Here is a 144,179-nt window from a genome sequence, read left to right on the forward strand (position 1 = left end):
CTGGATATTTGTAAATGGAAACCTGATGTTCTGCTTGCTCTACAGTTCCTCTTCATCAAAGCTGCCTATTACTTTCTTCCAGAAACTAACCTTCCAAAAAGGTGAAACCTTGCCCCCTTCAGTAAAATTTTCCATTGGCCATTTACGCCAAAACATTTTCTTATCAGTACCATTCTAAAAATTTCCTCAAGCATAAAACATGTTTATAAAGTTACAAACTTGAATGTAACTAAAGATACATAGACATTTCATTGTTACAATTATATGTACTGTTTGATAAATTAAGTACCAGTTAAAAACACTAAAATTATCTCAAGGTGCATTCAATATCTGTAGCATAGTTAACAAAAACACACAAAAAATATATATATTCTATTTTTGTGGAAAAAAAATGCAGCTTTGATATGACCACTTTTTTTTTTCTATTTTTTTTAAAAAGTCTCCAATTCTGACTGATATCTTTTTGAAATGAATAAAAGGTACAGTACTTTAAGGCAGCGGATAACGTAAAGGAATCAAAATCAATCCAGAATTCCAGTTCCTTATCCTAATTCTAACATGAAAGACAACAGGTAATGTATCAATAAAATGCACGTCTTACTCTAGAAGAAAAGAATTACTAACCACCATCTGCACATAGGCTAAGAATTTTTCATTGTGTTCCTTGTTCAATACCCAGCCTTTTCCATATAAATTCAATTCCCTTTCTGGCTGTTTACCTTTGTTTGGCTTTCTTTAATTTTCACTTTTATTAGCAGTTTAGTTTATTTTTGTCACAGCTGTCACCCTTCTTCTTTACTGTGATTTCTAAGAATGAAAAAGGAGATTGATATTTTCCTTTAAGACAATCTTACACTTTAGGTACTTGCTACAAAGCAGAGGCTTCACTGATAACAATCAGAATTAGACATGTACCTGCCCAAAGGGTGTCATAAAAACAATTGAAATAAAACCATTACACTATACATCAGAATAACAGCAACTCCCAGAACAAAGCCTTACAGTGTATAAAAATAGCTACGTAAAAAATTTACATAAAGGCAAACAAAAAGAAATCTTCAGTGCAGACATTTACAAAAAAATATTTCAAACAGAACACAATATGGTGACCTATTATTATCATGGCTGTTGCCAAAATTAGTTGTTTTGTTTTTGTTTTGTTTTGTTTTGTTTTGTTTTTTTAGCTTGAGATAATTGTGTCTAGAATCCTCCGAAAACTTGGTAGTATGATCTGTTTAATACTTGAACCATGAATAGCTGTCACTTCTTTGTATATGCTTAAATACAATCCACGTTCATGCTTCAATTGGTCTATATGTATTCTCTGAAAATAAGAAAGATAAAGCTAGTTAAACAGTTTTAGTCTTAAATATGTTAACCAACATAACTGCTCAGTATCTAACCTCTAAATAAAAAGTTACATTAGCAGTATTTTGTTCTGCAATTCAATGATGACAATAATTTTGTACATTGTAAGAACAGCTTGTTGCAACGCTTCTTCCTGGTAAATCAGGTAAGTTTATCTGGAAAGTAAAGTATTTCTGGATAAGCTCTACATTTATATAGAACTACTGATAAGAAGAAACAAAAAATTGTAATAAAAGATTGCACTGTAGGTCCATGATGCTATTTGAACTGCTATGGTCAATAAATACCCTTTGTAATTTTGTCTCCATCTAATCCCCTCAATATCGCAAATAGGTTTAGTTTGGGTATTCTGAATTTGCTCTTCCATACTAGTAAAACAGTGATCTCCCTAGCAAAGGAATGCTGCATCATTACATACTATGTCATTCTACCCCCTGAGCTCTGCATATTTGGTGTAAAAATATTGCCTTGTATTTTAAAATTTCAGATAACATACTGAAATTATTCGTAATCCAAACTGTATTTTTTTATACAAATGAGAAACACGATAACTCTGCTATATACTTTAAAACCCTGGTAGCCAGAGAAGGTATCCAATGCTATATACTTACAGCCACTGGAAATCAGGACCCTCTATGGCTTTCCTGTTGAGGAACTCCCAAGGCAGCACCACTGAATCTTTATTAGTCCCATTTTTAAGAGCAGTTGATGATTAATTGAAGAAAGCTCAATACGGTTAGCTGCTTTCCGCACTCTTGTGCTACCACCAATGACTCCAGGTGCTCAAAAAATGGACTAACCCCCCTACTTCGAATCCTAAGCAGAGATGCGGCTGTGGCATGCATATATGCGGCAGTGGTGTATATGAATGTGAACACTGGGTGGTGCTGTTGGTGCTCTGTAGTGCCCCAGAAACTTCTGATAGAACTCTGTGTCTACCCGTTTTTTATACCGTTTATTTTATATAGATCCCAGTTGGGGAAACTTTTTTACCTGTTGCGTTGTTACTAGCTTAATATACAGCGTCTCTTTCCAAGATCATATCGATAACCATATCAGGATGTGAGAACTTGAATAAAATAATAATTTTATTCTTAGAAAAGATTCAGGCCTCTTGCAGCAATGATGAATAAAGTCTACCAAAAACTACTGCTTCCAGCAGGGCAAGAAGGCTCCTGTGAACATTGGAAGTTGTAACTCAAAATCTTCTAAATAGTATCTAAGCATCCTCTTAACACACACACAGGTATGTATACGTATATACCACAGTGCTATATTTATATAAACTTGTATTTTCATTTCCCCAAGTGCATAAATTAAAATAAAACCAAGTGCTGACTTATTATGCTTTTTTAATGTGTTTATGCAGGTATGAATTCGTAACTGGCCAGGGGCTTGAGTCTGTCCCAATACTACCACAGTCAACAACCACTCTACTTCCCAGCCTCTGAAAGGTAAGCGACAGCCCCCAAGCTACCACTGTGATTGCTAACCACAGATTGCTAGAGAGAAGTGGTGGCCAAACAGCTGTTATACGTAGCAATATGAAAAGCCTACCTGGAATGATGACTGACGCATTTTGTCTCTTAAGTCTCAGATTTATGATTGTTTTCTTCTAGTTTTTTGTTTTCTTCTATATTTCCAAGATCTTTGTCTACATGTTTTGATGCTGTCCTAAAATGAAAAAACAAGTTTGTTTTTGTATGTCTGCAGTGCTTTGTTCCATACATTAACGATGCTGCTCTTCCCCTCTTGGTGAAACAGAAAATTCTTACAGTTCTGTTTGGAGCAGAGCAATGGCTCGCATATGTTTGTAAATAGACCAATAGCACCAGTTTCCCCACTGGCGTCCTGCAGCAGGCCCGTGTATGTATGCTTTACTTCTTCAGAAATTCAGAATTATTCTGAGCTAGCAAACATTTACTAAGGTTAAACCAGTTGTGCAGATCCGTGTATCTTGACAAATTAATTGTGTAGCTTGTTTCAATAAACAAGAGTTTGCTTTAAGGCGTACTCCAAATGTTACAAGTGTGGCTAAGATATCTTGATCAACATAGCAATCTTTTGTGTACTCATAGTAATTGCCTTTCAGAGCCTGTGCCAAACAGCAGCTCTTTAACTGGGAAGAAATTAATGAAAATTCAGGCAGCACTGAAAAAAAATGTTCTGTCTTCCAGATCTGTGCTAGCTATGACTGACAAGGTTTGGGTAAAGAAGAGACTGTGCAAATGTTTAAGGGGAGAAAAGAGGTATGCCTCATTTAAAATAGCAGGTTGTCTTTAATACAAGTAGTGGAGATGAATTAATGAGTGAAGTGCTTACTCTGGCTTAGCACAATAAAACCACTAAGCCATTCATTTAGTGTGTGAGAAGCCTCACTGTCTGCCAAGGTGAAAGATTCCTGCAGCGCTGTGATAACATTTTGAAGGCCACAATTTTTAAAATGTAAATGGGCAAATGTGTTTGAGTGGGACAAAATAAATCCCTTGTGTCAAAGCAGATTATGGTATAGGCATTTTCTCTATGGATAATTTGTTTCCCCTACAGAAAAGTAACATCTGTTGTGACAGATTCATGCATATGCTCACCCTTGCTTCAGGGTAAAGATCCGTAGTGACACTGACTTGCGAAATACAATGAAGACACAGGTTAGTGAGATAGTGTGACATGTCACGCCGACACCATGCAGGTATGTACCTCACAAAACTGCTGATTTCAGTTTCTGCTAGCGGGGTGTTTCTGTGCACGTCCTCCATCTGAGCAAAGGCTGCTAGCTGGGGCTGAGCAATGCGCGTGCCCTGAGCTGAAGGAGCCTTGAAAGGGACTGTTCAGAGAGTGCCACTGAGGCCTTATCTAGGAAGAGCTTCTGAGGGGTGCAAATACCCCGCCCCTCAGCACCACCAGGAGTCTGCTGGATGCTGCTTCCCTGCCCAGGGGATGTGTGATGGGGAGCACTAGCGGGGCACCCAGCTGCGGGCCTCACATGCCACAGGTTGCACAGAACGGCACCACTCCAAAACTGAAAAGATTTTGGAGTAGGTTACTTCCTAAGTGGTTCGAAGTTTTAATGTTTCCAAGTTGTGTTTACCTCTTACTGTTGTTATTAGACTGCCTCTGTCATGTTTGTGTGGCTGACAGGAAGGTAGGTGTCTATGCAGAACCCATTTTGCTGTAAAAACCACTTAATGCACAGATCCAAACTACTGCTTGTCACAGGCAAATCTAATTTAAAAAATGCTGAGTTTATAACCCAAAGTAGCTTGTTCTGTAGTGGCAAATTTCTATTGTACTGTAAACTTTCTACCTTCGCCTGGTGTCTCAAAACCTGAAAGGCATTACGTGCACGGAAGGGAAGGATTTGAGATGCAATGAGGAAGAAAATTCAATGCTTTGGTAGAGATTAATCTTCTCCTGTGTTCTTAATAACCTTTCACAAATCTCTTTAATCCTAGTAAAAAAACAAAACACCCGAGCAAACACATAAAACCCTTAACTGAAAAAAAATATTTTTTTAACTTTTTAAATTAAAATGTAAACAATATTTTGGTTTCAGGTAGAGCACAGAATCTGGCTTGGCATGGCCTTTTCCATACAGAAGTCTTACAAAATTGGAGAGGAGACAGCAGGCAAGGAGTTGAAAAGCTGAAAGAATCTGGACCTGGGCAATTACCTGAGCTGACGTGAGAAAGCAGCATCATGCTTGTCTGCCCTGTTCTCTCACCACTTTATGTAACTGCGTATGTCTGCTCTGGGAGGCAAGTAATGGGCTAGATGGACTATTGGCATGGCTCAGCATGATCCTTTTCTTGGCTTCTTATCAGGAGTTTTAGAGTGCCCAAAGTATACTGGATCTCAAATGACCTGACACTTAATGACAGAGGGAACTGTAACTAACTGGCATTACTGTTTTTTGATCACGCTAAAATGGTTCAATGACTAAAACTGGGAGATCCTGCACTGCTATCAAGATTTATTTTTCAGGTGTTCTATTTTAGTTCTGCATTCAGTGAAGCTGTGGTGTTCCCCTCACTAAATGTCATCTCTATTTTCCTAAAGCCAAAATGGGTGAGAATAGAGAGCTGAAAGGCAGCTCTCTCACTTTGGAAGAGGTAGGTCACCCCGAACTCTGTATTACAGAGTATGGTATATACTGCTTGTTTAAAATGAGAGCAGCAGCAGTTTTTCCTGTCTGAAAACCAGATGGATTTAGATTCTGAGTGCTTGAGACTGAAATACAAAGTTTAATTCTAGTAGCTCGGTGATCTTGCTGACTTTTTCATTTTGTTCCACAAATACTGTTATGTAGGCAGATTCACCACCTCAGCACAAAACATTTTTTTTTTTTTTTTGCTTTTTTTTAGTGCTGTGTAAATAGTGCTATTAAGAGCCAGAAGAGAAAATCGGACTGAGTGGCAGCCAGGCGATCCATTGGCAGTGTGGTGCCAACAGCAGAGGAACAGGTGACCCTGGCATGGCACCAATCCTCAGGGCTCAACAGATGTGGCCTGGGCTTGTAAAAGAGAGAGGGCTCAAAACACAGTCTCTGTCACTTCCTGAGGTGACTGGAGACACAGGCCAAATGGTCCTTTGCCAGTTTAATATTCAGCAACTGTTGTTCCTTACTTTTTTAGTGCATTGACTACTGTCAGCTTGCTCCACTTGCAACTCGAGAGAGACGAGAGACTTCCTGATGGTATCTGAGCAGCTGGGCAACTCAGTCTGAGTGGACTCGAATATTGCAGAGGATTTGCCGAAAAGGACAAGACAGCCTACTCTGCCCAGGTGAGCTCATGCACAACATGATACGCAGATCTACAAAGCCCCCACCTTAGTATACTCTGGCCATACTGTTCTGAAGAGTGAGAAGCTGGTTGTATGAATATGAGCTTGCTTACATCTCTCAGCGTTTTTTTGTTGTTGTTGTTTTTTGTTTTTTGTTTTTTGGTGGTGGCTTTTTTTTCTTTTTCTTTTAAATTCATTCGTAAAACAGATCATTCCAAGTTCTTGTTAAAATTATGACTCATGTTTTACATTTATCTATGCTTGCTCTTCAGGAAAATAATTATCCTCAGGGAATCCTAATCAAAATCTCTCTAAGTAGTACCAAAGTGAGGTTTTTAGTTTTCTTTTATGTGTGTGTTAAGGGGCCATTTTTTCATGTATTTTGTTTAGATACTGCTGATAACATTATTTTTAACATAAAGACTTTTTTTCCATCTCCCTTGATTTGCCTGTTTTAGAGTAAATATATGCTGCATATAGATTACACAAAAATTATCCTTGGGATTTAATTCCTCATTTCTTCTTATCTCACAAGTCTAGGCCTCACCCTCAGTTCCATTTCAGAAGAAAATCTGCAGCGCCTTTTGTCCTGTTATCAACGTGTGATAATGACAGGTAAGAGAATACACATAGATGTAGTTCTGGGTGTTGAAGCAAGAGCTGTGAATTTCATTAATGTTTGCAATACTTCTGAAAGGCATGTTCAGACACTGAACTGCAAAGCTGCAAGAGATTTTCCAGGAGCTGAGGGTATTATACAACCAAACATGGAAATATTTGCTATCTCTTTCCATTTACCCCAACCTTGCCTTCTAATTCCTACAATTACATTCAAATATCTATCAGTAGGAAAAAAGAAGACAAATTAGAAAACCATTCCAGTGATCAAGCAATGAGTGAACACTTTTTGAATTCTATTTATGAATTTACAGAAGTTTTGTGACATTAACTGACACTTCCAGAGATATTTGTAACTTGGTCTGTTCTGTGGAAGGCAAATTTCATGAAAAATAATGCAAATGCTAGTCTCACTGACAACATAAGTTTCCTATATATTTGGCCTGCCATGTTTGGTTTCATGTGCTAATTTCCTATAAAGTATCAGTAACACTGATTACTGTGTTCTAATAAGAATTTTAATAGTTTGTTGTGTTCTGAGCGTGCCCATTTTAAACTACTTAAACCTTGGTCTAGCCTCACGTGAGTGGAGATCTGTGCATCTCCAAGCCCAAGGAACAAAAATGGGAAAAATATTCGATCTACATGCAACACTTCCACGCCTAGAGAACAGGAATACAGGGCTTTGCGTGCTATATTTTCTTTCAATACTTTTTATTTGTATAGTACTCTCAGCTGTATGTGGAAAGATGAAAATTTTGTATAAGAAGGATTTACTGAAGATGGTTGTCCTAAAATCATTCAAATTTTAGTAAGATTCTAAAGTGTTTAATTATACTCTGTTCAGTGCAAATTAGTTTAAAATACCCTTTTGGAAAAAGGAGACAGCTATAGAAAACAAGTGTTTGGCCTTCTGCTCAGATGAAGGAGAAACATAGCATGCGGGGATCAGTAGCCTTAACTCTTAGTGCGAGAGGAGGCTGGTTGTAGGATATGGAATATAGATGAGTGCCTGATTTATGGGATAATATTCATAGTGAAAAGAATATTTGGCAATAATCAGCTTTTGCATCAAGTGGAGCTGAGGCAGTGAATAACTATAGAAGTGATTTATTGTGAATATATTCCAAGGCTACAAGTATAATTCCTACTTCGTGTAGATGACAAGACAATAGAAGATTATACAAACCACAACACCAATAATGAAAAAAGTAATGTTTTTCTTGCCTCGGCAGACTTGGAAAGTTCTGTGCTGCTGCCTTCTCAGACTTTCCTTTGGCGTCACTTTGGGGATAGAGATCAGGTGAGTTACTGTTCAAGGGTGGGTTAAAAAATAACTACTAACTGTTGGCCTGTATGGAGATGGAGGGTTGTGATTAGGCACAGGTTGTGTCTGAAGTTGTTAGGTGCTCTTTGCAAGTGCCACTCCTATTTCTAGACTACAATTTGTGCCGAAAACGTTGTCAGAGTAGATACTGACACTCTGCTTGCTCTTACAAGCATGGCATTCAGAGGTTAGGGAGAATAATAACAGATCAACTTAAATATATGCTAAGAACATGAGATTGTCAGTGACAGTGCATCAGTTATTAATAGTTTCAGAGGCTGGTAACATTGTATCAAATATGAAGACCATTATTTAACTATAAAGCATTTTTTTAGTTTGTTTCCAGTTAACTTTTTAAATAATGCCAGCTCTAATATTTACTCAAAGCTTATAGAAGAGAAATTGAGCACAATGAAAAGTGTTGTCTGTTTAGAATATAACATATTCTATCTTTGAAGATGAAAAAGCTATCTTAAATCATAAGCCTATTTTACCAAAGGACATCCTATAGCCTAAGTTTCTCGTTAGCTTTCCCCACACTACCTAATGATGTAACTGTAATTCTCTGCCCTCCTTGTGCCCAAACCACTTGTTGCAGGGCAAAAAGAAAAAAATAAAACTGTACATTGATTGGGGTCTTTTATGATTGTACATTCTCATATGCAAACAGAGATGAAAGAAAATTATTCTGGACACTATTAAAGACTAGCAAAGTGTGGGAGGAGCACCACAACGTTGTTACTACTTTTTAATATCTAACCAGAAGCCTAAGCTTTGCAAAAAAATAGCTCTCCACCCTGTCCTCCCTTAAATATCCAAATGTGGTTCTGTGCTTGGGTTATTTGCAGCATTTCTCTATTTGCAGAACTTCCAAAACCCACTCAGCTATGTCTGGAGTAAAATCCTTATGAAATACCTCAAAAAATAGCATTTTCTAATACAAGCAGATGGACATTTCCTTGTTGTACTTTCATATCAATGAAACATAATTGTTCATAGTAAAATTCCTCTGGTATATTCTAGAACTCGTTTGAGCTAATTTTAATGAAAGGTCATAAAAAGAATTATAAAATTGTATACCCATGCTGATTTTTACTTATTATGCATAACTTCTTTAATCTCCCTTGTCAAAAAGTAGTTGTAAGGAACTCTTAAGACAGCAATCCTGTTCTCCCTAGAGACAAATATATGGTGATAAGGCCAAATGGCATACAGTCATGGCCATCTTTAGAAAGATGGAGAAACATGGTTACTTTTTAGAAAATAAACTGGATGATCTCAAAGTGAGCCTGTGAGATAATAAAGAAACATGAAAGCCAAGCAGGCCTCACTCACAAATCCTGTATTTGCTTAGGATGGCTAAAACATACATACTGATTTTGATGAGGGCTTCTAGTTTTTCAGCAACAAATCTTTATCAATCTTACTTCATACATCTCAAAGCATATGTGAACAAATGAATACAGATCTTTTTCCTCCCTGAGATAATTCAGACTTACTCTGTACTTTAGTCTACTTTCTAAAAAGCAGAACAGTTACCCCACCCTTAAGTGAGTACTGGTAAAGCCACACACGGGTAACATCCCACAATTAAGTAACAGGTACTATATTTAAATACAAGAATCAGCTCAGGCTTGGCTGTCAGGAAACAGAGCCTCATTACAGATGACTATGTAGGAAAGTCATGGAGTTCCACCTCCAAGAGACATGTCCTGTTAAACATTTGGGCATGCCAACAAGAGTTGGCATCGAGTTTCCTTTCTCTGTTAAATGCACCTACTAACAACTTGTCCCTGTTCAGACTACTGGAATGCTGCCAAAAGGAAAACAGGTAAATATACATTTCTGATTATTTTTTTTAAATGTAATATAAAAAATTTCATAAATTCTTACTTTGATTTCTTCACATAGAGCCAGTAGACAACGCCAGCAACCAGGGCAACCAGCAGAAGACCAACTACAATGCCCACTATTAGCTTTGCCTGGTCATTAACCTTTTCACTATTGTCATCTGAAGCAAAGAAGAAAAGTTAATGAGGTGACCTACGATAAAGAAAAGTGTTACACCATTTCTAAAGTATTGCCATCGGAAAACAAGAAAAGGAGTCAGAATGTCAAAATGAAAAAAAAAAAAAAGAAAAAGTAAGCGTTGTTCTTAAAAATAAGGTTAAAAAAATCACTTAGAACTTCAAGAAAGTCATATTCTTAGTCAATCATGGCACTAAGCTACTTCAAGTCCAAGGGGCTGTGGAAATTGTTCAGTGAGACTACGTAGGTCTTAAACTGAGAAAATAAATAGCAAGAGTTATGGAAATGGAAAGCCATACATACCATTTCTATCCTCTGGCTCATCGTATTCTGGGATACTTACTGAAATGAGAAATGTTAAAATTAATGATAAAATGCGTTATACCTGAAATTTACCTTTAATTGTCTATTTACAGCAATGACAGAAACACTGAAACTTAATGCAGTATTTGCCCAATGAGATAATTAATCTCTGAGCAAAAGTCATTGTTTTGTAACTATAATGTATCCAGTTAAAGAATCTTACTCAAAAAATGTAATATTAATCACAGAAATATTTCTGACTACATATTTCTAACTAAATGTTTCTTTTTCACAAATAGTAGTTTCTTGCCCCATTTCATCACTGAAAACTGACATTCAGAATCAAGTCATCCCAGTAATGATAAACTGGAATTTGGGGACTAAAAGATGATTATGTAGTAATAAAGACTTTTGTCTTTTATAAATGACATTTTATGCATACAAAATGTATATTGTTTTGTACTACTGTTAATAATATTATTTTGTACTGTTAATAATAGTGTTAATAATATTATTTTGTAACATTTTTATAATACTGTTTTGTAATAATATAAAATACGTGCATACATGATATAGCTAGCCTTCATGACTTTCTTGGCTAAGTGACTTCATCCAGAAAACTACCAATAAATTCGATGTACTACAAAACCAGGCTGTATGTGCAATTGCTTGCCTTTTAAAAGGCTGAATATCTATTTTAGTACCAACATTACTATGCATTACTCTTCATTTGAGTGTGAAGTGCAGGTATTTTATGTAAAACTACAATTTTAAGGAAATGATCTTTAGAAGGTACTCACTAGCAGAGACGTTCAAAGAGGTCACGGTTCTTTCTAGCTGATTTTCTGCAGTGCAAGTTAAAGTCACGTTTTCCTCAGGAGCAATTACAATTTTACTGGAAAATTTTCCATTAACATATTTGGTCTCCTCTGTCTGAAAAGGTAAAACAATGAAGATTAGTATCCTTGAAAAAAATAATGCATTACCTATATTACACAATGAAAATGTTCAGAATGAAATAACGATCAACTAATATTTCAGTTTTCCAAATAACACCAATAAAAATAATTCATGATTTTATTACATGGTAACATGACAATTTGCAAGAGCACACTTTGCTCGAGATAGTCAGTTGTATCTACATTTTGTATAGCATGTACTGTAAGACCACTGATAAAGATGCATTTTTGATAAAATTGGCCACATTCTGTATTTGCTTTAGTTTCTTTCAACTACTTAAAAAAAATATCAAGTGACAAAATTGTTTAAGGAAAAACTCCAAACCAGACTTCTGATTTCTTTCCACCTTGCTCCTTCTCATTCACACCTTTATAAGGGGAATAAACACAGTAAGATTTCTACTTTCCAACTTCCAAGTCTTGAGTTGTTTCCACTCTAAGAATCATTTTGCCAAGCTATTTATATTTAGTGGTATCTGTGCTGTAATGAGGATATGAAATTGTTCCTTAAAGTTACTGAACATCATTCTTACTTTAATAGTGTCCAGAAAAAATATATTTTCAATTAATTTTATAGACAACACAATTCCTAACCTAAAGCTGCAAGTAAATGGACAAACTTTCACAGTCATGTGTAATTCCCTAGGACTAAAGCAAAGCCTAATGAAGTAATGAAAACTATACATAATACATAACCTATAAAGAACTATAAAAATTAGGATAAAAACTGCAAAGTCCATAAGGAACTACAGTGCACATATTTTCTGATTTGTACTTGTAACATTTCACTCAGTTAACTCCTACATCAAGTACCAGCTTTCTAACAAACTCAATAGTTCCATTATTATTTGTAAATTCTTTGTGCAATGGCAAAGTCACCACATTATCCAGATAAGATGACTAAATACCCTGACTTAAAAATGCACGTTTCATTTGTAACCTTTTCTTTCTTCTTCCAGCTTAACCTTGTAGCTAACTGAACTTTTGTACCTTTGCCTGCTATATTCACTAGCTCTTTATTGTCAGAAATCATACACGTAGCTACCATCCACAAAGTATGCAATACCATTTAACCCTCCTTTTCTTAGATACCTAAAATTGACTGAGTTTCTTCAATCTCACTACCTGGAAATTTTTTCTTACCTTTAGGTCATACCCCCTATCTTTTAATGAATAAAGTAGTAATAAAGATACTTGCTTTATTTATGATGCTTCCACTGCCAGTAACTGTCCATTGCACTGCTGGTTTGGGAAAACCTTCCACATGGCAGACAATTGTTTTAGACATTTTATTTGTGTTGGTTTTCTTCGTCATTTTGATTTGAGGTTTTCCTAGAAGAAAAATATTACACTTGAGCACTTTGCTTGAACAAAAAAATTAATAATCATAGCTATCTTGCTGTCATACCTTCCACAATAAGTTTAAGTGTCTTTCTTTTCTTTAACCCTTCAACCTCCTGTAGAGTAGTTTCGCAGATATAGTTTCCAGCATCTTGATATTGCAGACTTGAAAATGATGGACTCGTTTGCATTCTGGTATTGTCCTGATAAAGTGAAGAATTAATCTTTATGAACTCCAATTCAGAATACGTTAACGTCTAAATTACAAAAGTGACTAGTATTAACAGATTTTTTCACATGCTTTGGTAGATTAGAGTCTTATTCTTCAACCGGTCTCCCATTACTAATTACAACATCATAGCAGGAAAAGTGGAAACTACTGGGGGTTTATATAAACCACTTTTCTTCTTGAACAATTTCACTTTCAAATCAAAGGTGTAGATGAGATCACTGCTAGTTTTGAGTTTTACCCGTAGGTTGGTCAAAAACGCTAGTGGTAGAAGCTAAGACAATGACAACTCTCCTTAAGGACTAAGGCTTATGAGCTCAACATATGCTACTTAACAACCTTAGGTGACATCATTTTCAGTTTCCATCGGTGTATGTGTAATTTAAACCTGCCATCTCCAAGAGCTACTTTTTTCAACCAGTCACTAAACAAACACATGCCAACATCCAATCTCTCAACCTGCCTTGCCCTCCTACTAGGTTTGTTACACCAACCATGTCTTTGAAAAAATGACTAATAAATCCAAATTCCTCCTCCAAAGGGGCTCTTCCATCCAATCTCTCAACCTGCCTTGCCCTCCTACTAGGTTTGTTACACCAACCATGTCTTTGAAAAAATGATTAATAAATCCAAATTCCTCCTCCAAAGGGGCTCTTCTCCTTAATGGCACCTGATTCTACAAGGGTCTTGTATAAGGCCATTTCAGTAAAATTGCATTTGTATTGTAGTGATCATTACTTCTCTCCATTTGAAACCTGAGACAATAATTACAGTAGCTAACTTTTAGTCATCAACTCAAGGCAGTATCTCTTATTTTAGCAATACATATAAAACTCATTTTAACCATATTCTTTAAAAAGCCAAATTAAAATGACTTTAATCTTTTCAAAACATTGAAGTAGTGGCAGTAATATGAAGGGGTGAATACGCAGATGAAGTATGAATTAGATAAATTACTGACCTTAATCCAAAGCACAGTTGCATTTCTACTAGAAGAAATTGTGCATGACACAGGCAGGGCCTCTCCAATCTGTTTTGTGACTTCACCACTAGGAGTAAGCTGCAAATCCAGGTCTGGGATAGAAAGAACATTTGTCAAAATGGTAAAATTGGAATGCCTGGAACATACCAAAGGCATACCAAGGTAAGAAAAATGCAACTAATTGCACTCATTATATTCAAGATTTAATTTGTTCAATAAAATCTCAATCAAACTCAGAAGTAAGAGAAAAGACAATTATTCTGAAATTGCAGAACATCCATGTTTTTGCTGGCTAAAAGGAAAATTGAAAATTACTAATCAACAAATGGACATTTTTTTTTTCACCCTGTACTGCTGAAAGTATGACAGAGGAGGTATAAAAAGATGGAGTACTGAGCATAGCAGTATGTGTTTCTTGATAGGGGAAGCACAGACTACTATGAGGGAATTGTGGTCTTGGCCAGGTAGGAATATATTTTCAGGGGAGAATTTGTGCAGGTGGGGACAGATAAATCTAAACAGTTAGTTATAAAAACGTGAAGAGGAGGATAGGAGTTCAAAGGGTAACTCCCTGAAATCTGATAAAACAGGTTGATTTTTACCTGAGCATAAGGAGAGGACAAGGGTGGTCAACACAGTTTGCATGAGACACAATACTCACTGAAGGGACAAAGGGTCTGAATTATATTGTTGAGCGGCCACACATGAAGTCCTTTGGTTTCTTTGTTTTCATTCGTAATTTAAAAAGCCATTTATGTGTAACTCAGAGTCCAAGCTTTTCCTAATCTGTTCTGGCTTCAGGGAAATTGCACAGTCAGTGATAGCTGTGCTTGACACTAGGCAGGGTGAGACCCAGTAATAGAAAGGTCAGAAAACACTGCTCTAGATTTTTCTTAGTATATGGATTTGGCAAGCTAGTGATTGCTTTTTCAGGAAAATCCAACACTGAAAGAAAAGCAGAGTGTGCCAAGCTAAACCTCTATTTTGCTTCTCCTCTCACAGTGTGAGCCAAGTTGCCTGGTCAAATAACTATCACAGATGCACACACACACACTCTGTAACTCAAGTGGCAAGCATACATGATTTCATCATGATTATTATACTTGCTAGAAAAGGACTTCAAAACATCCTTTTGGCTTTTAAGCTGAGTTTAAAAAAATAAAAATAAATTAAAAAAAAAGGCCGTAGGCAACATCACAGTGGGTAAAGGAAATGGGAAAGAGAAAACAGTGAGTTTTCCTTAACAAAACAGTGATCGTAACTACTGGCTTCATTCAGTGGTTGCCCTGGGAACACCATTATAATTAAAAGCAGAACTTCAGGGAGAGGCTAGGGTCCATCCTGTACTATTAGTGTGCGTTACTATCTGTGTTACAAGTCTAATGGCTAGTCTGAGAGGTCACAAGAACTGTACTTCCATCTGTGCATGAGAGGAGCAAAGATCTTACCAAGGGAAAAAATGGTGTTTTGTTTCTTTATTCCTACAGGGATGTCTTGTCCTTTGTCCCCTTACTTCCCCAAACTAGCAAACCAAGAAAACTAACAAGATACTCCAGATTTTACCATTGTTTTCAGAAGGATAAAAGGAGGAGGGAAAAAAGAAAAAAAAAAAAATCCAACACTCAGCTAGTTCGTCATATTGTGCATGAGATGTGTTTATTCTTGCTTGGTTCCTCTTAAGCACGTACTACCAAGGCAGAGGGGTGGCTGAAGAAAAAGCTAAGATTTCCCCCATCCCCCCCTCAGGATGACTCTCCTTCAACATCTACTAAAGCCTTTCATTCTTTGAAGCAAGATAGCACCTCAAATCCAAGAGATCACAGACCATCCTATCACAGCATTTCCTATCACACACATCACACAAAGCAGAAACTCATTAAATTTTTGGCCATCGGCTTAGGCAAGACTGACACAGAGTCCAACACAATCTTTCAAACCAGTCTTCCTCCGGGGTTAGCACGCCTGTGAGCCCCAACTGCCCCACTTCTGGTAGAAGATTCTGAGACTAGAATCCCTCTCCCACAAGGGCCTGAGTTATTCTAGAAGTCCAGGAATATTTAGTGTGCAAGACAAACTGCATAGCCCAGAGCACTATTTTTTAAGGTTCTTTATGAGGCAAACATAGAGTTAACTTACTATTTAGCATAGGATTCCCTTTAGGAACAATCCATAGAGCAATCTGATTTCTATCTTTTCTCCCTCCCACCTGCGTAAAGCTTGCTTTATGGAGATAGTATTTCCCTAAACATGATGGGTAACTCAGATGCTTTTATGTCAATGTTCAGCTTTCTGTGAATCTCATAATTTACATTCCTCTTGGAAAAAAAAAAAAAAAAAAAAAAAAGACCTTGGTATTGAGCCAGAATATTTTGCTAAAAAAATATTTAAGGACTACTTAATGTGCTGATGTATTTGAATACCAGCAGAGAGCTTTCCGTACCTACACACTGAAAGGAACTCGTGTGTACTTACACTGCTTAATAAAACCATGATGGGAACAAGGCCTGTGGTGGAAACGTAACAAATAGCTACAAATGGATTCATGAATATAAGGAAAATTTATTGTATTGCCTGTTTTTTCTTTTTTTAATCAAAAATCAAAAATCTAAAGTGACAAGATGAGAAGTGAGGAAATGAAAAGCCCTGACTCAGAATGAACGCTTTTTCAGTGTAACACTGTCTTCTGTGAAGACAGGAATATTCACACATCTGATAAAATGTAAGCTAATAAAGCAAAAGAGGGAGGAAAACAGGGTTTAATAGGAATTAATAAGTATTATTTCAAAGAAGAAAAAAAAGAAGAAAAAAAAAACAAACATGAAGACAAAAAAAAGGATCTAACATTAAAAATTTATAAGTACATTAGAAGCAGAAAGCTCCCGAAATAGAGGGTTATGCTGAAAAATTAACATAAAGTTGAAAAGAAATTGAAAGAAGGATATGCATGTTATAAAGCATATATGGATTTTATGACTTTTTTGCTGGAGTTCCCCTTACAACAAAGCATGCTGCAGAAATGCTGTAGATCAGCATAAAGCAAGACACTGAAGTAGCTTTAAGACAGAGCTATCTCACAGGTACAAAGTTCTGTGCATTCAGGAATTACAGAACTATTCCAGGCCACTGTGCCTCACTTAAACAAAGGCTTTGTTGCAGGTAGAGATGTTTAAGAAACACGTAACAAACCCGAAGTAAAACAAGGAAACAGAGCACTAGATTGGATCTGTGACTTCTGAGTAGCTGCACTTGCTGCCAACACTGGAAAGACTGCCAAGAAAATAAATGCTTCTCTCATACAGTAAAACTCTTCTGACATGCACACAAAATAGCAGAGAAAGGAAAACTGGCTCATTACAGATAACCTGGAGTTGAAGAAGTTGTTCTTTAGAGTAACTATTTATGGAGATACAGGTTGACATGCACGCTACATGGAGCAAAATAAAAGGGTCAGTTATACCACAGCGAACTACCAGCAAGCTACCTTTGACATGGGGCAGATAGAGGCAGTAGCATGGAGCTCTCTTCAGATCTTACATACCCCAGTTCTTGCTCAAGAGAAGGGAATGGGTGGTAAAGCAGCAGATTACCTTTTTAAATGTAAAATGTTCATTAAATGCAATAGGGTAATAATTCATGTAGAGATATAGTCTACATATATTGTACCACTTCCAAGGAAAAAAAAAATAAAAGAGTACACAGTTAGAGCAATAAGTTGTAGAAGAGTAAAAATGTCACCTAAGAAGCAATGAAGCACCATGTAATCAAACAGCCCTTGCAATGCTGTGTTCAATTACACACAGTCAATCTTGTAAACCTTGCCTAACGAAAGAATAAAGTTGGTTTAGGAAGGGACGGAGACACTTCAGCATGAAAGCAAACGGAATGAAGTTGTGACAGTGTAACTTACAGCAGGAACCAAGTATCAGCAGATGCAGTGATAATATACATGATAGTGTGTGGTAGATCAAGACAAGCAATGGAATGAGAAGGTTATATAAGCAGATAAAACAGGACATTCTCCTGTGATCTCAGAAATTTATCTGCAGCTTAAGAAATTTCCCTGTGCACGCGCTGAATGGAAACGGGTAGACTGCGTGGCACCCTCCACCTGCTGCCAGGACTGCATTCAGCATTCCCTGGCCAAGAAGATCTGACAGATCTCATTCAAGTGGAAGGCACTTGAGAAAGCAGTCATCTCATTTCCTATTGACAAAACAAGTTTCCTCCAGTCTCTGCTGGGTCTTCTTAAGCTGTAAAAAACCCTCAAAGAGGAGAACAGAGGCCACTCAAGAATGGAGCAGAGAGGCAGCAGGTAGAAATGCCAGAGTTTTCAACCTTCTTATGCAAGTACATAAATTCTGAACTTGAAACACTCTGACCTGACCTCACAATTAAGGGGAAAAATAAATTCATTTTCTGTCTAGAGTTGTGTATTTTTCTATGTCTTTTTTTTTTTTTCTTTTACATAAAGTATACAACTACTGAGGGAGCATTTAAAGTTCAGTATCCATTATGTCCCTCTGAACCTGTAAACTATTAAAAGTATTTATGCTACTGGGAAGACTAGACACCACCAGCGTTCCCTAGGGAAACCTAGTACCATTGGACTGAGTTTCATTTCACACACTGTGATAGTATGGCAAAGTTTGAAAGAGGCCCCGCTTGTTTTCTTCCACAGAGAGAAAATTAAAGCAACCATTAAACTGTTTGCTTCAAAGTTCAACCAGTTCAATGATTGCTTATAAGGTGGTGCTGATAAAGTGGGAGCAAAAATTCTAGTATACAGCTAAAGCAAATTTACCAAGCTCTCATGTTTCTGCAAAAACTTAAAACAACAACAACAAAAAATAATAATAAAAAATAAATACGTGAACAAAATGAATACCTAAGTTTCTTCTCTTTACATGTTAGCCTCATCAAGATAAGATGAAAAGATGTTAGACTAACGTGAATTTGACTGCAAAGAACAACCTTCAGCGTGGGCCAACTTGTGTGTCTTAGTACATTCTAATTCACTGTTGGAGCAGATTAATTTACCATTTATATGTTCACATAAGTGAAACATAAAATATCAGAATTATCACTGAACATGACAGTGCAAGAATATAATATAATAAACAAAGGTTGCGTAAAGTGTATCTCTATCTCAGCCAGTGAATTGAGAAACTTAAGGTTTTCAAACAGAGATATGTTAAAGAAAGTTTTTTGTTCGTTTTTGCTTTGTTTTGTGAAAAAAAAAAAAGAAAGAAAAAAAAAGAGAGAGAGAAAAAAGACCTAATACTACTTCAAATACTTCAACCAATCAACATCATTCAGTTCTCCTGTACGTTAACTGGACTGACCTCCTTAAAAGTAAAGCAGAGAGAAACCATCCCAGGAAGTGCAAGATAGGTTTTATATCCTAACTATGAGCACAAAATGCAAGGACTTACAGTGCACAGTGATGGTGGTTGCGTCCATCATGCTTTTGTCAATCAGAGAGCACTTGTATTCTCCTGTTGCATTTCGTCTCACATCTGCCATTACGTAAGTATCTGAGCTTCTTATACCTTCTGTTTCTCCCTGCAGATGGAAATAAAATATTTATTGTATATGGGCCTGTTAACAGCATTCATTTTTGTTGATTTTTTTTTAAATTATAAGGATCCTGAAATAAATCAAAATATGTTTAGATACAGTATTACTGAAGTGTAGTTATCTATTAACAGCAATTATGTATATTTACTGAATGACTGAAGAGTTTTTTTCAAAGAAAAACTACTATTAAAAACTTTACTCTTTTAACTGAATGACTAGCTTACTTTAAAAGAAAATCAAAATAAAAAATCTGAAAGTTCAGCAGTAAGATGAAAGAAGAGGAAAACAAAGACTAAAACGGGCTACTAATAAGTGTTGAAGAAATCCCAACAGCAAAATAATTTGTTTTTAAATCTGTAACTAAAATGGTATGTTCAGTTAAGAGAAAGAAGTCATGAAGAGTACATTTTCCAACAGCACAAACAAGCTTTGCTCTATCCACATCAGGGTATGCAGCCTGCTAGAGTATACACTACCTTAACATGTAGTTATCTACAAAAACTGGTGTTTTGAATTAGCCAGAAAACAACATTTTCCCATCACCCAGTTTCCCCCTGGTAATAACTCACTGACTGAACAGCTTTTGAAACACACACACAATGAAAGCCTAATTCGTATCTGAATCCAGAAGGAGATTTACCAGGTTTGTCACAATACTCAGAAGTCTTGCAAAGGAATTGCCAATCCCAGCTCCCCTTAAGAGAGAATATCAGAATATCAGGTAGCAGGGAGACTGAAGATCAGACAAACTGGGGTGTTTAGCTCTCTCACTGAGATCGCGGAACAAAGAGAGACATCATGCACTTCTTCCCTAGCATCTGCTGAATTCCTAGGGTAACTCACTGAACCTAAGGGGCTGAAGAAGACTTCAACTCCTAGTTTTCTTCAGTAATTCGAACATGCCAGGAGTCCAAAGCAGAAGAGGATTATGTTCAAAGGGCTACACATGCAGTTTTTGAAATATTTAAAAGCATGCCACCACTTTTGGCCTCTCCCATGTTCAGCTCTGCTCACTACTGCAATAGGAACAAAAGCAGGATATAAAATGAGGGAGAAGCAGGACACAGGAAGAAGGTAGGAATCTTAGAATACAAAGCCACATCTGTCTGTGGATTTCACCAATACTAAGAAGATTAACAGAATCAAAGCCTTTATCTTTCTCAATTTTTATCTTATGCATTTGACAGATTTGTTCTACACTTTCTCCTGTGCTGTCACCCTGGTTCTTTTTTGTGTTGGTATGCCACCATACAGTTTAATTAATAAATACATAAATAAAATAAATTGCAAAAAGATTAATCTGTGAAAGTCCAAAAAAAAAAAAAAGCTGAATTAATTTCCTGTACTTTCACTGCTGAATCACCGTTATGACAACAAATGAGATGGTTTTATTCAGGATGCTAAATTGCTTTTGCCAAGATAGCTTTTTATCAAAATATATGATGACGTGAAATGAAGACTAGCAATTTTTAGAAAGTCCAAGCCCCCCAAAACTTTGGGCAGGTTGGAGGAATGGAGAGGTTCTTCAAAATTTTTTGCCTGAGTTGGCAAGGCATTCTCAGAGAGTCTGATGTAATGGCTGATGTCTATTTTTCACTTTAGTTGCAACAGATTCCTTCCTTCATTTGTTATAAAATCACGTATACGCTGACATTGCATCAATGTCTGTAGGAAGGAATGATACGGAATATTTCACTAGGCAGTGACAGCAAGGATGGACTTACTGGAATGTAAAACAGGAACTCCTGTGGAGGAGGGTTGCCATTCCCCGAGCACTCCAGGGTGACATTATCACCTTCTTTAATGGTACTACTTTGTGACAGCACTCGAATAGTCACCTTCTCTGTTGGATCTGTGAAAACAACATATACACTTAACAGTTCCCACAAAAAAATACACAGTAACACTATGCACAGGTTTTTCACAGTCAAAGAGTACACAATTTTATCATCAAGCAGGTGAAGGTGTTCACATGTGTTGATCTTTTTATAGAAGAACTGAAGTTAATCACGCCTTCCGTATTTTTGCCAATCCAAGTAACCGCAAAGAAGCCCCATGATACAACAATTCATTTTTCTTCACCAAAATACCCTATAACAGAAACAGGGATGACTACAACTATGTCAAAAGCTTATAAGAAAAAAAAAAACAACCCTGATCAGTATGAACAGTTTCACAGCATGATTTCATTATGAGGGATTAACTTGTCCTCTGTGAAGCTTGCTGTTTGGAGGACTCCAGCAATCAGAAAAAAAACAGAGGCTCTCAATGCCTCGCGTTAGTATTAGATAATAGCTTGCTTCCATTAAGAAGGAAGAAATATGAACTAAGCAACTCTATTCAGCCTGTTCTATATGCTGATCACTACAGGCTTTCAGAAAGATGAATTTCGTGAACATAATAGGACCCTTAACATAGTCAACAGAACTGTAAATGTAACATACTTCTGTCATGTTCAGTGAAGTTGAACTATAACTTATGTTTTACTTCAGTCATTTTTTTAAGGCAGAGACAGAGTATACTTTAATAGATGTTTTTCTTCCTAAGTAGAAGCCTAAATATAATTTTTCAAAAACAGAGTAAAATGAACAAAATTAAAGGAAATAATATGGGCAGATAACTCTCACTGCTTTAATTTCAATGAATAAGTAAAATTCCACCAAGGATGCAAGTCTTGCATTAAGACACAGTACAGTGCTCCTTATTAGACACCAAAAAAAAAATCTAGACAGCAGAGAAACCCTTGCCTGACAGCTGATTTTGTGTGTTTAGCGAAGCATGGGCTCTACGGCCCTTCCGACCCTTAAGGCATTCATCATGTCCGTCTTCTGCTGTGGGGTTTCTCAACAACAGGAGCTGCAGTCTGTTGTAGCCTCTCGATGACCCAGAGCCTTAGCATGGCTTCTCATCTCTCTTCATAGGAAGAGTGGTACCAGGCTTCAAAAGGCCACATCCTCCCTCCTTCAGATGCAATGCCCTTGGCTCCCCTTCCACATCCAAACGTTGTCCTCAATACCTTCAGTGCTGAAGCACAACTTTGCCCACCGAGGGAAGGGAAGTCCAGCACTGCTGGTGGTGCAATACACAACAGTAGCTGGCCATGAATCACATGCACACCTCTCGGCAGCTTCTGGCCAAAAACCCAGTTTTGAGGGCTGGCTCAACAGAGCTAGCCTGCTGCAGAACTTGTCTTCCCCTCTGTCAAGTTTATGTACAGGGGACCTAATATGAGAAAGTTATTGTAAAGTATAGCTAGATACACCCTGGAGTTGCTTAGACTTTGTTTTGGGAATAAAAAAGGGAAGAATTATACTGAGGAAGACCTTCAGGACTCTTAATTTGGAACTTTTTTCCCTACAGCAACAAACAGAACTGGATTAAAAGTGGACACAGTTAAATAAGAGTGACACTCCTGCAAACCACCGGTCTTTCCTCTAGGCAAATCTTACCCTTCTGTGCACTGCCATCAGCTGGGAGCAAAGTTTTAATCTCATTCTCTAAACTGTAAAAGAAAAATAATAAAAAAAAAATCTACAGAAGTAAATACCAGAAGACTAATGAAATTGTTCTCTAAGGCGAACAGGTCACCCTTGTGAGGAAGGCAATGCAGTGACAATGTTCAGTGCAATACTCATGCTAAGCAGCACTCGGCAACATGCTTCCCTGCCTTCATTAGTGAGCAGGAGTGGCTTGGTGAAGGCACGTCTTGCATATATCCCTGGCTTGGTCCATGTCACCTTGTGCTTCTATAAACCAGAGGTTTTGTATCTGCTTTCTGCAAGAGCAAAATTCTGGAAGCAGGCACCAAAGGGTGAATTAAGTGAATGAAGGGTATTGAGTGAATGAATGCCTCTGTCCCAGACCCACCATACCCATAACTGACATCATTCAGTGAAATTTTAACAAAAACATAGCTGCTGGAAGCAGCATGAGTGAAAATCCCCTTTAACTCTAATCTCTTATGGAAAGTTCATTTATAGCAAGACAGACACTTAACAAGAGAGCATGATTGGAAAGTTTGCCTGACTAACATTATCTTTTTACATTGATTAACTCTGAGCAGAACCGAACGTACCCAGAAACTAGATAATTCAGATACAATCAGACATGATTTAATTGGCCAGTGCCAGTTCTCTTGTATTACTCATGCTATTCTCTGTAGCTTGCTGGCTACAGCTGCAAACCAGAGCTCATGGTTAAGCACTGTTTACTGCTGGCTGGGTTACCTTTCTTTAGCTAGCACCAAATTCTGCAGCAGCTCATTCACTTTTCTTCTCGCACTGTTACAGTGACTGGCTGCTTCCAGGGGGTCAACTGGCTATTCAACACTTGAGACATGTCACTAACTGGAGATGGCACTAACCCTGAGCTAATACAAACAGTAAAACATTTCTTAAATTCTGACTAAACAGGTATGTCTTCAAAAAAGAAAATCTTGTATAGGCATTAGGTGTGCTTGCCCCATTTCCTTGTGATGAACAGGTTAAGTTGCAAGCAATCTCACTGGATATCATTATGAACAGCAGGTCTATTTTTTGATTTTTGCAACTTGTTTCAGAGACACAAAACGTGATAATTTAACAGCCAATCTGAAAAAAAAAAAAAAAAAAAAAAGTAAAGGCTGAAAGACATACTTCCGTTTCTTAGAGGTGGGAGTCTGGCTTTTTTTTTTTTTTTTTTCATCTTCATTACATTTGAAAGATTAAAAAAAAATCACATTTATTGAGAAAGAAACTAATTAGGAACACTGAAACAAATTTAAAAACAAAACCAAATTAGACATCATTATTCTCAAGTAACATCCGTCAAGAAATCCATCTGTTGAAGCTCTGGATGCCTGTTAATAAGAAGTTTCAGAAATTCTTTTGGAGATGCATTTGAGCAGAGTATGGAATTGAAGTTACTGCAAATGAAGATATGCAAAAAGGAAATTGGGCAACCTTTTACTCTAAAGCCAAAAGTATTCTTAGAAGGCAAGGTAGAAAATACCTTGCCACTTCAAGTCCAGGACTTTTGTTTTCAAGCCAGTGGAGCACACCTCCTGGCTGCAGAAATCATGCGTGCAGTACTCATTTTCTTCATATTCAACTGGATTCCAGGGCTGTTAAACAATGTTTGCTAAGGTTCTAGGTTGTTAGACAATGTATGCTAAGGTCCTATTGCACATCTGGACCATACACTTTGACCTCATTGTTCTTCAAACGGGGACTTTATAAGCTGAGGTATTACCTAAAGTGCACAAAGAAACAACACTTGACTGGGTATCTCGCTTATCCTTGTTTCAATTCACTTTTTTACAGCATGCTGCCTTCTACAGTCCTTCAGAAGTGTCACTTTACAAGACCCTGAAATGTCTCTTCTACCCTTCCACACTGCTAGCACCTTCTCTGACTTTTCCTTGCCAACTGTTTGCTTTCTTTATTCAAAGGAGAATTACGATCTCCAATAACACAGTAAGGAAGTTGCTTTGGGACTTAGCCCAGCTGGAAGTAATTATTCACACACATTCTCTACTTTAAAATTAGAAGTCTACCAGTACCCAAATGCCACATTTTAAATGTAAATATCAGCGTCTTACAGCTGTAGAGAAGCTACTACATCTTGTGCAAGGTAGTCTACCGGCATTAGCTGCTTGGTGCTGACTCTCCTTTGCAAAAACAAAGGAGTGCATTTCAGTGCATTGAAAATTATATGGTGTATTAATTGCCTATTTCAGAGGACGCAGATCATTCTAATCACCCTCTATCTTCACTGAAGTTCTGAAAAAAACATTTTGCAGTACATGTTTGAGGTTATCACTTTCCTCTTGCCAATCCAGTCTTAATATTTAGTATTCTACTATTAAAGAGAAAGAAAACTCAGGTACATCTTAAGATAAATGAAAATCATATAGCCATTATACTCAGACCTTCAAACCAGCTTTGAAAACATCACCTTGATAGTCAAATAGCAATGTCTGTAATGTTGTAAACTGTCTCAGATTTTATATATATATATATATATATATATATATATATTTTTTTTTTTTTCCCCCGAGGAAGACTTCACAGAGCAAAAGATGCTTTTTAATAACTTACAGTGAACATCGAAGACAACTGGATCAGACTGTATCGTTTTCTGGCCAGATGGTCCCAAATATGTCACGCTACAAGTAAATTTAGCGTTTGCATCTTCCTTTGTTGGCATGTACTGAAGAGATGATGTCATGGTGAAGAGTCCAGTTGATTTGTCCACAGTCTTTTGCAAATTTATGACCACAACTGAAAAGGAAATATTGTTTCACTCATACTTCCTACTGCAGATACATCTTGCTTGCCTTTTCTCTATTTATAGTTATCAGGCTGCAAACACACAAGCAACATGACAAATTACCCAACAGACTACACAAAGAGTTTTCCTTCAGTATCGCCACTGATATTTACTAGGAACATTTTATCAGCAACATATTCCTAACATGCTGTACATTTTTAAATCAAAACAAAAAACTAGTTTTCAATTATTTGTAATACAAATCTCAGCTTACTAAGAAGGCCTCAGAAATGCTGGAAAAAGCAATTTTAAGATCACATTTAAAACTTAGCGTTGTAAGCATTCCCTGTTTTAAGGAAGCTAAAATATTGGCCTGATCAGCCTATCAAAATCAAAGTTGAAAGGCAAAAAAGGAAGAAGAAAAAAAAAAAAAGTGTTCTTTCTAAATATCCTGAGAATAAATACCTGCATAAAGAGACTATGACTATGTCCAAACACAGTATTGGACAGGTGTAAAATTGAGACAATTAATACTGTATACAAAGCCGAAAATTAGATCAGTTTCTACCAGCTACGTAGGTTCAAGAATGGTTTGGCAACAGCATTAACGAAGGCAACCTTTCTCCCCACAGTGTTTTTTAAGCTGGAACTTGACACAGAGAGATTATATGGCATAGCTTGGGTGCTCTGAAAGGCATCCGAGAAGCTTCTTTCCAGTGTCATGTTTCTGAATAAGTCATTTTCCTCAAAGGAACAGTAGTTTAGACTAAAATAGAGCAATTCCCATAAACTGGGAGCTTATGGGAACAGTGTCCATTAGTGAAATGTACCTTCTTCCACAGGTTGCAAAACTCTCCCATTTTTGTACCACGTAATGTTGCCTTCGGGATAACTGTCTCTTGCAATGCACTCTCCAAGCTGCAAAACAGACAGGAATTAGTAGCCAGTCTTCTCCACTGTTTTAATAGATCTGTTTTCACTTAGGCTAAAAACTTCTAGACAGTTCAAATGCTTAACCCCCAAAACATATATATTTAAATAGGACAAAACCCATCAATGTTTAGGTACAATACAGAAGAGCATTCGGTGGTGAGTCTAAGATCACAGTGGACCCTGCTTGCAGGGCTATTAGGGTATTGCTGAGGGAACCACTCTGTGCTCAGTCTGGCTACACAATGCGATCTCCCACAGGCACAAACGCACATGCACCCTCTCTTAGCCTCAGTCCATCACCTCTCTCCATCTCAACTGCAAAGGAACTTTGGGCAGCCTTCAGACACATAACTTTGAGGGATAATGCTGCTCTTACCATTTTTAGCTTCTCTGTTTCTAAGAAGTCTGCTTGATGCAAGATTTCTGGTTGAGAAGGTTGTTCTAAAACATAAATAGGATAAAAGCACTAGTGTCAGAAGAACAAACAGTTTTTTGAAAAAGCAAACATTACCAGAAGATGTGTGAACTTTAAGACTAACTAGAACAACCTGTGCTGCTATAGTCTTGACTGTATTTTACCATTAAAAAAAAAAAAAGAGATACTTCTACCCCAATATCAGCAAATGGACTGGAGAGGAGGAAAAAACACTACCTTAAAATGTGTCATACTTTCCATAATGAATTCCATGCTTCCTGATAATATAAATTTTAGCCAGGCAGACTGTTCAGTACCTGGGAGGAGCAAACCTGCTCTGTTGTATCTGATTTATGTGACACACATGCTGGAGAAGGAACCAATGGTACAAAAAACACAGCAACATTAAAGCAGCTTTGCTATGGATATTACTGTAGCTGAGCTGCCACTTTATAAAGGAACAAATTCAACTGGATCATTCTTCTAATGTTTATTTTTCCTAGTGGGTATTGTTACATTTAGGAAATTCAGACGACTGAAGGAGGTGTAATTACTTTAACTAATTCTGAGTTGCTTATGACTCTCTTAAAAAAAAATAAACTTTTTCTTCAGTGCCAATGTGTCTTCTTATTAAGTTTTTTTAATGGTAGATGGACCTCTTAGCTTGCCAAAGTGGAGGATCTATCAGCATTTCCATCATAAAAAAGCACTTTCTAGAGACTATATAAGTTGTCTGTTAAAATAGTTTGGCCTAAAGCCCGGAATGCAAATTCTTATCTCCAGAAGAGACAGTTTTTCCCACAATTTCTAAAAAAAAAGTGGGGAGGAGTGAGGGGGAAAAATAAATCAATGTTTGTACAGTCAAAGAAATCTTTGCACTCTGTATTGCTTAAATAAGTATACGCATTATATACTTTTACAGACTGACACATCCTTAACCACACCAGCTTACAGAATCTTTTTCCCCAAATCAAGCTCCCTTTGAAGTACTGCCAGCATTCCCATCCCCAGTGAACTCCATGCCAGCTTGCCAGAATTTCAACACCCCGGTGAAGTTACTCATCTGCAGGTGGACTGCTCCTGCTGTGGCAGAGACTGCACGCCTACGTGTTTCCCCAAGACTTCACTTGCTTGGTGTGCATGTGTATATGTGTGTGTGTACACAAATGCACAGATACTCTTCGCTTGGAAGACTAAGCCAAAATGGAACAGGAAGAAACGCTCAAAAAGGAAATGAAAGGCAATAAAGAAGCTATTTATCTGACATTCTCAAAGAACTTGCTTGTGGCAAAAAAAAAAATAAAAAATAAGAAAACAAAAAACAAACAAAAGAAACAGTGGAAGCTATGCACCAAACCCATCACAATGTCTTCAAAGGGCTAACAGAGTGAGATGTATTTTTAAAAGCCATGTGCATGATTATTTCTTTTGTGAGTTATGAAGGAAAATGGTTAACCTATTTTTGTAAGAACCTGACAAGGACAAAGCATTTTCATGTCAATTCAAGCAAATTAGTTTTTACAAGACCAGTGACAGGCCTTCTGGTTTAGATTTTCTGGTCCTATAACCAGGAATAGTTGGTTTCCTGTCACAGTCACCAGCTGATCAAATCAAACCACACAGCCTTCCCCCAGCTTTCCCTCCTGTCATCTCTCTTTTCCCCCAGGACTGCTCTCTGTGGCCATTCAGGAAGACCTCTCCTGTGCTTCATACTCCGCCTGCATCCTTTGCCCAAAGGGAATCAGTCGGAGCCCCACCGGTTCTGCACCTTTTGCTACGCTGCTGCCCTGGTCCCGGAGCAGAAGCTGGGGCTGAGAGGCTCCACCTGTGCTCGCAGAGCAGCCGCCGAAAGGAGACGCCTGCTGCCAAATCCCAGGAGCCGCAGCACATGTGTGAAGATAATTCGCTATAAAAGACTTACTCGGCTTTTACTTTCTACAGCAAGATGAAATTTTAAGCTTAGCAGCAGCAGAAGACACTTCGGGAGGTTTACAGCTTCGGCACACAGCTCATTTCTCAGCTGAAGAGCTCACCAGAGCACTCTGCAACCCTGCACAGGTACAATGATAGGCAGCTCACTGCCTGCGCCAGCCAAATATCGGTGCTGCAGGACAGCAGCTAGTGTCTGCGGGGCTGCTCTGCTTTGGGAACTGTGTCCATTTAATTCCAGAGAAAGAAGCTGACGGGATCCATCTGGAAAGCTGGTAGAGCTTGTTTGAATAGTCCAGTGAGTGTGACTAGCAGGTGGGATCTGTGCAATGAGCCGTTTTGCCTCGTTAGCCCTGAGCTAATCAGGTAGCAACAGCTGAGGGTGTGACAAGCTCCAGTGAAACCCAGCTTCAGTCAAGCCTTCTGGGACACAGCTGAGTTTCAGATACACAAGGCTTTTGGTTTATGAGGGTTTGCACTACGGTAGCTTAGCTCTGTATCTGTGGTTCAAGGAGCTTAGAAACTCCACCGAAGAAATGAAACACCACTTAGAAGTACCACTGAATACATGAAGCTTGCAGGCTACTCTTAACTCTTTCGTAATTAAAACAAGCAAGAGCAAAAACTGAAAAGCTCCCAACCAGCCTCAAGGAAGTTAAACACACAAATATGTTATGAGAGCCCTAAATAAAGTTGTGAATTCAAAATGAAAAACTGTAAAGGTAACTCTTTCTTGCCATGCCATGTCAACCACATTACGTACATGCCATCCTCTACTCCTGTTTTCCTCAGTAAATAGAAGCTTTCTCTATTAGTATTAATGCATACTATAAAATATACAAGCTGTGCTCCATGGCTGAGTTAGCATTGTGTTAATATTTAGTACAGTACACAGTAATTCAAGCCGTTAGTATTTAGTTCACCATATACCACTGTCTCATCTCCATATTTACTGCTGTGCGATAAGTAAACATGATAATTCTTTATCGTTTCCTTTGAAGCACTGAGTTTACTATGCGTGCACTGAGCGCGCTTGTCCCTGTCGTCGTTAATTCACTTGTTCTTACAGTCAAATGCAAAGTGAAACAGGGGAAAGGGAATTATTGTTGACTCCTAATCTACCTTCAAACTCATTTATGCCATTGACGAACTTCTGCCAAGACAACACCGCAGCCTCCCTGACACCTACTCCCAGAAGGGTTTCCCTTCTAAAATATATTCTTGTTTTTTAAGCCAAAGGCGTGGTCTGTTTGAAACTGCAGCACGTACAAATGCTAACCTTAGCTTCAACTGGCCTACATCCCTAGAAAGGAGTGACCAATGCCCTTCCACTGAGTGGTTCAGCTTTTGAGGGAGCGTTTCAGCTCTGAATCAGGTTTGCCAATGCTCATGTCTGACCAGAGCAGGACTGCTCCGGTTCTCGCTGCAGATTGGCCTCACCGCATGCAACCTGGGTTCCTTTGGGTGCCACGAAACCAGAACACATGCTTCAGAAATTCCCTTAATGCTTCCCACCAACAGTGCATGGGACCAGACCACATCTAGTTCTAAGTTCCCCATAACTGTTGTTGCTGTGTCCTCAACACCTACAGATCCAATTCTGTGGCTGCCCCAGAACACACTTCGAAGCTCTTTCTTGCTCTAAAAGAGAACTGCAGCCTGGTATTCCTCCTGGTAGCTCAACTGGGAATAAAGTAAGCTTTTGGGGCTAGCAGCTGGTTTTCCAGCTCCTCACTCACTCAAAGGTCACACCACTGCATACTGGCTGCTCGGAGTCACTTTAAACCTCTACATGGACCTAATCCTTTAGACCACACATGGTTAATGCTTCTCTCCTGCATAAAAATTTGCTTAGAGAACAAATGAAAAATAATCAGTGCTAATTTTACATTTTTCATTTCCAAGGCCAAATGACATCACATAAGTGAGTCATTATCAAAGTCTAAAATTCTCTTTGAGCCAGCACTTATCATGAATAAACTGTAAGTGCAGGCAGTCCCGTTACGTAAATGCTACCAGTAGATTACATTTTGAAAGCTGCAGAAATTTGCTAGTCTTAGTAATGTACTCAGCAAAGCTTACTTTCTTGGCTTTAATCTTTCCCTTAAATAAAAGTTTTCGTAATTTATGATTCAGATACTGATGAAAGTTAACAGTAGTAACAAGGAGATTTACTTACTGAAGACTTTGACTATCGTTGGTTCTTCCGAAACATCGTCTTCTGTTACTAGCATACATACAAATCTCTTTTCATCACTGATTCTTGCATTCCTGATGGATAATGTATAGTTTTCTGAGAGACTCAACCTGTTTTTGTAGTCTGGTACATCATCATACTGTACATTTTTTTTTGTGGATGATCTGAAGGCAATAAATACTGGAGATCCATTTGGCATTTCCTATAATAAAAGGATAAACACCTCTATTTTGCATGAACACTTGGATTAATTTTAGAAGTTCCTGAAGATCTGCAATTGGTACAAAACCATAATTTAAAAAATCTTTGAAATACATGACATTACTTTTTGCTGATTAACTTCTGCTGCACAAGCAAGAAATTCAGTGTTATATGAGAGCTAGTCTAAGGCTGCTGTTGTACATGTTGAGAATATCATCAGCAGAAGTAATTTCCGTCCTTTGACTCAAACTGCAGCACAACACAGGGCTTTCTGAGATCAAGGCTGGTGTTTCTGGCGCCACCTGACGCTGTGTGTATGAAAAAGTCATTTGAAATAGAAGCCTTTATGAGCTAAGCTCAAAAGCTTCAGTTTCCCTTTTTTTTTTGTGATTGTTTTACATATTCATATTGTTTGTCTGGGATATTCAGACTTCATTCCAAATGCAGGATTTAATCAGGCATAACTGCCTATTTTATTCTAAATCAGGTTCTAGCTTTCTCTCTCTTTATTTTTTTTTTTTTCCTTTTTTGTTTTTAAAAGGCCCAAGAGCTTGTGGCATGGGAATGTACATACAATCAAATATTTTTATTTATGCGCCTCAGGATAATCTCAAAAAATAATTTTGTAGACATCCTCCTTATATCAATCAGTATGCAGCTGCCATCCTACAAAGGAATACAGAATTGAGAGCATTGCACAAACCTACTGTATCAGTATTTTATTTTCATGAGAGACCAAGTTACAAGCTGAGTGGTGCGGGCTTCAATTTCCCCCCTGCACAGAGAAGGGACAAGACAATGGTCCCCTCTAAATACAGCGAGGAGAAAGGTTGAATCCAACTCTATGTTCAGTACCGTGCTGAGGGCTAGGAAAGGTTTTAGTTCCCTTTTATCCTTTGCACCTTGCAGCACTGATAGTAGCAGCGCTCCCAGCACAATATCTCAGCTTGACTGCAGAGCTCACAAAAGCATGACGATGCTGTGACAGGAGATGAGTGGTGTCAGAGCCAGGGCTGGGAGCAGGAGACAACAGTTAATGTGAAGCTCGAATTCCCTTATAGTCTTTTTCCCTTTCTCACTTTCAAGCCTTGGATTATTCCAGGTGTCTGTCACACAGGAAAGAAGGCATCGCCTTAGCTTTATACACAAGAAGTTGGCTGTCAAGCACAAACGAGCTCTTAACTCTTCAAGCCCAAATGGGATTCCTCTTTCTTTTGATGAAATAATCACCCTGCTGAAAAAAAACAATCCCACAAACCAACCAACCCTCTCCGCCCAAAAAACAAGTGTTACTAGCTGGAAGCTGCCCTGGGAGAGCTGGTATCAGTTTCACTTGGTTATATGTCGACTATGTCAACAATTTCATACAAATTGCAGCTGCTTTTTTTCACGTCAGGTTTGTGTCCCTTCCCATCAACAGCAGATGGTACCCGTGATGTGTCCACACACTTAGGCCAAGCTGTAATGCCTCCTTTTGCTGACTGGTACTCATCACTTGTCTGAGACAAGCAACCCAAATGCACCAGAAAGAGACAATGAATTTCCTTTTCTTAAGCAGCCCTGCATCTATCTTCATAGAGGTGGACTTGTGTCTTCCCAAGAGAAAAAAAAAATTATGCTGCAAAATGCAGGCCCTGCATCTTCTCAATAGTTACATGAAACAATTTTACTGTCCCTTTGAGGGAATCATTCTCCACAGACTTCTGACTTGGAATCCCAAAACATATTTGCACAGCAGGAATTCTCAAGTGCATGAGGTCTGTAAAAGCTGCAAACCTCGAGGTACATGGGAAAGAGGTAGGTGGATGGTGCAGTAACAACAGAGGCAGATCCTTCTACTTTAAAATAGACTGGTGGATGCCATTAAAATAGAGAAAACTAAATAATTTTAAATCCACTGTCAGAGTTGAAATCACTTTTTGCTGGCAGCATTTTGGTTTGGAGCACACAAGGAGATTTAGATCAGCTTTGCAGAAGCAGGGAAAACAGGCAGGGTGAGACCACTGCAGCTCCACACTCCTCGCTGTGCATAAAATACACTCAGTCATGAAACGGTGCTGAGCCGGCAACTATCACATCAACCAAGCACGGGGACAGCATTTTCCTGGGGATGAGGCAGGCCCTGCCTCAGGCAGCCTGCTTCAAAAGCATTCAAACATACAGCGGTGGCTCTGTCAAGCCAGTGAGATGCTGCTGGGTAACATGCCAGATTTCTAACACAGGTTGGCAGAGGACTCCCCGACAATTATTTCTCTTGAACAATGAGATTAATTCCTCAAACCTCTCATCTATACTTGGCAGAAGTTATACAGATGGGAATCTAGCAGTCTTTCACACAGAAATAAATACCTTTGTATATGAGGCAGAAATCCTATCAACTGGAATCCTGTAGCCTCATGCACAAAAAGCGCACATCTCATATCAGCTCTAATGAACAAAAAGGTAAGCTGTACTTACATATTTCCATTTTCCAAACATAAGACCATCTGGTACTTCTAGACGACAAGGCATGGTAATAGTGTCTCCATATATTGCATTTACTGTATACAATCCCAGAGCTAGAGGAGAAACAGAAAAAGAGAGGAAATAATTAAAGCGTTTTCTCGAATTCCAATATGCTAACATTTGGTGCACAGCTACTACCAAAAAAAAAAAAAAAAGCCACGTTCTTTGAAAATGGTTGTTTTCCAGCACATCGGGTTTATCCCAAAACCTCTAACAAAGCAGGATCCCTGCCAATAAATGAGTTTACTTAAACATTAAGCCCTTCTTGGACCCACATTTCCTGCTGCTGTCAGGAGGAGCCACATGAATTTTCAGACAGGGTTTCACCTGCTCCACTGGATGACCACGCACACTGCAGTCAGTATTCACAGCTATCATTACAAACTCAAAGCTGGAGAAGAAAAACCCCCAAACATTTATTGTATGAAAAATTGGTATGAAAACTCCTGCCTGGAGGGGTTAGGCTGCAATGCTCTGCTGTGATGAGGTCAGCCAACAAGCCTTACTGTGATCGCTGCACTACATTATAAACTTAGAAAAGAAAGGAAGAAAACAAGAGTGTTATTTGAGTGCTACATCCTGTTAAACCTAGGAAACAAACTAGTCTGTACACTGACGTTTTGAAAAACTGAAGTGAAATGGTTCTATGAATTATTTAAAAACAGCTTTTTAGAAACCTCAGCACAGTGTTATTGTGCTAATGCATACGATTCGCAGGGTATAAAGTGACCCACTTATTTTCATTGTCCAAAACATGCGAACTGAACAAAACCAACAGGCCCTTAAGTGAAGAGCTGTTAAAATGCAAGGGAGTTTCAAGCAGAAGATGTTAAAACCTGGTGCATTTGCCAGGATTTCCCTGTGCAACATTTCTTGGCTCCTATTTTTAGCAGCCACCCCTGCTCTTGGGGAAGCCCAGTGCTCCTTACACCGCAGCCCCACCAGCTCACTGCTGGGAGGTTTGGGGCCAGCCTCCGGTGCCCGCTCGGCGCCACGGAGCAGGCATGGTGGCTGCCAGCTCTTGCCCACACGTCTGCGGCTTTGGCCAGGGTCTTCTGCCCACAGAGTCAGGACCCTCCCCGTGCTCTGCCTTCATTTGCAGCTGAAGGCTTGCTGCCAGTGAAACGTTCTCTAAGAGAGTAGTGGGATGCTAGTGATGTGGCCACGGCTGCAGCAGCACCCCATCCTTCTCGCAGGCATACATTTTTCTGGTGATTCAGCCCTTCTTGCTTGTGCTGGAGAACAGGCTGAGCCAACCTGTTCCCAGGTGCCCCCAAAGACCTGAGCCAGAGCCCCTTCATCTTTCCACGAGTCTTGAAGCAGCCACTGGGATGACCTGACAGTTCTCTTGCACACATACTCTGTAAGGAGACTTTCCCTGGGGAATTGCTTTTCCATAAGTTATTTTCAAAGATCCAAACCTTGAACTCCTTGCCCGCAACTTGAATTAGACAGACTCCAGGACATTTTTCCTCAGGTGAGGACTTCCGAGCTTGCAGTTAGCACCAGCCAATACTCGTCATTTGCATCACTGTGCCAATTAGGCTCTTCTCTATTTTCTGTGGTGCTACACGGAGGAATGCTATTCCTAAATCCTTCCTTAGAGAAGCTTATGGCCTAGACAACACAGTATGGTGGAGCAGAGAAGCAGGCAAGCAAGCTGGAGCTTGATGGACTAATGGAATTCAATAGGTAAGAGGCATGTACCATAAAATTTCTTTTCATCATAGCAAGCCGTATGAACTAAACAACTGCTAATCTTCTTCTGACTCTGTTATATACTTGGTCACAAACATGCTTTGGGTACACTATTGGCATTATAAGGACTGCATGCTCTAATTTGCCGTGGTTTGCTCTCTAACTTACAATAGCAGTTGGTCCACTAGATGGCGCTGAGTAAGTGCACGCTCTACAAGCAAAGCAGAAATTTTTGGAGAGAGCAGCTAACTTTAATTTTAATGAAATTGGGCCGACGTTTTATGAAATCAAACTACAAACAGAAGTAAAATTCAAAACAGGAATATTTTCTCCCCATGACCCCCCCTCCCTTGCATTCATCCTCGTTCTGCTCTTCAGGAGGGGGACCACACAACTCAGGCTTTGCCAGCTGAATCCTAATGTTCATTTCAGCTAGAGCTGGAGAACAGTCCTTCTGGGTTCCTCTCTCCCACGGGCATAAAATTACAAGAGACCTGCAAATCTTTATTCCACTGGTAACCAGGTTAGTACTCATTCAAATTCCAGGCACCGGTAACTTGGCATTCCGTAACAGCACTTTGCATCACGCGGAAAACCAGAAGCCGCTCTTTCTGCTAGCAGATAGGCTCCGTCATTAGGGAAAAACAAAATAACCCTGTGGGATCTGCGAGGCTGCTCGCTGCTGTTCTCTCCTAGGCAGTCGTTTAACCCCTGCAAGTTGCTAAGGGAACAAGCATACGCCACCAAATACTTGACAAACAGCCCCAGGAATGTGAATGAAACTGTTTCTGGAAAGGATTTACGTTTGCAGCATTCAGAGCAGGTAATCAATGAACGGCCTGATAAATGGAAAGCCTGGCCTCCGATCTTGAAGGATTCTTTCATCTGAAATGCATTCCTTCAAATGGACAAAACCCTGTAAAATCATGTCTTGTTGATATAAATTCTGCCTAAGCTAAACCATACAGTTTTCTAGGAATTTAACACAGAATGGAAAAAAAAAAAAATAGGTTTTACTTTACATGCAGAGAAACAGTCTTTAGAAAAACACAAAAGGTCCTGCAGTAAAATTTTCTCCTTCCTCTTCTGTAGGGAGAAATCTAGGACGTTTAAGGAGTGCAAACAAGTTGAACAACCGCAAACTTTCACAGCAGGAACTGCAGTAATCTCTGCAAAACAACTTTGCAAACCAATACATTACAAAACAAACAAACAAAAAACCTCAACAAATGTAGAAATTCCTCTTCATAGCTATTATATGCATTTGTAAAACGGTGGGATGGAGAGGAAAGTAGAAGAAAATGACAGCTTTAACTACAGAATAATGCCTTTTTTATTATTATTTTATTTATTTACTTTTTTTTTTTTTTTTTTTGGACATAGATTCCAGCTCATTTGAAGACAGAGAAAATGAAAGAGAGACTACAAATACATAACAAATTGTTCCATGCCCTAACACCACCCCGGGTCAAGGTCCAGGCCTTCATATCTCATTAACTGCAGGAGGGAGCGAAGGCAATTACAGGGAATAACGCAGCAAGAAGTTACCAAACATCATTCCCTGCCCTGGTGCATTTCTGATACAGCTTTCTACGGCTAATTAAGGCTTTAACCTGCTCCCCTACATGATTTTCAGATGTTGTCTTCTAAAACTGAGGCAGTATCATTAACAACAACACTGGTGCAGAGGCAGGATCTCTTCCCACAAGTGCTGGGGGAAGAAGCTCTGCTGAACTAGCTATGGGATATAGCTGTACCCCGAGTTAACCCAGCTCACCTTCCAGTTCCCTACATCCAGGTCTGAGGAGGCTGAGGTACCTCCTAACTCATTTCCCCCTCTTTGACCCAGTGCTGAGGAAACTCCACTCGGAGCCAGATTAAACCTTTCTGCATCGGTTCGGACACGGGAAGAAAGCCGCAGCATCAGGAGGTATTTCAAGTCAGAGAAAGATCCCAGCAGGATGCTGCTAAATTGAGATGACATTTGCTGCTGATGCTATTAATTACGGCACTTTCCACGTCCCCGTGGCAGTGCTAACTGGCATCCTTCTTTGTCCCCCTCTCGGCATGTGTTGCCCAAGGGAAGAACCGAGCAGTTACTACCCGCAGACTTGGGTGACAAAACCCAAAATCTGACTAGTTGATCAGAGGCTTAGAGGCAGAGGAGGGGCTATTACTGTTTTCTTTCAGATCTTCAACAAGAGTGCATGATGCAGGTCATAATTTAGACTAATTATTATTTTTTAAATCAGTGGGGTTATATAAGAGGAATGATTAGAAGGCAAATATCTAAAAATCAGGAAAACTGATGTTTTTTTCCAAGGTAACAACAAAAGCTGTAGGAGGTGTGTGGGAAGTTGCTGTGTTTTCCACCTTTCTTCCATTTGAAATATCGGATGCTCGTCTTGCAGAAACCCTTTTTTGAAGTGCTTAAAAGTAACATTTATAGGCAAATGTAAGACAGACCAAAGGCTGTTCAAAGACCCTTTTGACACAAGATTCACCAGAGACCATGAACTTGTATCCAAAAATATGAGTAGCAGACATACTGCCCAAAATGCACCTTCACCCGCAGGCTCGGCTGCCTCCAAGTGCAGCTTAATTTCACTCAGTAAAGCAAAGGACACTTGGGAAACTGAGCCTCCCTCAACAGCCCAGAGTCCACCAGTTTAACTGATGCTCTATATGCGCAAAGACATCCTACCTTTTCCTTCTGCATCCGATTTTTTTACTACTGATGCTCCTGCTCCTGAAAGGTTCAGCAATGATGCTTCCCATTACGCCTCCTCGGGAGCAAGGTCTCAGAGGACAGCAGGACACCGGTGCCTGTGCTATTGGCATGCTCATAGACAGAGGAGGTCAATTCATGTCTTCCAGAATGGAAGTGTCCAAAGCAAAGAGCTATTATGTTCATTTAGTGCCCACTTCAGAAACTGCCAGTTAAATTTGTCACTCCAAATCTTCACTTGAGATTTCGGCCCTCCCAGCTTATTTTGAGGTAGCCCAGGTTCGCTCGTATGTAATACAGTGTGGGAAGCTAAAAAGATTTGCCTAATGAAATACAGATTTTATTACTTTGCTTGTTACCAGCTCTGAAGTAGCCACAGGCGCATTTTTCTTTCTGCCTTCCCCTCCATTTCCTAATGGGTACATAGCCATACACAGGTCTTCTTGAGCACCCATTTAGGTACCAGCCAGGAAATGGCAGTACCTCACAAAGACAGTAATTGCATGTTCTTGAGATCAGAAAATTGCCTTTTAATAACAGAGTTTTATTCTATTGACAAAGCAGTATTTGAATGACAGCTGGGTGTTGGTGCAATGCAAAAGGTATCAGCAAAAACTGTCCAGCTTTGAATGAGCTGGGAGTTGGCTTCCTGTCCCAACTGTTTGGTGATGCTGACAATGCTTTGTGGTGACTTTAATATTGAAAACTAATTTTCATTTAATTACAAGCACTATTTAGAAAGAAAATTAAGAGAGTTCACAGAACGGTTAAGGTTGTCAGGGCCCTCTGGAGGCCATCTGGTCCATCCCCTGCTCACTAAGGTATACCCACAGCAGACTGCCCAGGCCCACCTTCAGGTAGCTGTTGAAGATCTCCAGGACTGGACCCAGCACTTCAGGTGTGGCCTCCCCAGCACCGAGTAGAGGAGAAGCATCACCTACCTCCCTGACCTGCTGGTGGCACTCCACATAATGCAGCCCAGACACTACCAGCCTTCTCTGCTGCTATGGCACACTGCTGTCTCACGTTCAGTTTGGTGTCCACTAGCAACCCCAGGTCCTTTTCTGCAAAGCTGCTTTCTCCCAGCTTAGCCCCCAGCCCATACTGCTGCATGGAAGTTGGACTCTTCAGATAGGACTCCACTTCCAACTAGTTTTTCTCTCTCCCTTTTCTTTGCCTGGCAGAAAGATACTTTTTCAGAAACACACAGCACACAAAACATGAGATGCACTTCGGGAGGTCAAAAGACTGATTAAACAAGGAAAAAAAAAACACTTCATGTTATCAAAATTCACATACGACAAACCTTGTTTGAGATTGGTGGGCATGATTGTTCCTTATTTTGGGGCATCAAAACACAGAAGCAGGGCAAACACCACGAGAAAATTCAAACACTGATTATCTTCACCTTACATATATGATTAAGAGCAAGCGAGTGTGTGTTTGTGGATGTTATCTAGTAGAGGTTATATAAACAGTGTATTTCCTACCTCTCCCTATTTAAATAGTGAAAAAATCTACACACCAGTGACTAAGAATATTACTTACAGGAGAATCGTCAGTATTATTAAAGACTGAAACTAACTTCACAAAGACATATCCAGAAGTATTTAATGCAAAATACTTTTAAAACAACGTAACAGAACTTGCTGAAAGGTTTCTTGCACTTTATCACAGCCTTCTTTCAACATTTTCTCATCCCTGAATAATATTAGAGTGCAGGCAATTTTAACACCAAAGGACAAAAAAAAAAAAATCCTTTATCATCTTCTAAGCACTGACGCAATGGACAGCAATTACCCTTTGGAAGCATCAGTGCTTACTTGAGCTCTTTGAAGATGTGAAATAACTGAATGGGAATGCACATTCATCTTTTTTTTTTTTTTTTTTTTTCTTTTTTCTTTTGGCAAGACCCAACTCAAAACATGGTTTCTACTCTGGAAGATGTTAAACTTCCTTTTTGACAAGCTGGTCAAAGAAACACCTACTTAACTAAAGATACAAGCTGTCAAACCCAAACAGGCATGCTTATGTGCTTAACACTAATTTTGGCAAGTAGAAAGGCAGATTAGGGAGGTGGGGCTTGGCACCCAACAAACCCAAGCCATCAGGCAGTACTGAGCAGGGAACAGGCAGAGTAGTTAGCATTAGAAACACTGAAAGCACCAGAGCTGGAGAGCACCAAATATCAACATATTTCAAGTATCATTACCCTATACAAAGCAGTACGCTTGTTGAAACGTTCAGAAGTTTTCCTTATAAAGGGGGAAAAATACTAAAGGAAACATGTCAACACTTTTGATGGGGAAGAAAAACAAAACTGAAAAATTGATAGCTGTGAAAAGGGTGGTAACAGGCTCATGTTTTATTTGAAATCCCATCTTGCAAGTTGCACTGCAAAAATTGTATGTGGCACAGAAAGTTGGGAGGGAATTTTTGTTTTAAGCCAAGAAGTGTGAACACACACCCCAAATCACGCTTTCCATCTTTGAGCCTTTAAAATGTTGTCAAGCTACGACCACTAGTAACTAATATTGTTCTCCTGATTTCAATTTCTATATAAATCATCCAAATGGTTTCCTTCTCAGTACAAAAAGACTGTCTGTAACTTGCTCAGATGACCTGTTACATCTGGCCAAGGCTGCACAGGCTCCATTGTGTTGCCAACACGGAAACCCCCGGCCACCTCCTCCATCTCAGGGCAGGAGGAGGGAGGCCAACACGTGCTTCTCACCAGTATTTCCCCCTGCAGTCCAGCCAGTCATGCATGTCATGGGAACCACAGTTTTCTTCAGCTGTCACTATACTTACACATGCATACAGCTTGGCTTTCTGGGTAACCTTACGGGTGAGCTCAAGACTGGGACTTCCATGAGTTTAGGTAGAATAGTCATGCAAAAACCCACCAAGCACTTCAACCACAATTTTCAAAGTCCACACATGACTCTGGGTGGCACCTAACTGCTGCTGATCTCACTGAGGGCTATTTCTGTGCTGAGATTTCAAAATTTCCAGCTGCTTCAGTACTCGGGCAGCAATTTTCCCCACCTCCTACACCAGACTACAGCTTTCTTATTTGCACGCTCCCTTTCTGTGAGCTTCATTTGTGGCTTGGTTTGGGGTGATCGTAGTGCAAGCTTTTGAGAAGTTTGAGGAAAATTTCAATCCTCAAGGCAGAAGTCTTAGAAAGTTGTGTACTTCCAGGGGCAGACAGCTTTGCAGAAGATTTTAGCACAGTTTACAGGGCTATCATTACAGTGAGTTTGCCTTAGTGATGTTCACACTGAGCACTCCTCTGAACATTTTATATCACCACTGGAGAACGTACAGAAGAAAAACTTCTTCAGCCAGAATGTACCAAAACTCCCCAACTGATTATATTATTATAATAATTTTAAATAAACTTTGTCATTTTAGGAGCTTTGAATGTTATATATAAAGCAATGATCATGGCAGTAATCATAAAAGCATCAAAATATTTCTAGAATTTTTGAGAGGTATGCAAAAGAAATTTGTGCATCGTCATCGTCTCTTAATATTTGAATGCCTCATTAAGTGACAAGGATAATGAATTTAAAGTAAAGCAGACACTGCTTTCCAGGTCAGGTAAGCTTTGAAACTACACACAAAAGCATTAGCATCTGCAAAGCTTGAGATCAAATGAGTAGTTCAAAGCTCAGCAACCGATGCAAAATGCTCTGCAAAATTATTAGCATCAACACACAAGCTTTCCTACAGCTCCACCTCAGCCATTGCTCCAGCACCCAGCTCCAAGAAAACAAGGCATATTGCTAAGACCAGCAGCTCTGAAACTTGACCAGCAAAGCTCTGGTTTGCTTGGGAGTAGTAAGTGCATCTCTGCTTTTTAATCCAGCCCCTTTGAAATCAAGAAGACCCCCAAATCTACTACAGAACTGGAAGGAAATCCCACGAAAGACACCACTGCCTTTGTACTGCATGGGATAGCAAAACTTCTTTTTGAAGAGAAAGTCCTAAGCTTCATTCCACAAATTAAAAATGACAACAAAAACCCACCCCAAAATGTTACCTGTGACTTCAATGGCCTTCTAATTACACAATTTTACAGAAACCCTAGTTTAGGCTCAGAATTATGTAAATATTCCTGGATTTGGTGCTAATCCAAAACCAATCACATTTGTTCTACAGAACTGTGGGTCTAAATTTTCAAATTCCTTGAGTAAATCTTACAGGCTTAATAAATTACATACATGCTGTAAGTAGGTAAAACATAGCGTAATCCAAGCAAGTATCTGCAAATACAGCATAGGGAAAAGAGAGATACCTACTTAAAAATCTTGAATTAGCATAAGGCTAGCAGAAACCATTTCTACAAGAGATGGATGGAATCATGCTGAAAGACACCATTGGCAAGTTGCAGTCAGAAGTAAAACAAAAAAAACAAGAACGAAACACCATAATGTGGAAAAAGCTACTTTTTTTCACAATAGAAGCTTCAACAGAAAGACCACTGCTAATGACTCACTTTGATGACAACTTTTACAGTAATTTCTTCAGAGAGTTCTCATAACCCAAAGGAAGCCAGAAGATGGCCAACACGTCTTGATACTTCTGTTCAAAAGGTAGCCATGAATATCTGTGGTTTTATGTATTTTTTTAAAAAAATATACTAGGAATTTGAAAATTATTAAAATAGTTATCAACATATGGTGTGTTTTTTTTTCTCTTTTTTTTTTTTTTTGGAAAAAAGTGTTCCAGCACATCTGTCAAGGCAGTGAGTTGTAGTTTAACAAGGGTTGATGATACAAGCTGTTTGCGAAGAGATGAGCAGCAAAATTGGGAAAAATAGTTCCTGCGTCAATACTGCAGTAAGTTTCAACTTTAAAGGGTACATCTATTTTGGCAGTGGAATCAGCAAAGCCCCTTTATTTTGATGAAACCTCTTCTTTCTGAGGTTAGCCTCTGATTGCTCCCCCAGCATACTTCTTTTCTGCTTCTCACCTGCCCTTCCAAAACACTCTCCTATTTGATGAAACTGCTCCAATTATTTTTCATCTTCTTGTTATGCTAGTCAGCAATGCTGCCAAACATCCAATAGCTTAAAGGGACTTAGTAGTTTCTATTAAGTCACAGAAAACCTGTAGCTCAAAAATAACAACCTAAAATCCCCTAAAATCCTATGTTAAAAAAAAAGGCAAAAAAAACAACAAAAACACCAAGAACAAGAAAATAAATAAAAAACAACAATAGAAAGCGTCTTAAATAAAGAGCTGGCCCTCTTGCTTTTTCATAACCTGACATTGACAGTGTGGATCAATATACCCACAGGCTAATACTGCAGAAAAAGCACCTAATTTATACATAAGTGCTGAATAAAGAGCTAAACAGCGTATGTTTTCCATATCAGAACTATGAGAGATTGTGTTTTGGTACTCCAAGAGTATATTACCCTGTCATCCTAGAGTTTTAGTCAATGTCAAGCTGGCAGCACACCAACTGAGAAAAGGAGGCTGGACTTCTACCTCCTGCATCCTCCTGCTTGGTTGTGCAGCTCAGCTGTAGAGAGAAGCTCTGGAAACATGGCTGCACTGAAGCTGAGAGGGGAGAGCAGACAGCAGCAGGGGCCAAACCTGCTGGCTCCTTCCAGGGGCACGTGGAAGCAAACCTGCTCTTTCTTTCAGGGTGCCACATCTGGGCTTCCTTCCTACCACACGGCCGGGATTTTGTTGCACCCAACCCTTAACCTCTTTCCATTGGCCTGCACGGGATCACACCGATGAGAAGAAGCAACTACAAGACTGCAAGGAAGCGCTCACTGCATCCTGCTTGGTCAGCTCCTGTTTGTGGGGAGGTGCAATTGCTGTACCATGCCAAGACTTCACGTGATGACCTTTCAACAAAAAACAGGTAGTGCACCAGAGGCCCTGACCCAGGGTGCTCTTTTCCAGTTATGGAAAACACAGGAAAACAAGTTTTTGTTCACATGTATCCACATATGTCAGTAAAGTACACACTAGCTTGTCTATGTACAAGCATCCCTTCTATGTACATCCCTCTAGATTTTGGTCTGTGATGATCCATGAACAGATAGGAGGACAAAGAGCAGATGGGCATTCCACTAGTTTTTTGTTTTGTTTTGTTTTCCCCGGGAGATATGCACTAAGAAATGTATGCCTTTTGCACTATGTTCCAACTCTTCCATCAAAACAAAGGCAAAATAGTTCAAACGAGCCCCTAGCTTTGGAGAAGCAGCCCATAAGCATATTTTTCCTTCTCCTGGGATCAGCCAGGTGCGAGGATGCACACAAGGACTGAAGCATCATAGAAAATTCTGACCCTGAAGCCACCTGCTCCCTAACAAACACACGGAGGGCTCATGGCCACGTTTGTACAGCCAACGGCAGCATTGGCGCTGGTTGTTTCTCCTCACTTGCCTTCTCTACTTCCACTTCAGAGAAAACAGTGTGCTTAACATACCTAAGGCTGGGCAGTTCAGGTAACAGAATTATCTGTACCTCCCACTCTAAAGGTAAATGAAAATATTGAGCTTCTTAGTAAGCAACAACTTATTAAAAATTTATATTTTACAAATAACGTACTCTCCAAAACATATAAATATTTCTTACATTCCCTTAGGCAAGAAAAAACCTCAAGAGAAAATCAACGTATTAGAAAACAAATCAGATGTTCGTTTTTGCAAAGAATGAGCAAAAACAGAGAACAATAAATAACTGACCAGATTAATGAATAGGAAACAAACACAATGGAAAATATTAGGAATTATGAGAGAAAATCTAACAAGAAATTAGAAAAAATAATGCAGTTAAATCAATGCCACTGTAATCCTTTTAAGCAAAGGAACTGCGACAACAGCCACAGCTCTAAACTAATTTTCTTCTCTGAATTTTCTGTTTTCTGTCTACCATCCTCCTTATGGGGAGAGGCACTTCCCTTCTGCCCGTCTAGGATCCTTCCATGTTGAAAATTAATGCCTGACAGTTTTCATTATTTATTTTTTTTTTAAAAAAAACTATGCTTGTTGTTCCTCTACTTCAAATCATGGTTTGCTCTGACATGTAATCCTTGAACAAAGAAAAAGGACAGACATCTACTATTTGCATGTTCCAGATCTGCAAATCTCACCCTCACATTATCAGTGTGGTCACCTGGGCATTTGCTTACTCATGCAAAACTGTCCTAAATTTCACATCCCAACTGCTGTTGGCTTGATGTCTGGTAGCAGCATCCTGCTCTACAGCACAACAGGGTTTTTGAGCAAGCAGAGAAGAATCTAGGTGGAAAAGGCATCATTTTGGCTTCTCTTTCTTAATCAGAGCTCTGAAGCACTTGCAAAAGCTGTAACTACTGGTGCAATAATAATCCCTTACACCCCAAAAAGTAGGATACAAAATGTTTGGTTAATGCAAGTTTGCTTGGCAACTTCCATAAATATATGCGGTAACTTCCCCTGACGCTTTGCTGAGGCAGTCACCTGAAATCAGGTATGCATATGAAAATGAGAAGAATATTTTTACTAACTACCCCTCAACAAGGCTGAAGGGTCCTCAGCTACTTAGCAGGCAGTATCCTGCCACACTTACATACTGTACAGTCTTATTTGCCAAACCTGCTGCTTGATGTTTTTAGCTGTGTTTACTCCCAAAGCAACGAGTTAGATCCAACCAGCTGAACCAACCACAATCTGTCAATAACGTGTACAGAGTACTGTTTTATTTGAATGAGCTCTGTTTATTTATGGTGAAAAACAAGCATTAAACACCTCAAAAAAAAAAAAAAAAAAAAAAAAAAAGTCTCACAGAACTCACAGCTTTAAAAGGCATAGATGAAAGACAGATTTATCCTTCCGTAGCTTGGGGTGAGTTGAATAAGCTGTATCAGCTGTAAACAGTAAACAGTAAATGTCCAGCGATTGGTAAATGAAAAGTTTCAGTTTTATGTGCATCAGGTGGCTCTGGTTCAGTGGAAATCCCCCTAGTCAATGATAGGCTTTTGGCTGCTACGTCTGTTTTCCAACTGCATTCCCTGCTGATAAGGTAGATGACAAAGCGACACAGATGACATTAATATAGCCTCAGTGGAATCATCAGCGGGTCTTTGTTACCTAGAGACAAGACCTATCATTTCACTGATGGCACAATAACATAGGTGTGAGGGGGGGAGAGCTCATTGAAAGTATAATGTGATAAATCCTTATGATTTATGCTAAAATAAGTGACTGACAGCTCCTTTGAGGCTCTCTTTAGATTTAATGGGCTCCTCGCAGACACGGCTTTTTAAATTTCACAGATGCCTGTAGCCAGCCCTGGTACTGGCAACTGTCTGCTGCTGAAGGAGGATGAGCTGAAACAGATGTGCTCTTTCAGTAACGGGAGAAAGCAGCAGCACCTTTATCTCTAAAGTTCTGTCTTTGCCTGTCTTAACCAGTATCCTGAAAATTAACAGGTGTGACAGCAGCACAAACAAAGTACATAAAAATTAAATAGTTAACATTACACAGGCTCTTATTCAATAGTGAGACATAGATGCGCTGATGTGGAAATACGTACGGCTGGTGTGATTTCACTGCCTATCATTTCTATTTGTGGAAACTACTGACGTGCAATGGCATGAAATGCTGCCAAATACTGGGGTCTGTTTCAACCCTGTATGTATTCACATATGTACATGCATATGTAAGCTAGCATCTGATGTGCTGTTAATTTTCTTCAACGTGTGATTTCTGTATTATTTTGACAAAAAAAAAATAAAGAAAAATTGCTTAAAATAATGCTGTGTATACAAAAATGCTGAAAAGGACCACTCAATTGCAAATCTAATCTGGCTGACAGGCTGATGGTGTCAAATGATTTTCCAATATAACATAACAGCATATATGTACTAGCCAGTTATTGAATAAATTGCTGTAATATGTTTCAGCTGCCTACTGGAGAAAACCATGAAAGGTTAGAGAATGCAAAATAAGGTTCCTATTTACTTATTTATTATTAATATACAATTTACTTTCCGGATTTTCCAACTGCAGACATTACTTCTGCCAATACAGTGTTGCTATTAAGTGTAAAAGCAGCAGCATGCATTGTAAGGCCCATCTTTAGTCCCCAAATGGGTACCAAAGAGTTACTAGAAGTGTGCAGAAACAGAAACAACACAGAAGTTCAGTCTTTTAAGTACTTATGCACGTATTTATCTTCAATAACAGATAATCCCACAGCATGAAGACTGGGGCACAACACAGCAGTACTGTTACTAGAGAACAGTTATGCTGAATAGGACTCTCTCCCAATTACATACTGCGGTAGCCTCTTGAAACTCCAAGGACAACATGTATTAGATAATATAGAGGCACTAACAACTGATTGCTCAAAGACCTCATCCAGACCAAACCTTTGTGTAGCCCTTCAAGAAGCCTGAGGAGCCACTGCTGTTCCCAGCATAACCCCAATGCAAAGAGCTCCCCAGCTCCAGGCTTGCACTGTGTGCCTCAGCCTCAGGTAAAATTCCATCCATGGCTTGCAGGAAGAGAAACGTTGGCTATCAGTGTAACACACTACACTGGTTTTAGGGAACATGTTCGTTATATGCCACTGGTTTTGATATAGTTTGACATTCCTGAACAGCAGCAGCAGAAATGATAGCAACTGCACAGAGTTGGATGATTTTGATTTGAACGCTTGAGTAAACAGCAATTTCTTTGGAGTAGCCAGCCTTAGGTACATGGCTTCCCATGCAGGGTGGCCAAGCATATATGCTGTCATTGCAACTCTGTAAAAACACATCTTGGTCACTGCCAAGTTGGCCATCTCCCATAAAGACCGACCAGAAACTCCTTGTAGAGAAGACTATTGACTTTTAGTTAGCATGACAGCTTCTCTAGTGCATTATGCTCTTGTAAACTGCATTAATGCACTACTGCACTTCTAAGTAGTGCACAGTTTGGCGTGATGTTCTGACCTACATATTGGGGCCATAATTACCAATTTCCTTATCTAGGCGCTGCTGCTGTCCATACAGCTTTTCCCTGAGGAGACGCACAGAAGACTGAGTTGCCGTTTTGATTCTTCGCAGAAACTTTTAGGTGTACACTGCTAGTTACTCATTTCTAGACACGACCATGTATTCAGAATGCTACTGTGGTGCAACAACCACAGAAGGCCCAGTGTTTGCAATGCAGCATGCATGTTGGCCAAGCCAAGGAGCCACCGTGGTGCTAGGCTGGAGCAGATAGGCTGCTCGAGGGCAGAGCCTTTGTGCAAATCTTCACGGTGCTGTACCACCAGATAAATGAGAGGAACCTGACTTCTTTCGTAGAAGAGAGGTGTGTCACCTTGTATTTTCTGCAGAGAAGCAGTACTCACAAGGCCTGGTAAGGGATTGCTTCATTTTTGGACACAAACTCAAAGCATGCCTGAGTGGTGCAGCCACGCTGCAGCCCTTGCAGCCCTCAGGCCTGAGGACATTCATGTAGGCCCCGCAGCCCCCAGCCACCGCTGGGTCTCGGGTCCCTGTCAGCAAACACCCCCCACGAAACAAAACCCTCTCTCCTCTACCTCACACTACCACCGAGTGTCCGGGGGGTGCCAAGGGAACTAGCAGTGGGACGAAGAGCCTGGCCCTCAAAGACAAAAGCTTGTCCTTCTGTCTTGTGAGGAAGCAGGCCTATCTCTCATAGTCTCCAGCTTCTGTAGAAAACGGGCATTAATTATCATACTTTTTTAAATGCTGTTATACCTAATTATTCTGAAGAAACCCTCAAAACTAATTATTGGTTCTGGAATCTTTTTTCTTTTTTGGAGCCAGATGGTGCCCTCCCTGAAATACCAAGGCTAGGGAATTATTTATGTGAGCTCTGACCATGTCTGAACGGCCTAGGGAATGATGTATGTTTTTAATGCCCTGATACTGACAACAGACCTTTTTACTCTAAATTAATAGGAAACAAATGTCGCACGGCAAAGACAAAAGTGACTTTGCAAAGTTTTATTCCTTAGAAGTTGCCTTTTCTAAGAGACCGGTGTCCTTGCAAAAATGCCAATATCTGCTTGTGTAAAAGAGAAGGGGGTGCCATGACACCTGCATGCTCTGGGCTGTGTGGGCACGAGGGGGAAAAATCAACAGTATTTGCAATGAGGTATCTAATTTTAGGTTGGGTTTAATTGGATCTCTGTTAAAAAAAGGAAAACACACACACAAAAAATCAAACAATAGGCTGATTTGCTTTGTTTAACCTACAAACCTGGGCCTTCACAAACAGCACGTTGAAGCACCTTTCCAAAAGAGGTCAATAAAAGCCTAAAACTCCCAGGCTTCCTACTTATATATTGCCATTTTCATTAGTGAATCTCAATGTGCTCTGCCATGGACATAACTGCTACTGTACTTGTTTTAAAACAGCAAAATAAAGGGCCACCAAACCCAACACCACATCCATCAAGGGTGATGAGTGCTGCCAGCTGTGGTACAGCCAGGACCACTAGGAAGAAGCAACAGGCGGCTGGCACAAAGCGACTTCGAATTGAGTGACGAAATACCAGGCTGCAGGGTTATGAGAGCATTTCAGCTGCAGCATTCACATTGTGCCCTTGTTATTATCCTAAGGCATCATTTAATAAGCATCATGCCTCATTTTTTTAGGCTCAAACAACAAGTAGCTTCACACCTGAACCTGCCTGCCTTCTACACTCCAACAGCCACTCCGAACAATATTTTTCCTCTCTAGACAGTCCATATAAGTATCTGAAATTGGCTCCTGCAGTAATGAAATGAGTCCAACATAAAATTAATATCCCTCATAGTTGTTAAAAAAAAAAAAAAAAAAAAAAAACAACTCTCATTATTATAAGTATTCTACAATCAAAACAAGGCACCTTAAATCAAGCTGAATGCATTTGAGTAGGTTATCATTATCTACATTTATCTTAGGTACATGGCATTTATTTCTCATTAGATTGCAATATGAGGCATTTTGTACATATAAAAATATGAAAACATATTTTCTTCTCAAAATGACTAAAATGTGATAAAAGCCCACTCAAAACTTTCCTTGCCTTGATGTTTCCCAGAGTGTACCATATGGCTAGTCTGAATCCCTCAACAAGAGGTTTCCTGAATCCTGAATTCAAATTAATTTTATTTGGCAACTCCTTTTTTAGAAAGTTAAATTTCCATACCATAGTTTAAATTATCTTCTATATAACAATACAGTGTTGTTTTTTTGTTTGTTTTGTTTTTGTCATAAGAACAAGAAAGTTCTTACACATTTGCCATTTTCATGTGTAGAGGTAAATTCTTTAGTTTTTAGAACTAATGGCAGTATCATTTTCTAACACAGTATTACTGTGCATCGTTAATAATCTATTATTTCGTATATGGTCCCATGCATCCCCTGTATCTCATGGTATTAGGCACTCCAAGGATTTGGGGTATGTAGTCATCTCTTAAACAGTTGTGCAATCTAAGAAAGAATGAGAAGAAACTTACTGACACCGCAACACAAAGCTCCAGTGAGTGGCAGATGCCCAGCAAGCAGTGTTTGGCAAGATTATTTTGGGTTTGGTTGTCCACAGTCTTGCCACAAAGATTGCCCTTCCTAGGACTTGTCTTCCAGACAAACCAAAGACAGGAATTCAACAGCTAAAGGCTCTTCTGAAAAAAACAGTTTATATGCCCAAACAAAATGCAGAATTCTGAATTTGTCCTGGATTTTGCACCAGGCTGAAATAACTTCTTCATTTCTCAGGATGGATACAATAGCTACAACAGTAATAGCTATTACTATTTAATTCCACTTCAAAGAACAAAGTGTTTTGTCATATTAGGATACTTCTGTACTCCTAGAAATAACTGGAATATTGTTAGCATGAAACCTACTTTAGATATGCTGGTGGTTTTTCTTTTCACCTAAAACAAATGAAGCTTGTATGATTGCGCTGCTCATGGGTGCCCCACAGGGAGACAATAGGTTAGGAACTCGACAACCTAAATGTAAATTCTAAAGAGAAATAAGAGAGACCGCACTCCCAGAAGTTTCATGAGCTCAGAAAGAAAAAAAGAAGAAAAAAGAAAAAAGGGAGCGGGCAACTAAGAAAAAGGTTGCAAATGAGCTCAAGTTGACAGGCTACCAGAGCATCCACCCTGCAGAGAAGTTTCAGAGTCTTCTGGGAGGAGATAAGCTTCCACCACAACCTGCTTTGTCCGCACAGGACCCACCAAGGAGCATAAGGACATGGAAAAATACCCTTTACTAAGCTCCGCTGCCCCTCATTTGCTTGGTTACCTCTTTGCACCTCACCTGGTGCCAGCTGCCACACTGAACAGGCAAAACTCTCAGGGAGGAAGGTGAATTGGGATTTTACAAGTCTAATGGAAAGACTGGGGAGAGGTACTGGAAAGCATCAGCCCCACTGATACTGGAAGAAGTCATCAAGTTGAAATGAAAGAGAGGTCTGCAAACACCCTCACCAGACAAAGTGAGCTACAATCGTTGACCTAATTTTCTATCACTAGCAATTAAGGAATACATTTGTAGACCGTTCTAGCAAGAACACCACTTCATAAAATGCATTACTCGAAAAGTGAGCAGTTTTGCCATTGTACACTTCTGAAATATTGCAGTAAAAACAAACAAACAAAAAAAATATATCTGTAGAATTCCAGAGAGCACTGGCAATATAAACAAAGAGCTACAAGATAATAGTAAAAAAGGGTCTTCTGCCCCCAAAATGCCGTTCAGGCAATTCAGTGGGTGTAGCAGAATCGTTGCATCAAGGCACAGTCCTAACTAATCTTACAGAAGCAATTCTAATTAGGCAGGAAATGAAGAATCGTCCCTTTCAAGCTGGCTGAAAGAACAGGGGATTGATTTAAATCAAATCACTGATTTTAATCATGGATTTAAATCAACCAAGCAGGACACCTTGATTTAACTCATCTACTTTAATCTTGTACTTCTTACTTTTTTTCCTAATGAAAGCTCATTCATTTTGTTAAGATAACATCAAGAATTGTAAAAAGCACATACTTTATGTTAAAATGGATTAAAAAAAATGTATCCTCACTAAACGTTGATGATTTGTGATTACAAAGCCTGAGCTAACCTAAAGATTGTTTTTGTTGTTATTTTTTTTTTCCCTTTGTTTCAGAGTTAAAAAACATCACTTTTAAAAAAAAATCAATCACATTTGAAAGCTCATACAAGAAATACACTGAATGTTAATTATTTTAGAGACTGTAGAAAAATTAGGCCTTCATAAATATAAAAGATTTCAACTTAATTTTCTTCTAAAACCTTTCAGATAAAACACTCCAAACCTACATCATCATAGACTTCTATCTCTTTATGCTGAAGAACGTTAGACTGCAGTGAAAGGTTATTTAATGAGGTTAATTTCATTATTCTCATACTAATGACCACATTATTTAAAGACACCTACCAATAGTATAAATCCCTACATTAGCCAGCAGCGTCTTAAGAAACGTACAAGATAGTACTGTGGCTTTCATGAACAAAAAAATAAAGAGGAAAGTGAATGCTGAATGTGAGAAACAAAACCAAATTAGATGCTACCTGGAAAAAAGAAAGCTTCACATCATAACGTGGGGAAAAATAACTCAAAACATATGCCAACAGAAAGGGAGAGAACACATACAGAAGTATTCATGCTGGAAAAGACCCAGAGGTGACAAATGAGAGCAGAATAGATTTTGTGTGTTAGTACCAGTTGGTAATACAGCAGAAGGATAGGAAAAAACAAAACAAAACACAAAGTATATTAACAAGAACAACAAAGACATTAAAAATCGTTTAAGGGATATTTCAGGAGAGCGAATTGGCAAACACATTGTATCTGGTATGCCCGTCAACAGCTTTAGCATTTATTTTGAACTTGTTTCCTTTTCTTTTTTTTTTTTTTCTTATAGAGCCTTGCCAGTGACGAAAGTTATCCAAAAATATTCCTTTTCTACTGTGGCACGTTCAGACATAGTTGTCCATATAAAACTCAGCAAATCAAATATGAAGTTACATGAGCTAAATGCAAGACAAAATACACAAAGCTCATAGTTGAGTAAAATCTCATTTTAATTTTATGTAGAAGTGAACAATTCTGACTGGTTTTGTCAGGGAAAAAATCCCGATGAAAAAATATCAACCCTTTATCCTTGTGAGTTACTTCTTAATTCTTTAGCAGAGTATTAAGAGTCTGCTAAAAATGAGCAATGAAAAAACGGTGACACTTTATTCTTTACCCCTGCCTTTGGTATGCATTCAAAGCTAGGGATTCAGAGCTGCTTATTTCCATGTCAATGTCTTAAGCACCTTTCCTTACTCCTGTTAGCTCTGCAAAGCTTTGGCAGAAATACATGGAGCCTATCTGAAATCATTCACAGCAAAAGCAAAACTAAACAAAAACTTATGCTCCTCCAACCCAAAAGGTTAAGTATGTTTGATTTGCTCAGCCATATTCTACCTCCTAAATCTCTGAGGATAATTTTTCCTCTTTTACTGACAATGTTTTTGAATAAGAAAGATTTCCATTTGAATTTGAAATGTTAAGATAACTTTGCAGCACTTTCCCTTACAAACTGCGGGAACCCGAGGCACAAAGTGGCAATCTGCTAAACAAAACAGATGCAGTGATTCGGCTGCATTTTTCCTTGACACACGTAAGAAAAAGAAGGACCTTTTAAACAGCACTCGAAAGCATACAAGTGATAAGAACAGTCAATCTAGAAAGAACATTCTGAAGAAAAAACAAGCTACAGTAGGTAAATGATGAAAAAATAACCAAAAAAAGCTCTAGATTGTTGGCATTTGGCATATGCTCGTCAGATAAATTAAAGTACATCTTAAGCACAATGCAGAATTTCTTCTGCTACGTAATTTCAGCTATTTATTTATTTATCATAGATATTTAGTTATTTAGCATATGGCTTCAGCTATTTAGTATTGTGTATTTGCCTGGGAGACAGTTTTCTGAGGGCCAAGCTGCACAATTCATGCACTAGCACAACTCCAGATACTGGAAGTTATCTACCTGCAGTTCCAAAAGCTTAACAAGGAACACAGCCGTGGTTTGGCGTGTTGGGTACCACTGCCTTGGAAGGTCAAGACTACGCAGAAGTGCAACAGAAAAGCTTTGCCACATTTAGGTCCATCTTTCATGTAACTAAGCAACAAATAAACTAAAAGGTGATAAAGAAACACTCTCCAAAATCGTTTGTAGGGCACTACCTAGGGGTTAAGGGAGAAAGCGGTGGCAACTAGAGGATAAAATAAGCTGGATTAACTCCTAACAGAGATAGTATTTAAGTCCAGAAGTTTATTTTACACACTAACTCCTCTCCCCTGCATCCCTCTCCCCCAGTAGGATTAAATAGCGCCATTCAGCATAGACCAAATGTGTTTTTGAATGCTGAACCTGTTTACTTTATCTTGCAAAGTTCATGTAATTTGTTGTGGATCACTGATCATCCCAACAGAGGAGAGGAAGAGGAAAGAAAAGCTCTCTTAACTTCAGCGCTTAATGTTCTCCAGTCTTCACACCTGCATCTCTTAAGGTTACTTGTTGAACTGGAATAAAGTACTAGATGCATTTAAAAACTTGAAAGAAGTACTAGCTATCCTAAAAGAGCATCCATAAATTATACCATTACAGCAGGACCACAAAACTGGTTCTAATGTGCTATTTCTCAGGGCATTGAAGACACCTCATGAGATACCCTATCATCTCATCTTACACACAAATTTACCACACACAAGAAAAAAACAACACACACCCACATCCCTTATGAACCTCAGCATGTACAAGCTCCTCTGGCACTAGGAAAGCTGCACAATCTTGCAGTTGGTAAATGCATCCTTAAATCACAGAATCCTAGAATCATTAGGGTTGGAAAAGACCTCCAAGACCATCTAGTCTAATCAGCACCCTACTACCAATGTCACCCACTAAACCATGTCCCTAAGCACCAGGTCCAACCTCTCCTTATACACCCCCCAGGGACGGTGACGCTACCACATGCGTGTTTCTGAAAAATCACTAAGCTTGTTAAATTTATCTACCAAAGAGGAAAAGCATCAAACCTTTTGGTAAACAATAAATCCCCAAAGTGTAAAGGGCATCTGTTTAGTAAAATAATAGCTATTCTTGCTGGTTTTGGCATACATGAGCTCCTAGAGTCTGTGAAAGCAGAGGACAGCCTTCAGATATCTCCTGTTTTCCATCACAGCCCAAACTGCTGTGTGCAGTTACTTATCATAACAGAAACACATGCTTTGGAACAATTACTAAAAAAAGTACAGACTAAGTACCTTACTCTGTACTTTTCACTTGACAGGACTTTGCAAATTAATTCAAAGCATAAAAGCTAATGATAAGATAAATGACGGACCTCTCTGCTTTCTCTTGGGAAGAACACTTGCTGTTTGCTGACGAACCTATTTCTGCACCTCTTCCTTACTTCTTCTATTAATCTACCAAAAAAATAACCCCACCCTATAGTCTTCTGGATACAGCCACGGAGGAGAAGTGTCTTTTGGCTCTGTCACATGCAATGCAGCAATACACTAAGGACAGCTAGCACTCCTATGAGTCTCTTTTCTACCTACTGTCACAGTGTAGTTTAAGTGAAGAACACATTTACACCGGTGTGTTCAGTGCTTTGGCTTCTAAATCCAAAATAAATTACTTTTCAGAGTCTATACGGTTATGCATTAAAACCTGAAGCCAACAACAACTTCTGAATAACTCTCAGAATTATGGTTCGTCACCTTAATTTCTGGTTTGTCTTTCACCAAAACCAGAATGCACCACTTCTCATCTTAATTGTTTGTGGAGGATATGCGATCTTAAACAATTTACACCCTCCTGTGATAACTGTTGCTTTTAAACAAGCACATAAGATTATTTCCATTTATAACTTGTTTTGCTGGTTTAAAAAAAAAAAATCCAGATGAAAGAAGCTGCATAAATGTGAAGTTATATTAAAGCACTCATGACTCCTAACTGGAAATAAAAATACCATCAGAAAATTCAAGTAGAACTTATTAGCATTAGACTGAATATTTTAGGCCAAATGCTTGGTCTCTCACACTTCCTTTTTGCCTCAAGAAAAAAATATATTTTTATTAAGTTTACTCATTCACATTTAAAACAAATGTATGATTAATCTGTTTTTCAGATATTGAAATTCTATCAGTCATCTCACTGGATTGGTAACTTTAAAAATTGTACCTGATATAAAACCAGAGTCCTTGGAGCCAACAAATCTGATTTTAAAATAAAAGTTACATTGCAAATAATAAATTCCACATTTAATGGATACATTATATATATGTATATATATAAAATAATATATAATATACTGGAAAGCTTTAAATACATATGCCACTAGGTGTACTCTTCCATCCCTGGCTATCATAAGCTTACTACCCTGAAAAAGTGTTGGAAAGATTGAAAATTTAAATTTTGGCATATTTCTTAAGTACCTTGACATCCTTACTCTTAGGCTGGAAACCTAATAGCACTTGTGCATTGTAGAACTTGCTTTTTCCATTGCTGAAAAACTATATTTGGTTGAGACCTTTCCCCTTCCTTCCTCTCCAGCCCCATCTGAAACAAGAGGATCCAATTCAGCTCCTCCAAGGCAACAAGTCTGGCAAGTGGAAACTGATTTACAAAGGACTTTATGCAATTCTGCAGAACCCTGCATCTAACTAAACAGAGGCCTATAAAAATGTCAAAGCTTTGATCGATTAGGATTCAGTCTCTGCATTATTCCTTCAGCTACACATTCCTGCAAGACTTCATGAAAGGTAGAATAATATAGTATGAAAGGTTCAAAACACTGGACAAAGATGGGACTCATCCAAATATCATGAATTTGCTGTATGCCCTCTACTGAAAAAAAAAAAAAATAACCCTCAATGGTTTAGATAAAGATTTTACAGTCTGAAAGAGAAAGGGGGTTACACATAGAATATGCATGTACCTGCACACCTGTTTATGGATACGTACAATCATATGGTAAAAATGAGGAAATTTCCCAGTGAAATTGATTATCTCACACTCATGTGATACCGACGCTCCAAATACAACAAATAATAAAAAATAGCAGGCTAGTGAACTCATTACCATCTCTTCAGATTCCAGCCTGCAAATTCCCCCTCTTTAAATGCATGAACAGAAGATGAAACGTTATAGCTGTGGCTTGGGCTCCCTCTCAGCTGCAGCTGCATACATCACCGAAATCTAAGAGTTATTCCAGATTCCTATTAGCGCAACTGAGATCAAAATGTGGCTCTATGTTCTGAATTTTGTCATGTACATTTTTAAAATCAGAGTGGAAAATTTGAATTTGTTACGGTCACTGAAACAAAACATCAAAAGCAAGTTATTTCAAATCCGTCAATCCTTTCCTCTTTCCCTGTTCAAGCCAGTGCCAGCCACTGAACCCTCTACAGCATTATCTTCCATGCTGCCTTTACATTAATTCTCTTAAACTCACCAGCCAGTTTTCTCATAAAGCAGGTGGAAAGAGTTTATGTAAACTGAACACCTTAATTTGAAAGATTTACTGCTAGGAAAATTATATGTTCTATTTCTAGAGTAACAAAGAAAGCCACAACCAAGCTATGAGCATTACAGAAAGGAAGGACTTTTGACTAAAGATCTAGACAAGAACACTTGTATTTATGTTCTGCCACGGAACTTGGGGCAAATTGCATTCAATTTTTTATTTATTTATTTATTTTTAACTATACCAACTCTGTAATATTTTGTGAATAAATAGCAATATGCTCTGTAGAAAAATCATTATTTTGTTGGTACAGTAAAATGACCCGGCACTCAATTACTGACAGGCAGTTCAAGTTTTCATGCAGTATCTGGTTTTAAACTCCGCTAGGTTAAGTACTGAGACTGCACACTCAATAGATGATGAGAAACAGCGCTCTGGCATAAAGGCAAATGCTTGTTTTTAATTAGCCTAAAACAATTAACATATATTCTGTATCATTAGAGTTCCAACACGAAGGGCACCATAAAACCAACTCACAATAAACCATCCATAAAGTAGTCCCAAGTCAACATTCTGAAAACAAAACAGTGCCAAAATTACATACTGAGCAGTAGCAGAAGAATGGTGACACCCACAGGGAAGCTCCCAGACAGGGACTGTCTGCACTACATTTGAGAAGAATAACTTTTTAATTGCTACCTGATGTAGTCACCTGTGTCTATGCTTGCAGTTCTTCCTACCTACACAAATTCTGGTTGACCAGCCACCATATAGAATTAAACATAGATAACAAAATATCTAATGAATAAACAAATAAAACCAAATCCTAAGTATTTTATAATCAGATTTAGGCAAACCAAGAGACACAAGCAATTCTAACTTACAGCGAGTGCATTTCTAGAATACAGCTGAAACTCACAAAGATCGTTCTGCCTTGACATGGCTGTTTGCTTACAGTTTTAAGGAGTACTCATGGCTAACCCAGGTGCCAAAGTTAAAAGTTGGAAGCTGGACAGCACTTTTCCTGTCCAACAATTTCTTCACATGTACATAGTCCACTTATATTCATCAGCATTTGAGTACTGTTTTTTTTTCCTACAGATCATGAAGAAGGTTGGACATGTTGTGCAACACCCTTGAAGATCACAATGAACCCTCCGATGGGCTGTTTTTAAGACAGAATGTCCACCTAAACGTACGCAATTCATAACTTGCTAATGCCCACGTGCTTTGGCTACCAACATAAAATTGATTAACAAATGCATCTTTTGCCTAAAGGTTTCTCCTGACTTCACCAAACAACTCACACAATTATCTATGTTCAGCCCCTTTCTAATTAATGAATTACTTGTTTCACATCAAACTAAAAGACATGTAAGTGATTTTGTTGACTTCTGACAAAACAGGCCAACAAAACTAAGGTTTAAGACAGAACAGTGCAGGAAGAAATGTCAGAGACCCAGGTCCATTAAGGCACGCCATACTTTACCTAGCCTTTTGTTATGGGACTACAGCACACATGTTCAATTGGCCAATCTGTATTTCCACTATAGGGATAGACTACGGGAACAGCTGCCCTAGAGGAGCCACAGAACATGCTGTTTAATCCAGCTCCTATGGATATTGCAAAATAACCTCCTGTTCATGCACAGTTAGTAAAAAAAATCACCTATATCCAAAGAAAAATATGAAATTGGTCTGACAGTGACAACTCTGGGGGACTTTTTTATTTTTAATGACAAGGTAATATCATGTAACTGGTAAATGAAAAATTGTTCTTGTATATGTTCGGTTTATTTAAGCAATTCTCCAAGTCTTTCTGTACGCATTGTAAGTTGAAATATGAACGTATAAATTGCTTGTGAGATTCTAACCTTTAGCTTTAATCGCAATCGCTAAAAACAACAAAACTGTTGTAATTTGGTGTCCAACTGTGAAAATAAAAAGCTATTTTCTGTTCTGGAAGAACAAAACAGATTTCGCTTTCAGCTCATTCTTCATGAAATGTGAGGTGGGAAGAAGAAGCTTTAAACTGCTAGCTTGTAAGTGTCCCTTGGAAGCGTGGCTACTTAGAAAATTAAACCCGTAATATATTATATTACAACTGCAATTCGGCGTCTCCTAAGTATTAACCTCTTGTTCTAAATGCAACTTTATTTGACTGGGCTGCCTGTCACAACACTAAAGAAAGCAAGATTTCATAATATTTCCTCTATCACGCATTGATCAGTGCTTCTGCCAACTCATTGCTATTCCACTTATACATAAAATCACTCTGTGCAAATATCAGAATTACTTCTCTTCAGTGGCTTTTACATTTTCTCTTCAAAAATTATGTGACAGCAAAAAGCAGTCAGCAGAGTAAGCATTAAAACACACACATAATCTACTGGATTTTATAGAGATGTCAGCATATTTTTTATCCATTATTACAGATTTGTGATCTTTCATACTGCTCAGATAAAAGATATAACAATTTCCCTCTGCATTTCTAACACTGGCGTTGCCAGCACTTCTGCTACAGTGGCACAAAGCAGCCTGAAGACTCAGCCACTACCATACCAGGTACTACCCAAAGACACCTTCTCCTCCTCACCTTCATTTACAGCCTCCCTGCCCTTGAAGTAGCCACAAGCAACTTTTTTCTGTTGGTTTGCTTATTTTAAGTGGGGAGAAGGTGGCTTTGAGGGAGAAGGAAAGAGCAGGAAAAGAAAGAGGGAGGCGTGAGGCTTTTGAGGTGGCCAGCAGAACAGATCCTAAGAGCAATAATGATTTATTTCATGCTTTCCTAGATAAGACTTCTACAAGTGACACCTCCCTGCAAAGTCTGCTGTTAGCAAACCCCCTTGGAAGCTGCCACAACTGAGGGACACTGAAAAATTAAGTGCTGGGAAGGATGGACAATCTGCATGCTTTGGTGCAGGATGATCGGCCATAAGTAAATTATTCAACAGAAAACTCAGTGATTTATTGTTCTGCTTTACAGGTTTCAAAATTTATCACGGGTAACTATGCTACTTGTATGCCACATTTGTCTCAACAATTAGAAAAAGGTACTTAAAAAAAAGGGCAAAAACTATAGAACAGTTATCCACAATAACCCACAGATATATTTTGATTCAGTGAATCATTAACAAAAAACATTCATAATCAGAGCCCTCAAAAACACTAATTCAATCTCAGATGCATCTCTGTACGAACATGACAGCACAGCCATTAACATAAATTCAGAGAGTCACTGTTGCTTTTCTGGTGATCAAAGTGAGCTATAATGGGGAAATCTGACTTCTGAAGTTGCCCCTCAGTCACACCCTGGGAAGATGTCCAGCTCAGCTCTGCAAAGTTAAGCACGGCCAAATGCACAGCAACTTATGATTAGGCCTGTACACAACGTATCACCCACCAAGATCCAGCTGCGATCTTAAATGAAGTTTTGCAATCTGGTGCAAACTCACAGATTCCTCTATTAATTGCATTAAAATATTGTATATTTAGAAACAGAGAAAAAACAACAACAACAACAACAACAACAACAACAACAACAAAAATCACAACTCAGCATATCATAAACTGCAAATCTCAAAATACACAAATAAACCATTTTTTTTCGTACTATCTACAGAGATCTCAGGTCCCTAGATAAACAGATAACAAAATCTTTGAACACATCCAGAAATTACATTTTTGGAATCAAAACTTCTGAACAAGAAGGTGTAATAAGATATTAAAATATAACTTAACCTTACTTGTGGATTTCTTGCTCCACGGATTTAGGCTCATTGTGTGTGCAAACAATCCAAATGGAGCCGGCTGAGAAGCATGGGCCCTTCAGAGTATGTCAAACAGCCACATGTGCTGTAAATTAGGATCATTTTCCCCAGCTTTTGAAAGGTATCATCAGATAACTCGCCAGTCCCTGCAGGTTCCCTGAGACAAGATGTTGATATCCATAATCCCCCCTGCTTTCCTCACTCTTCTGTTTTTTACTGCAGAGAATTGCAGAGTGCCAACTGTTCCCTCTGACTGTGTACATTTAATAAAAATAAAAATGGTAAGGATATAACTCACCCTATATTTCCCCAAGTAAAAACTAATCTGTGTTAGATATATCACCTTTTGGAAGGAACACATTATAGGACGTGAATAGAAAAAGCACGCAGGACATTACTAACAGGCCTGACCCATTCGATTTTTTAGTAACATCAGCCTTCCAACATAATCTCATTGAAATCAAAAAATGGAGTGTTATGGAGGTGAGCTGCATAAACTTTTTTTTTCTTTTCTGTTAAGTATGCCAGAAGTCCTCTGTATCACATGAAACAGCCTTACAGTCCAAGGCCCATCACAGAACTTTTAAAAGGAGCAAGGTAGTAAATTATTTCCTCGATCCCACTTAGCAGTACTTGTTGTCGCATCTGCCAGGAGCTCCATTAATGCTCCTGGTGTTCCTTTGATTTTCCACTTGCTGCTTGCTAAATGCTAAAAGTAATATGCTTCTAAAATCTAACTCTTGCCAACTATAGAAGCAATGATCCTAATTCTTCTGGTGTGCCTCACTCATCATTTCATCTTATACCGCAGTTTTTGCAAGAGGTGAAAATTAAAGAAAATTAACACAGAAATTAAAGCAAGGTTAAAAAGTTGTCTCAGTTTTGTAACAACATGGAGATAATACTAATGAAAGAACAGGTCCACAGACTTGAGCAGAGCATCCTAGAGTCTTTGTATTCCAGGTGTCACTTGGTGCAAAAGAAAAGCCACCACATCATTTTTCAGCTGAAGACATAAAGAAGAAGCTGAGCTTTTTACAATTATTGTGAGACAGTGGCTACAGTACTCAAACACCTCTTTTGTGCTAGACTCAGGTCTACCTAAAGCTTGCTGACATCAATCAACTTCAATGAGTGTTGGATTAGATCCACACCTGAGAATATAAGCAATTTAATTAAGGCTTTGTCAATCTCAAAAGTTTGCTCAAGAAGCAGTCGGCCATTAACTGAAGAGGACAGGTTGTTCTTTTAAACTTGCATGACTTTCCCTCCAGGACTAAAACAAACATTTTAGGTCCTTAATTTACACTTAAGGTTAATCTGTGTTTTAACAATTTCCTAATTGGCTAAGATTCTTCAGATAATGCTGGAAACAGAAGCAAAACATAGCCTTGATTGACTGAAGGGCAAATTACCTTTTCATCTGAATCCTGGAAAACTAGAAAAAGAACAGTTGGGAGAAGCAGGAAAATTTGTCTCCTGAAGAGTAAGACAAGATCTGAAACACTAACTCTAAGCAGAACAAATAGCTGCAGGAAAGGCACTTGGAAGTGAAAATTACAACAAATCAAGAGTGGAAGGCTCAAAGGGAGGTTCCATTAAGAAACTCAATGTCAGATTAAGACTACAGGGAAGAAAGAACTTCTGAATGTCAGTTTTGTTAAAAGGAGTACTTAAAAAAAAAAAAAAAAAAAAAAAAAAAAAAGGAAGAAGGAAAAAAAAAAAGGAAAAAAAAAAAAGAAGAGAAGGAAATGTGACCAAGTTGTGAAAGGCTTTTTCCCCCTGAACTATGTACCTGATTGCTAAAATAGCTGCTATTTGCACTTTAAGTAGTCACCTCTACAGGGTTTTTTTCCTGATTTTTTTTTTTTTTTTTATTGGAGATGTTTAATGGGAATCCAGGATCACCATCTACTTGCTAGAAGAACTGCACCAGTAGTAGAAGAGATGCCTAGACTGCCAGTCTCTAAAAACTGTGAGCAACAGCCATCTGTAGAGGCCATGATTAACTATTCTGAAACTCATGCTGGGAACAAAAAGGAATAGAACTGTAGTCAAAAGTGGAATTCAAGAACTTAATGCTTTATCATGAAAGAAATCAGTATCTAGCACATAAGCAGACTGGACACAACCTATACCACCATGTCTATGAAAGAATGTCTCATTTGATAGGTATGATAACCTACCACTGGCCACAGCATCTACTGAGTAACATTTCTTGTAACACAATCTGCAGTAAATCAAATGAAACATATCTCCGAAATAATTATGAAAAGAAAATTACTGATTTACTATGTAAGTAAAACCAGTCTGGAGGCAATCTGAAATTCACTTTTCTTGTTAATCAGGGTTCTTCTCATAAACACCACTGAAAGAAGCAGATAAAAAAATTACCAGTGGTAAGAAAAATATCAGTAAGAAAGATGCAGAAGTGGAAGCAGCTGAGTAAGAATAGATAAGATGGCAACATTTTTTTAGGTGTAGTGAATGTGATTCAATACTCAACATTAGGAAAATTAACAGGTCACATGAAAAATCATTTCATGCTATAAAAAAAAAATAAATCTAAGAATAGTGAAAAATTTGAGAACCATAATTTCTTATAATTCTATTAAGTCACTCAATACTTTGAGGTTCTTAAGCTTCCTAATCTGTAAAGAGACTTTCGGGTACTGTAAGACATTACAAAATTCTGTATCATGAAGTGTTATTTGATTAATTTTGTTATAAAAATTATCAAGACTACTATATTTAGTATAGAATATGTCTTAAAGTTGGTTTTTGCGAATGTTTTTGGCTTTTTTTAGCAGTGTCAGAATCCTCCTTTTTTTTTTTTTTTTAATACAAATTATTTCCACTTCTTGAATATCCTTTTTTTTGGCTGTACGAGTAACTTTTTTCTACCACTATCTGAAGCATAAAGAAAATTTACCACAAAAATGCAGCTGAACACACTACCGCTCTTGCCTTCTTTATCCACTGTAAAACAGCCATTTTGGCCCCTCAAGAATTGCTTTAAGCTATACCCTCAATTTTATCTCTTTAAAAAGCAAATATTTATCAGGGTTAATATTTTTCACATCTTGGGAGCTAATAATGAAGAGTCTTCTGGATAGTGAATCATGGCCTATTTCTCATTACTGTGTGCAAACACTGTCTAGACAACTGGTTCAGATGTAGGTGGCCCTGTGTGGTCAGAGAAATTTCCCACACTCACAGTATTTGAGGAAAACATACACAAAGCTAACAAAAGTCTTCCTTACAGAGAAGAACTACCCAGCAGATCAACTCTTGCCACCACTTCAGGTCTACTCATGCAGCAAGCACCCTTAGCCATGTGATGAAGAGATTTGGGGTATTCTGGGAGGTCCACATACATACCTGAACTTTACCCTGTTACACAGACAAAATATTATGATATTTTATAATATTACAATATTACAAAGCCTGAAGGACCATTCGCAAGTTTACCAAGTTTTGGTTCACTTGCCCATAAAAAAGCATCTTCATTTCTGTCCTGCTCATACAAATACTTGTGCTGGATTTTGTAGAATCACTTGCTCACAAGCAGAAATGCTGAATACACAGCTACAGTATTTTCCAATTTTTGCAGATAAAAAGTAAAGGTTTCTAGTAAAAATGCTGACATGAACTTGCTGGAAGTGTTACTAATATCTTTAAAGTTACACAACTAGAAAAAAGTACACATTTGCAAAATCATTTAATAGATCAGTGTTGAGAGTATTACTTTTCACTGATAACGTAAGTGATGGATTTCTTTTCTTCAAAGACCAGCAGATATTTTACAGACATTTAATACAGAAGAGAAAACCACACGGGCATTTTATGCAGGCTGTGGTGTTAAAACATATCAAAGCCTTTGGAAGATACAACAAGGACACTAATTCATGAAACTTATGCCATTGAAACATCCATATATATCAATCTACATATAAAGATTCCCCAGATACCTTAGTTTAAAAATATATAGTTTTTGAAACAAGTATTGTTATTACCATAAGCAACTAAGATACAAAAAGGTACAATGGTTTATGTTATTTCTTGAAACTAGTTTAGTAACTTCAATTAATAATAACTAAAATTAATAACATAACTGTGATCTTAGAAAATACCAAGGAAATTTCCTAGTGAAGCTCTGTGGCACTGCAGATTTCACCCTAACATTACATAAACATTGTAAAGTAAATGGCAGGGGAGGGGGGAATAAAAACACCACTACCAACAAAAAACTGTTCATGGTTTTAAGACAGCAACAATTAAGAACTTGCAAACAGCTGGATTTTGAAGGGAAAGTCTGTTCCTGCCAGGAAGATAGGAGTAACTAAGCAAGTCCTTTCTCATCTTCACTGCTCTCTAACAGGAAAAAAAGATGTTATCTTTTTCTCTCTGGTTCAGAGGAAGGACAGAGACAGCTTCTGTTTCAAAGAAAATAATCTCAAAATTCTCTCTCTTGTTTTGAGACAAGGAGTATCTAGGAACATTTTGGCAAGATTAGCAATTTCAACAGAATAGTTTAACATTTTATCTGTTTCTATCTACCACCCTAAGGAACACAGTCATCCTTCCTCACTCGCCCTGTAGCACTGTAAATTACTCCACCTCATCTTTTACGGAGTTGTTGACTCTTGGCAATTTCTTCCTGATCTGCTCTCCTTTTTCTGATCCAGATGATTTCTCAAACTTCCTCACATTTCTTCAAATAAAGTTCACCCTTCGCTGAATAGCTGATTATGTCCAAACCCTGTCTCCCAAACTGGTGAAGAGCTGAGGGAACTTGCTTTGAGACACAGCCAAGAAACTTCTGGTGTCAATGTTTAAATGCATTATCATCCCTCACTCTGAGGTCTGATTGTAACAAACCCTGTCTTGCAGAATGTGTTAATGTGACATCTGGACACATTTCCTTTGCTAGGGAATTGGTGTTACTTGCATCAGCATTCTCTGCCCTTTTGAAAACAGAAATACCACTCCGGATTTTTGCCTCCTCAGAATATCAGGATTATTCAAATAGATACCTGTCTCTTTGGATTGATATCTATCCGCTCTACTGAACAGGGAAATTCGCTGGTACCAATAGATTTGGGGGTCACTGACAGGAATTTCATCTTCTCACATCCGCACTGACTGACTACTGTCACTGCTACAAACAGCCTGGTGACTTTTAATAACTAGTACGTGACCCTTCACAGGGAAGGGTAAATGCTGCCATTCTGTTTCTTTGGAGAGATCACAGAAGTAGTCAAAAGAAATTATTTATATTTCCCCCCCATAAAAACATGGATAGCTTATATGGCATCACGTGTTATCAACTGTGTTTAACCTGATGGCAGAGAATAATACTGATGGGATGAAAATGCATTTTACATGCCCTAGCCTATGTTACTAGTTTAGTAACTTCAGTTAATAATAACTAAAATTAATAACATAACTGTGATCTTAGAAAATACCAAGGAAATTTCCTAGTGAAGCTCTGTGGCACTGCAGATTTCACCCTAACATTACATAAACTTTGTAAAGTAAATGGCGGGGGTTAACCTTTTACATAGGTTAACCTATGTTAACCTATGTAAAAGGCATTTGCCTTTTACAAAGAAAGAAGTAGCAATTGGGTAAGACTATTCAAGCATAAGCTATACCTCCATCTAAGAATCAAGGTTGGGCAAAAGCTGCGTTGGTGCAATTATATTAGCATATCGTATCAAATTCACTGGATATGTACTGTCTCCACAGTTTTACTTCCTACTGCCCTATGCCTTTGTAGTCACTTCGTGGGAACCGCATGCAAGCCAAGAGCAAACAAATTCTTGTTATGAATGTTGTACTTTACATCCCTTCTGCAGCATGAAAGCTGTCTCTGTAAGAAACACGACAGCAGACTGTACAGCTTTAGGGCTGTGACTTTACCCTGGCTGTCTTCCACAGCCACATTCAGAATTTAACTTCAGTGGTTCATGTACAGCTTAAAAGCAGTTTCTCCCAGAAGGATTTGATGCACAGAGAGAAGTTGGATCTCTCTTCTGTGTGTTGGACAAATCTCAAGTGTACAACCAAAGCTAATCACTAAGGCCATCAGACTGGGATACGGTAGGTTTGCATAGCCTTTCATTTTTTACTGACTAGAAAACTGTTCTGTAGTCAATTCTTAACGATCATAAAAATCAAACATTTCATTTCAAAAGTAAGATACGTGCTATTGAACATGAAACGAGAGCAAACAGACTGGAGGCCAATTCTGCCACTCTCCTGCCCTTCCGCTGCAGTACTGGAGTGCTTAAGAAAGTCAGACGAGAGAAGAGACTGTACTCCTTGGGGACCTGGGACGCGCTTGTCTTCCTCTTACCGAGAGGATTCCAGGCTGACAGAAGTCTACCTTGATGTGCCAATACAAAAAAACAAACAAACAAACAAACAAACAAAACAACAAGAACAAAACCAACCAAACAAACAAAAAACTGTTTCAGGGCAATTTATGTTATTTTAGAGCACTGGCTGCTCGCTGAGAGGTGTCAAAAAGTAAATTAAGAAAACCACTGTACATTTACCAGCTTGCTAATAGGACCTGGTATGAATTAATTTTCTCCTGCAGTGGCATAACCTGGGTGATCAACTCTCCAAAATCCCAAAGGGAAACATGCTGGTGAACTTCAAAGCCATAACCAGTGCAGACACGTGCACCCTGCCAACCCTGTCAAAGAGGAGACAGCGGAAAAGCATTAGCTGATCTGGTCACTGAAGCGTAAGGAACTACAGCTGGCTGGAAGGAGACTCTGCTCCCAGTCTTGCTTTCCAACATGCTTTACATCATATCGATCTACCTGCTGCCTCCTCTCTTGTCTGCAGATGAGCCCAGTCTATATTCCCTCACCTTACAGTTTTCAGAACAGGAGTGGGAAAGGCAAGCAAAACCAAACTCAAAACTTAATCTGGCCTCGTTCCCTCTTCCTCCTGCCCTTTGCCCTTCCCCAGCAACAAACGAGATGCTCTGAACAAAATGAAAGCCAGCAGGTTTCCTTTTGATGTCTTGGTTCTACCCAAGAAAAACACACACGCATATATTCAAAGCAGAGGACAAGGACAGGGGTTTCACCTGATCCAGAAAGTAGCTCTGGAAAGATTCATCTTAATTAATTACATCCTGCTTTGCAAGTCCAGCAGACAACATGACACATGTTACACTGTTTCCACCAATGCTGTAGAAAACAAATTAGCTGACAAAGGGGAAAAAATTGCTTTTTCATCTGTTTTCCTATTGAAATTAATTGCAAGAAGTGTACTAGTATACTGGAAAAATGCTGAAGGCAATATAAAAATTTGCACATGTAGGGACCCCAATGTATTTGATTTATACTTCATACCATTTTATTTTTAAATAACAAAGGTTTGCCTTGTTTTGAATGAACTGTTTTACAGGCATTTTTGCTATGTCCATGTAAACTAGCTACACCTGCATATGCTAGCTGCCTTTTCTATTTTTCAGGTACAGAAGTGGAACAAAATAGAAACGTCAACTGTTTAACAGAGGTTTGAGCTTAGAGAGTCTGGGCTTTCTATCCACCAGAGTAAAGGACATGCAACCAAACACGGAATGGTAAGCGTTGTATCAAACCACAGCTCAGTGTTTCTGTAGGGGTCACTAGCCTGACAGAGAAACACTTCTGCAAATATCTCAGGTACCAGCTTGACAGCAGTGGGACCTGCGGGCAGGAAAAGGAGATGAGGCTGAAGGACCTCTGGAAGTGCCAGGCTAACGTAGCGCAGTGAGGCAGCATCTCTTGGCAGCCCAGATGGCCCCAGCCCTTCCCATTCCCAAAGGAGCTCAAAAAGGAATAGCAGTGGTGACTCTGTGTGCTTGAAGAAGCAGTGACTCTGTTTATGTTCCTAAAAACTGGTGAAGATGTTACTTAGCAGACAAATCCATCAGGTGAAGGACCTGGCCCCACTGCATTACTTCCATCAGTTATCAGGTCCTTCACTCTGTTTTATATGGGACAAGCCACTTGGTGCTTTGTAAAAAGGCACAATAAGTTAGACCAGTGTGTGAAATTTCATTTCAAAGAGCAGACACAACAAGACAACCCAGAATATTTAGTTAACCCATCTAGAACACATAATCCCTAGTTTAACGCTCAAGAACTTGAGCATGCAGGCGTACGTATTTATAATAAATTACAGATTTGAAGGCCAGTCTGGTATAAGGCTCTCTGGACTACACGTGTCCACGTGGCAATAAATTTACAGTTCCAAATCAGTTTTCCAACTTATACTGCTGAGCCCTTAACTGGGAAACGCATCTATAGAGCCACAAATCTGCACTGAGAAAATCTGGTTCCAGTTATTCAAGAGCCGCAGTTCAGCTTTGGCAGATGTTTATCAATGAAATACAACTCTTGGTACCTCTCCTGAACCCATATGAAAGTCAAATGCTGCAACTGAAATACACAGCTTGTTCAAAGCAATACCCCTGAACAACAAGGTGAAAATTACTGGCACATTTAGAGAACAGTATCATCTGTAGCGATCTACAGCAATTGCCAACAACTTCTCAGAAAGGCTCTAAAGTAACGAAAGTTGCAGAAGTGGGAATCTAACAACTGAAAAATTACAGATTCGCAAGTAAGACCTGTCAAGCTTTCCAGCACAGAGACTTTCAAGCTGTATCCTCTAAACAATTTTTTGCCCAAAGAAAAGAAGTCCAAGAACAGAAGTCTCAGGTCACAAATGAAGAAAAAGAGACACCATGGAACATTTCTTTTTTTTTTCTTAGAAGAACAAAATATAAGACCTACCTAAATAAACCTCATGGGTTTATTTCAACAAAACAACTTAGATGATCAATCTGTCAGTGAAAGCAAGGGCTTTTAACAACCCCTCTAGACTAAATACATCTAAAGGCACATACAGTTTTCCTTCTATTTATATTTACATGCAGTGTTTTCCGAGAGAGGTATAAAGAAGTCATGGCTGGGTAGGAGCAAAAACATGATTATGTAAAACAGAGTACACAAATATGTAAATTCACATGTAAAATAGCAGCTACACTGAAAAAAAAAGATCAACAATTTAATGCAATCAGCTGACAAAACACAACTGTCTCGTGTAGTACGTTAGTATATACAGCATCTGTGGGTTCTCTGCTTTAATCAAATCAAGTGACCTGATGAAGTCAGGTCTGAAAATCTCATGGCTGAGAAATGGTTCCTGATAAATGGGGAGAAGGCAGGGAGGGGGGCTGATGCTGAACATTTGCCATTCACACTGAATGACCTTTTTATGAAAGTGGACTTATCTATATTGAAAACTCAAGAGTCACGTTACAGCTCTCTGCATACAGCATACCCATGGAGGTCTGATTTCAAAAGCCAGGCACGGTATTGTATATTCACTGCTGACAAGAAGGCAGGCAGAGCACATTACATCACTCTTCAAGGGGATGCTGAGTGGTAAAGCGAATGCAGGAAACCCCCTGAAATGATCTGATAAATGATTTTTGTTAGTTAGTTTGGCACCAGTATGTCTGATATCTAATTCTGTGACACACAGTCTATCGAGTACATGGTATTAGATTCTTGATATTTTGTGTCAACACGAAACCTATGCTGTGACACATGCCTTTGTAGTAAAGCATGGGAGGAGAGAAAAGTCAGAGGGGAACACAATACACTTCCCAAACATGTAAGGAAATAACTGAATTGTACTGGCATTGTATGTTGCTAAAAGGCTGCCATTAGAGACAAAAAGTCGCAATTCAGACTAGCAGCTCCAAGCATATCACATTACACTATCATTACCTAGTTTTCAAACACAATTTCCCGTTCTACTAAATCCCCAAACCAGTGTTCCAAAAGATTCTTTCCTCCTCTTACAACACATCTGATGTAATTTTCACATATATTCAGCAACAAGACTCCTAACGAAGGCGAGCAGAGAAAGGACAATGTTGCAGAGATGAACCTATTTCACAGGGTAATTCCGGTCACTCAGCATGTCGGGAGGTCTCCAGCTCAGCTCCCTGCTCAAAGCAGGGTCAGCCACAAGATCAGACCAGGCTGGTCAAGGCTCATTCAGGCAGATCCTGAAATCCTCCAGGGACGGAGCCTGCACAATCTCTCTAGGCAGCCTGCTCCACTACTTCTTCTCCATCCCAGTGAAAGTATTCGCTTACTTTGCTGCCCCTTTTCAATTTGCAACCAATATCTTTCATTCTCACCCTAGGAACCTTAGCACAGGGCCTAGATATCCTTTCGGTAACCTCCTCACGTGATGGAGGCTGCTGCCAGGTGTTTCCAAAATCACCTCCAGGCCAAACAAGCCCCACACCCGCAGCCTCCTCCCATGAAGCAGGTTCCCCATAGGAATGACTCCAGATAATTGATGTCTATCTTGTGACAGCAGGCCCCAAAAAATGGATGCAGTACTTCACATATGGTGTAGAGAGTACCAAGTACAGGGAACGACCACTTCTCTTGACCTGGTGCTGTTCTCCTGCTAGCAGAGGCCAGGATATTGTCGACCCTGATGGTGCACAGGTGGTTTGTGGTCAGCTTGACCTTAGAGATCCTGATGAAAACTAAAGGAAAGAAGGCTCTGAGGGCCTCCCCCTTATGTGTCCACAGCCACTAAAACACCTGCTCTGTGCAGGAACAGGTCCAAACTTGGCTTGTTTACCCTTCTACTGCTCATGCAGTGGCAGAAGATAACACTCATACAGAAGAGTATAGGAACATGTCAGAAGGACGAGAACAGTCCTTTGCTAGAGCAACATTATGTGAACATCAGCAGTGACTATCCCTGTGTTGTTGTCTGCCCCCGGGGGAAAAAAAAATGAAATAATTCTAAGTCTATTTCAGTATCAATTATATATTTCTAAGGTATTAAATCTGTGTAAATGATTGATCTGTGAAAAATGCATTTAAGCTGCCTCTAGACTTTAAAGTCTCTCACCGTTTGCATGATTTGTTTTAGCTATTTTGCGCAGTCATATACTTGGGAACATAAAAATTCAGGTATGAAGCTTCAGTGGATGGCAGTGGTCACTGCATCCAGACTTATGGCAGTAATTACCCTTTCAGTGTCTTGAAATTAGTCCAAGTATTATAAGAATAATGTAATACGAACTTCCAGGCTAAGAAATATTTGGGTATTGCAGCTTACTGCAAAGCCCAGGGAAATGAAGGCTGAACTGAAAAATACTGTAATCAGTATTTCACCTCTTTTTACTTAGTTTATCTGAAGCAACCAGATGCGTGAAATGAATAAAAATGTCTACTTTGCAGCATGGCAGTGAGCGTTAGAAAAATATTCACCCAAGTTAAATATTGGCAGAGGGAATTCCACTTTTGAATATATGGTAGCTTTGTAGTTACACTAAACTCAACAGAACAAACACAAGAAGTGCTCGATTCTTCTTTTTATTAAACAGCACAGTTTTGAATGAGAAAGTGTAAAGGAAAATAGTTCCTTCACAGGTGAATCTTTCTATAAGCTAGTCTAGTATAGCATTAGCAGAAGCCTTTCTTATTTTTATTCTCTCCGACATAATTGTTTGTGTGTGTGACAGAGCACCCTTTCTGCACCAGCCCAACGCAGCTGTCGGGTACAAGGAGTAACACTGGTCTTTTTCAGTGCTTCCATCCTTGATGTGTCTTTGGATGAGGCCTCCATTTAACCTCATCAGTTCTATCTGCTGTAGATGACTGTCCAGAAGACAGACAGCCCCTCTATCTTGAAAAATCAATGCAGTGCTCTCACAGGTTTTCTCTCATACTTTTTCACTGCTTCAGCTCAGAGCCTGGGATTTTTGTCAGTACTACCACTTATTCCTTATTCTCCTTCTATGAAGGACTCTCATCTATAGTTCCATCAGATGAAAACCACAACGGGTTTTGCTCAACCAGAATTAATGCTGTCTTATACAGAGCTTGGTGTCCTAAGGAAATAAAGCTAATGTCATCATAGTTAGCTGCGTACCTGTCTGCCCATCAACTGAGCGCTAATTATGTTGGCCTGAAAACACCACAAAGGTCCTTGAGACTGGTAGCGATGTATCAAGTGCTTACAATTTCCACACTTTACAAGGAAGAGGACTATGTTAGGCCCGTAATTGTTGTAATTTGTTGCCCTTTGCAGAAATGAAGCTACGTCTGATTCTCACTGGAAGTGGGCCATGGTTATCATGGAGAAGATTTCAGAGTTCCAGCAGATTAAGGAAGCAGGAGGCAGACGTGAGATACACATCAGAAAGCCACAGGGAAATCAACTTCATCATTTCTTCTGCCTACCACTGAACATGTTGATTTGGAAATATGTTAACTAATATAGCATAACCAACATGACCAAGATGCACAGTTAACATATCCACTTTCATAGAATATCCTGAGTTGGAAGGGACCCTTAAGGATCATCAAGTCCAACTCTTGACACCGCACAGGTCTACCCAAAAGTTCAGACCATGTGCCTAAGTTCACAGTCCAATCTCTTCTGCTTGTTTTCAGCTATAAAGTCTGGGAAAGACTGTCTTTTACAAACAGCATTGAAAGTTTTTTTTTGTGAGAGAACTTGTATGGAAATTGATTTTACCCACTTCAACCTCTCATAGATTTCATTCACTCATACTCCTGCAATCACAGACTTGAAAGTACCAAGACACATATACTCAGATGGCCAGGACCCCTTGTGTGCAACATAAATAATACAGGATGCTGTATAACACATCCTTCTTATGTCTCAGGGGTGGTTCTTTGCAGCAGTGAACTGGTTTTGAGACAGACCTTATTTCTCTGTCAGGAGACAACAGTCACAGCACTGTCCTTTGCTTCAAAATGTTGCTTACCCCATCCTCCATAAATCTTAGGACAGACTGTTACTCACAGTTTCTCCTTGATTGTTTGAAACATATATTTTTTCCCCTCATAAGCTAAAAAGAAAGAAAAAGTCACATAGGTGTTATGCTGCAACCCTATTGCCATCATCCTGTTGCCAGCAGAAGATGCTGTGTACCGAGTGGTCATTTATGTTGAGGTCTCAGAGTGCAAGCCTTCTGGTCTCAATATAAAGCACATTCCTCAATTTTATTACTAGAAAGGCATGCTGGAGGCCATATCCTTGAACCACATCTGTCATTAACTCGACAGACTGTCCTTACAGTCCCCGTTCTGGTCTTTTTTTTGGTGCTTTCACTAACACACAAGCACGTGCAGCACCTCCACTCATGCTTCATTCATACAACCTTCATAAATCTGATTCAATTCAAAGTATCAAGATTGAAGTGCAAAATATGCCTTCCGAGTTCACATGACTTATGAAGTAACCAAGACTTGTTCCTTTTGAAACCAGTATTTGTTACAGTCATGGTACTTTGAGGGTCTGAATAACAGTGCAGGTGTGCAAGGGGTAGCTCTGGCAGATGGCTTCTTTGTAAAACCCCAGTACAAGAACCTGCACCTTCATTCTCTCTCCTGGATACACTTTAAAACCTCTTCTGGACTAGACATATACAAAGGCCTGATCCTCAAAATGCATCAGTACCTGCATTTATGGTAGTTACCTGCAGTGTGAAGATGGAAAACCCTCCACGCTCCATAGATCTATGTGCAGATGGCTTTTCTGTGCCTAGGAGAGGTGAAGTCAATCTTCACATTGTCAATATTAATGAAATACAGAACCATTATAACTTAATAGATTTCCATTTGCTCTTTACTTTGTACTACTACTTAATAAGCATGTGATGATCAGTACACTTGAAAAGACTTATGGTAATAGTTAAGGCACAAAACCCTCCAAGCATTTATGACACATTGTTTCCATGGTTTTTGTCTACTTTTTAGAACTGCCTCTAGAACTTGCATCTAGACCCTGAAAGGCTGATTAGTTCAATTAAGCTAATGAAGAAAAAAAAATAATACGTATCTCAACCTTCACTTGACATTAACAAAAGTGTTTACATGGCACAGTTCCTGGCTTTCCTAGCCAACAGAGCCCCTGCAACACAACCGATTAATTAAATAGTGCTGAGAAGTTAACACTGAAGGTTACTGATTAATTGTATGTTAGAGCTGTCTAATCAAGTACCCAAGGCAATAAACAAATACAAAGATAAATTATACCATGATTAACACAATTATTTATAGTTTTATTTTTAACTACTTGCTTGCCACATGCCATACTTCAACCTGAACAAGCAAAAGGAGGAGGGCAGCTCGGGATCACCTACTGAATTTCCCAGCTGGCTGTTATGGCTGTTCTCCTGTGAAGTGAAATAAATTACTATTAATCCTACTCCATGCATGGCCATCATGCAAGCATGTACGCTGAATGAGCGGCCATACATCTATTTATCATGTATTTTTTAGTACTACTGCTTGCTAATTCATGTCTCCGAGGGCTTAATTCAGCACTGCAAACAGCTGCTAGCCCTCATTAAGAGAAAGCAAGCAATCGAGTCTAAACACTACATTATTATTAAGAGGACAAGATTCAGACCTAGGGACGATCGATAGCTTTCCTCTGATACTCAAGCTCTTCTGTCTAACAGCGAATCTCTCTCCTTTTAGGGATCTTTGTCTCAATATCTGAGTTTTAGTCACAGGCCCAAAACTGCAACGCTTCTCCATCTGTTCAGGTTATTTTCATGGCTTCCTCTGAATCACCACATAACTCTGTTCTTCACTTGACAATACCAAGACATGAATACTAAAATTTGCCTTCACACCACTGTTTTTTCTAACCTGTGTAATCCACATGCACCACGAAGTAAATATTTTCCTCGTATGCGCTGAAGCAAATTCATTTACTCCTATCATGATTCAGACAGACCTTTTGAAGAAAATGCGTCAAGGACAGCTCTGAAAGAAAGAAACTCCAGGACAATTCTTACTTTCCCGAAGTCACTGAAAACAGAAGCTTGCCTCCTCCAAAAATGTCATCAATCTCCTCCTAGATCTGCCAACCCTCACTAGTTCATAGAGGGAGGTCAATAGGAAGATTCTGTCCCTTTTGGGTCCACCATCTACCTCTCTGAAGATAAATTAAATATGTATCAGATATATAGAATATCCTGAGCTGGAAGGGACCCACAAGGATCATTGAGTCCAACTCTTGATTCCACACATGGCAACTTAAAAGTTAAACCACGTACCTAAGAACATTAGATTAAAAAATACGTGCCTCATAAAAGGCAATAATTAATGAGAAAGTCCAACTGCATTCACCCATCCCCAGGTAATTTCCCCAGAATTTTCACTGTGCCTCGGGAAGATTTATTAGTCATTTTAATGGGCAGAATCCTTTGTCAGTCTGCTCAAAACACAGTTGTTACAGCAGTCCAATATTTACTCTTCCTGTGCTTCTCTTTTGTTATAAGCCATCATATATGCAATATAACCACGATCAAATCTCCCATTAAACCTCTCAGCTATGAGCAGAACAGTTCAAACTTCCCTGCTGTATCTAAACAGACCCGTTTCCTATTTATATCATGCTAGTTTTACAGGACTTCCTACCACAAGATGAAGAGAGAAGAGGTTCAACCCCATGTCCTCTAATTACACATCTTCCACAGCTGGCAATGAGACCCCCACAGAGAGCTACAACCCCCTTTTTTTTCTGTGCTGCTGGTACGCAGGAGAGCTGGCAGCTCCAGCACGCTCATCTTCCCACAGCCCGAAACACCTGCTATTTGAAGCTGCTTGGGGCAGGGGCTGAAATTATAGCAGCCTCAGGAAGGGTAGATTAAGTAACAGACAAAAGGTCAAAGGCTGATCAATGTCACCACTGCATACTGTAAATACATATATAGATATATATTAAGATTTGGTCAATTTATGTTGATATAACTCACAAATTTTGTATCCGTGCCATGGTCTTTTATTTTTTTCTTTCATTTTAAAATTACACTTAGATTTTTTTTAATGTTGTTGCAATTACAATCAATCAAGATCAACAACCCCATCCCTTATCTCTTGAATTATGGATTCTGTGACAGTATATATTATACATTCAAAAATCTGTCTTTCCTTGTTTCCAAAAGTGGTTAATTATATAACACTGGAGAACTGTTTTTAGGAAGGTTAATTTTCATAAGAACCTTTCAACGTGCAATAGCTTGTTGCCTTTAGAAAATAACATCCAGACAGCAGAAAATAGCACTGGGAACATCAAAAGAACATCTAGCCTAACTCATTATTTCTCAATATCGTAAAGATGGAGCTCATGCTCATGTACCAATGTTTCTCCAACCGCAGGCTCCCAAACCCACAGTTTGACCCATGTGAACAGAACTGTCTTCAGCAACCCGAATCTCCAGGCGCGATCAGTGTGTGCACTCAGGCAATTTTAGAAAGGCTTGAATCTGGAGCACCTGGTCTGCACACGCTCACATACGTGCAACCTATCTTCAACAACTGTTAATGCTCATTAAAACCAGTGTATTAAGTCATCCAAAAAGCAGGCAACAGTTACTTGTAAAAGATGCTGCTACAACAGAAATAAATCAATCCTCCGGCATTTAAAACAACAACAACAAAACACTATGTTTGCTTCAAGTCCAAATGCAGAGTTTAATGCTTGTTTTCTTACTTTCTCTCTCCAATTGATTTACTAGAAGTACCTATACCTTTAGTCTATAACACAGTTTGTGCAGCGGGTACTATTGTACTGTAAGGATAAACTGGTTTGCTTTGACACAGAAAGGTAAGCTCATTGTGTAGAAATCAAAACTACTTGCTGCTTCCTGTAATCATGCAGCAATTTATATTTCAATTCTTTAAAACATGCTAAGAGGGAAAAAAAGAGCATTGTTACTTATCTTCCAGGTTTCTATGGCTAAGGCCACTCTCCTCCACCTTCTCCCATCGTTTCTGGATGCCGTTTCAACAGTACAATTCATCCACTCAGTTTTCCACTTAATTTGTCACAGATTACTTCCAAAAACTAGAAGTAAATGGACTTCAGGTAATAATTTACACTGTTTGCACAACTTTAAAATGCAGGCACTTTTTAAAAGTGTCTGCAGTCAAGGTGCCTTTCTGCTGCTGAAGAATCGCGGAGCACACACACTAAACCCATGGCAGCAACGAACTGCCAGCTAGGAGCCCACAGCTTCAGCAAATGAAACCCAAATAGGGCAGGAGTGTATATGTACAGCCAGGAGGCCAAGTTCAGAGCAGAGCTGCTCCTCTGTCAGTATAATGCCTGGAAAATGCACTAGAAAATGGCTCATTTCTATACCAAATGCCTAGTGACACTCAATGCTTTCAAGCCACCCTTTAGGGATCTGTAAAACAACAAAATGCATGCCTTTGATATGGATAACTGCAAGCCTTCATCTAGTTTTCCCATTCTGGAGGACAAGATAATTTGGGACTCTTGACCTAACCCATTCAACTGACTTGCCTTAAATTTCCTCAGCAAACCCGTGTGGGCAGGTCCATAACAAGGACCGATTTGTGTGCGTTTGATGATGCACGAGTTAAAGCTGTGCAGGAAGCAGTAAGAAGCTATACCTTGCCTCCTGACTAAAGATCTGAAAAGATCATTATCCCTCTAACACACAACCAGGAGCAAGTACAGTAAAATAATCACCAGTTTAGGGGGTTGTGTTAAGAAAATGGAGTGGTACTTATGAACCCACACAAGGTGCACAGTTTAAGTAATCTCCCCAGCCTTAAGAATACACACAGACCCCTCACAGCCTTCATCTGAGAAGCAGCAGCAGGGTCTTTGCTGCCCTCCAGCCATGCGATATGTTCTTCGTGTCTTGGCTCTGATGGTAAAGCCCACGTACTAAACTCGAGAGGCATGCACGATGGCATTCGTGTGGATCCAAAGGCAGAACTTCGCACAAGTCTGTTTATGCTAAAGCATTTAAGTTTTGACATTTGCATGCAGGAATTTCAAGAGAGCGTATCTGCGGGTGGTTTTTGATAGAACATATATCATAAATAACAGGGAGTTGTTGAGAAAAAGCTACAGGTGAACTCAAGCTGTGTTTTTCATTAACAAAAAATGACCTGAAACTTAAATTACTGAATTCAGTGCACTGTAACCTGGCAATATCCTCATAACCTTCCTCCTATAATAACAGATGTAATTGCATGTCTTGCTATGAAATTTAGTTACTTTAAAAAACTCTTTGAACACCAAATTAGCTTCATTGTTACCCTTATTGTATCATCTCTAAATTGCACCTGTGCAAGCGCCTAAGTGCTCTAATTGCGGGTTTATAGGATGCATGCCTCAGAATGTAACTATGTGAACTATATAAAAATGATTAGGGCAATTACTCTTGGGTAAAAATGCTTAACGCAACGTCAAAGCCATACAGCAGTTGTGTATTTGTTAGGTATGCTGTTCCTGTTGTTGCCCACAATCATCTCCATGCTTTTTGGAGTGAGGTTACTGTCTGCTCACTTTTCTTTTTCGATTTTATTTTTTAATGCCAGTGCTCAACTCCCAGAACAAGTTTAGAAGGCATTTGCCATGGTAATTCTTTTATGTTGATGAATCACGACTACTTAATTTATTTTAGATACCTTTATTCCACTGGCACGTATCTAAAAGTATGTCTAGTGGAAGGTAAAAAGTCAGGCTTAATTTTAGGAGAGCCTAGGGAGATGAAAGATAAGGAGCTAATTATGCAACTGCTTACACTGGACAGCAGCATAGGCCATGGTGGAAGTGTCAGCTCTTTTCAAACAAATCTTAAAAAAGAACTGCAGGAAAATATACAAAACATAGCATCTTCTGTAATGGAGGCTAGAAATCAAAGAAAATCCTACTGCTTGATTTGGTTTGAACTTTGAGCTAAGTATTTGGGAAGGAAAAATTTCTCTTCATCAAGGAAACCTTTGCAGAGCTCTTAATGGCCTAAGAGGCATGTCAATAACAAAAATTGCTGTCTACATCTTTAGAAGTATTTCTTCAGATTATGTTTTTTTAAAATATATATATTTTTAAGTGTTAACAGGACTGTATACCAATAGGTTTGCATAACCAGAAGAAAAAAAACTATTGTCCTACAACATCATCGCTACTGCAAGCGAACACTGGTAAGCTCATATACTTATAGCCACTGGTCATACTGAGAACTCAGCACCTTATCCTGTTTATTATTGAAAAGTTTTTCCCCAATTAGTAGCTCACTGCTCATGAATGCGAGGCTAGACACTGCAGCTTTGCCAAAAACGTTTTCACACATTCCTGATGAAAACACGCAAATGTACTTGATTAACTTAAAAATATGGTGTCTGCTGACACAGCCCCAAATTTGGAAGAGCAGTTACGATGAGCATCAAAAGCTAAGTGGTGCCTTAGCTGCCAGCTCCTTCACAGGCAAATGACAGCCTTTTCTTCCCAGAGCATCTTGGTATCTTCAACCAAGTAAGCTGTTATGTTCTACCAAAAGAGAAAAACAAAGTTATCCTGCAAAGCCTTGTTCTTGACTCAAGCTCTTCCATATCCTACCAGCCATAAAAACACAGGAAGCTACCCTGTACCAGGTATTCTGCTCTCCCCTTCCCAAGGCTGCTGTGGATCTGGAAAGCCACCAACGTTTTGGTGGCATCAGGAGTAGACATAAATGCAACACTAGGGTGGCTGAAGGAAGGAGCAAGCTGTGGATATGCGAAAAACCACTCAGTCCCCTTGGAACGGGGTCACAAAGCGATACTCAAACCAGTCAACAAACGCTGTGTCTTAAAAGGTAAAATTAACTCCTAATGAAGTCCTTTGACAATGAAAAGCGTCTGTTTCAGAAGAGCTTAATGGAGAGCCATGCTCTCCTCTTGCTCCCCAAATACAGTCACCCACTGCATTTGGGGAGGGTGTGGTGAGATCCCTCAGGCTCCCCCCGCCGTCTGACGGCTTAGCACATGCTCTGGCACAGCTCAGCCAAAAACACTCAGCCAAAACCGCATGGGATGGCCTCTCTGCTCCCCATAGGACGCGGGGTGGTTTGGATGCTCTGCCCCTTGCCTTCTCCATCGGCTGGCACAGATGTTGCCACATCCAGGAGGAGCACAGGGAGAGCAGAGGAGACAGCAGCGACCCTAGCAGGGGCAGCATAAGAAGCAGAGGGCAGGAGACACCACGTCTCTTAAGGACGGGAGAGAACAGAAGGGGGAAGGAGGGCAACTTGCTGGATAAGAGAGCTCAAGCGTTCAAGTCTTGGAGATTAAAGAGCGTTAGCAGCCTCTCTTCCCCACCTCTGCACATTAATGCTTTAATCCAGTTTCCACAGGGGAAAAAAAATCATACAGACTGCGCATTAAAAAGATAACATTTGATGGTCATGTTATCTGTCTGGGTCTCTGAGTTTTAAGAAAGATGGAAAAAAAGAGTTGTTATTCAATTTGAGAACATTATCACAGTAACCCTCTATTTTCATGTGAACACGAAATGGCTCCCGTTCTGGTTGGTTCAGCCTTGGGCTGGGGAGGAGTTAATGTAGGGGGAAAAAAAGCTCTGAAATGTAGATGCATTGAACTACACTTTTTTTTTTTGTTTGTTGTAATAAACCATAAACTAAAGCAGCATATTTACTTTGCAATTTAAATTACTGCTTCGTAAGCACAACAGTGAGACCTTCTTAGCAGGACCACTTCATCCTTTGTGTATTCCCCTAAGTAGGGCTTATCGAACTTCTAGACTTGGCATAAATTAATATGGAGAAGATTTACAGGCTTAAGAGATTTTTTTTTCCAATTTTTACAGACTTGATAATAATTGTACTTCACTTTTTAGTATACTGCATTTTTATTTATTTAGCCTTCCCTTACAACGCAATTAAAATGACTTGGAAATACAGAATGCTTTACGGGGCTGAGATTAAATTTTTGATTTGCTTAGCTTTTCTGATACTTTTGCGTTTTTAATGTGTAACCCCCACATTTTTGAGAATTATACAAAGTTAACATCATGCTCTAACACACAGTTCACGTATGGCTACTTTCAAATGGTTAAGCATTCCCATTAAATGCTATGTTGCTTGAGTGCTTCTTCTTGTAGCTGTACTAATTGCTGTACGCTTATTAACAAAGGAATCACAAGAACACATTCACAGCTTTACCAAACAGTAAGCACTCTCAGACCTACTTGAATCCGAACCATACAAAGCATATTACCAACCTATCTTAATAAACCACATACTATTATTATACTATACTATTGGGTATAGTTACCCAACCATTGTCACATACAGAATTGTAGTGGCTAAAACCAGGCATTTGAAGATGCTGGACTGGGAAACTTCGAATCCAGTCTTCAGAGCGGCCCAGGCCATCGTGTTTTTTTTCCAGGCATCACACAGAAAGGGACTCAGAATCCATTTAGAGCAACAACATAAACAGGTATTTAAAGTTTCACTATCTCAGTTTACATGAAAGTCAGCAAGGAGCACAGAAGAATTCATTGTGAAGGATGTTTTGCATTACAAAGCGTACCGCTAAGTGTGAATTTTTGTTCTGCTCAAATCATAAGATTATGTTAAACAACCCGTTTTAGCCAGGTAAAATTCACTGCAAGATTTCTTCTTAAGTTAAGTAAAATTGCACAGCACTACCTACCTTCAACAAGCATGGGCCTATTGCCAGAAGTACACAACCTGTTCAAATAGATGGTTACTCACAGTCATTCACAACCAGATTATAGAAATCCCAGTTCCTTTTATGAGGAACCAGCCCTAGTTTTAAGGATGGTTTTGCTTTTGTGTTTCTTGTCAGTGGGGAGTTCTTGACACACGATGGGATAGTTTAAGTCCATGATTTATTTACAGCTTGTGAATTTAACAGCTTGGGACAGAGAAGTTAAAGGGAATAAGAGCAGCACTTGACTGTGCTGCAATGTTTGACAGCTTGCTCCCATATTTCTTGTGTTGCAAACATCACCCCTCACCAAGCAGAGACTCTGTTCTAACCCATGCAACTCGTGCCTCCAGAGGCCTGATTTTTCACAGGCATATAGTTACCACAAACAGGCCCTTTAACTATAGCCAAATTTACTTCTTAATGTGAGGAGTTTAGGTTTCACGAGCCAGGATTCCTCATCTTTGTCCAAGGTCACAGCTCCATCCCCAAGGAAAGCCCTCTGCAGCAGCACACCAAGAAGCATCCTTGGAAGCAAAATGAACAAGAAAGTGCTGAGATGCACAGGCATCCCCTTGCTTACCAGCTCTCTTCAGCTTTCTTTCATCTCTGCCTAATTGTAAAGTAATTCACTAGGTAAATCTGGCTGATATAATCACTGCACATTCTGATCTGGATGCCCAAGGACCAGACCCCACATCTTCCAAAAGCCTACAAGCGCACAAAATTTCTGCAATATTCTCCTCCCTCACGATTGTTCACTTCCAAGCATCCAACTATTTTCATTTATAACACATGGGATGTGTGGTTTGTTTGCATACTGGTGTCCATTTGCTCTATCCAAAGACTGTACTTTTCTAATAAGAAAAAGGAGAAGCTACCGAGAAAGAATGCATTTCATTATTTCATTAGTCAGAAAAGATCCATATTCAGCAGCTTTTACCACACATTTTAGAGGGTATGAAAGGATTCAAAAAGCATTTGTAGCCTAAGCACACACCATTTTTAAAAAGCTATAAAACTTAACCTTTGTAGGAAATGAATAGTGCTTTAGAATAGCTTTTTTGTTTTAGAAATGGCTACTAAAACATCACACATCAGATAAAAAACAATCTAATGCTACAGATCCTGACGTTGCTTTTACACACTGGATTTGCTCCTGTTACTCAGCTGTGTGGGGAAAAAATAGCTATATTCTAACAAAGTTATTCCCTTGCTGCAGGGGATTTTCCAACCCCTGCCTTCTCTGCTGCACATCACTGATAGAGATGGATGACAATTAAGACTCCGGTGGTGTTTTAAGTTTATGAAAAGGTGTTTGTTCTTTTTTCTCCCCTGGCACTTTCAGATGGTAGAGGAGGAAACATCCCCCATTCCTTCACTGGCTTGTAACTGCACCCCGAAATTAGTCTTTCCCTAGCCACTAAGAATAGATTACAAACAAGAAGTGAACTGGGATTTCTTTTGATAGAGCTGTGGGCTTCCAAAAGCTTTATTTATTTATTTATTTATTTTTGCCAAAGCACATCCCAGACAATTCACTGACACTGAACCAAGAGATCAGACAACCACAGCAATCTATTAGTCTAATACTGGCTACATGAACTGTTCATTTCCAAAGTCAGACCATAGTTACAAGCAGAAACATACAAGTGTCTTGGACTCCCCTATGGGCAAAAGGGTGGACATTGCATTGTCCAGGGTGTACTGAGCAAGGCATCAGACTTTTCTCTTCATAAAAACAAGCAAACAGAAGTAATAAAACAAAACTCAAGGCTTACAGGGCTCTGCCTTCAAGGATCTTGCCTTCCAGTAGAAATCTCTTTTCTCAGCTCACATTTATGCAAGCCTGCTGAACACACCACAACCATAAACCACAGTCTAGGGTCAAGACTGGTCTGCTCGCTAGCACGTGCAGAAAATTTGAGAGACAGGAGCTGTCTCCTGACAGAAGCTGCTTCGTGCTTCCACAATTCTTCAGGCAGAAGCAAATTTTAGAAGCAACAGACCCCACCTCCCATCGCATCTGTTGCTTTTGCTAGATGTAAAACACAGCTTTTACAGACACGTTAGCAGGAATACCAACCCCAGAACAGGTGGAAAGCACGCACTTCTATTCCTCCCTCGACTCAGGGATGTTCGAGAGCTGTACGACACCCAGGTGCAGTTCCTGCCACTGGCTGCCAGCACACCGTGGTGGCAAACCCAGCCGCAAGACCAGAGCTAGAGGAAACCACGGCCTTCTCAGTCCATCTTGTCAACAGGCTGTTCCCATAAGAAAATGCCTACCTCTTCTAGGGGTTAAGGCGCTTTCCTAGGCATTGATGCATCTGGACTCTGCTTCTGCACAGTAAGTATTTATAAATATTTGTGAAACGGATGTGCAGATCCCTTGTCCTGTCTTCAAAAGCCCTCCAGGTCACGTACAGGACAGGGGGACTCAGACTCGCATCTCCACTTTCTCAGAAAATTAAATCAACAGCTCCCATTCTGAACAGCAATTACTCTAATCGCTCAGCTGTTCGTCTTCAGCTGCTTTGTGAAATCAATTATTTATTTTGGTTTTGCTTGCATTTTTGCTTGCTTTATTTCTAGCACTTTTTTTTTCATTTTCATGAAAGAACAGATTTTCTTCCTTTTCTGGGTTAGACAGCTGAAGACCAAAGTCTTCATTTGCGCAGATATATTCCTTTCAGCGGACAGATTTCTAAAGCGATTCTGTGAAGTATGCTTTCTGTGGGCTTTATTTGATCACTTTATCTGTCCTTTCCTTCCATGTCCCTCCCACGCAAGGTGGGAGTGGGAAAAGGAGGGAAGACATGTAATTTTTTCTTGTAACAGTCTCTTCCCACTCAACCAAAACACCATTTAAAATCCCAGTATTTGAATAAGACTTCCAACAAATTCCTGCAATCACGTTAAATACAGAAGAGATGTTGTCCAGTTGCAGCCTTTCAGATTTTTAGCTCTATTTGAACACAGTTTTGGAAGCCGGGAACATTAACATATGATTATCTCACAGGTAGACGTGATTTCAGTGTGTAAACCTTTATCTTCCGTCTTGTCATGAAGATTTAGTTCAGCATGGGGAAAAATGCCAAAACTGCATTTTAACCAGCCAGACCCAGAAACTGAGAGAGCTCATGCTACATAGCTATATGCTGTTGCGTTCAGACACTGAACTATAAAAGAGAGCTTTGAGGATTTTCTCCTTTTAATAACATTTTCCTTTTTTCTTAAACTATTAGTAGGGAAAATAAAACCATCCCCACCACTGCATTCATTTATTTATTTATTTAGAGTGATATCTACCACTTCCCAAGAAGATCAGTGCAACAATTTTCAAAATGCTTCTACACATCTTCTATGGTTTTCTTTAATACTTATGAAGAGAAAGCCATAGTAAAACAGGAAAACATTAAAACAATGTTAAAACACGTCAAAACAAACCAGTTTAGCACTTTGAGAGAGCACATTCTTTGATTTCAAGGAGAAATACTACACACACATAAGCTGCTGCTGCCTGCTAAAGCAGGAAAGTGGCTTTCATAACCAAGGAGGCTGATGTTAGCAGGATCAGCTATCGTGGCTTGCCTTCTCTTTTATCACACCACCAATTTCCTTCTACTGGGGTGATATGAACGCAAAACCAAGATACTCTGCTTATCTTGTTATCTTCCACGCACTTCAGTCAAATAGCAAATCCCAAAGCAATAGGCCTTACAACACCGTGACTGTTTGTGTTGACTTTCTTTTTTAATTTATTTTTGTAAATCCAGAATAAGAAGTTAATTCCTTTGCACTCTATCATTGGAACAGCCACGGTCAGCCAACACTCAGCAGAAAGAGTATATGACAACAAGTATTTCAGTGAGCTATAGACAGGCAAACCTAAAGCTCACCTGAGCCTCAAAACTCTCAGAAGTGTCACAGCGCAAAGTCCACTTCAAAAAATTATGCATATTCACTATTTAAAGCAATTGGGCCTTTTTTCCCCTCCCTTTTTCATTTGATCATGGCATTTACACTAGATGTGAGGCTAGTAGTAAAAAATGACGCACGTTAAGAAGAGAGCCATTAGCCCTAATTTCATAATTATCAGGGAGTAGACAACGGCTGCTTGGAATCAGCTCTTCATGTTGGTTCGTGGGTGCACAAAATGAGCAACCTTTCTTCCAGCTAAGTGAGAAATAGCAGGGCATTGCTTCGCTGGCATTCAGAGAAATGACTGCCTATTTTCAGCAACACCAAGTACAAAATAATTGGTGAATATACATAGTAGCAGAGGAAAAACATTCGTGGTCATCCTGCTTAGAAGGTGATGGCTGGAAATCACTGTCCTTCCATAATCTTCTCATGCTGTCACTTTCTCAGATATTTTCCTCCTCAACAGGCAAGGTGCAGCCATTACAGATATTTGCAACCCAACACTTCTGAAAAAAGGAGTAGGAGAAACCAGGCATCCTTCAGCCCAGCCTCCCTGCAGTGAATCAGCAACCACTACCACTGTCTCGCACCAGTACTTTATTGCTCAGCTCCCCCAGGTCTAGCTATTCAGAGAAGGGAACTATTATTTTTTTTCCCTAAAAAGGTGTAGGTGGGAATAGCTGGATGTGTACATGAGGGAGGGAGGAGGAAGAAAAAAAGGCATGTCTGCTCACAGAAGTGTCACCGAGACACTGGAAATATCGACTCCCCCCTCACTCAAGTCAGAAGATAACAATAAATCAGAGTCTCCAGGCTGCTTAGGTGTCTTCTCCTGGCCTGCAAATAATCTGCATGTCTGACCTTGAAATCAGCAGATCTGACACCGATAAGAGAATATTCTACACAATTTTAAGGGTTATAGCTTTCGTCACCAAGGCTTTAGTCAAGACTTTTCGTGCGGTATTTTTCCACCTCTCACATACATTTCTGATTTGCCTCTCCTCTCTCATTACATTACTTTTTCCATGGAGTTTACGCTGCATAAAACATTCATGCATTAATTTTATGTCTTAATATAACTGATACTTTAAAATACAGAATATTAGTTTTAATGACAGAGCAATGAAATTACCTCTCACTTTTGAAATGCTGTAAAAACTGATTACACTTTTACCTTTAATATTCTTTTATGTTCTTTGTCTCAGAGAGCTTCCCCATACCTTTTACTTCCAGAAGTATATGAATTCATGGTATTTTTTTCTCTGCTGCTCTATGAAAGAGTCTTCTTGAACACCACAACATCAAGAACAGTGAGCTAAATCATATCCTAAAGCATCATGGATTCATTCTGAGATCTAAGACATCACAGATGCTTAAGGAATAAACTCACCCTTTCCTCCTATGCAAAGCTAGCTGTGTTTATAGAGTCCCTCCAGTCAGCAGTAATAAGCATATATTCCTGCATGCACACAAACTGAGAAAGTTTACTGATGACCAACAGAAGGGAAGGATAAAGGCTCAGTAACATCTAAACTAGGTTGAGCTCTGCGGTGCTGTATGATGAAACACACGTAAACAGATATGACTAATTCTTTAAAACAGAAGTGCAAAATTTCCAGGTACCTTAGAAATGCCCACCAAGTTTCCCATCCACATCCCTCATCATGCTATATTCATGGCATTTTCATAGATCAGACATTTTCCTCCTGTCATAAAATGTTTTCTCCCTCCACAAAACGAACAAATAAACAAACAAACTACATTTGTACCTACGCTGGAGAGTCTCTAATACTAGGGGAATGATCTGATCTTCTAAAGTTAAGAATGCCTCAAGATTTATGGCATGAAGAAAACCCAGATCCACATCTGGTATCAGTCACCACAGCTTTAGTCAAAACAACGGCACCATACATCTCACATCCCAGTCAACAGCTATTATAGTCTCGTCACTGTGTTTGCTGTCAAACCAAATTTTGATGAGGACAAATACCAAGTTAACCACATAGGAAAGGAAGCGTAACCACAAATGAGATGTTATCAGCGGGTTTCTTGAAAGAGATGCCTTGAGACCATTATTCTTTATTTTTATTTCAGCTGTCACCAACACTCTGCAGCGTGCAGATAATACCCACAGTCTGAGCGGAGCAGAGAGACCTTGTCATCAGAAAAAAGCACAAGCACACCACTTGGGAAGACGTGGGGTTTCCTCAGGAGTGGAGTGACAGGAACAGCATGCAGGTTACAGAAACAAGGTCTCCAGGGCATCTCACCTGGAAGCGCTGTAAGAGCGGACAAACACAGGCACAAGAGATAACAGCACAGACACTATATGCTGACAGCTCAATGGGAACAGAAATAGGAACCTAAATTATAACTAGGAACCTGAAATAACAACGTCACTGTACAAGGACCTTATATAAAGAGCCCAAGTTCTAGTCACATATTTTCAAGAAGCTCTGCTTTAACTGGAAGCCGTAAAAAGAAGAACTACTACTTGCAGGAAGGGAGGGTCCAGCATATGAGAAATATGAGAAGACATTGTCAGGGAGACAGATCTGTGTAAGCAGAAGTCCAAATACCAGCACAAAGCTTTAACCTGTTATCATTGCGCTCTGAGGACACCAAGCTTTTAGCCTTCAGAAAGGCAAAGACAACGGCAGAAAACTCAAATGGTTTTAAAAAGGAGTCAATCAACTCATAAACGGAATTTATATGACTGTCTTGATAATAGGGGCCTGGACTTGGTGACACAAGATGCCCCTGACAGTCTTGACAGCACACCTCATTCTTGCTAATGCCACCATAAATCTTCCCAAAGGAAATTCTGCATGGGCATAAAGCATCTGCTTAACCTTAACACACTGCGCCCTGTGGCCTGAAATTAGCAGCAGATGCTTGAACTGGAACCATAAGACTCCTCTGAGACTACTTCCATTTTCTAGTCTGCTGAATTTTTACACAAATTCCCCTGTAAGGAACTGCTTGCTGCCTAGCCCCTTACACGTTCGATACAGATCTACCAACAATTAGTTTCTGTATCTCATTGTTCTTCCATTTCTCTACAGTTCTCTTGCTTAAAATTGAATTTCTTGGTCCCACAATAATGTGCTTGAGCCTCGTGCTTCAAGCAAAGTCTTTAAAGGCCATATTGCAGATCTTCCACCTCAGCACTTCAGCATCCAGCACTGGGGATGTGCCATCACAATCAGATGATGAGGTTTCATCTTTGGTAATGCTTACACTGGGCCTTTTCCTCCTCCCTTCCCGTTCTTCATTCTTTATCTTGAAGGGACTTTCTGAAAGGAAAGTTATCTAAAGAAGTGACATCATGGAAGTGTCATGCCGGTGCTTTTTAGCATTTCATAAACCAGTTTAACAGCAAGTGTTTATTCACCTGTTATCTTCCACCTGCAATTTGTTAGTGACAACGCTGGTGCTGCCAAGTTCTTAAGTCTCTTCCCCAAGAAGTGGTATTACACTAACTTCCAAGCCACATGCATAATACATGTTCTCCTACATGTTCTAAAATATATATACAATTATTTCTTTTGCTCAGTTGGAGTAAATCTAATCTATTTCTATTCTGTGGATTGGGGCTTGTTAGTGTATCATCCCTGGCTAACGCATACTTCTCATACACTGAATATTGCTGTTTTTCAAGACTACTAATGAGCAAAATACCATACCTGTTACTCTCCAAGTCAGTACAGAGAAAATAACAACACTTGTGAAACAAAGTGCTAATTCCCAAGTGTGGAAGTTCCAGATTTGAGATCGGTAGAGAAAAAATAAACACACACCACCACATTTTAAATATAAATCTAGATTTTGAGGAAAAAAAAAAAAAAAAAAAGCCTAGAATTTGGGCTTATACAGATAAATACTCTGTCTCTGGAGGCTGCAGTAAGTATGTACCTGCATAACATTTTCTAATTGAGTATCCAATTCGAAGTTTCCACTTGTTCATTCAAATGCAAATTAAACTAACCACAGCACAAATGCCCAGTCTGAGACACAAATTCAATTATAACAAGACAGTTGCTGAATTCTTAATATGGACAATTTTCTATACTTATGTATTTACATTTTAATGTAGACAGAAAAAAAGTGGCAAGAGGCACATGCAAATTAGACTTCATGGTCCTTGATGTATATGATAAATTAAAATAGGCAACAAAAAGAGCGGGGAAAGAGGAGCTCTGGGATTTTCTTTTACGTAAATGTTTTAATAACTTCTTTGAGAGACAGGCATGACCATTTTTGCCACTTTCTGTGAAGAGTTCTTCTCCGAGTGAAAGAACTGTAAGCCCAGCTGTCAGCACAGAACGATGACCTGGGACGGGTATTCACAATATGCCTACAGGTTGTTGAAAGGAGAGAAGAGGTCCTTAATCTGCACTACAGCAGCTTTTATTCTACTTCCAGATTACTTCATCCTCTTGGCTTTTGTAAACATCTTTGAAGTTTCAAATAATTAAGAGCTGAAGGTCTTCAAGTGATCGCTTCCTCAGACACCCAGGTCACAAAAGACTTTCAAAGCCTTGTTCCCCGCACAGAACTGAGCGGCCTCAGCAGCACCTCAACACACCAAGCCACCTCCAAGCAGCTCAATGCCATGCATGAGGGCCCCAAACACATAGAAGAGCCACCCATACCTCCATTTCTGGCAGATGTCCACAGCACAACAGGGAGCAGATCCTTCCTTTAGGTTATGTGGCTGGTCCTAGAGAGTCCCACACCTCTTCCTCCTCTTCAACAGGCGGAGTCATCGGCACAGCTGGTCTGTTAGAAGCCCACTCCAGCGATAAGCAGCAGAGCCTTCACAACGCATATCTTGTGCTTTGACAACAACAAGCCACACTAACGCAGCAATTTAAATAACCCATGTCAGAAAAACAGGACTATTTTTCCACGTCACATGCTTGCAGGTCCAAAATTTTCATCAGGTTTCCAAAGGTGCTTAGTTCTTCCTGAAATTCAGCAGCTAGCAATGCTATGCTCTTGTTTTGGAAGCAGAAAGATGTTGTATCAATTTGTTTCGGACAGGGAATCAAAATTAAAAGCAAAACACACACACCTCTTCCCTTCACACACACACCCCTTACTTCTCTCGCTGAAAAAATAACATACTTTTTGTCCTAAGAAATTCCTTTGACATAAGTACCAGTTTCACAAATGTCCTTTATTTTTGACATATATTCTCCCACTCTCCTGGTATTTGAACCCAAAAATAAATAAATATCCAAATCTATCCAAATCTTCACAGTATTTCTTAGATTACGGAGCTACGGAAAAAAAAAAAGTAAATAATCATAATATACCCTCACACCTTCATAGCATTAAAAAACAGCTGAAAGACTTGAGGCGCTGTGCTACGTAATGCAAAGCAAAAGATGGAAAGTGATTACAGAATTTCACAGAATCACAGAATTTTCTAGGTTGGAAGAGACCTCAAGGTCATCGAGTCCAACCTCCAACCTAACGCTAACAGCCCTCCACTAAACCATATCCCTAAGCTCTACATCTAAACGTCTTTTGAAGACTTCCAGGGATGGTGACTCCACCACTTCCCTGGGCAGCCTGTTCCAGTGCCTCACAACCCTTTGAGTGAAGAAGTTCTTCCTAACATCTAACCTAAAACTCCCCTGGCTCAACTTAAGCCCATTCCCCCTCGTCCTGTCACCAGGCACGTGGGAGAACAGACCAACCCCCACCTCGCTACAGCCTCCCTTGAGGTACCTAAAAAGAGCGATAAGGTCACCCCTGAGCCTCCTCTTCTCCAGGCTGAACAAGCCCAGCTCCCTCAGCCGCTCCTCGTAGGACTTGTTCTCCAGAACTGCAGCTTGTAGCATCGTAACTTCTGTTTGGGTGCTTTCTGGTGAGTCAAAACGTGACTAAGCTAAGCATAACACTTGAAATCATACAATTATTTGTGTACTTAATTTTGAGACCTCTTGTACTTAGCTTTAATTTTTCTTCTAATAATATTTAGTGTAAAGGGCAAACATCAAAAGAGAACGTGCTAATACAGCACCGAGGAACATCCAACATACCAAAGTAAAGGGCACTGTAGTACCTTGAGGACTAGCCCAGTAAAAACTTCTGAAGGGCAGAACTAAAACAAACAATATTTGCTTATGAGACCAAGAGCAGAGCAAAGTATAGCAATAAGCCTTACACAACAACACTAACACCGGGCTTTTGTAGTCACCAACACTTCTTTTTCTTATATGTATTAGAGCAGGCTGTTCAGCATTAAGCACTCAAAGAAACTCAAAAGAACTTTCATGCCATGCCAGAGGCAATTGCATTAATTCATAATTTAAAGTCATTTTCTGTGTATATACAATATACTAGTACAGAACTTCAGTACTTTAATGTTTCATTTTAATGAAGAAATTACAGATGCAACACACAAAGCAGACATCAGGCCACAATGATGTCAGTGGTAGAGTTGTAACCTTGCAATATGACAGAATTAGTTCTCCAGCATTAGAAATTCTCAGGGACTTCCCTGCTTATTTAGCATGCTTAAAAATAATTGTAATACTGATATTACAAAGAACTCCCAGTATTTCTAAAAGTGAAACTTAACTGGTGTGTTTATATGAGTCACCCACTACAAAGATAGAAATTACTACCAAAATTAAATAATTTCTAAGATCAACAAAAGGAATTAAGTTCCAGTAACAGCTCATCTTCAACTTAAAAATAAATACATACATTAAAAAAAGCAAAACCCCAACAGGCAAGCTAACTTAAGTGGACAGAAACCACACAACACCCTACTTCCATTACGGACACCAATGCTTACAAAAAACAATTCCTGTGATCTCACATTAAAATAGTTTTGAAAGAACAATATATTACAGGAGGAAACTACTACTCTTTCACTTTCTGAAGTTTTATAAAAAAAAAAAATAATAATAATAATACAAGGCTTTAGTCTTAGTCAAAAAAACTCTGGAAAAAAAAAAATGTATCCTGTTTTGCTGCTTAATTGGAAGAGCTGCTTAAAGTGACCTTCTAAGTGATGAGGCATAATTAGAATGCCCCACTTTCGCAGCATGTAAATGAATTAAAGCAAGAGAAGGTACTGGACAGCTTCCTCAGTGCTTAAAGCACCCGAAGGTGTTTTTGAGCACCGGTTGTGAAGGGACACGTAGTCCATCTTGGACGAATCTTCCTAAGAGGACAATTCAAGCACACACAATTAGCTGGAAACTGCGCATCTCAAGAGCAGCTTGACGTGCCTCTTCATTACCTCGCCTGATGAGGCAAGGCTGTGAGAGAGACACGGTGAACGAGGGGAATAAGACAGCCAGAATGTCACGGACCGGGAAGGGAGGAGAGGAAAAGTAAAATTTACCCAGTACGAGATGCCTCAAACCACATGAAAGGGCAACAAGTTTGAAATGTGGGTATGCTCTAAGGCCAAGCATCTCCAAAGCAGCAGATCTAACTATGCCGGAAGGTCTCTCCTTAGGAGGAAAAAAGACTGAGGATGTCACGAGACAGACTATGCTGGTGTAGAAACCACTGCTCTGCCAGTGGTATGCCTTGCTCATCGTCAATTACCAATTCAAAAATACCATCCAACTTGTATTTTCAATATAAAAACGCAGACAGTAAACTGCAAGAAGCATCTGCCACACTATATGAAAATACAGCGATCAGGAGTGCACTCGTACCACTGTTTCTCCTTTCCTTAAAGTGTTTCTACCATACAGAAACAGACACAAACTAGTTTCATTAATATAGAATAGCACACCTGCCTCAAAGGCCATGGAAGTACTAGATGAAGAACACAGTAAAAGAGGTCAGGGTTTTTTTGTATACATGTTTTACTATTTGCATACAAAAAGGCAGCTCAAACATTCTTATCCCACATAAAACTACCCGTTGGACAACAGCAGTGAGATCAATGAACTTCTGTAACAGCTCTGCATGCTTCTCCAGACGTTTATGTACATTATTCTCATAAGAGGAAAAAAATAGGTTAAACATCTCCACCAGTCATTTTCTCGTGATAGATCTTTATTAAATACATACAGGTAGCTGACACTACTTACATACAGAAGAATTAAGAAGGAAGCATCCATAACTTGCTTTTAATTTGATCAAAAGTAGGTTTTGATACCTTAAGAAGAGTTAAAGGTGCAACATCTAACACACTAAGGCAACGTCTGCACTATTTACTCGGAAGTTAGAAGTTACTGAAGTGGTTATTCCAGAGAGGCCTATCCAAAACGTGGCATTTAAGAGATCTTTGTGAAGCACCATTGATGGCTGGAAAAGAATTTAGGCTTATCTGTCTTTGGTTGGTGCTATCCTTTGCAAGTATAAACAAGGAAATAATCTTCCAGCTCGCTTTGAGCTGACAGAGAAGAAGTATGAAAGCATTTTGATACTGCGCCTTACTGCTTTTGTCCGATTGCCAGCAACTACAAAATCCCAACAGCTGCAGGAGAAGGAGTGTGGCTACTCTAGAAAGAAGCCACCTGTGTCTGCAGGCGGAGGCTACGCTATCAAGCCCTTGCTCTGGTTCCCAGGAACACTCTCCAGTCAAGGGACAGGCTGCTGCGCCTGCCTGGGAGGTACGGACTAAGACATCCTTCCATGTCCTCTCACACCAAGATGAGATTTCCAGGTGGGATTTTCCAGCTGTTACTCAATATGCAGCAGCACAGAACTGGCCACCTTGTCCACGGACGATTATTAAACTGCTGAGAACAGGTCCCACCCACCTGCAATACCATCCTAGAGCTGTGCCTGCTGTAGCCTGGCTGTCCACCGCAGAGTCCTTTGTATGATCCTCCAAAACTGTCATTCATGGCTCAAAACGTCCAAGCCACTGTACTTGAATGGCAGCAGCCAACACAAATGACAGTTCCTTAAGGAGGAAGCATGGTTATACCAGCTGAAAAGCTGCAGGAGGAGGGGAGAGGCACAGCCCTACTCCAGAACCCTCCAATGCCTAAAGACAAGCACGGATGAGCACGTGGCGAGACACATCACATCCAGCCCCAGGCAGAGACTGCGAGCACAGCTGTAGCAAACCCTCCCTCCTCCCCAGCAAAGACAATTTGATCACAGCTTGAAATGGTATTAGGTGTAACACCCGCAAAACCCATTCACCAGTGCATTCACACCAAACGCTGTTGCTGGTAGAGACCTTCAGTTTAAGCATGTAGGTTTTTCTGTCTGTCAGTCTGACTTTGCTACGCTATGGAAACATTAAAGCACAAACTAGGCAAACGGATCAAAGTTCGGCAAGAACAACACAGAGATTAGAGGATAAAATTCTACGGTGTCACTTATTACTATTTTATCTTCCTCTTCCAACTTCCCTTTCTGCAATGACATCAAAGCTACTTCAGCATGACTCAGTTAAGTGACCTTACAGGGAATGAAATTTTAAAGATTAAAATAACAACTGAATTTAAGTTATATTTACATATAACACGTGGGGGCTTTTAAGCACAGATTTTCTTCCCCACCAGAATTATTTTTCTTCCAACTGAATCTTCTTTCTCTACATTCATTTCAAATTCATTGAAATGGTAATGGTCTAGAAATTATTTCTAGTCAAATTGTCATTAAAAGACCATAACCACATTTTTCATGCCAACAAGTTAACTTCTTTGTTTTTTGTTTTTAATATTATGAGAAAGGTAGGTATACTTATACCTATTTCATAAACCTGTGGAAAAATAAAAAATGTGATTAGAAAAAACAACAACAAAAAAAATCAAGAACACCTTTCATTGCATGTTAGAACATTAATGTCAAAGTAAATCACATGCTTGGAAATATGTGTTTGCGACCCATATCTTTATTTCTTTGTAATTGAATCATCCTCTTAAGGCATACAAGCACCCTCCTGTACAGTTTCGTTGGCCATTCAGTTGTTTGTTAAAAAAAATCCTGACTCTCCCCAAACAGAGTACCCTATAACCCACAAAAAGGGCTACAAAAGAAGGCATCTGCAGAAGTACACATTAATCTGCAGGCACCAGTTTATGAAATCCTCTAGTATGACTTGCTTTCCTTGCATCTGTATTTGCACAGCTTTTGAGGAATAAGGCAAAATAGCATTTGCACGTAGTAACACTACAGACAGTTTAAAACACATTCAACGAGCACATCTCCCACCCAACCCACATTAAAGGTTTTAAAAAAATCCCTGCATTTCCTTAGCGCGACAAAAAAAGATGGAGATGGCAGAGTATTCGGATCATCATCTATGTTGTATTACTCTTCTACTTTGTATTCTGAAAAAAAAAAGTGAACTGCCAACAAAATGTTTTATGTCATTGATTTTTAAATTAAAAAAATACTTTCATAACTGATCATCAGAAGAAACTCATAACAAAAAATGAGCTTTAATAATATTCACTACACACTGAATCATAAGGGTTTATTGGTAATAAAACACTTGATTACAGACTCAATTATTGATGAAGATAAATGAAGTACGGTTGTATCATTTTTATAAGCTGTGCAAATGTAAACTAGAAAGCAAGGAACCATTCCTGATTTTTATGCCTAGAGATTTTTAAAAAGAATTCAATCTGCTACAGCCCTTGTTCCCTCCATTTTGCCTTTCCCTCACCTTTTCCATCCCCATCCACTTTGTCCCTTCACCTTGCTACTTCCACTGTCCTTCACAGGTTCCTTCCCTTACTTCCAAGCAAGACAAGCACCCTGGGTACCTCAACCTGTCTCTTCCCTGGTGCCACCACCCCAGATGACAGGAGCAGCTTCCACCTCCTTCTCTGCCTGCCCAGCGGGCTACTCATCTGCCAGCCCACCCTGCGGCAGCCCTACTTCAGCTACAGTACCCGCTAGAAGAGGTGATGAACCTCAGCCTCATCTTGTCCCTTTAGCTGTGCCCATATGGTGTCCTCCTTCTGCTCACGCAGGACTTTGAGAAAATCTGAGAAGTCTCCAACCAGTGCAGCAAGAGAACTATGAGGAAACAGCACAAATTAACTCCCAGTGCAGCACCATGGGACAGCAGATGCTCTTACCATACCAAAGAGCTCTGCTCATTCAAGCATCTTGAACTGCCCCGAGCAGCACTTAGCACCCCAGAAAACCACTGGTAGAAGAAACTCTCTCGATCCCGCATTCCCTTGCTGAGCAGAGAGTTTGTTAAACCAGCTGTGTGATCTGAATTCCCTGCCGGAATCTGTGTGGACAGTCAGGACAACTTGAGAAGACTGCCAAGATCTTGGAGAACAAGATAAATAGCCTGAATAAAAATAGATAATGAAACTTGAATGAGAATCAAGCCAGGTTGCTATTCTTAGTATTGCTTCCAGTTAAATAAAGATTTCTGGTTAAACAAAGATATCAAGCGCACCTAGAAAATGCTTTAATTTTCCCTGCTGTTGCAATCTTCAGCAGGCAGACTAGTTTCCCAGTGAGGGCCTGGGAAGCAACAGCAACAACAAACAACATTTTGCAAGCTTAGAATGACTGATCACCACCACAGAGACTAAAATAAAAGTTATCCATTGGTTTAAAAATAGAGTAACAGTCAGAAAACTTTAATTTAGTCAGTTACCAAAAAAAAAAAGATCAGATAGAGACAGAAAAGGCAATTAATGAGAGCCTGACAAGTGCCGATGAAAGGGTCTTTGAAAAACAGGAGGCTAAAAATGCACTGTGAATCAGGAACTGGTCTTTAAAAGCTAGCCTTGAACAAGAAATAACAAATATTTGTGTAAATAACTCTGAATTAACATAAAGTTGTTTTGTTTTTGTTTTTGTTTTTTCTTGATTAGAAGGAAAGGAAAAACAAGTGAAAACCTCAGATAAAGAACGTAGTTTCAGTACAGCTTAAAATACTCATGGAGAAATAAAGAAAAGTAAAAATTAAAAAAAAAAAAAAAAAAAAAAGAGGTGTAAGACCACCAATTGCAAGAATTAATTTTACCCTAAGCAAGATAGCTGAGAAATAAAAGGAATTAAATACCCTGCCAGTAAATTACACCTGCACTTGTGGCTAAAGGAGCAACTTGATCCAGTAACTTCTGATAGCTGCAGTCTCCAGTGTTTCAGAGCTTTAAAGAACTAAGTAATAGTTTGTGTCTAAGGACTTTTTAAAAAATAACTCGATGAAAGAAGTGATGCAGAGGTACATAGCTGAGAGAACATGCTGCAATAGACCCAAAAAGCAACTGAAGTAAACCCAGCAGAAGCCTGCAGAAATGACAGTCGATAAAGCAAACAACTATGCTATGACACATGAACAAAAATAAAGGAGCATTTGATAAGACGACACTTCAAGAACAGGAACATGAGCGCTTGTGTACGGACAGTGAATGCTGTCTTAAATGGGCTAGTAGGACTGGAAGATTGATAATTTTCTGACACAATACATTCATAGCCTGTCAGCACGAACAAGCAACTTCTGCACAAAATTTCAACTCTTTAGTGAAAAAAATTGTAGGAAAACAGTAATAATAAAAGAAGAAGAGTTATCCTTAGTTGCTGTCTTCTGTATCAGGAAATTCTGACCACTTGTGCATAAACTACTCATGCAGGGATTCATTAGTGCAAACCTTCTTAAAGTCTTGCTCTTCATGTTAAAAAAGAAAAAAAAAAAAAAAAAAGCCAGAAGCTTTTTGCTACAAGCAAGAGCTACAAGCAAAAATGAGTAAGCAAGTAGCTCATGAGAAAATATATGCCATCATCTTTGTCCTGGGACATCTGCAGTTTACAAATATATGGAAATAACATACAGCCATTTACAGAAAATTATTACAGCTCACAACCTTTCCTAACTAGGTCGCTGGCTGGGTAATTGATTAGCAAAATGGTAACCACAGTTTCATTTTTCTAGCCTCTGATAAGCAGCAGCTACATAATTAATTTGCAATATGCATACGATTGCACTGATATGAAAGCCTGTATATGAAACATGGATATTTCATCTAAAGTTTCATCTGTTTCACTGCCTGCTTTCAAAGAGTGAACTAAAATCACCACAAAAAAATAATATTTTGGTTTGACTACTGCAGTGCATTTGGTGTTGTTATCGGGTATATTACCCAAGACAAACGAGATACAAGATAAGACTTTACTCACGTGAGTGTTCTGAGAACAGCCCTACTTTTACAGGCTGCGCTTGGTAACTAAACTCCTAATCAGATTGCTCTGGCATCAAACATACTTGGATATTCTTGGATATTTATGCACTCATGAAAGGATTTAAAGCATTCTAAAGGAAATGAAAACACATGAGAGGGCTTTTTAAAAAGAGTGCGTATAAAGTCAGAAAAATATATTTTTTTTAAGATTTCTTTTTATTCAAAGAATTGTTCTAAGTTTTCTTCATCTATCTCTGGAATTCACATCCACAATATGGCTTGAAGTGGAGACCCTGCACTTCTGAACTCCTTTTCAACAACTGTGAGGAAGCAAGCTATGTGGTCTCCAACCTGTTACAGCCATTAGAAGAGTAAAGTAGCTGAACCATAAATTTACTAGTTTTAATGCTCAACTATTTAACTGCAATAGTTGAGAAAATAACACTTTACTTTTCTTAAATGAAAAATGAAGGGGGTGAGGGAGAGCTGTTAGTGTCCAAAGGAAGGCTACAAAGATTGTGAGGGGTCTGGAGGACAAGACGTATGAGGAGTGGTTGAAGTCCCTTGGTTTGTTCAGCCCCAAGCAGAGCAGGCTGAGGGGAGGTCTCATGGCGGCCTGCAGCTCCCTCACGAGGGGAGCAGAGGGGCAGGCGCTGAGCTCTGCTCTCTGGGGACAGCGACAGGACCCGAGGGAACGGCATGGAGCTGGGACAGAGGAGGGTCAGGCTGGGGGTTAGGGAAAGGGTCTGCACCCAGAGGGTGCTTGGGCACTGGGACAGGCTCCCCAGGGCTGTGGCCACAGCACCGAGCCTGAGGGAGTTCAAGAAGTGTTTTGGACTATGGTCTCAGACATAGGGTCTGATTTTTTGTGTGGTCCTTTGGGGACCCAGGAGTTGGACTCTATGATCCTTGTGAGTCCCTACTAACTTGGGGTATTCTGTAGTTCTATACTACCCCCTCCTCCCTTCCCCAAATTCTGCTAGACGTATTCTCCATCACTACCACCCGTCTCTAAATAAACAGTTTTTCATGGGGAACACAAAAAGCAAAGAACATCACTAGCTTAAATCAACAACCACTGCTAAAACAGTCACAAATATGTACAAACAGGTACAAGACCAAAATCATTTTGTAGGCTAGGCTCTACAGGAGATGTGAAAGTTGCTTCAGGAAGACTGTAATCTTATTTTAACTGTCGAAAGCAAAAGTAACCACAAGTAACTTCTCCCATGTAAAAGATTGGAAACAAAAGGAACTACCCCGTAACACTTTTCTGAGAGGCAACCTAGGAGTTCTCTCAGGAGAGTTCGGCCTTTCCCTCAGGAGGCACACAGAAAAACACTCCAGCTCTTCCCCCCCCCCCCCCCCCCCCCCCTTCCCATTTATTCCCTTAATAAAATGCCTCCCTTCTCTCCTTGTTTCAACTTCTGGTCTCATTTTTACCCTTCTGCTTATGGGTAAATAAAGCTACAACCCCTTTGACACCTTGCCTCTGGTAAGCATTAGCAACAATCACACTCCAACCATTCTGTTTTCTCCTTTAACACCTGCAAAAGGACCACAGCCTCTGACACATACTTTGGTAGTCAAATTCTGATTAATTAGCTGTATCAGAATAGTCTGCTAACATAAACACAGCTCCTATCAGCATGTGCACTACTGCCAGCATATCAAACAGTTCTCCCTCCCTCCTCTTCACCCCTGCTTTGCTTTTAGCAGTGAGGCCTGCTAGAGAAAGTGCATCCACACTAATGCTTGGGCTAGCTCATTATGTTCGTGATCAATGTCACCCTTTATCTGATGGTGTCCTCTCCAGATCTTCACAAAAAGCAAAGCTTGTGTTTAATGACCCACAGGGAGAAAACAAGAGCATCCTTCTTTCCTTTCCATAGCCTCCTGCCGGCCTAGAGCACAAGGCTCTCCACACGTGTGCGTACACAGACGAGTCAAAGCAAAGGGACTTAGAATCCTCACCACGTTCACTTCTGATAGACTCTGACTTCCCTTGCAATTTACAGCTAATCACCTGTCCCCATGCCTCAATTATTCCTAGCCTGGAAAATTCTGCAATTAAACAACTTTGAGGTGATGTCTGAGATGACACATAAGCCTGTGATTAAAAGATTCATGTTGTCACGATACTATAGGCATGGTTAGGGCAAGCCAAAAAGCAGTTCTGAACGGGGTTAAATGAATTTCTTCTCATTCTTGCTTTACCCTGAGCACAAAGTTCAAGTAGAAGGCACTGCGCCAGAGCTAGGCACGGTGCCTTCTAGTTTCAAATACTTGGGCAAATCAATCTTCCAGTGACATCCATGTCTACTGCAAAGAGAAAAGGGCACTTACTGGTGTTTAGTAAGTTCTCTTTTCTCCCAGTAAGCCTTCTTGCTTTCTATCACAAGGCTATGCACTGTGAGCCAAGATCTTACAGTTTTCCACTGAAATAATTTAAAAATATCTCGACGTAAGCATCTTGAAGCTAGTCACGACAATCCTTCCTTTACTTAGGTTTTGCAGTCTTCCAGCCTGCTAAAAATGTATTTTCAGAAGGATTTGGAACAACTTAGATGGTCATTATTCACAATAATCTAACAAAATATTCTTCACTGAAGGTTAATATTGAAAAATACGTGTTCAAATTAGAACTATTTGGAGAGTTTATTTTAAATAGAAGTTACAATATCTCTTTGAAAAGTGGGGCACAAACAACACACAAATGGGACCATAACTGAATTAATCTATGCTGCAAAATAAACAAGTTATCATCACAGGACTTGATAGCCATGCATTTAGATATATTCTAATCTCAAAACTAATAAGAAGGCATAACTATAAAATGGATCTCTTACATTAGGTCTCATAAAAGACTCAAAACTGCAAATCTGTCCTAAAGGATTTCCTCACATTTTAATTAACAGTCATAAAAAAAATTGTGATGAGATAATCTCAGTTTATATAGAAGCATTTTCTCCATTTAAAATTATACTCGAGAAAGCTTAGTAAGCTGCATATTCCCTGCTGACAGGCATAAAAAAATCCTCCCTCGTATATTATATTTTACATATGGAAAAACCATGTGTGTGCAATTTGAACACAGAGTCTTAAAAAGTCAGCAGAAGAGGTGAATTACCACTTGCATCATACTTTGGAAGACTGAACCTTAGCAAAATGAGAGCCCCCTGCCTAAACTGTTTCCTCTGAGTTGCATTAGCCAGAAATCTTCGGCAAAGGAGAAGAAACACACTATAGCTCACAGATATCCAGGATCATAGCAGTCTCCAAGCCACCAGTTACTGCTTATTGTGTCTTTGTGGGTCCTCTCCACAAGGACCACACTGCCTCTAGTCTAAAAATTTATTCTTTAAGAATATACTTAATTACTTGAATAACTTCAAATCTGGATGTTCAAATATGTGCTGGATCACGGCCCGAGACTATTGGGTCAGCCTAATTTCAAGATTTTGCAACTTCACACAGTTTCAGTCATAGACATCCAACGTCAACTGAAAGACAAGCAAGCAGTCTGAAGCTTCCCAATTCAGTCATACGCCAAAGCTCAGACAAGAAAAATAGCCGGCCACTGCAATTTCATTAGCAAGGAGTCATACAGCTATACTTATTACAGTCTTCATATTAAACAACTAACATTTCTTTGGAATTTGAATTAATTTATTGTAAGATTAAAGGCTTATTTGCTCAGGATCTTCTCATCTCGGGAACATCTTAAATGATCACAGCATAAGGTGTGTCTTACTCTAGAGAGAATCTGAAAGCTCACTAAGGACAGAGCGAGACATTTAGGTCAAATAACGATTATGCTTAGCATATGACATACTTTCCAGACGCTTTACTTCATACACAAAGCAACTTGCAAAGTCTTGAAGAAAGTATTAAGGCTTTCCCCCACACTCAAAAAAAGACCCTCAACACGAGCAGCGTTTAGGTTATCGTAGGTGATGCAGGAGCAGAAGAGGGAGGGCTCCTCAGGAAGGACATGTTGCAGCCTACAAGCACAGACCACATAGGCACCGTGTGGAAACACTTCAGCCTCTTCTTCAGCCGCTTCTCCACTTGGGCCTGGAGAAGTCATGGTGGGGAGATGGGCATCTTGGTGAGGTTGGAAACAGCACTGTGCTGTGTGACTAACAGGAGAGGGGACATGTTGCTGAGGGTGGTGGCGTGGCAGCACGCAGTCCTGCTGAAGGATGATGGCCTGCCAATTACAGCAGGTAGAAGGAAGGGGAGGAGGCAGAGTACATGCCAAACCAAAGACAGCATGAAGTGATATGGAGAAGGAAAAGCAAGAACTATTCATCTTGAAAGCTGTTTTTCCCCTGCTTTCTGTGGTCTCTGCTACTGTCTTCTGCTCCTCTACCTTAAAACACCCATTCAGTAGATCCACCTTAAGCCCAAGAACTTTCCAGAAAGCTTCCACAGAAAGCTTGCTTCTCTCCCTCCACCACTCACTTCCCTTGCAAGCAAAACCTCAAGCAGTGCTGCTGTGCGGAAGACTTACCTTCACATTTCTGCCTCGAGGGGCCTGTGGCCCACACACTGCCATCAGGGCAGCCTGCACTCGCTCTGCGCTGCCGAAGCTGGGGCTCTCGGCTTCCCCCAGCCACTGCCCGCCATCTTCTTGGCGGGAGTGGATTTGACAAAGGGGAGCCAGAAGCGTGGTTTCCCTCGGGTTAAGCTGGCTGCTCTCCAGAAATTCAGATGTGCAAGTCTCTGACAAAAATGCACGAGGTGCAGCTCCTTCTGGTCACCAAAACAGCAGAAATTTTGATCTCGCTACTGCCTGTCCTGGCAGCATCCTTTCACAGGCCTTGTCAAATGAAGTTTCATCCATCTTGGTCGCCACTGAAAGGCCCCATTCCGTGGTTTCTTCCTGCAGGCCTGATGGGTACACCAAATTTATCACACGGAACTAAGCAATTTGTCTTCCACCTGTGTACATCGCTCCCTGTAGAGATGGTGACTCACGTCTTTGGTCTGGCCTGCAGTTACTGTCAGCAAGCTTCTCTTTCAGCTATCTGTGATCCAGCCAGGAGCATTTGCTTACAGAGTAGTGGGAAAAAAACTGAACTTTTAAATTCAAAACAAAACAAAAAGAATACAGCTTCCTTTTCACATTAATACATCTCAAAGATTCAAAGAACCGTTCTTGCAGTACTTCAGCTTTCCTTAATTGTTATAACTTCTAAAGCCTCAGCTCCCCAAAACTAAAATCAGAGAGATGTACTAGGCAACGAGTGAAGTTTAGCAAATAAAATATGCTAGCAAAAAGACATTTTCTATTTCTCAGCCTGAAATGCTCCCAAATACCTTTTGATGTTCAAGTGCAGCTTATAAATCAAAAAAGCCTCTCTTAGGTAATTTTGTTTTCTTTAAACCACTGTTCTCAACACTTCTTAAGCATCATGCTGAAAAGATTGAAATCGTAGGGTAAGAATTTCAGTATTCCATTTTTTGTAATCTTTTTTCTTTTTCCACAAACTTGGAAAGAAGTTCAGATTCCCCTCCATATAAAACAGTAGAAAAGCAAACAGCTTCTTCCAGTGTGAATCAGCATGCTGGCTCACTTCACACACTTCTAAAGCAGCCACACACACGCCATCAGGAGAAGGGACTGCAGCTGGCAATACCAGTGCTCAGCCCAGCCCTTTCCTGCTGCAGAGCAAAGAGATCCCTTTCTGGAGGACATGCTGCTCCTGCTCCCAGTCCTGATGGGCACACGTGATTTTCAGGTGCTCAATTTTCAGATGCTCATCACACCACAGATCCCTCCTGCCCAGCCTCCAGTGAAAAGTTGGGCTTATTCTAACACAGGAGAGCTCTTTAACATGCTATGTCTGCAAATGCAATTTGTGCAAGGCTAAGCACCATGGACTCACACAATGGCAACAGCAATTATCAAGGATGTATGCCTGCTGCAGAAGCAGCACATAAAAAAAAAAAAAAATCTTCTGGCCCTCCATTTATGACTTTACTGAGGAGCCAAAGGCCACGAAGTGCTCACAGTGTTTGAAATTGCCACAAGAAACAAAAAAACTCAATCATTTTCTCCACCAGTTGAGTACCAGAATTTGTTAGACCACTCATATACTCCCAAATGAAATGAATGCTGTGGTACTTACCACCCTAGCTTAGCAGTGTGGGACTGCTGACACGTGGAAGGGAAAACAAAAATGAAACAGAAACAACCAACATGCACAGTGACCTCTCCCAAGCCACTACCAGTCCCAGTTCAAAACAGTGATGTCTGTAAGCAGAAGGATGCTGTTTGAAAAGCCTGGCATATGCACAGAAAACCTATGAAACTTTAACTTACTTGAGGGATCACTGATCACTTTCCTCCTTCCTTAAATGACATTTTAGAAAATAAAGTTTAAAAATAATAATAACAATAAAAATCAACCAGTTCTCCATCTTCCCTAAGCAAACAGAATTAAAGTTTGTGGGTTTTTTTGTTTGTTTGTTTTTCTTTTCTTTTTAAAGTTATCATTGAGGAAGATACTGGGAAATACAAGCCAAGTGTTTCATTAACAGATAGAAAATTTAGGTCTTAGCATCACATTTTGAATAAATATAATCATAGATAAAACATTTATTTTTCCTAGTAACTTCTCTTCTCTGCCTTCCTAAAGGTGGTGATGGTCCATCTCTAAAGAAAAAAATTGAAAAAAAATCCAGACTTTACAAAAAATTTCAGCAAAAAAAAAAATAAATATTGCAATACTCCCGTTAAAGCTTCTATTAAAATCTTCACTTCTGGATTTATATACAGTTTACTATGCTCTGTCACAGAATATCCAGATTATAAACCATTAACCTCCTTCTGTGGTTATGAAAAAAAAAAAAAAGCCATGTTTTACAGTAGATTGAAAAAAAGTAACAAATATTTATTCTACCACAGGAAGAAATCCTCCTCACAAGGAGCCATGGTCTCCAGCATGCCTGCGTTCTGCTCTTTCACACTCGCATGAAAAGACTCCTAGAACTGTCATTGCTGTTTACCGATGACAACATCTTGAAGGAAGACTAGCAACCATCAAAAAGAAAAAAAAAACACAACAAAAAACCACGATTTGTGAGCCTGCTGTGAATATGAATCCACACCTAAAGCAAGGCACCCTGCCATACTAAGAAGACTAGGTTTTCATATATGCTTATGCAAACCACTTTCCAAATGTGCTATTTCCAAACCCATTATCCGGGCCTCAGGAGTAACTAGATACAAATCCACAACAGTAATTCGTTTCAAGGAAGTTGAAACACTATGTCTGCCCAGAAAAATTAATAAGTTATTGAGGTAAAATACCAACTTCAATCTCATGAAATTGGACTGTGAATTCCAGCTAAAAAAAAAAAAAAAAAAAAAAGATTCCCCTGCCTCTGCTACCACGTGTGCGGATGTCATCCCTCACAGCACCCGACTTCTTTCTGGATGAAGCTTCTGCCAGCTCACACTCACCCATTCAGTATTCATTAAAGAAATACACTGCTTTATTCATTTCTCTATGCCCTCTGCATCTGATGTAATGGAAACAGAGCCAGAGATCATGAGCATACCGAGTACGCCGAAGCCCATCTTTCTTTATCACTGCTGTACTCACAGATGGAAATAATGATAAAAAAGTGACCCACGGAGCTCTTTGCACACCATCCAGAGCCGGAGAACAAAGTGACACCCCTAAAGCAAGCAGATAGCTCTCTGCAGCAGTTCACAGGCTAAGCGTGCCCCTAGCAAAAGCAGGGAATTTGTCAAGCTTGGGAGGAATAAAGATCCTTCGCATGCCGCCATGGACACTGGAGCTGACCACCGCTACAATGTTTTTCTGCCCTCTGGCTCTTCATCTGCATGCTGTCCAAGAGGACCTCCACAGCACCAGCTGTGGGAAGGTGGCAGCCAGCACACCCTGACACCCAGCTCCATCCCCACTCCCTCCCCTATAACAAGACATCATTCCCAGCTTCTGTCTGGTTGGCTCTCATACAGCCACGATATATCTCTTACAGCCCCCACATAAACACTTTGATATGTGCACTGATGGACTCTGTGAATCTCTGCTGAAAGAGGGCTCACTTGCATCTTCTAGTGCACGCATGGTTTGGTTATCACCCTTACAACACAAGTTATTTTCTTACCATCTCAAAAGTTTTAGACTCCTTCCCTGAAGAAAATGGACAGAAGTCTCTGATTTAACACCGCAGGGTTCTTAAGAAAGCGATAAGGACTGACAAGTAATGACCTGCAGACACAAGTGAGTTGAGATGAAATACCAGACCCTGACCCTTACCAAACTTGCAGATGAGCTTTTGGGAGACACACTCGGACATCAGACATGCACGTAGACACTTAGGAATTTGCTGCTGTGGGGCACCACACATTAACCAGGGTTAAACCTGGGGAGTAAAGGTTATACTTAAGGACTTAAACTTCAAAGCTAAGGCAGAACATGTTGCATCACTCAGCTGTGTGAGATGACTAAGGTGAAACTGAACCATGGAACGGGTGCCCCTTCAAAAGGCAAAGCCCTTAGAGTTACAGAAGCCATGGCAAGAGCTAAACTACGATGGCAAAATATTTTCAGAAAGTCTAAAACATTTGATGAAGAATAAACCAACACCTTTGCTAACAACAGAAAGATGCAAAATGTAACTGTATGCAACGTGAAGTCACTGTCATTATTTGCTTATATTAATGCTGGCTATTTAAATCTGCAGATCTGTCTGCACAGCCAGCTCTGTATAGTAAGAGCTCTTACACACACAAGAACCCCACAGTAAGAAATGTAATTTACTAATATAAAGTAGAAACTGGGGGGATGTTCACAATACTGACCTCCATATTACTTCTGTGCAGACAAGGTTCAAGATTAGCAGTAGAAGTTGCTTGAGAAGTGAGGAGTAACATTTAAAAAAGAAACTTGACAAAAATTTCAGTCACGAATTAAAGCTGGAAAAATTATCCCATTGTCTATTTTTCAAGCCATCAAGTGCAAGTGCCAAATACTTTCTTGATTTACGTCACTAGCTGTCAGTGTCAGAAACTTAAAACTTTCCCAGTTTGCAAAGGCAAACCTCATAATGCTGCATCGATATTAATGATTTAATTTTAATATGTAATACTTATCCTATTATCTTGTCTATATGCAAGCACTTTTTATAGTACTTGATGTAAACTACCAAGAACGAAGGAATAAATTCAGAACTCTTTTCTCTTCTGAAATTACATGCCTATACCAAAGTTCCCCAAATACTGCCTAAACACTCAGGTCCTCCTCCTTAATTTTTTGTTCTGTATATGGCTTTGTATGTAACAGACATTACATTAATCTGCACTCTCCAAAACCACTAGAACAAGTCAACAAACACAATTTTATCTGAATGGGGAAACAGAATTCACTCAGCTAAATGCATGCTGCTTTCTAGATTTCACGAAGCAAAATTGCATCCCAAAATGGATTAATACCCTAGGCTAATACCCTACATAACAGCAGCTGAACATTTCAGAAGCTCATGCCACAAAATATTAAAACTTTTCACTTGCATTCGACTGTACATTGCTTTAACCCCAATCTAAACTGAGTATTCTCTGTAAGATACTCAGTTACAGAGCCTTATGTGAAAGTTTACCATTCCACCCCACAGATAACATGCCTCAGCCCTTACTTGTCCTAATATATGAACCTTGGCAACTCTTCCTAGCAAGCTCACTCAAGTCAGAGTTCCTGAAAATTAAGTTGTTCTACTTATTACAAACAAAAAAGAAACAATACTGAAATGGGTATATGTCAGCTCTATAAAATACCATGTTTAACTCTAGCTGTACACAAGCTTCATCTATTTTATAATCTAATATCCAGAGTCATTTTCTCTAGTTAAATTGAAAAATTAGTGGAAAAAATAGGTACTTTCTGCAGCAGCAAGTCAAACAACAAAGGGCATTTGTGCAGCATAAGAATAACACTGAGTTCATTACAAGTTTACTTAAAGTCAACTTGAATTAAAAGGATTTTTATTTTTAATAGAAGGGACTGGCCCTTAATGAGGCCTCACAGCTAGTCTCAAAATAGTCTGATGAGAAATAATATCAGAAAAAAAAAAAAAAAAAGAACTGAACCCAAGAAAAATACAAAGTCCAAAGTTTGCAGAACAATTACTGACTTTCTGCATTTCACCATTTGTATGTTAGAGACACAGAATGGGTTAAAAGCATATGAGCTTTTTGCATCCCTAAGGTGGCTTTTTTAGTATAATCTAGAGTCTGTTTACAGAACAATGTATATCCAGTTTTCTTTTATGATCCTAGAAGAACTTATTTTTGTAAAATAAAGGTCCTACTTCATCAGTGTTGCTGGAAGTGTTCAAGTTTGTACCCTGTTTTGTCCAACACCATTCTTAGCTCTTTACGAGTACCCTCTTTTTATTCTAAATTCATTTTGCATTTCTCCATGGATCCCCCTTCAGATGTCAATAAAAAAAAATATTTTGTAATGCATCCCTTTAAAAAACCTGCAATGCCTTGCTGCACAAGGGAACGCTCCATAACTGAGTCACCTCTTTGGATTTGCCTATCTGTGTGACTCAGTTTTGTCCTTCCTTCTTCCTCATGCAACAGGAAGTCTGTGATGAAAGTAGAAGGCCTTCAAGAGACAAAAGCCTGATGCCACAGAACACTGTTAAGAAAGACAGGCCTTTTTTAAAACACTTTCAACCTGAAGCCTAAGGTCTGAGAAAAGCACAAAGATGCTTCAAGCTTGTAACAGTAAGGTAGTGGAGCTCCCTCTATTGAATTAGCTGCCAAAAATCTCTTCAATTTAAAAGAACTGAACTATGGGCAGTGTTTTATTTTAAAAGAAATAGAAAACTCCACCACCACAAGACTCCAGCTATGACAGCTAGGACTTGCCTATCAGATAGGCATGCTGTGGGACAGAGCTACCCAGGGGCACAGCCAACATTCAGAGCACCCAATGCGTGCCAAAATGCCACCAATACCCCAGGAATCCAAACCTGGAGATTCCTGCATTCCACAAGACCTCAGGAAATGCTTAATTCTTTACCAGTGTTTGAGCACTTTCCCTTAGGGCTCAGATTGCCATGACTAGTATCCACTGGGAAATTCTACAGGTTGGACTACTGCAGCAAACAATGCAACACATGAAAGCTGCTGAAGCATTTGCAGTTTTCTTTCCACAATAAGAGGTTAACTATACCTAGTATGACCTAATTGAAAACAGATGATACCAGACACACAGACTGTGGAAACACTCATTAAATCACTGACTGCACTTTTTGCTTGTTATCAGGGAAACAGCTTAGTACTTCCATTGGTATTGAAAGCACTTCAAATGCTTTCTAACCAAACATTACAGAACTGTTCTAACCCCTGATAACCTCCAAAAATCATACCCTAAAGCTGCATGCACTCTTCATCTCCTCTGTTTTATCAATTTCTCCCTTTTTTCCTCCCCAAAAAAGGCATATTTCTTATCAACATTAAAAAAATACCAGCTCAGTAGAAAGAGGAGTTGTTTTAATAAATAAATACTTATTTGCCTTTCTAGAGACCTGTATCTATGATAAGAAAGGCAATTTTATCTCAAGCTAGGCAGATATTCCTCAAACGAGCCACCACCTTAGAGCAGTGGATTAACATTCTCTGGGGTAGGATTGACTGTGATTCAAACCACCCTCAACAAAACACATTGGAAAAGAAGAAAACCAAGCAACAAAAAAAAATCAGGAAAAAAAAAAAAAGGATAGAAACTTGATCTGATTGCTGCCAGCAGCGGATTGTCAGCACACTAGCTGTGCTTCAATCTCTTATATAAGAGATGAGAATCATTTTCAAGCATATTAGAGACAGAAACGTACAGCCTCCTTTAATATTCCTACTGTTCTTAATAGGGAGACGATACCAAGATAAAGAATGTGTAGGTCAAAGCCTTGTCTTCAGGGAAGATAATTTCAAATCAAGGGGAGTGTTCAAATCAAATGAACTAATGTTCACTTTTCCCTGGAAAAAAAATCACGTTCTGCTCGAGTCAATTCTAATTATCACTCCACAGCATTTACAATTCTTGAAGATCCTCTCATTTGAGCATTGGTGCATGGAAGCATAACTATTTTTCTTGAAAGCAGAGGAGCTCAAGAGAAACCAGCGTGTTGCAACAGGTGCTCAATTCTCTTACAGGCACAGCCTTACAGTTTACATACATCTTCTATTAAAAAAAATGCATTACCAAAATAAAGAGCTATCGACCGGCCAACCCAGAGGAACCTTGAGGAGCACTGAACAGAGATCTGAACAGAGATCATGGGGTTTATGTACAGCCGTATCTCTCAAAAGCCGGTACATAAAGTCTAGCCACATATCAGTCTCCAGAAGTGAACAAACAAGACCATACTAAAAAAAAAAAAAAAAAAAAAAAAAAAAAAAAAAAAAAAACATTAATTAGTGAAAACACAGTTGCCACAGTCAGTGTGGTAATATTAAAAAATAAATAAATGGTGTGAAACAGCGGTGGAACAACAGCACTGCAAACCAGACCCAGAGCCAGCCTACCTCTGATTATCGTGATTATGGTCATACAGTGCAGGTCACAAAAAAAGGGAGATTGAATATTAATCATCAACTCTCAGGAAATTCAGTTATGAGTTGGAGCTACTACAAAGTCAACTCATTCGGTCTCTCAACTATAAATGGGTTCAAAGTGCATCCAGACAGGCCTGGCTCCCCCACAGCCAGCTCTCTGCATTGCCATCTGTTTTTGTTTCACTACAGGCCCAATAATCAGCCCCAAATCACTCCAACTGTGCAAAAAATAATAAAAAACACTCTCTATGAAGTCCCCATGGTAGTAATCTAATAAAATCCCATGGTGGTGGAACGTGGTATGGCTGGTAAGCACATTAAAACTATTGCCACTACAGTAATCCTTGTTTTTACATTAGGTCCTTTGGTACCACGTGTTAAAGGATATGACATTTGGGAAATCTGCAGCGAGCAATCAACAGCACAAGACTACAAACCACATTACAGAAGTAGGGTATCTGTAAGAAAAAGGAGAAGATGGGCTTATCCTGATTGCACAGATGTAATTTGCATTATGTAAAGTAATGGCATTTTCTTCATTTTCCCCTTCATGCGTCAGCTTGCACAGATATTAGAGATTCAGTTCCTCCAAACTTTCAGATGGAGATAAGCCAAGAAATAGTTTTCGTTCTAGAATTAAGACAACTGAAACTGTTTTCCCTGGGGTTACAGGTTAGCATCCTAGGTTACTTTCACTAAAGAGAATGGACGGTACTGTAACTAGGGGTATTACTTCTTGCACAGACTGGGAGGTGGAAATAAGCTATCTTGGCATTAAATATGACTTACCACAGAGGTATTTATCCCATGAACATAACAAAATGTATTTTATCCAGTTAAAAAAAAAAATAATAATAAAAAAAATCAATGGGCTGAGTCCTTTAAGGAGCTGAAGAATTTAGTTTCATTCGGTCTGAAACTTCAAAGATCTCCAAACCTGGATGATTCCTATTGTTGCTTTCTGCCTTATGAGAAGTGCTAGAAAACCAGCAGACAAGGGGACAGCACAAGAAGAAAAGAACATATGTTGCAAGACTTTTCTAGTATATTCTTACCAAAAGAAGAAACAAAAGGTTTTATAAACAAGTCAAACACTTCCCAAAACATATGATTTAACAACTCCTAGCTCACTTAAAAACAAGTCTGTTTGTGTACTGGACTACAGAAACAGCGTATCAAAATAAATATGTACCAAACACGGTATGGAGGTTTCCTGACCCCAGTGTCGGTAAAGTCATGTGAACTCCAGATCTTAGTACAGAAAAACCGGTTTCCTTAGATCAACATCATGCCAGATATACCAGGAGAAAGGGAGGGGAAAAAAAAAAAAGAGGCAGGAGTGAGAACACAGTAAGCATCCTGCAAATGAAGAGACTACATACTGCAGTCTTACTACCATTACACAATACAGTAGTATGCAACCAATCTTTAGTAACAGGACACGAAACGAGAGACTCATCCTTATAATTATCATCCACTAGAAAGCAGGAGGGAGGAGGAAGCATCACAGAGATTGTGGTTAGCTCTTGATTAAGAGTTGACTTTTTCCACATACAGTCATCTTCTCCAGAAGAGCCAGAGATTTTAATTGGTATTCTTATTTAGTCTGACCTACAGTTGGACTCCTGGCACCAAACCAGGACTTGGACCGCCTCTCTTTTTTTAAATGGAGATCTACCTAGGCAGTATATTCTGAGATGAAAACCTCAATGTTTCTCATAGGAAGTCCCAACCAGCCTAAGTATTGCTGGAGAAACCTACACTTGATGCACGCCAACTTTTAATATGCTTTTAATATCTTACCTATTGCTTTCCATATGCAAACCTGAAACGGAACTGCCAAAAAGCCAAACGTAGTGATAGAGTAACATATCCAGAATTTGTGGTGAATGACAGCAAATCAGAGTGAAACAGCTGAGATAGAAAGAGATACAGAGTAATACCAAAAATCTTTTGGAAGATAATGTGTTTAAGTATCTTTTGTCCTCCACACACCAGAACTAGAGGCTCAAACCAGTTTTCCCCACACTTGCAGTATGGCTGGGAAAGTTTCTAAGCTGGGGTGGGGCTGTTTTCTGCCCCTGTGTATCTGCCTGCATTGTGATCGGTTAGCCCGAGCTTCTCATTGAGAGGGCAAGGAAGAAACGAAGGGCAGAGAGAGATAGGTTTGCCTAGGGAAACGGTTTATCTCTAACCTATTTATGTAATAATAGCCGGTCAAGTTCCATTTTTTATAGACCTCCATCAATGCAGCCCTTGAGGTGAAGTATTTTTATGATTCAGGTTTCCTTCAGCAGGGAAATGTAGACAGCCACCCAGTCAGCAGGATCATTTCTTATTTACGTTAGAGGAAAGTGGGACAAAACTCTCTACAGGGGACACGTCTTGCTGCTCAGCTGAGGTGCTTATCTCTCAGGATGCTCCGCATGCCTTTAAAATGTCATGAAACGCACAATCCTTCCTGAAGAGTTTCTCTACATCACAGAAATCGGCATTCACCGTACTCTGCCACTGAGACTTACATATGTAAGTCTCACGGTGATTATACGCTGCAACGCCAAGGCAAAAACCCAGCACAACAGCTCGACGTATCGCTTACGCCTCTCCTACTGCTGCTGGGTCTGTTTGGAGCTTTTATTTAAAACTACTCTAATAGAAATTAAAGCTTTGGCAGCCTCGCTACGCTGGCGTAGCTGGTTTCCTACTTACCCAAAGCTCGCACTAAACAAACGCAATTACAGCGGTGGAGGAAAAGGGCTCCTAAAGGGCTGCTCTGCGGTGCGCTGAGGACACGCTGCCTGCACACGGCCAGCCGGAGAGCACGTAGTACCACGGCAGGGGCCGGGAGCGTGGAGAAAAAAAAAAAAAAAAAAGGAAAAGAAAAAAAAAAAAAAAAAAAACAACTCCAAGCCCTGTGCAAAGCCCGAGCCCTCGCAACAGCCGGCACATCCAGGCAGAGGCACCCCTAGAGCAATGCAGAGCGCTACCACGGGCTGCCGCTCTTTCTACAGGAATAAGCCAGCCGGCTCTCCACGGCGAATGCAGAACTCCTCACTTCGCGGCTTCTCCCTCTCCCTCAGACTTTCACACTCTCGGCATTTCCGAAATCAAAGAATAAAAATAAACGCAGCCGACGGGCGCCCCGGCCGCCAAACCGCTCCCCGAGCGACCCCCGCAGGGGGAGGTCGAGGTCCCCTCGGGCGAGCCTCCGGGAGGCTCCCACCCCTCGGAGGTTTTTGGGGCGGAGAAGGGGGTCGGGGAGCGGGGAGAGGAGCCGGGCTGCCCCCCGAGCTAGCGGCCGCCCGAGGTGGCGTCTCACCTGGCGGCAGGCAGAGGGCTCCGAGCAGCAGGAGGAGGCTGAGCAGCGGGCGGAGGCTGCGGGAGGCGCGGGGCTCCATCATCCCGCCTGCCCGCCGCGGGACCGGAGGGTGAGGAGGAGGAGGAGGAGGAGGAGGAAGAAGAGGAGGCGGCCTTCTTCCCTCCCGCCGCCCAGCACGGAGGCAGCTTGAGCCGCGGCGAGGCTGGGAGGGAAGGAGGGAGGCTCGGTGGAGTCCCGGGAGCCGAGGAGGGCTCGGAGCAGCGAGCGGCTCGGCGGCGGGGCAGGTGGCGGCAGCCGAGCGGCGCTCCAGGACTGAGAGCGGAGGCCGGGAGGAGGAGCCCGGCCTCGGCGCCTCCCCGAGCCGGCCCCCCCGGGGAGGAGAGGGGAGGGCTCGGCTGCCAGACCCCCCGAAGCCGGGCGGGGAGGTGCTGCCGAGATGTGGTACGCGGGGAAAGGAGGGAGCTCTCCTGCGCGCTGCTGGGGTTTGTCCGCCGTTTCTGCGGAAAGCGAGGAGCTGGGGGCTGGGCTGGGCTGGGCTGGGCTGGGCTGGGCTGCCTTCTGGCTCGGCTGCCACAGCTAAACGGCGGTGCGGCGGAGAGCTGGGAGAGGGGAAGGGAGAAAGGGGGAAATAAGCGCCCTGCGGGCACCCGCTGCCTCTCCTCGGCTCGCCAAGCACCTGCAGCAGCCCCAGCCGGCGTCTGAAGCGAGCCCGCAGCCTGCCCGGCACCTACCAGGGTGATTAATGCACGGCATGCGGCCGGCCCCCGGGGACTTTCTGCTAGTGAAACCCAAAGTGACGAGAGCCCTGACTCGCTTCGCCATGTGACGCTGCGAACTTTTAGACAGGAACTTCCCCCCAGAGTCCTGGAAATCAAAGGCGAGCAGTTTATTCTGCAAATGCGTTTGCTCTTCCCAAAGCGATTTTCACGATGACTAAAAACTAAGAGCGCTCACCAGGGCACAGGGAAGGTTTAAATGAGCACAGCCTGTGCGTTTTTTATTACTCGCGTACCGCACTTGTTTCCAGTAAAATGGGGTAAGGATGTTTCACTTGAAGTCTAAAGCACTGCCTTCAGTTCACATCGTCCTTCTGTCCTTCCACATTACCAGTACTAGCTTTCGTGTTTCTAAGTCATGCCACACAATCAGTTTAAAAAGTATTTTACTTTCTATATTTGCTGCTCATCAAGCTCTGCCATCCTTTGTTTTCTGAGGAGATTTCTCTCAATGAGCATTTTACTAAGCAGATTACAAAAAATACTACTTTTAAGATCAAGAATCTTTTTGTCTTCCTTTTAAAGCTGCTTTCGATTTCCAATTCAGGGCTGGTTTTGTTTGTTTGTTTGTTTGTTTTCTTCCTTTTTTTTTCTTGTACATTTAAAAGCAGTGCTGAGTACTGATTAGTAGGGATATTCAGTAATTTTATTGCTGTAGAGCCTGGAGACCCCTCAAAATCTTGAGAGGCATTGTACAGAATTACCTTGAGGTGTTCACCTAATCTAGTTCAAAGTTGTTTTCCTCTTGTTTTCTAACTTCTAGTATGTGCTGGCTTAGCAACAGCTCGGGCTCCTTTACACGTTAAGGGCCTACCCCTGCCTTCTTTATTGATATGGACAAGCCTGTTAAAGCCAGTTGGATTGTGGATGGGAGAAAAGATTGAAAAGTCAAACTCTAAAAATGATCCGAATGCAAGCAGCAAAAGAAGAGGAGAGGGCTTGTAGGCCAGAATAATGGTGCACTTAGTGTATGTTTTGTTTTGAGCATGACAATAGTGAGTTCAATTTGTCAGGATCAAACAAATACATGGATTGCTTTGCAGGATTAGAGAAGTAAATAATGCCCAAGCACCTTGTTTTTAAAGCAGATGACTAACAGTTCTCTCATTTGCATCAAAATAACAAATAGTGTATGTTTTCTATCAGTGGGAGAAAGGATGAGGAAATCTTTGTGAATGTAGCAAATAATTTCCAATGGCACGGTGCAGAGACTAGAAGGTGAGCTACAGAACCGTGTCTTTCAAACAGCCAGAACTTACAGTGTCATTTTACAATTTATGCTTATGATAATGTTCAAAAAAAATAAATATATCTTTGATGACTCTTCTGCTCTCATGTCAATTCTGAATGTGTTGTTAAAAGTCTGTAAGAAATATGAGAAATGCGGAAGATAACATTATGGGTGTAATACTTGAAATCAGAAGCATGATTTGTTTCGGGTTTCCCTCACTACTTTGTCATTTCTCTTCAAAGCTGTTTCTACCTTTCATTTGAAAGGAGCTCTTTGAATTCTGAGTAAATAGAAAACATCTCAAGCTCAGATTACTCAAATGTTTTGATAACTTTGCAGGAATTTAAATGTGATTAGAAATTTTCAAGATAATTATTAAAGATATATTTATGTGCTATGTCATTTAAACTGTCCTCAATACTGAGATTTGTAATTAATTCCTTTAATGTCTATTGGGCTGACAGAATATAGGTTTGTTTTTTTTTTTACAATTTATTTTCTTAGGGCATGCTCCTGTTCCCACTGAAGTTAATGGGAGTATGAGTGAGTCACTGATCTCTTGGGAAAACAGCAACTTCCTGGCTTTACTGTCCAAAGTAAACATTTTTTTGAAGGAGTTAAAACAGTTACTAGTATATATATATATATGTATATTTTTTTTTCTTCTGTAGAAAATAACACTGTTTCAAAAGCACTAATAATAAAAAAAGCTCTTTGATATATGCTTAATCCTATCAAACCATAGATTTTGTATTTATGTGACAGAGTGGATTAAAAATGTAATCCATTAATAATAGATCATGCATCATAGCAATGAGTTTTTGCTGAGCTGATATACCATTTTCCATTTCCAATGTATGTGTAACGTATGTTCCTTTGGGAGCAAATTCCTAGCACTAATAGTACAGAATATTGTCAACTAGAGCAATACTTGAGACACCTGGTAATTTAATCCATTGTTAATACCGAGTGAGTAAACTTTAGTATTGGGTGGTTGTTAACATCATGACAATGAAGCAGTACATGCTATTTTGGCTCAGTGTTCAGCGGTGTGTTCTGCAAAATGGAAGTCTTATATTGTTGAAATTGTCCCTGAGCCTTAAGCAACCACCAAATGCAATGTCCAGCCTTGTGTTTCTGTAAGTTTAGTTCAGTTAGTTTAACTGGATGCTGTTAAATTAGAGGTATTACTTCAGGAGATACATATATACATATGGGTCTTGTCATTTGTGTTGGTACTCATTGCAACATTTTTTTTAAACTAATAATTAAACACAAATGTAACCTATGCTGCCAGTTACAACACTGCTAAAGGCAGCTGCTGTCAGTGAATGATCTGGGATTTGGGCCACATTTTTTATGACAGCTGGGAAATCCACAAGGTGCTTCTTGCTCCCTTAGGCACCCGAGTACCTTTACACACCAGGCTCTGCAAATCTCAGCCAAAGCACGTTGAAGTTGAGTGCAGGCTTTCTGATGACTTTGCTTGATTAAGGGATGAGCCCTGGTAGATCAGTCTTGTTTGTCAGGAGTTATTCTGCATTGCTCAGTATCAGCACATTAGGATAACTGATAGCAAAGTCAGTCCAAACTAGATGAACTGTGTGTGGTAGAGAGTGTCTTTGGGTTGTAAGGTGTTTCAAACAAAGTGCAGGATGCAAGTAGAAAATGGACTAAAACCAGACTGGTGCTAATGATCAACTGTGGCCAATCTTAGCACAGGAGAAAGTTTACTGACCAGGGTTTGAGCAAGAATCTGCAGATTTAGCTGACTTGGATCAAAGTAAATGAGACACAGATATTTGGACTGAATGAATAAATAAACAAACAAACCTAACCTAAATTGCAGTGGAATAATAGTTGGAATCTGTGTTTCCAATATTTCTTCACTGCAGAAATGATCCCACTCAAAACAATCAGCAAATGGCTGACAGTATTGTTATTATAGTCATCAGCATAGCAATTAGGCTTCGGAAACAAATTTATTTTCCTATTATCCATGTCCAATGCACCTGTTTTTACATAATTTAACTAAAGGACCAGTACTGTACAAACATTCATTAAAATGGTATTACACTTACATTATATACAAAATATCCAGAATGCCTTCAGCTGAGACAGTTTTCAGAAAACATGAGTGAGAGGTGGGAGGAAGATATTTGAAGAATCAGTGGTGATTACTGTCTTTAAAAGTTTGTGATTTGCCTTTTAAAAAAAAAAAGAAAGAAAAAAAGAAAGGAATAAAAGAAAAATACCAGCTTAGAAGCAGCTCTTGTGCACAAGAAGTATAAGTAGAGCCCAAGTGGCTTGACATGTTAACTAAGAAGTTCATAAAGAACAAAATCAATCCAGTTCTTCAAGTTGCACCAGTATATATCAACTTTGGTGGCCACCTTCTCACCTTTTACAAAATCTTCTTGCAATTCCCTTTTCCTCAGTCTTCTTTAAAACAGGTTTGAGGCAGGTAAAAGTGAGCAGTTTTCAGGTCTCTTTTTTCATTGTAAAAGCCGCTCTAGAGAGTGAAGAATTGTAAGAATTGTTTTTGTATGAAAATCCCATAGCATACACAACAGCACATGTGAAGCATAGCTCTGATAATGTATCAGAGATGTTATATAGCTGTAATACAAAGAATCAGATTGCTAACACTGCTAAAATGGTTACTCTGTGTTCCCACATTTTCAGCATCCACAGGGCCAAATTCTGTGACTTTCCATGCCTTCAAGTCCTTGAAGGAAAACACCTTAATCACCACCTATAGGAACTGACTGACCACTCCATACTAAGGAGCATCCTTAACAAGGCATGTCTCATTCTGCCAAAAAGCACCCTGCAAGCACTTCTGCAACATCTGGCTTGCACTGCTGGCATGCCATGAGGAAGCAAGAAAGTGCATAGTGCCATGAGATTTAAGAGGATGTTGGGTTTCTTTCTCCTATTTGGTGGCTCCAGCCAGCTCCTGATGCTTGCCCAAGGTTGGTCTGTCTGCACAGAGGGTGGACTTCCATGTGTCTCAAGCAGCAAGGAGCACAGTTCTCAGAGGGAGAATCAGAGAATCATTAAGGCTGGAAAAGACCTCCAAGATGATCCGGTACAACCATCCCCCTACCACCAATGTCACCCACCAAACCATATCTGCAGGCACCACGTCCAGCCTCTCCTTGAACACCCCCACAGATGGTGACACCACCATTTCCCTGGGCAACCCGTTCCAGTGCCTGACCACTCTTTCTGAGAAGAAATGTCTCCTCATTTCCAACCTAAACCTCCCCTGGTGCAACTTGAGGCCATTCCCTTTAGTCCTGTCACTAATTATCTGTGAGAAGAGGCTGACCCCCAGCTCCCCACACCTTCCTTTCAGGTAGTTGCAGAGAGCAGTAAGGTCTCCCCTGAGCCTCCTCTCCTCTGGACTAAACAACCCCAGTGCCCTCAGCCGCTCCTCACAGGACTTGTACTCCAGGCCCTTCACCAGCTCCGTAGCCCTTCCCTGGACACATTCCAGGGCCTCGATGTCCTTCTTGTAGTGAGGGGCCCAAAACTGAACACGTAGGACATAAGCCTTGTTGGCTTCAGTAGGCTCCACCACTACCACCACCCCACCACCACCCCCAGCCGGCAGACGAGGCCCCAGAGCGCAGCTCAGCCCCAGCAGCGCTCCAGCCACCATCTTAGGCCTGACGATGGCCCTGTCACAGGGAGGTACGGGCCCTCCAGGGGCGGCTTGGGCGCCATAGCCAGGTGTGAGGAGACCGCCTGGTGCCTCCCAGGAGTTCCTGGGGACACAGGGGGACACGAAGGGACATAGGGGGACATACAGGGGGGACACAAAAGGGCACGGGGGGACACGGGGCCCCGAGACAGCAGCTGCCCACCCTGTGTTCCCCTCAGCCCCAGAAGAGCTCAGGCTGTTTTTTGGGCACAGGGGCCTTTTCACAGGGCTGTTGGGCTGGTCTTGGTATCGACCTCGCATGAAAACATCCCCCCTTCTGTTTTATCACTGTCACTCCTAGTTACGACTTGAACTAACTCGATTCTTGCCAGGTCAGCTCTGTCACAACAGTGCTACCAAAGCTGGGCCTCTGTTGCCTGATTCGGCCCCTGCTGCCAGTGCAAGTGCAGACAGCACCCTGGCAAAGCAACAGAGAAGACTGGAGGCCCCTTCTGGCCAACATCCTCCTTCTATCTCTGCTGCCGTGCTGTCAGTCAGACAGCAATCTGAAAGCATTTTGATATGTGACACTAGATGAACTGGTGTTGGGACAGCAGTGGGAGTGCCAAAACAGCTTCTGGAGTGTGGGATAGTGCAAATGAGGGCTCTGGAGCCCAGCAACAATGGATGAGGCCATAGATACCCTCTCCCACAGCAACTCCAGAATGTATTACTATATTCAAAATTAATTTTGTCGTACTTTTAACAGGAACTATGCCTGGTTTTGGTCCAAAATTTCAAATTCTTACTTGGATCACTGATTTCTGTATGAGCCATGTAATTTTAAAAATCTGCTTGATCAAATCTAATCAGAATACTGATGCAGAGCAATTTTTCATCTGAGGGTCTTACACTGATTAAGCCTCAAATCATGACACCTTTGTAAGGTAGATACTCAAATACCTTTCACTTTAGTCCTGCCTTTCATTTGAGGAATTCAGATATGCTTGGCAGCATAGGACAATAGAGGGGATGCTGAAGCCTAGAGAGATGAGCAATTTACCCAGATCTACTTTAAAAAGCAATGGCAAGTTCAGGGCAAAATTCAGAGTTCCTGAGTCTCCATCATCTACCATGAAACTAAAGACACTTTTTATACGTTGTGTTAGATCTAATTTGTGAATGTTTTATTTATTTACAAATATAAAGATTGCATAGTAATGCTGGTAGTCAAGTCAGTGAAATGTAGCTGCCTGTAGCAGTTATTGTGCTCCGGTTTAATTTTCAAACTTAACAAAGGGGAGGTAACTCATTCAGAGCAGTCATGCATCACAGCGTGTTGTGGATGTTCTCCTTTGCATTATGAAAACAACCAAGGAAAAAATGGAAAAGAATGAAAAGAAATGGGGTATGTTTAATAGAAAGTTTAGAAGTCAACAAGTGAAAGAAGAGAAAGGGAGTCTGGTTTATTGCTCATTTTGACCAGCAGACCATTGCCGTGTCTGTAGGAGAAAGCAGGGGAAAAATCCTCTAGTCCCATCTCATCTCCATAATTCTTAGCTATGATAAAGAAGAAAATACACAAGGACATAATGATAACAGAAGAAAGATCCAAGTCTAGAAATCTGAAATGAAAAGGAGGAGTAAGGGAACAAAAGAGTAAAGGTTAACTTAGAAAAATAAATGATAATGATGTTTTTAAGGTCTACTTATTGCTACTTTTTCTCAAAGTATTTCAGCATCTTGCTTTATAAACAGTACAATTGATATGAGAGGAATTCTTGACAGGATATAATTTTATAGTGATTGCAAAGCAGGTGATTTAGGACAAATCCTTGGCTGGTCTGAGCCTTCACTCTATCCACCTAAGCAGAGACCAAGTGGTTTTAGGTCTGCTTGCAGCCAAAGAGAAAAAAAAAATAAAAGAAAGAAAAAATAGAAACAAAGAAAAAAATGAAATTCCAAGCAGCCTGGAGGTCTCTGTGTGGAAGAGGCACAGAACAGCAGACAGCCTGGAGCCTTTCATGCCTACTTAGGACTTACTGGAACCAAAAAAAAATTCTTACCCCTTCTTTAGAAGTGATTTTCTTCCCTTCTTCTCTTGAGCAAACCAAAGAACTTGGATCAAGAGTTGAAGACTGATGAGTTAATGTTGAATAGCACAGGTGCACCACACTTCAGAGTTCAGCTCCTTCAAAGAACTCCTCTGGGAGATTCACCAAAATAAGAACTGAAAAGGAAGAGTTAAAACAGAGGTAGTACTGGATTCCCACCGGTTTGCAATTCTAGCACACTGGATTCTGTACATCCCAAACCTGGACAGTTTCCCTGTGTGACAGGTATTACATCAAACCCTCCTTATCAGTTTTTCCCTCCAGTCTTGTTATTAGTAGCAGACCGTCTCATGCTGCATGCCTTTTAACATGAGTAGCTTTCATTCATTAACTTGTAGGAGAGGGTCAGCAGGAAATCAATGATGCTTTTTTATCTAGCCATATGCGGAACCATTTAAATGAATCCACTGACTACGTTCCAGCATTGCAATTTCTTCCCTGCAACCTTTGTTGCAGTGTGTCTGCCCCTGCTTGTGCAGCATCAGCACTTGCAGATTAGAAAGAGAGAGGCTTTTCTCAGTTTTCCCGAGAAAACAAAAGCAGTTGCCTCTTCCCAGCCTGCTAGTTACCCAGGGCAGGGATGAGCCTGCCTCAGGGGACTGACACACCATGTGTCCATCACACGTGCCTTAGAGCCATGTTATTGAACAGTCAGGTTCGTGGCAAAATGCCTTTGATCTTCTGTTCTTTAACTGGATATCTGTGCCAAGGCTAACTTTGTATTTTTTATTTTATTTTAATGCTTGAAGATTGAAAGGCTTTTAAGACAAGATTGTTTGGATTGCAGGACAACTTAAGGGGGGGAAGTACTGGATTATCTCTCATATACACAGTGCTGGTTCCTCAGAAAGTAAATTTAGCCCTCAGGAAGAAGGATGCAATGATTATAAATGTTGAAAATACATTTTTATTATCAAATCAATAGAAATGCGCCAACAGATTTGAAGGAGAGGAGGGACAGAAAGTGGGTTGTGGGAGTAAACCGTGTAGGAGTGATGATTATTATACAATATGTTGCATCAAAACAGCAGCAGAAGTGTCCAAAGTGACTGGACTCCCTTTAAATAGATTTTGCTGCTCCAGAGTAAGGAAAAACTCTGGCTACAGGGAGTTTTCAGATTAAATACGCATGATGAGAAAAGGATGGCTGAAGGGAAAAGAAAAACATTATTCTTATTTTGCAAATGGGGCAACGAGGCATCTTGAGATTGACGTGATTCTCTGGAGAAAGAGATTTTTAAACTTAAATGTCCCTGAAGTCCGCGTTTTTGCATATGTCAAAAATCACAGAAAAGATGTTCTATAAAAAAATACAGAGCAGCTCATCCTTAAAAATGAAGAAAACTGTAGGATCCATCTATAAATGTATATATTTTAAAGTATTGCCAATCTACTGTAGCAAATAGTTCAGGATTAAATAAAAATGCATCCACATTAAAAGATGGCCAATAAAATATCATCCTGTTTTAGTTGAATAGTTTACAGTTTTCTGCATGTTACATTTTAACACTAAAGCAAAAAGTATAGGAAAAACAATCAAACCAAACTTGAAGAAACTCTTGATTTGCAGAAACTAAAGCTGGAGATATATTTCGATAAAAACTACCTTTTAATTATCTTCAGGAAACTGTGAAGATGTCTTTGGGAAGGAGATTTATGACAACGAGTATATTGGCAGAAGACGTAAGCACAAGTTGTCAGATTAGGGACTCACATTGAGTTGCGTCCTAAAAGATAATACTGGTGGCTGGTGCGTCCCTATTAGGTAGGCTAACTGGGGTAGCAGCCCCATGTGCTCCCAGTGGCTGAAATAATCAGTGTGATTGTAGAAGCGGCACTGCAGGGGCCTTTTTCATACAGAGTGCTGAGAGCTTCTGATAAGGATGGATAACAAATACACATATTTTGCCAATTCTATTTAGTAGTGCTTTGCAGCTCAGCGGCTGAAAGACAGTTGTTATTGGCTGCCGCGGGATCAGGCTGTGCAAGAGGTGGCACATCGTGGATTCAAGGTCCTGTTCACGTTCTTTCAGGATGTGCTAAAAGGTTATTTGCTAGGGACTGCATTCAAAAGGGTTCAGACCTGCCCAGCACTAATGTTCTGAAAAATTGCACTTAGTAGCAATGCACAGAGTCTACCTGTTTTACAAAGGGTAGGCTTAACAAGATCTCTCTGCTCTTCCGGCTTGCATTTAAAATAACATTTTTAGTCCAAAACATTTTTCAGAGGGTAGTTTATTCCCCTGATTGTACAACCTGGACTTCAGACTTATTTTCAGGCTTACTGCTCACCCTATCCTCCTTTGTCATAAAGTCTCCCATGTCTCATCTTGACAAGATGTTCTTCCCACATCCCATTATCTCTGTTGCTGTTCTCTGCCAGTCCTAGTCCACATGTGTGCTTATCTTTTGGCTTCCCCTGCACTTTTAAATCATTTGTCTTAGCTTACAGGCAGGTTTCTACCTGTTTGTCCACAGTCAGGCAACCTTCAACCTGCCAGTCAGTTTTTTTCCCCACTCTTCTCTGTTTACCTTCCTCTGGCTCTCACCATGAGCATGAACCCTTCGACTCTGGTTGCCACCATGCTGAGTTCAGCCACATGGCATTCTCCTGTTCCTTGGAAATTCACCTATAGTCTCATTCATTCCAGAATAACTTGCGTCTCATCAGCTGATTTTATTTTCTGTGTGGGGCTGTTTCAATTCACTCTGAGCCAGAGGTGCTATATAGTTATTACAAGTAAACAGACTTATTATGGCTTCATATAGTTTTATTGATAGATAATGACATACACAAGATAGCGGTCATGCCAGCTATTCAATATCAAAATTATACATTCAATACATAGTCCAAGATATGAAGATGCATTTGTACAAGGATAAAGATGTTTACAATTATAAGATGCAGAGTAAAGATCTATTTGGTCCTCAAACTATACTTTTGCTTGATGTTCTTTGTAAGACATTTGTAAAATGTTTTTAAACAAACAAAGGCACATCAGAAAATGGATGCATTAATCAGAGTCCTTGTAGACCTTGTACACATTCACTTACTTGCTCTTCAAGTATAAGTCTCTGAGCATAATTGTTTTCTCACATTTAAAAAAAAATAAATAAATAGAAGAACAGGGGAGAGGATGTATGTAATAGAAGTCCTTTTCTGTGTTATATGGGGTAGGAAGTTGGAATTTGCTTCACTGAAACAGGGCAGCAATGTACAAAATTTCATCTTTCCTAGAATTGAGGTGAGGTTTTAAAAAGGTAGAAGTGGTAACAGAAGAGTTTCCTAATTTTTTTTTTTTAATTTTTTTTCTTTTTTTTGAACCACTGCAACTAGTCCTTGCTTTCACTGTGGACTCTCTTTTTCAAATCATATCACTTTGGAGAGGGATGAACCCCTTGAAAAGCAAAATCCGCTAACAAGGCAACCAGAAGGATTTGAGTCTCTAATCGAGCTCATGCTGAATTAATGTTACATTTTCAAATGCTACTTGATGACATGGAGGATGGCACTGCCATACCGTTCTTATATTGTATGAAACAAATTCAGAGATCTTGAGAGGTTCTTAGACATGGCATCTATCTCTCTAAAATCTGAGTGCCTGTCAAATATATACAAAAAAAAAAAAAAAAAAAAAAAAAAGGAAAAGGAAAAGGAAAAGGAAAAGGAAAAGGAAAAGGAAAAGGAAAAGAAAAAGAAAAAGAAAAAGAAAAAGAAAAAGAAAAAGAAAAAGAAAAAGAAAAAGAAAAAGAAAAAGAAAAAGAAAAAGAAAAAGAAAAAGAAAAAGAAAAGAACAATAATACTAATGCACAGCTTCCATGAAGTTCTCATCACACACAGTCCCAACAGCACTTTAAGGAAGGAATGTGGTGTCATTGTTTGCACTTCGCAGATTGGGAAGCTGAGGCAGTGGAGGCAGCATGCTTGCCCAAATCATCCTATAGGTCTGTAAAACACGGGAACAGCTGCAGTGTCCCATGAATGCCAATACTGCCCTGTAATCTTTACCATCTTGTTTCTTCCTTTGGATGTTGCTTTAGAATAAGCTGTCCATGAGAAAAACTCTTCAAGTGTGCTACTTAGCTTCGTTGAGGGATCTTAACAAGTCTGAATTTGAGCAATTTTAAATCCAAGGCCTCTCTGGTATTGAGTCCTTCATGCCCTTCACAACATGTACGTGAAGCCTTTGTAGAAGCCATGGGTAATCTGGGAAACAGTGTTATTAGGGGGTAAGACAGCATGCTCATTTACTTTCTTTGCATTAAAAGAAATACGGTCTTTGCTATTTCAATAGCTGTCATCCACAAGGACCAGAATGAAGAGCTGGGAAAAGGCTGAGCCAGAGATAACAGAAGGAGAGCACAAGGTCTTTGTGATGAGCACGTCTTCCTATGACAGCAGATTCTCAAGGTATTTATAAAAATATATATATACTGAATTCCTACAACACCTGAAGTTTTAGATAGTGTTGTTTGAAAGTGACTTTCAGCTGTGCATAATGAAATAAACTACAATTAGGTGATTTGGATATTTTCTTTTTAATTTTGATAAAAGCATCTTAGAGATTTATGGATGTGATCTCTAGGACAGGCTATTAACCTGCAAACAAACTGGATGTAGACAAGGGCATCTGGAAACTGCAGAGGACAGAAAGACTTTTCCTATTGAGGTGCTTGTTGTGTGAATATTGAACATAATAGTCATTATAACTACTCAAACTTTTTCTGACCTTTTCATCCCAAGGCCCTAAGTCCTGAGAAGAAGATGAGTACCACCATTACCCTTGTTGAACATTAATATGAAAGGGTGGGTGCAAATGTGTGACTCTTGGTGTGATTTGGATGGTTGAGGCTGTTCACGGATGAAGGTCTGTAGGAATTGGCTCCTGTTTTTTTCAGAGGAATACCATCTTCCTCATGCAGAGCAGCTGCTGTTGCTGATGACTCCTACTGTTTGAACACATGGAACAAAGCTGCAGTGGGTACCCATGAACGTGTATGTGTGTTTATAAGGGAAAGCGCAAATTGGAACTCATTTTGGAAATTCCTTCCCCTTTGGATCAACAGTACGTTAACTAAAGAGCTAAACCACTCTTTAACAAGTTGGAAAAATGAATGATTCAGTTACAGCTGGTAGGAGGCTGAATATAAAAACAGAATAGTGAGATATACACTTACATAGTAGTCTTAGTTACTCTTAGTTCTCGTTCTTGTTTTTGGCCTTTTCGGTTATTAGCTTTAGAACTCATTTATTTTATTAAAGTAAATTTGAATAGAATCTATCACTTAACATAAAGCTTTTCCATTAGGATAATCTTTGCATAAGTGCAGTCCAGGGCTAATTTATTTTGGTTATTCAAAAGTACTCCAATGGCATGTTCAAGAGGTGACCCTTGTCCTAACACTCTTGTGGAGAATATGCAAACTGATCTTAATAAACAGATTATTGTAGAGTTTCATATGAATTTGAGAGTTTTAGTTGTCATTAATTTATCTATATCAAAACTTGCCTGGATCATCAAAAGGGAACAGTATTTTTGCATAAATTACTGCTGACCTGAGGAATTATTTATGCACCTACTTAAGTATATTCTGTTTGTATCAAAAATGAAAGAACCATCTTTATAGCTGATTCAAAGAAATAGAGGTTTTGGAAAAATATGTCTTCATTACCCTTTAGCCTAGATACAGCTAACATAGGCTGCAAGAAATATTCATGAAATTCTATAAACGTGTGTTGAGTTAACCTGTTCTGAGCTCCTATTGTTATATTGCTCTCAGTGCCCTAACTGGAACCAGCCGTTTCTGCTGTAGACACACACTGTGTAACAGCATTGCTTTTCTTTTACCATATTGCTAATTGGTGTCTGGCTCCCATTTCCATCCTCAGTGCTTCCAATTTCTGGTAGTCCAAATGGTGTTCACTTACTTTAAAGAGACGTCCTTTTGGCAGGACATCTGCATGCCACAAGCAAGTTCTCATGGACATTTTTTGTTGCATGGGTTACTTGGCATGCTTCTGGTACTCAAGAAATAATGGCTGCATTTTGCTGGTTTTAAACCAAGTAAAATTCCTGTTTTGTAATGACAAGATAATAGGTTAAATAAGGTTAAAAAAAAAAAAAAAAGTATTAATTTCAGAACCATTTCTATCTTCACTTTTTTTTTTTTTTTTTTTTTTTTTTGCTTCCCAATTATCCACTATCAATTTAGAAAAAAAAAAATAAAAATAAAAGGGTGAATACTATAAACAAAGCACTTACATGAGCATATGTCCTAGTAACAGACTAAAATCTCTATTTTCTGTTGAGGCTGAAACTTTATTTGAACTTTCCACTAATGTTAAATCCATGGTTATCAAACTGTTCTGCAAAACTGTAGGAGTGAGTAAGGCAACTATTTTCTTGAGATATTGCTTGTAATTACTGGAAGAGATAGGGACATCAGTAACAATATTCAGAAGATTTATAGTTTGTTTGCTGGTGCATTGAAAAGTAAGTGCAGATCACTGAGGGTTCTCTGTTATGCGGTCTACGAATTAATGTTGTTATCCATAATTTATTATTCTTCACGTGCTTCTCATCTACATTTAGTTGGTGTAGAGACAGACAGAGTAAGGAGGAGTAACCTTGAAAACATAAGACTTATTTCATATAATTATCATCTTTACCTTGTCCCTGAAAACAAAGAAAAGCCTATTGTTATTTAAGTATTTGATTGGTATCTTGCTTTAAAAAATTGTGCATACATTCATTAAAATGGAAAATTCTAGCAGCACCCTTTCCCAGCTCTTGTGTCTTCACCACGGTGCTCCTGTGGAAAAACTGAGAGATTGGGAAATGTTATATTGAATTGTGAAGATAGTTCAAATGTAGGTATCACATTAGTGTAATCAATTTACATGTATTCTATTTTTCAAAGTATTTACCAAGTATTTTTCATAAATGATGCTTCTTAGATCTAGCGTACAGGTCTCATCTAGTATACTTCCACATGCGTTTCTAAAGTTGGAGAAGGAAAAGAGAGGACTAGTTTGATAGATAGACTTTTTTTTTGTTGTTTTTGTTAAGTTCTAGTATATTTTCCTCATTTATCATATCTACATTGATATAGATATTTAGAAATAAAAAATAATCATATAGTGCTGATCATCACTGGGAGAAAGAAAATGCTATAGGATCTTCTAAAGTGAGTTCAGGTGAACTGAGTTATCAGAACACATCATTTAATATTCTAGCTTATAGATCTTATCCTAGCAGCACATCAGCTTCATTCCAGTGCATCTTTCATCCCCCGAAATTTTAAACGAGTAATATTTTAATACTTGAAAGGAAATGTTTCCTGTATGTCTTCTTTCAGTGTCTCCAAATTAGCTTTTGAACTCTGCAGAAAATGAGTAAATTCATCCACATATAGACATGTTCAGTAGCTCCTTTGTAGGTAATCAAGATTTGATTAGGTTACAGAATTGTTAAGTTAGAATCTGGGTAGGCATTTTCGCAACATTTTTTAAATTATCATTAGTATTCATAAAATGATGGTATAATGTTTTATGGTGTGGCAGTAATTTGCTTCACATTTATTTTCTAGTTATTATTTCTGAAACTAATAAAATAAAACTACCAGGAAGGAACCTGTCTGAACATTCTCGATGCTTCTGACATATCTGAAAGTGTAATAAATCCCCACCAAAAGTAGCATCCTTGTAAAATGATAGGAAATCATTGAGTAGGTCAAAAAATAAGACAAAATGATTATTTTCTATTTAAACAATATTCACAATTATGCATGCTTTTATTACAACTATTTTAAAAAGGTAGATCTTGTGTCAAGTTCTGAAGCGCAAAGGAAAGAAGTGGCTTTCAGTACCACTGAGGAATGCATTCAAAAGAGAACCTGAGAGCCATTGTTAATGTCATAGAGCATTCAGCTCCTCTACTGCCAAAACACAGATGACCAGAGGAACTGAGATTTACTCTACAGTTGAAGTTTCTGACATCACAGTAGCGAGATTTATTTGGGAGAATTGTTGCAACACTACTGTAAAGCAGTTAAGCTATTTCATTATTAATGTGTATTCCGGAGCATCACATACATATCCTTTGTCCCTGTATTTGTTACCTTCTCATTTTTTTTTTGTGCAATGTCTTTCTTTAGGTACTAGTTTGAAAATAGTTATGCATATATTCATAGTGGGTTTGAAATTATTGCAAAGGTGGCTGCTCACATGTATGTAGCAAATTATTGTTTTCTGGACTGTCAAGGGCTCAGATGGTGATGACAGTAATGTGTTTTCTTACACTGTTGCAAGAAGCTAAACATCTGAAAGTATCTAGATAGCTGGCCTCCACAAAAACTAATGGAAATCAGTGGGCAGAAGTCTGAACAGAAGTTCAGTTCAAACTAGGTAAAAGGAAAAACTTTTTCCTCACGGGATAGTGGAGCAGGTTTCTCAGCAGGGCTGTGCAGCCTCTGTCTATGAAGACTTTTCGAGTCCTCACAGGAAAAACCCTCAGCAATTTAGTCTGCCCTCACTTCAGATTCTGCTTTTGACTTCCTGAGGTCCCTTCCAACCAAATTTTTATATGATCCTATGATCCTTCTATTTGAATCACAATATTAAAAAAAAAATAAAAAAATGGGTCAGCTAAAAATGGGTATTATATTCAGATTGCAAATAGATTAGTCTAACCAGACTGTCCATATGAACTGAAGATCAACCTCTTTCTTGATACTTTCAGCATTTTCCATTATAACTTCCCAATCATTGTAGTGATGTCGTATCCAATGTCGTTCAGGTCCTCAAATATATTTGCTCTAAAGAAAGACGGGTTGATTTTGTTTTCACTGTCTAGCTGTTGAGAAAAAGAGGTTGTTAATGCCTTCATAAACCATAAGAGAAGGAAGCTTAGGATTGTGAGGGTTTTAGTTATTAATAAGTTTTTCAGTTTCTGACAGCCAGCAAATTTTTTTTGAAAAGCAAAACTTAGCCAATATAGATTTCCAAATGAGACTTCTAACACCTTAGCTGTATTGTACTACCACACTTGTTTCCACATGGGTTTTAATATAAATCACATATCGTGGAAAAAGCCAGGTATACCTTTATTCCATAGTTTAAAACCATGCATGTTTATACTAAACCTTGAAAAAAAATCTGCTTATTTTTTTTTTCTATTCAAAAAGTCCCATCAAAACATGCTTAGTTTTGTTTTAGATTAAAATAAAGGGAGAGAGAAGCTACAGCTCTTCATTTTTTATTTTATTTTTTTCAAGAACTCTGATTTCAACAGCTGCAGAGAGTAATTATTATAAAGGCTGTAGTCCCAATTGTTTTTGAGTTGATGTTGTAGCCATACTGTAACAGATACTCAGCAGATGCAGACTGAAGCACACAACTTGAAACATATGGCAAGATAAAATCTGAAAGCTATGCTAGCTAGCTACCATAAAGATTTTGTGAGGTAAAAGAACCTTAAATCAACATAGACTTTTAAAGAAGGATAGTAAAAACATTATAGGATAGAAATGATGATACCTCTCTATCACTTCTGCATCTGTAGCTGAAGTCACTGGAAATAGGAGTGCTGTGTTTTATTCTAATTGAGGGAAGTTAACAATAATTTTTTCAAGACTTCCAAATAATACTCAATAATCTCAAAGCTCAATAATTGCAAATTCTATTACTTCAAAGTCTTTCATACTGAAGTGATATTCCCAAGAAGGCAGAATAAAATTTCATATAGTAGAAACAAGGACATACATTTCAACTTAAATGGGTCTTATGAGCTGAGCAAACCACTGAGAAAATGTCTGCCTTTTGGAAACTGTTTAGGTGATTTCCACTTGAAGCATGCAGCAAATAACATAGCACCAGCCTTTTTCCCTGATGGACATTTTTAGTTCTAATTTCTGTGGTAGAATACATTGCTGAAATAGAATCATTGTTCATTTAGTTTTAATCACTCCAGTACAGAAAAAATTATATGCATCTTAGCAGGCTTGTAAAGAATTATGTTTTATAAACAACATATATTTTAATTTTGATATGTATCATGCCTTAAAAATGAGACCATTCTTCTCACATGTACATATATCTACCCTGCCTCCACACACACGTTAAATATACACACAGACAGTAACTAACGCTCTGCTATCTGTACTTGTCTGCCTACTATCTTGGATTTCCACTGCCAGCTACTCAATACTCTGCTCTGCTAACCATCATTATTACCCTGGTTTTCCATTGTCCACCCTTCCACCACCCAGCTTGTGCCAAAAATTTCCCTGAGGTGCAATTGAAGTCATACTGAGGCATGTCTGACAGCAGCAGTGGACAGCACAGAACCATCTTAAGGCATGAAGGATGCTTTAAACTATGTATTTATGTTCTTTTCTACATATTTTGCTGACTGGATTTATTGTTTCCATAAAATATTGACATATGCACAGTAAGTGCTGAGAAAATGGATGTCCTTGTGTACCATACAACATTTTTTCCTGTTTCAGTATTGTGTTTTTTTTTTACCACACTGATGCTCATAGAGCTGTTTGGGTTGTCTGGTGTGCAGCTTTCAGTGACATCTTCCTTCTGCATCTGAGCTTTTAGGAGCTTACTTTTCTGGTTAATGTTCCCAGTACATGAATGGGAAATATCTTATAATGCAGTGTGCTGCCCTTGTCTGTATATATTGAGTGCCTGAATGCATCTCCTCCTTACTACACCAATTCTTATTGAAAAGAAAATCATTTTGCTATCCATTGACTTGCTAACTGTTACACTTTTCAGAAACTCGCCCTCCGTAGATAGCACGGTGTGGCTGTATATACCTAAAACACGTGTTCAGATGTTCAGAGATGAGAAACAGCACGCATCATGACTAGCGGATATTTCATATTAGCAAAGAATAATTTTATTTCAGATTGGAAGCTGCTAGTTGCTATGAATGGCAACAATGGCTCCAGCTACCCCTTACTTGGCAGAAAAAAATAAAATAAATAAAATAAAATAGGAAATGCATACACACCGCATCAGAAATACTTACAACATTTGGGGAGTGCATGTAATTGAAGTGAAAGGCGCAGCACACCTGCTGTTCAGTTGAGAGATATACCACAAGATAACAATGCCATAGCAGAATGTGATAGCATGGGGAAAGCTTTTGCTTCAAAATGTTGTAGTCCTTACTGCTTACTCTGTAACCCCTTCATGACAGGGAGTGGGGTTTGACAGAGGCATTACATAATATTTGCTATGTATGACATATCTGACTTTTTAGGAAAATGTAGTCTAGGGTTTGGACAAATCACTCATATGGGTTGATATTTTTTTTTATTTTATTTTTGTTTTTAACCTGAGCATGAGGAAAAGGTCTGTGCTGCTTCAGAAAATCCCATGACAATGTGCAAAGAAATAGTCTTTCCATATGTAGGTAGGAAAACAGGTCAGGATTCTTCTTTATGCTTGACTGAGTCTAGAAAGGGAAGTTTGGGTTTAGTGTGCATTATGCATGTGCATCGTCATTGCTAAAATTATTATTGGAACTGTTATAATTAGCATGTTAATTCTTTTAAGTTTACTACTAGTTGTATTAGTTCAGAAATACTTTTCAAGATATCTTATTTGTTAAGTGTTTAACCATTGATCAGTTTTATGTGAGGAATAAAGCTTGTAAAAGATTAAAAAGCTGCTCGAGAAAAGGGAAATGAATATATATATATATATTTTTTTTCTTCAGAGTTTGACCTAGGTTTCCTCATAAGAGGACATGGAGGCCACAGATGTCACATTCAGTTCAAACTGTCACAGAAGGCTGGATGAAGTCTTTTGTGAAACTGCTGTCCTACATATAGTGTTTGTTGTGGTTGAGAGTTTACTGCATGGGCAGAGAGCTGAATCAAGCACTTCCCATTTTTCATTGCTTGTAATTTGCATCTGCCTATGAATCTGAGAGGGGAGCCCGTGTGTTTCTGAATCGTGCATGTCTATGCTCTTTTTGCAGTTCTGCTTTTGGTGTACCTGCAGCATTAAAGTGCCCCATCCTGCACACTTAGCAGATATATATCTGGAGCTGCTTCTCAGTCTGTGGACAGGAGTGGGCAGATTCCCAGTGACTGCAGTGGATGTTTGAATCAGGCTTAGGGAAGTGATGATGACTGTATTGCAGGGCTGAAGGAAATATGCCTTTATCAGTACACTTCTACCAGTTAACAAATGAAATGCCTACAGAAAAGGTACAAGTATTTGAAGTTAAGAACAGTAGAAGAGGGGTCACTTCTTTTTTTTTTTTTTTTTTTTTTTCCCCTGAAAATCTTGCTTCTTGACATCTTAAAGAAAAATGTCAAACGAGACTAGTAACTTCTATTGGAAAGGTCATCTTAAGCAAGGCATGCATTTTTACATGTATTTTCAAGTGAGCAGGTTCTGTTTCATTGACACAAATAAGTAAATTCTGTTATTTGTGCCTTGTTTTCACTTGTGATGAAGACAGTACAGCCTTGTGGCTCAGACCTCATTTTCAGAAAGAAGTTGAGGCATAGCACCATTAAATCTCGTCATATAATCAGCATACTCTACAATATTACTACTTTAGGGGCAGTGGAGTTTATAAATCAGAGAAACTTACCAGTAAAAAGCAGCGAGTTTTTAAAAGGGAAATGCTGTTTAGAAGAATAATGATTAAGTGAGATGGAAATGATGTTACTCTTAACAAAACAATTTACTGAAACATTTTGAAAATGGAAATGCCAGCAGGCAATTTGTTTTGTTTTGAAATAGGTTTCAACATTGCCTTCTGCCTGTTTGATGGTAGGGTGAGGGAGGCATATGTACAAACACATGCATATATACAGATACATAAAGGTACACACACACATACATCCACACATGCACTTATGTGCACATACATTCATGCAAGAAGATGATAATGCTTTAGTTTGTATCATCTGTGCTCAGCTCTTAAAACCTGATACCTGCAGCAGTAACAACTCCCTCTTAGAGTCCCACAGCAATTTCATAATGGAAGCAGGGCTCTTACAAAAATAATAAAAAGTTTTAAAACGTTATATTAAACAGTTTCAGTAGTACTAAATTTAGCTTGAAGGAGCTTCTTCCAAACTCTTGCATTGTAGGGGCTATTCCAGATTGTAGTCAAGAAATCTAATAAATTCATTACTGAAGTGGGAAGAGGAAATACATGGCATGGATTGTACCAGACATCCCACGTGAAATTATGAGTTTCAGAGAAAAAATGTAAGTGTCAGGTTTGCTAGCCTAGACCTTAATATCCTGTAAGTTCAACTTAGTAAGTTCTCTATCCTCCACATTTTTTTTTTTTAATTTTATTTTGTGTGTGTGTGCTATATTCACTTCTTCCACAGCCTTAGAAGTAAATACTGAAATCCTGTAGTGTCAGTTTCTCCAGTTTCATACATTATGTTTCTGCTTATAGACTTTGGACTTGCTGGATTTGGTCCAGCCCAATGACTCAAAAGGTGTTCAGAATGTTTTGGAAAGAAAATGAAACACATATGAAAGTGCATTTATATGCAAAATGCATGTAAAAAGGATCCCTCAGTGTTCAGTAGGTGTGTGGGGAGTCCCTTGACAGGAAGCAGGGGAAGGGAATTGGTTGGGGATGGTTTCTGCCCCTTTGGTGCATGTGGTAACCAACTCCCTGCTCTTCCTCTCAAAGCTCAGATTTAGGTGCTCTCAGTGCCAATATTTTGGAGTTTGTAGCTGTGTGAGGGATCACAAGGTCTTGTTCATTCGTAACCATATGAGTTAATGTTTTGGAGGCTTATCCCCACATGTGGAAATCTGAAAATAGGATTTCAGAAGCACACAAGCTAGGTGGAAGCAGGTTGGCCAAATGTACATCACAGACTTTCAGGCCCTAGGAAAGAAGAAAAATTTTGTGCTGTCTTGATAGCATGTGTGCGTCTTACCCACCAGAGAATGTCACTCTGGGAAGGTTACATTTCAGGAGAAACACTGCAATTTAAACTTGATTTTACTCAAAGGCTCCTAAAATCTGTATCTTTTTCTTATAACTTGAGAGAAAGTAGTACATTCGTGAATTACAAGGTAGAGGCAGTGGCACAAATGTAGGGTTGTTTGCTCGAGAGGCACCAAAGTGATGGGACAAGAAGGAAAATGTTGCCCATTCTGGCCTATGATCTACCAGATAGAGAAATCTCCAAAACAATCCCACCAAGTTTCCTTCTCTGACACTGAGCCATTCCACACCTTATGAAAAAATACATTAATGTAAGGTAAAGAACATCTTGCAGAGTATCTATGCAGATTATCCTGCCTTTATGGTGTATAAACAACTTACAAAAATAGTTAATTTCAGCATCAACCTTTACATCTTCAAAGAATTGGAAGAAACATTAAATCTCATAATCCAACTGTCAGCAGGAAGAGTATATATTATTCTTTTATGAGTGAAAATATTAAATCAGATTGCAACCTTTCTTGCTCAAGAAGTATAACATGTCACTTCATATCTTCTGTTGGAACTGATAGGGCTGTTTGCAGAACAAGAAGCAATGCAGCATGAATCCAGGTGTAGTAACTTGGTACTCCTTATTCCCTTGCCAAAGGCACATGAAGTATCAGTTTATGAGCCAAAATGGGAACTCAGACATTCCAAGTGATAATTGCATAAGTATTAATATGATATGTTTATTTTGCCCCTTATTTGGCTTCAGGTAAGCCAGTTCAGACACAAAAATTAAGGTATCCTCTTTGAGTCTCATCCCATGCACTGTGCCTGCCCCTAGCTGAAACCCTCACCCCTGCACCTTGTTCCATTTCATGCTAAGCTTTTGTATTTGTGGTTCAAACGCTATCTATAGAGTCAGCAGAGTATGTGATCCCTGCCTGTGCTGGCCACACTATTGCTGTTGTGTGTAACTATCAGATTTCACCCTTTATCACAAACAGCTTGGAGATGCAGTCCCCCCTCATTTCAGCAGTTAGTGACATGAAAGATCAGAAGAATAGATCTGAAAGCAGGACACCAAAGGGTGGGTCACTCTGACGCTAACTCCTCTGATGTTTTCTTAGTGGACACACACGCTGTTGGTTGCTTGGATTCACCTACACCTTCAGCAGCTCAAGCTCTCTTCTGGACAAAAAGATTCCAGAGTCATATTGTGGGGAACTGGATGCTTGTGGCATCATTCCCCTGAAATTAGGACATTAATTCTGGTTAGGAAGCCCAGGCTGTTCACTGACAATGCTGCGCAAAGCATCTGTGCAATCTGAGGATTCTGCCTGCAGCTTTGCAGTGATAGGAACAAATGTACCTCACCAAGAAATGACCCCTGGGACCACAAGGATCTGTCAGAACCTCCTGTCACAGCTGCTTCTGATGCGGACATCATATTTTGCCTCAGAAACTGAAGTTCTTTTTCAGTTTGTAGGCAGCCTGTTCTAGCTTTTTGAACTTACAGAAAAATTCGGAACAGTATATGAAGACGTGTGCAATATTGATGCTGCACTCAAAGCAATAATTGGGCTTTGTACAAACTTGTTCTTTTATATTGTATTGAAACAGTGAAATACCCTATGTGATAGAGTTTGGAGATATTTCTTGATTTATTTTTTTTTCCTATTATTTTATCAATACTTTTAGCATGGCTTTTCTGTCCAGCTATGGAATAGATTCTTATCTTTCATTTCTTTCTGTAGGTCTCCAATTTAAAACAGAAATAATGTGTGATGGGCTATGAGACATTTCTGGAAAATCTTATTATTATTCAAAAAACCCTAGTTAGCTGTAGCCAGAACAGAACAGATACTAAAAAGAGGTGGAGAGTGGTTGTAGTAAAGCAATGTATGAAGTCTCCCTTATAACATCTGTTTACTTTATAAATTAGCTTATATATCATTCTGAGAAAAGGGGATGAATGTAAATTTATTTTGTTAGTGAGGAAATGGTTTTATTGCATGTTGCCACAATGCACAGGGAGGTCTGAGCTAGTTATAACCTCTCTCATCAGGGCAGACACCTGTACTACACAGTTGGATTGCTTTTGTACTAAGTCCCATATCTCTACAGTATATAGATTATTCTGTGATGCCCTTGAGTTATAGATTGCGTGCACAGACACCCCAAAGCAGATATATTTCCTATACTTTAATAATTGTTCCATCTGGTCTCAAATATTACTGTGTAGATTTGGGTATTTTCCCTCTAATAATAACGCAAATTGTAGTATGAGCCTGGAATTTAATACCAGACAAGTTTCATCAAAGCCCTTGGGAGTTTTTGCCATTAACTTGAGTGGGTTGGGATTCCAGCCACTGTGGTTTTTAATAAAGATACCCCTGGATAAACTGCAAGACCAAGCACAGGCCCACCCAGTGGAAGTGCCAATAAAATCATAGTGCTCAGAAGGAAGAGGATAAATCTTAGTCTCTTCAGAAAATACACATCTCAACTTGCTTCCAGAAGGCTGGTGGCTACCTCCGGCTCCAGGTATGTTACAAATCGTCATTAAAAACCTGGAAATCTCTGAAGATATTAGCCGGGGCCAGCCATGCAGATCCTCCTTGTTATTAAAATCCCTCCCTTGAAGTAATTTTGAGGATTAATAGAACAAGCTTTTCAAATAAGTTTCTTTTTTTTTCATTTTTCTTTTTTTTTTTTTTTTTCCCCACATGAAATGATATTATGTCAAATGAATGTCAATGTGGAATGCTACATTCAGTTTCCCAGCTACTCTACCTATCTGTTTAAGTGTCAGCTTTCATTCTAAAATAAAGCTTGCATTTTGCATGTTTTTCACATTTTTCTTTGCAAACGCAACCTAATAGCATTTTTAAATGGCAAGACCAAAGCGTGAAACACTTTCTATTTGCTCTTGTAAGTCTTTCAAGGCTCCCAGAGCCCTTTTTGGTGGGGTTTCAGCAACTCCGTACATTTTCTGGTGCTTAACTCAGTTTTGAGATCTGAGCAGATAACATGGAGTAACATGAAAGGAGACAGAGAAACAAGCTGGAGGGAATCTTCAAAGCACAGCTCTAAACAAAAGAAATACGGGGTCCTCATCCTGTCTGCTTCTCATTCTTGTTGTAAAGATTGCAGTTCCTTCTGGTTTCTTTATCTGAGAAAAGAGATAGCATTGCTTGCTTACCGTACACAAAGGCTGCGGGAATTAATTGATTTAGACATACAGGCTGCTTTTGAAAGCCTGGAACATTATTAATATGAACCACTACCTGCCAAAGACATGACCAGCTAACCACTGCACCCTCTGTGACAGTGTTTTACAGAATCACTGCAATTATTTCCAACCGGCAGAGGATTAAGGAGGCCAAGCAGAGCTTTCTATTCAGCAAATTCATTTTCTGCTTTATCCCAAAACTATATCCCTTGCCTCGCTTTTGCTCATCAGAATTCAGTTTCCAGGCAGGGTGCCTGTGGGATCTGTGGGGCTGGCCCAGGGTAAGACTGCAAGGGGCTTCCAGGCTTTTAGTATCTGTTTGTAACTTACGTGGGGCCAAAGACCTTTCCACCAGCCTTGTTGTCAGAGCAGGAACTCACACTGTTATTTTTAATGTCTGTAGAGCAATTGTATTTCCCTGGGGTTCCTGGAGGCATTTATCCAGCTTAGGCTTCCTTCCACAAACCACTATTCAAGCACCACATTTGAAATGGCAGCTGGCCGTGGCAGGCGCCAGTGCACTGTGCTTTAGTCATGACTGTTGCTTCACACTTGTAAGTAGCACTTTAGAGGTTGTTTGCTCTCTCTCTCTCTTTTTTTTTTTTTTTTTTTTTTTTTTTTTTTTTTTTTTTACCCTGATTGCTTCCAGCTCATCCCAGCACAGCAAGAAAATATTTCTGTACCTTGTTGGTCTTCTGGATTGTGCAGATATTGTGCCATAGACTATAGTGGCTATAGTACCATATTTTCTTTGCTTTTGAGCTCTTTTAGTATTTTTTGCTTCTCTCTTTCCTTCTGCTTCAAAGCTCTGCAGTTATGCTTTGCTGGACAAGTCCCATTCCAGGAAGAGTTAAAGTAAGAAATAAGTTGCTTGAAAAGATGTGTATCTTTTATATAAAGTAAGTGTAGCAAGCCAGAATGTTTCCTTGGCTTTCACATGTGCATTTACTGCTAGCAGTAGTTAAAATATTTTGGGATGGACTATTTCAAATGTTTATATGATTGAATAGAAACATTTTGTAGTAAAAAGCAGTTTCATAAATATTTTGAAGTGAAAAGTCTTTTTTCTTTTCTTTTCTTTTTTTTTCTTTGATCATATTTTTGCTGTTTTGTCTTTAACGCTTTGATTCTATACTATTGTAGGTACATTTTTTAAATTATTGTGTGCATGCATTTGATAAAAATGTAAATAAACTAAGTGCTTTGATAAGCTTGTGCTAATCTTCCATGAATGTATTTTTCATCTTTTTTTTTTTTTTTTTGTTTTGTTTTGTTTTGTTTTTTTTCTTTTCTGGGGGAGAACCCAAACTGTCATTCATCTGTCTGAAGCAGGAAAAGGCACAATAGTACAATTTCTCATGGAATAGAATTTGTAGTGTGACAGCATCTTTTGATGCACAGCTCTTGATGAGTTTTCCAGATCTTCTTTTTTCCATGGAAACCTCTAGGAAGTTCCCACTTTTTTCTCCATTAACCAATCCTCTGCAATTTCAAAACACCACAGTATTTCAGTAAGGTATACCAATATGATAATATGATTATATTTTATTTGATAGCAAAGTGGATTGGAGATAGACTATTGTTACTTGTCCGTCACTAGTCAAATGCTCTGATACTCTATAACTTTTAAGCCCAGTTAATTTCTATTTTTGTTTCCCTTAGTCCAAACTGGAAGGTAGTGCAGGAATTCATTCATACTCTGTGTTGTCTACACAGATAGATGTCCACAAATAGAAGCTTTTACCTGAACTCTTTATTTTCACTCAGGAAGGGCTGGAAAAGAGTCTTTAAAACTATAAAACTCAACCCTGCCTTTGCTGAGGAAAATAATTTTTACTCTAGTATATATATTATTAAAGCTCATCTAAAAGTCAGGAGGAATTCAAATAAGGAAACAATCTTCCAGTAAAATTGGTTTTGTAATTGCCAGTATGCCTTTTGGTATGTGAGTGGCAGCAAAATGCTGTGACAAATTTCAGTTTTGCTTTCCCTCCAGAAGAGATGTCTTAGGCTTGTGTACAAACCTGGATGAATTCAATTAGAGCTGAACTTTTGTAATATGTTAATACAGGAGGCACTATTCATGATCAGTCCTCCATCACTCTAAACATGAACAGCCTCAGTTTTAATTTCCACTTAAACATTTCCACTTCCACATTTCCACTTTCACATTTCCAGTTTTAATTTCCAATCTGGTGTATCAGATATCTCTATAGAAGAGAGCAATAAAAATCAATTATCTTGAATTTTGTCTGCAATTCCACATAAAGATTTGATCCTTTGCATAAGAATTTTAGGGATTTCATTCAAAATCATATTATCCAGGTCAATTTTCTAATGGGAAGAGAGAGAAGGAAGTGTGATCTTTTAACTCTCCACAGAATTGAAAGATGAATTCAGACATTTGGCAATCAAAATATCATGTTCAAATATCGCAGACAGTATTACACTATTTTGGTGAGACTTTTATTAAAGCGTGTGGTAGTTTTTAAACTCTACTTTGATGTGTAATTATATTCCTATGTAGTAATTTGCTTGGAGGTTTTAATAAAATCTTACAAATGTTATTTCATTATTTTTCCATTTGAGGGAAATTTTTAATCAAAGATCTTTCAAATTACTTTTTTGACATTGTTAACAACTCTTGTTCTGTGAGTACTAAGATAGAGATAAAGAAAAGATAGTATTATTATATTGATTGCTTACTCTCTCTTTTTTTTTTTTTTTTTTTTTTTTTTAATAAATAAATGGTCCAGAAGTTTTTATTTCAGTTCTTAGTGCTTAGCAAGTACTTCTAGTTAAGTCTGATACACATATGTATTCAATTTCTGTTTGAGAATCTTTTGTATTAAAATACAGCATGTAGCCTTTGGATCCTTTTGAAAATGAGGAGGCTTTTCTTTTTTTTTAGTCATTTTGACTAAGATTTTAGGATCTGATAGTTGTTTGTAACCATTGTGTGTTTTACAATAAGTTTAGCATTCTTCACTTTTGAATTTTTAAATGCTTCGTGAAGAATTCTTAGTTCTAT

The 144,179-nt window shown here is 39.4% G+C and overlaps 1 protein-coding gene across 1 annotated transcript; it reads right to left on the reverse strand.

Annotated features, from left to right (window-relative positions):
* Positions 1–1,220: 1,220 nt before the first annotated feature.
* ALCAM (activated leukocyte cell adhesion molecule) lies at positions 1,221–116,282 on the reverse strand (the record flags this gene model as incomplete). Its single annotated transcript, XM_084294687.1, is given in 18 exon segments — positions 1,221–1,324; positions 2,926–3,042; positions 7,996–8,102; positions 8,105–8,120; positions 9,989–10,106; positions 10,427–10,465; positions 11,227–11,355; positions 12,580–12,717; positions 12,794–12,929; positions 13,917–14,029; positions 19,370–19,499; positions 21,239–21,366; positions 25,592–25,774; positions 26,594–26,681; positions 27,073–27,137; positions 31,220–31,439; positions 33,896–33,996; positions 116,201–116,282. Coding segments are annotated over 17 exon segments (1,881 nt in total). The 3' UTR covers positions 1,221–1,324; positions 2,926–2,954.
* Between the last annotated feature and the right edge of the window lie 27,897 nt (positions 116,283–144,179).

The sequence above is a fragment of the Netta rufina genome (assembly GCF_964035555.1).
Source record: "Netta rufina genome assembly, chromosome: 1".
In the NCBI taxonomy this organism is placed as follows: Eukaryota; Metazoa; Chordata; class Aves; order Anseriformes; family Anatidae; genus Netta; species Netta rufina.